General features: G+C 37.4%; 9 protein-coding genes, 4 long non-coding RNA genes and 2 pseudogenes across 18 annotated transcripts; 13 read left to right on the forward strand and 2 right to left on the reverse strand.

Annotated features, from left to right (window-relative positions):
* The first annotated feature begins 8,010 nt into the window (after window positions 1-8,010).
* Window positions 8,011-10,846, forward strand: LOC112165327 (protein Abitram). Of its 2 annotated transcripts, none has more exons than XM_024301821.2 (7): window positions 8,011-8,215; window positions 8,764-8,938; window positions 9,055-9,103; window positions 9,221-9,347; window positions 9,590-9,660; window positions 9,764-9,836; window positions 10,393-10,846. In XM_024301821.2, the coding sequence occupies exons 2-7, from the start codon at window positions 8,776-8,778 to the stop codon at window positions 10,504-10,506; spliced, it is 597 nt and encodes a 198-aa protein (XP_024157589.1). In that variant the 5' UTR covers window positions 8,011-8,215; window positions 8,764-8,775; the 3' UTR covers window positions 10,507-10,846. The 2 variants fall into 2 exon arrangements, with proteins under 2 accessions (XP_024157589.1, XP_040362526.1); XM_040506592.1 differs by having other exon boundaries at window positions 10,397-10,846.
* Window positions 10,847-10,962: 116 nt separating this feature from the next.
* On the reverse strand, window positions 10,963-12,678 carry LOC112165324 (EP1-like glycoprotein 2). Its single transcript, XM_024301819.2, has one exon. It carries the CDS (start codon window positions 12,483-12,485, stop codon window positions 11,118-11,120), a length of 1,368 nt encoding a protein of 455 aa, XP_024157587.1. The 5' UTR covers window positions 12,486-12,678; the 3' UTR covers window positions 10,963-11,117.
* Window positions 12,679-13,335: 657 nt separating this feature from the next.
* On the forward strand, window positions 13,336-15,109 carry LOC112165326 (epidermis-specific secreted glycoprotein EP1). The gene has a single exon (XM_024301820.2). It carries the CDS (start codon window positions 13,535-13,537, stop codon window positions 14,834-14,836), a length of 1,302 nt encoding a protein of 433 aa, XP_024157588.1. The 5' UTR covers window positions 13,336-13,534; the 3' UTR covers window positions 14,837-15,109.
* Window positions 15,110-17,151: 2,042 nt separating this feature from the next.
* On the forward strand, window positions 17,152-18,704 carry LOC112166868 (epidermis-specific secreted glycoprotein EP1). The gene has a single exon (XM_024303792.2). It carries the CDS (start codon window positions 17,181-17,183, stop codon window positions 18,510-18,512), a length of 1,332 nt encoding a protein of 443 aa, XP_024159560.1. The 5' UTR covers window positions 17,152-17,180; the 3' UTR covers window positions 18,513-18,704.
* Window positions 18,705-21,512: 2,808 nt separating this feature from the next.
* LOC112168020 lies at window positions 21,513-26,407 on the forward strand. The gene is made up of 6 exons (XM_024305131.2): window positions 21,513-21,939; window positions 22,513-23,901; window positions 23,989-24,696; window positions 24,805-25,609; window positions 25,697-25,774; window positions 25,867-26,407. Exons 2-4 carry the CDS (start codon window positions 23,220-23,222, stop codon window positions 25,056-25,058), a joined length of 1,644 nt encoding a protein of 547 aa, XP_024160899.1. The 5' UTR covers window positions 21,513-21,939; window positions 22,513-23,219; the 3' UTR covers window positions 25,059-25,609; window positions 25,697-25,774; window positions 25,867-26,407.
* Window positions 25,226-28,920, forward strand: LOC112203503 (annotated as a pseudogene).
* A 684-nt stretch (window positions 28,921-29,604) lies between these two features.
* Window positions 29,605-30,129, reverse strand: LOC112203504. Its single transcript, XM_024344469.1, has one exon. It carries the CDS (start codon window positions 30,127-30,129, stop codon window positions 29,605-29,607), a length of 525 nt encoding a protein of 174 aa, XP_024200237.1.
* Window positions 30,130-38,598: 8,469 nt separating this feature from the next.
* LOC121049521 lies at window positions 38,599-39,174 on the forward strand. The gene is made up of 3 exons (XR_005800621.1): window positions 38,599-38,723; window positions 38,850-38,967; window positions 39,044-39,174. It is a non-coding gene; the product is annotated as an uncharacterized LOC121049521 (long non-coding RNA).
* Window positions 39,175-39,254: 80 nt separating this feature from the next.
* On the forward strand, window positions 39,255-39,499 carry LOC121049522. The gene is made up of 2 exons (XR_005800622.1): window positions 39,255-39,291; window positions 39,369-39,499. It is a non-coding gene; the product is annotated as an uncharacterized LOC121049522 (long non-coding RNA).
* A 9,900-nt stretch (window positions 39,500-49,399) lies between these two features.
* LOC112166810 (epidermis-specific secreted glycoprotein EP1) lies at window positions 49,400-50,971 on the forward strand. The gene has a single exon (XM_024303713.2). It carries the CDS (start codon window positions 49,446-49,448, stop codon window positions 50,745-50,747), a length of 1,302 nt encoding a protein of 433 aa, XP_024159481.1. The 5' UTR covers window positions 49,400-49,445; the 3' UTR covers window positions 50,748-50,971.
* A 4,079-nt stretch (window positions 50,972-55,050) lies between these two features.
* On the forward strand, window positions 55,051-61,792 carry LOC112166697 (annotated as a pseudogene).
* On the forward strand, window positions 57,665-60,556 carry LOC112166698. 2 transcript variants are annotated; one of them, XR_002923383.2, is made up of 7 exons: window positions 57,665-57,794; window positions 57,895-58,043; window positions 58,176-58,389; window positions 58,476-58,580; window positions 59,159-59,430; window positions 60,039-60,131; window positions 60,213-60,556. It is a non-coding gene; the product is annotated as an uncharacterized LOC112166698 (long non-coding RNA). The 2 variants fall into 2 exon arrangements; XR_002923384.2 differs by having other exon boundaries at window positions 58,229-58,389.
* Window positions 61,793-70,452: 8,660 nt separating the features above from the next.
* Window positions 70,453-72,030, forward strand: LOC112166644 (epidermis-specific secreted glycoprotein EP1). The gene has a single exon (XM_024303517.2). The coding sequence runs from the start codon at window positions 70,525-70,527 to the stop codon at window positions 71,812-71,814; it is 1,290 nt and encodes a 429-aa protein (XP_024159285.1). The 5' UTR covers window positions 70,453-70,524; the 3' UTR covers window positions 71,815-72,030.
* A 23,720-nt stretch (window positions 72,031-95,750) lies between these two features.
* LOC112166539 (epidermis-specific secreted glycoprotein EP1) lies at window positions 95,751-97,328 on the forward strand. Its single transcript, XM_024303411.2, has one exon. The coding sequence runs from the start codon at window positions 95,823-95,825 to the stop codon at window positions 97,110-97,112; it is 1,290 nt and encodes a 429-aa protein (XP_024159179.1). The 5' UTR covers window positions 95,751-95,822; the 3' UTR covers window positions 97,113-97,328.
* A 23,227-nt stretch (window positions 97,329-120,555) lies between these two features.
* Window positions 120,556-122,651, forward strand: LOC121053120. 4 transcript variants are annotated; one of them, XR_005810830.1, is made up of 8 exons: window positions 120,556-120,919; window positions 121,004-121,079; window positions 121,314-121,405; window positions 121,496-121,546; window positions 121,656-121,798; window positions 121,950-122,098; window positions 122,191-122,296; window positions 122,383-122,651. It is a non-coding gene; the product is annotated as an uncharacterized LOC121053120 (long non-coding RNA). The 4 variants fall into 4 exon arrangements; XR_005810831.1 differs by having other exon boundaries at window positions 121,004-121,074; XR_005810829.1 differs by having other exon boundaries at window positions 121,004-121,405.
* The last annotated feature ends 14,640 nt before the right edge of the window (window positions 122,652-137,291 follow it).

A 137,291-nucleotide genomic window follows, 5' to 3' on the forward strand; every position in this document is an offset into this window, starting at 1 on the left:
TATAGAGAGCGGGATGAGGCTCTCTATAATTTAAAACATTCCTTTTAACTTATTTTATGTAATTTATAAATACATTTAAACTATTTAATATTCATTTAAAAAATAATATAAATTCAAAACTAGGTAAAATAAAGAACATTGATGCAAACGTAATTATAAAGTGGCTAGCTAAAATGACTTTTTAGCTACTTTAGCTAAAATTTGACTCAAAAATGGCTAGTATTGCTAAAGATGCTCTAAATGGCTCTCCATTTTAAATTTTAGCTATCTCACTCCTAAATATAGAGAGTAAGATGAGGCTCTCTCTATTTTTTTTTTTTCAAAACATTCATTTTAAGTTGTTTAATGTAATTTATAAATATATCTTAACTATTTTTTATTCATTTATCAAATAATATATATATATATATATATATTAATAGCTAAAATAGAGAGATCTGATGCAGATGTATTTTAAAAGTGGCTAACCAAAATAGATTTTTAGCTAAAATTTGACTAAAATATAACTAGCATTGCTAAACATCCTCTTAGTTGGCAATTAATTAAAGAGAGATTGTGAACCAAAGAATAAATTCATACTAAGCTGAATTACCGCCACGCTGATTAGCACTGTCACTAAGCTGCCACTTCTCTGACTGACCACCTCCCATATAAAGTCCTCTAAAATCCAGTAAGGTACTCGAATCCGAACTAATACATCTACTACCTCCTGAAGATCTCGAACGTGAAGTGGAAGAAGCTCTATTAGATGGACCCTGACTTGGGCCACCAAGACCCTAGGTCAGCAACCAAATGATGAGGAAGACTCAATGTTCATGGCATAGGAAACTGCCTTGCTAAAGCTCTGGTATGGCACACCTGACATCTTTTCTTTATACTGACTACATAGTCCCTGGATCAACCTATATATCTTATTTTACTCACCATGCACCAAGTCTAGCACGTGGTGAGCCAATGTGAGGAACTGCTGCTCAACTCCAAAACGGTCTGATTTTCCCTCTAAGCTCAGAAACTGATCCTGCATTATGTGAAGGTGAGCATCACTGAAATATCGCCTATACAAATAGGTCTTAAACTAATCCCATGTGAACTGGTCGGCATCTCCAAAATCTCTAGTAATATCACACCACCAATGCCAGGCCAAGCCCACCTTCCTATTCTCAGGTACCTCTATCTGGGAGAATAACCTCTCCATCCAATCAATCCACCTCTGAGCATCTGCAGGTGTAGTAGCGGTAGACAAAGTCTCAACCCTATGCCTCTTAGCACGATCTATAGTGAAATCTAAGTGTGAACCGGGGAGTGCTGCAATAAATTGCATAAAGAAGTGTCTGAACGAATCCATAAAAGCCCTAGGCAGACGCTCCTCATCATCTACAGGAGGACTTTCTCCACGTGTTCGGAGTCTAGGAGGCATAGCATCTGAAGAAAAAATTAAGAAGCTCAAGGATTAGGACATTTAACATATCTACTTTATATAACATAATTAACACACTAGCACGAAGAGTATATGATGGGGATCCGCTGAGGTAGGCGTCAGTAAGCATATAAAGCATGGTTCTAAAAAACGGCCTAGGCGGCGCCTAGGCACTAAGCCTCTCAAAGCCGTTCGGATTTTGGTTTAGTCGATTGAGCTAGGTGTTGGGCTAAGAATCGGTCGCTTAGTCGGGATAGACGGAGCCTAGGCGACCTGGGCGGGTCTGCCTGGACGCTAGGCGCTGGACGACCAGGTGCTTTCTTCTTTTTTTTTCTTTTTTTTTGTCTTTTAATCCTGATCAAAACTCAATAATGAAGATTCACTCTTTCAACTAAAAACCCAATCCTCTGACTTGATCAAAGCAACGAGGATCGATGGGTTGTGTTTTGGAAGAGTAGACCTTCACTTTTGGCCTCACTAGTGACGAGATCACGAGAAAGAGAACTTTAGGGGAAGAGGAGGAGTAGGGCGAGAGGAATGTCATTAGGAGCGCTGTAGAATTGAAGAACGTCGATGGGGCTATACGTGGAGGAACTTTCAGATTACCGGCGAAGCTCTTTTGGAAGATCAGACCAGGGGGAGAGAGAGAGAGAGAGAGAGAGAGAGAGAGAGAGAGAGAGAGAGAGAGAGAGAGAGAGAAGAGATGGACTCACCGCGGCACATATGTTTCCTAACTTTTCTAGAATAGATTAGGATTAGCATATAGGTCCCAGTAAATATAAAGTCATTATCTTTTCAAAAACAACATTATAAAGTCATTATATCGTTTAAAGAATTATATAAAAGCAGTTGGTGTTTCAAATTGGTGAGTCACGTGGATGTCTATCAATCTCAAAACATGTTTATAATTAATTCCTTGGATATTAAGCGGAGATAATTGAACAAAAAGAAAAAAAAACACAAGCACACTTATTTATTTATACAAATATATGTTCTAAAAATAAAAATAAAACTAAAAAATAAAAAACCTCCTAGTCCCCGCCTAGGTCTCTGGGCCCTAGGCCCCGGATTACTGTCTGACTAGTGCTTAGGGTTTTTAGAACTTTGATATAAAGTAGCAAGAAAGAAAGGAAGCCTACATAATCTTACAACCTAATGCTTTGATACCAAACTGATAGGAGCCCCCCAAATTTCACCCTGAAATCGGAGATGGCCCTGCGAGTCCCACTTGTAAAGAAGATTTTATCGAAAATTCGACAGAATCTCCCCTAAAAGTGGACAACCCAAACTTGGAGAAAAACAATAAACACTTCTAACAACATAATAAAATCCACCTCCAAACTTCTGGAACCACCTTGCTCCCCAAATTAAATCCAACTTCACAACCAAGTAAAATAAAACAACATCTCAAGTACAAATATCCCAACAAAAAGATCCACAAATTAAATGATACAAACTCCTCGTAGTTGTATCATAAACCCTGAATAAAATACTACGAATTTAGATAACATCTCCAAGATGATCAGAGCAAACTAAGATAGGAAACTGAAATAACATCTGGTAGGTTAAACAAGTAACCTACATACGAGATGATAGCAACGAATGCAGATACTATGCCTCAACTCCTGCTAATGCCGAACAACAACACTGCGAATTGGGGATTTAAAACCAAAGGGCCCCAGAGGAAAGTATTTAAAAACGTTAATGTGAGTGGACAATAAATAATTGAAATAAAAGAAATAAGGGAAGAATTTATACTTTCCCACATAATTAAACTTATAAAACTGCGATGCATGCAACGTTTAGAAAACATTTTCCTCTAAATTAGAAATCTCGTGAAAACAAACCAACCCCGCTGGTTTTGTATAAACATCAAGTATGGGGAAGATAATATCACCATATAACAAAGGAGTCTTCCAGACTCGGGTCGGAGCCTCCCAGGCTTTATCCTCGACTTCGACCCACAAACACAAAGTAAGTAGGGAGGAGCCTCGACTACAACTCATGTGAGGAGGAGAACTAAAATAAAGCAACCCAAGTATCGAAAACAAAGAAAACTTCCCCAAAATCTCGCAACAGAAAGCACCAGTATGATTCCCAACCGTACTTAGGAAATCTAAAGAGAAAATAAAATAAATCAACGACATGTTCCACACGTCAAAAATATTCTCTATTCAATAAACAAATAATCGAAATCAAAGTACATTCATAAATCAAATCATAATATCTAATTATCGGTGATAAATCATCTGAAGCACAAGTCAAAACAACAGTAAGGCAAAGCCTTTCCCGAAAGTCAACATCAAAATAAAGTCACAAATAAATCTCCAAAATCCCAATATATGCTCAATGATAAGTAAAACCATTCATTTAGAAATATAATTGCATGCATATTATTTAAAACAAAAGTCCACTCACAATATACAGTTAATATGGCACCCAAGTGTATAGATCCTCGTCGATTAATGGGTAGGTTCCTCGTCCTGTACAAAATTATATTTCGTAAACAACGATTCGAAAATTATATATGATTCTAAAAAGAAACTCGAAAACCCCTCGTAAACCAACATCTCCATTTCTTCTTGGATTCACCCCAAACTTCACCACTAAGGTCGATTCGTCAATTTAAGTATTCTATAATAGAAACGAGGGATATCCAACGGTCAGATTCTCGTAAATCGACAATCGAAACTCCGCATTTCAGAAACTCAAAATCGATATCAAACCTTTTCCGATTTTTACCAAAATCACATCTACAAGTTCTACATGTTACAAGGAACCCAACCAACCAATTTAGAAGGCTTGAATCTGCCCCCATGCGCCACCAACAGTGGCGGCGTGGCCTCGCACACCGTTGTTTTCGACCCCTAAATTGGGTGACACCACCTATGTTAAAATATTATTCTCAACAAGCCCAACAACTTTCATAACTACATCAAAGTCTAGAAATTCATGAATTGTATGGTTAAGAAGAGGACGTTAGCAGCTCCAAAACTTAATCAGTGGCACCGCTAGAGGTGGTTGGAAAATGGAGAACCAGCCAGAGAAAGAAAATGGGTCGACCTTGGATTTTCCAAGCATTGATTCGTCATAACAAACTCGATTTGAAGTAAACCAAAGATGGAAAGCGAACGAGGAGGGAGGAGGAGGACGCACCCCAGATGGGACTGGTATGGTGGCCAGGAACGACTGGATGGCGGTGAAGCGGCCGAATTAAGTTTTTCAAGTCAAGTTGGCGTCCAGGTCGGTTGAGAGAGAGCTCGGGGTAAGGTTCGGTGAATTTTGAGATGAAACTTACCCCAACGTATTTATACACATGTTCGGAGATGGTAACTTGAGGTTTTTAGATCATAACTTTTGCATATGAACTCGGATGTGGGCATGCCACGTGTCCACGAACTTGGTTTAACGTCTTCCACAACTTCCTTGAATATTATTTTTTCAAATGGAAAATGAAATAAAAAGTCAACTTTTTGGTCCACTAAAAGAATCTAAACGAAGTAAAAAGTGAAAGTAATTTTTGTTTACCATCCAAATGACTAGTAAACTGGTAAATTGAGACACGGGATGTAACAACTCACAAGTGAACCAAAGTTCATGGTGATTATATGCAAGATGGATTAGTGGGTTGATTTTGATTTTGGAGATGATTTGATTCGGTTCGGAAATAACAAAATGAATACTTGAATGTAAACTAGGTTAAGCTAAATTAGATGTAATGAAATGGATAGAAGTTAGGACTTAAGGTTTTCACCTCTAGCCTCTCTTGCAAACAATGACGCTTCTATAGTGAATGATGTCATTTTAATTAGCTAATTTCTCTCCTTGCATCCCTCTCGGGTATGACAAGGGACATGCTCATTTGATGATATCAAGCAACCCCTCTCTGGTATAATACTTAACTACTTAAGTCATGCATTTCGATCTTGTTAGATATCTAGTGCATTACCCTAAGGCCTCGTTTGGTTCACGGAAGGGAAATCGATTCCCTTGTCTTTCCCGTGGGGAAGGGAAACTAAAGTTTATGTCAGATTTCCTTTCTTGTGTTTGGTAAAGCAGGGAAAACATTCAGGAAAGATCATTTGATTTCCCTTCCAATGTTTGGTTGGTGTAGGAAAGGAAAGTAAAAATATATCAATGTTTCAATAATACCCTTCTATTTTAAAAGAAAAACAACTTGGAATGAATTTTCAACACTACCAAGGGTACTCAAGCAATTAATGCTAGGGTATTATTGTCCAAAATTATTGCAATTAATGCTGGGAAATGGGATGAGAAACTCAATCCCATGAAGTTTGAGTGGAATGAGTTTACTCCCAACTTTCCCCTATGTCAGGAAAGCATTTTTGGACTTTGTGGTTACCAAACAAAGAAAAGGAATAACTTTCCTTTCCCAAGTCCTCAAATCTGCGAAACAAACGAGGCCTAACTGCATAAAGGTTGAAGATGAAGAAATTATGCAAACTAACCATGCTTATCCCTAAGTGATTGTAGTTCACAACTCTACCATGCACATATGATATGCTATAATGCTTCTAACAACCAAGGTTAATCAAGCCTCAATTGTTTCTCATGTCATGGCAAATATTCGTACGTAAATTGATTAAGTTTAAGCATAAATAGTCAACTCTTGAACTAGCATATTAAGGTGCTAATGAAAAGTGCATCAAACATAATATTCACATCAATGTCATTCCAGATTGGCTAGGGCTTCCAATGCTAGCCCTAACAAACTAACTACTCACTCATAATCAAATACATGAACTCCAACATGTTTATGAACATGAAACTAAAGAGTAAAGTAGAGAAATGACTAGTGATGATCAAGTTAAAGATGATGTAGATGAACTCATGGAGGTTTTGTCATGGTGATGATGATTCCTCCAGTGATGCTAGACTCCTCTTCCTTATTTTTGCTTGATGATAAAGTATGAGATGTAGGGATGGTTAAGTGGTAAAGTTTTATGTATATGAGATGAAATGGGTAGATGGAAAAGATGATGAATTTGGTGGTGGTGGTAATAGAGATTATGGATTGATGGTGGTGATGATGGAGGTTTGTGGAGGAGATACTAGTAGATTGTGTAGAGAATAGAGAGAGAAAAATATGTAATGGCTAAGTATGGGTGACATCTTCTTCAATGGGAGAAGGGATGCTTAAATAGGGGAAGAGAGAGATGTGAAATGATGATGAGAAGCAAAAAAAAACAGCTCTAGCATTGTAAGAAGTAAATGATGGAGTGTTAGAGTGGTAATAGATCCCAAAACTAAAGGAAAAAGGGTATGAGAGTAATAATGTAGGTTAGAGTAGTTAATGATGGTTAAAGCATGATGATTAAACCTATTATTACATAGCAGATTTTTTTGTGCTTAAAGTTGGCTTTTAGGGTACTTAAGGAGTAGCGATAATGTGTGAAGGAGAGAAAAGTGACGGAGTTGATTTAGAACCAAAAAGTTTAGGATTTGGTTATGATGGAATGATGGTGAATGGATTAATGGAATATGTGCAATGATACATAACACCATGAATATAGCCGAAAAATACATAACACCATCGTGAAAGGTGGTGGACCGCCAAAAGTGGTGGTGTATGGAAATTTCGCCGGAACTTAACTTTTTTTTTACTCATATTAAGATTTTTTACAAAACATGGAATTTGATTAATCAACACTAAATCAAATTTTAGAACAAATACTTTCATGATTTATGGTACAAAATATATATGAATTATGATCCAAGGTATCACAAGACTTGTAGATTAATCTTGCTAATGTTATAATCCTTTGCCATCAAATTTGATACGTTAGAAATGCGAACCTTTCAGTTAGGCCTCTAAATCTACTACTCAAGTAGTCTATGCAACAACAATCATTGTTTTCCCATTAATAGTTTAATAGCCACCCAAAGAAAAAAGCAAACATAAGATTCTTCAGATTTTTTTTCTTCTTCTTATTATTATTATTATTATTTTTTTGAATTGCAAGAATCTTCTCAGATGGATAACTTCATATTTCAATTAAATTAAATTAAATTAAATTTCAATAGTTCAATAAAACACAATCATCGAGCTGCAATTGGTTTTGTGCTCCAAAGAAATCATGTTTTAGCATTTTCCAAGAATATTGGTTTTGCTGATGTGCTGGTAGCTAAATCAACGGCGCTAAGAGAAATTCTTAGAAAAACTACTACTCAAGGTTACTAGCACTTACAAGTTGAATATGACTCAAAGATTCTAATTGATGGTCTCAGAGAAAACATTTCAACCCCATAGAGAATCAATTAGCTGGTTTGAGATATTAAAATTTTATTCTAAAATTATCAAGTTATTCAATTCAAGCATGTCTAGAGCAAAGTAAAATTTGTTACAGATGCTCTTCCTAATACAAGTCATAGGGTCAGAATGTCAATATGAAATGACAACCGCTTCTAATGCCCTTCCTGACTTTAGATTTGAGTTGTGTTTCTTTGTAGCCTCAACTCTTTATTTTGTAATTGAAAAATAATAAATAAATAAAAACTTTAAAAAAAAAAAGAAGAAAAAAAAAAGGGATTTAGAGGTCGTTTAGCTGGTCAGACGACGTCGTTCGCACGGGGCTAAATTCCCCGCCCTACTTTCTTCCCCAACTCCAAGTCTCCAACTGCTACTGGCTATCCAATTTTCAAGCCGCAGCAGCCGATCGACACAGAGCTCAACTTAAACCCTTTTTTCCAGATTATTTCCTTGATCGCCACTTCCATATAGACCCTCTTCAATTCTTCAACCACCTTCGTTTCCTGAAATTCTGCAATCTTCTTCTTGTAAGTTTACATTCCCTGTTTTTGATCTTTGGGTAAAATTTTGGCATCTGATTCAACTTTCGCGTTCGCGTTGGTTCAAAATCCAATTAATGGAGAAATCAAAATAATTAATTTAGTAGTATTCTGGGTTTTCTGAGATTTAATGTAAATCCCCTAACTCTACTTTTTTTTTTTTTTTTTTTTTTAATTTCTAGTTAATGTATGGTTACAGTCATCAGTGCGCTTAATTTGATTAATATATGATGAGAAAGTATGGTTATTTGTGGCAAACAAATTAGTCTGAGTACTTCGGCTTGCTGTTCTGGGTTCTGGGTTTTGCATTCTGGATTTAACAATGTAAAGGGAAGGTAACTCTAGTTTTGATATAGGCTGCTACACTTTGATTATACCAATGTAAACTTAAGTCGTAAGAGTAAACACCTGGATTGGTGATAATGGCCATGGTTTGGTGAACTAGAATAAAAGGTAGCTTTACTGGTAGATTGGTTAGAATGTGTAAGATGCTCTATTTTGAATCATACAAACTTTAATATCTCATGTCTCTGCAGTGTTAGATTGCAATGACAGAGCAAATCTTTGAAGAAACAAAGAATGTACAAGAACAAAAGGAACGAGAAGTAGAAGACCCGGAGCTGTATAGGCTTCTGGTACCCAATGCTGAAGACCTTCCTCTCGTTCCTGCCTCAGCTATTGAATCCAACTTTGTCTCTTATTTTGCTCCAGGTGCTTAATACTCTTTTTTTTTTTTTTTTTTTTTTTCCATATATTTGTAGCACACCTTATTTGATTGACAGCAGCACACTTGTATTCTTGAATATAACTCTCCATTTCGTTTCCAGATTTTATGAAACCAGGACATGACCAATATGTTTATCGCCACCCCAATGGGTAACAATCCGATCTTTTTTTAATTTTTTTTTGTTCTTTTGTTCTTTTATGCTTGTTTGTTAATGTTTGAATGAGGAAGTTTGATCATTTTTCTTGAATTACTGCCTTATATATCAGATTGTGTGTGATTGGTTTGGCTGCAACACATGTGGCTCTTAAGGAAGAAGGGGGTATCACAGCTATTGATTTCAATGTTGGAAAATCGGATCGCAGTGGGCTTAAGGTTACTGGAAAGCGCAAGAAGGTATTTTCTTCTCTAATCCCAGAGAGAGTATTTAATCTCTCTCTTTCTCTCTCTCGGTTAGTAGCTTGTGGAACATGTTAGAAAATAAAAAGTAGAAGGATATTTTTTAGTTGTTTTCATTATCTGTATGTCATACTTCTTTATCTTTTCTTTTTGAGTAACTAATCTAATGGAGTGTAGATCATGCAGATGTGGCATTGTGTATTGTGATATTGTAACATAGGAAAAATGTTCTTATGCAGAATGCCCAGCACTTGGAGTCCAACTCAGCTTTGTGTAAAGTTTGCACCAAGGATGCAACCTATATTGTGAGGTAGAAACATTTTCTGTCAATACTTTGTTCTTCTGCAGTTTGCAGTATTCTGCATCTAACTCCATTTCATGTATGAGGTTTAAAGTTGTAGTTGCTTTTGAAGGTGTTGTGTAAAAGGCTCTCTTTTGGAAGTGAATGATAGATTAATCAAGCAGCCAGAATTGCTTAATACAGCGGTAAGAACCAGTCAATAGCCTCATATTGAAAGTTGCCAGCTTTTGTGTAGTATATAGAATTATAGATCCATTCTTAGTAATCTTATAATTGAATGGATTCAACTAAGGTAGGCTGAGCCTCATTTCTTTTATTTGATGTTGACAACTGCAAAACCAAGATTTCCAGATGCTTTGTAGGAAATAATATCAATTGCCTCTGGATACTAGCTGATAGTGGCTTGACAAAGGATGAGAGCTGCTAGCATTGATATAAAAGATATGCACTTCAGGGAAAAGGGTATACAGTAATAGTCTTGTGCAATAAGAACTGCTTGCTTGTGGCATATGAAAGGATTGAGATGACCAATTGTTTGGGATGGCTTCTAAAAGCTTAATGTGGCATTGGTGGTAGATAGTCTGTGTGGGCTTGATATTACTAGGGGAACTTGGACTTATGGGATTGAAAAAATTTTTAGACAGATGCTTGACTTTTAATATTGCTTTTCTCATCTGGAGATACCAGTACCATTTGTGGCTTGGTTGCTCATTGTTCATTCTTATTCCTCTCCTTTCCCAGGCAGATAGAGAAGGATATATTGCCATTATCATGCCAAAACCAGCAGATTGGCTCAAAGTAAAGGATTCATTGTTGGGTCTTGAAGAGTACAAAAAATTGAGAGAAGTTCTTTGACATGATGTTAAGTTGGCTAATTGTGTTTGATCGACATTGATCCTGGACAAAAGAGAGAAAACAGAGGAGAAAACTTGAAGTCTGCTGGTGCATACTTGCCGGATTAGTCACAGGCGACAAAGCTTGATGTGTTGACTCCTTTGACAGTCATAAATCTGAGAAAACGGTATGTTTCCCCCCTGTTTTTGTATCATGTAAAACCATTTCATTTCAAATTTTTGAAAATAATTATTGTTGAAGAAAGTACAATAAGGTTATTTTAAACAATTGACTTGTAGAAATTGTATCTGACTATTTATGTCATTTTAATAGCATTCTCAAATTTTGTTGCCTTTTGACAGAAAGCACTCTTTAGTTTTGTTTGTATAGATTGTTAAAAGGAACCATAACTATGATAATAAAACCTCCTAGTTTCATATAAATCTAAAAACAGCCTCATAAAGATAAAGAAAAAAGTGTGAAAATCATTATTCAAGTAGTCTGCTTTTATGATGACTTATGAGATAAAGAGAAATTACCAACCACAGATTCACTGTCCTGCAAATTCAAATGACTAGCAATTACATAAACTTTCATTCTTGAGAAGCATAGTCTCAGAAACATTTCTACTTTCAATACTTGATGTAACCCACTGATGTATTCACCTCCTTTATGAGAGTCCCAAGTACTGGTGCTAGCAGACACTTTGAGCTGGCTTCCCTGTAAAAAAAACCTAAACACTTACAGTCATTATCACACTTGGCCCTACACTCTTCAACCTTCATCGGTCCATCTCCACCGTCCAAATAGGGACTCAAAAAGTGCTCAACCGCCACAATCTTGTAGTAGTCCACCTTTGCTCCGCTCTTACTTGCTGCCAACTTCGGCGGTGCGCATGCCTTGCTCCAACCCAGAAGCCCTTTTGGACTTGGGCATGCCACACACATGCCATTGCTACAGTACCCATAAGACCCACATTTTGATGGCAATGCGCATTCCCTGACGAAATAACTCGAAAAGAATGAGAAACTCTCATCCCATTTTTGGTTGCTGACTTTGTTGTAGTAAGTATAGGCCTTGAGACTGCCATCTGATCCAAGTCTTAAGAATGAGTACTTAGCGTCGTAGTTGAGCTTGTTGAGGTTGATTTGATGTGCATTGCCAATGGGACGGGTTTGTAGGAGGCGCCGACGGTTCTGAGGTGGAGCATCAATGTCTTGGTTCACATTGAGAACAAGCTCATAAGCCATGACGTCATCAAAGCCATTCGTAGTTTGATAGTCAAATGTCACAGTGCTTCCAAAGTTACTGTCTGTCCAGCCACCATATGTAAGAAGCTGACCGGAGTTGTTCAGGTACATAGTGAAACCACTTCGATCAAGAATAAGACTGTATGGCCCATCAGAGCCATCTGTGTCAGATTTACGACTAATGAGCTTGTTATGACCAGTAATGTTTTGGACCGACTGCCCCAATAGAAGAGTATCATGGGGGTAGTCAAAGCTTTGCCATATGAATCTTCCATTCTTGTCATGAAGAACCAAGTTACCATCTGGAAGCAACTTTATTCCTGTGACACCTTTGTTGGCCGTGTTTGTTTGCCAAGCAACAGTCCTGTCTGCCTCGGCGAGGATCAAGTTCCCATCCCGTCCAAGAGAGAGGGTAGCTTTCTCGTGCACCGGGTGGTTTCGGTTTGCGTCCCAGACCCACCTCATGAGGTCCTCATCATTGGGAACACCGGCTCTTATGGCAAATATGTAAGAATCTGGGGTGGTATTGTAGAAGCATAGTCTGAAAGGGTGTGTGTAAAAGGTGTGAGCTTTAGTTTGGATCACGCGGTAGCTAGCTTCGAATTCGACTATTCGGTCTCCCAGTTTGCCTTGGTTGACAAATATGAATGTTTGGTTTGCAGGGACTTGGGCTTGAGAGGGAATGACATAGAAGCTACCGAGAAGGAAGAGAACTAGGAGAAAAGGCGCATGAGAAACTAGAGTGGCCATTTGGTGATATGTGCTACTTGCTAGTGTATCTTCTGGAGATTTATAAGCAACTTGCAGTGGAGGAGAACTAAATTTAAATTGAGCTCAATTTGGATTACTAACAGATGCTGTGCCAAGATTTCCTTTCATCTAACTTACTGCCATTTACTTTCAACACGATACTATTGTCCATAGCACCGACTCATAATATCTACATTACTGAAGTGAAGGTAGGAAAAGTATAGAACGTTTGAAGAGTCAAGAAAGGAGGATTGGGCGCCCTCCAGCTTACCTGAACACCTTAATGATGCAGGACTATCTTATCTGGTATTGTCAGCCTAAATGAATTCAAGTATAGAACGTTAGAAGAGTCAAGAAAGGAGGATTGGGCGCCCTCCAGCTTAAGGTGATGCAGGACCATCTTATCTGGTATTGTCAGCCAAAATGAATTCAGCAGGCAGAACTAGTCCCACTTAGTTTTGTATCCCATTACTTGCTGGAGGTTCTAGTTAGAACACTTGGCTTTCTTCTCTTGGATGCTCTATAGCACATTATGTTTGGTTTGCACTCTGAAAAGCATTGATCCAGCAGGCAGAACTAGTCCCACTTGGTCTTGTATCCCATTACTTGCTGGAGGTTCTAGTTAGAACACTTGGCTTTCTTCTCTTGCATGCTCTATTTGATCGATCGGCCTGACCACACTCTGCTCCAACATTAATCTTCTCATCAACCCCAAACTTTTTGCACTGCTCAGCTAGCAAGGGAGTAATTTAGTCAAGGCTCTTGCTGGGGGAGATGTATGTGGATCTAGTGGTCGCCCTTGTAGCTGAAAAATTAAAGCCAGAGACTATTCCATGAAAGTGACTTGGCGACCTAGCGTAGCTGGACTGCTAGCTATAGAAGTTGGCCAGCACATTACTACCTTGTTCCCTAGCGCATTGATGATTCATCCTCAAGTTGCTATACAGATATTAGAGAAAATCTCAGTTGAGGTTCTACAGTTTCAATGGTTAAGATATAAATAGAGGTTAAACTAGGCTACAAATTAAACATCTTCCTCTACTTTCACCATGTCATTGTTCGTCCTATTCCTTTTTTCACTCTTTGCTTCCATTGCTCAAGCTCAAATTCCCGCAAATGAAACTTTCAAACTTGTCAACGCAGGAGAATTTTGGCCTTATATTGTTGAATACGATGCATCCTATCGTATGCTCGATCTCTTTGCCTCCCCCTTCCAATTTGCTTTCTACAACACCACTCCCAACGCCTTCACTCTCGCTCTGCGCATGGGTTTGAGGAGATCTGAATCAAACTTTCATTGGGTTTGGGAGGCCAACCGGGGAAACCCAGTTGGCGAAAATGCCACCTTCACGCTTGGAACCAATGGAAACCTTGTCTTGGCCGATGGTGATGGTCGAGTGGCTTGGCAAACCAACACTGTTAACAAAGGGGTGGTAGGCTTCAAGTTGCTTCCAACTGGAAACATGGTTCTTTATAACTCAAAAGGCAAGTTCGTTTGGCAAAGCTTTGACTCCCCTACAGACACTCTTGTAGTAGGTCAATCACTACGTGCAGGAGCAGTAAGCAAACTCGTGAGTCGAGCCTCGGAGACTGAAAACAAAGATGGGCCTTATAGCTTGGTGATGGAGCCAAAAGGATTGGCTTTGTACTACAACAGCAAGAACTCTCCAAAGCCATTACTCTACTACAGATCCTCCAAATGGATTGCTGTTCCGAAGGGCTCATTACACCAGGTAACATTGAACGCTTCCCCGATAGAAGGGGGTCATGCTTATGACCTTACCTTGGAGTACCAAGTGGGCAACTCTACCTCCGGTGGAAATCTCATTCTAGCTCGACCGAAATACAATAGCACATCGACATGCCTTAGGCTCGGAATTGATGGAAATCTCAAGCTTTACACTTACTATGACAAGTTGCGTTATGGTGCATGGGAGACGACCTTCACTCTCTTTGATAAAGGTTCAGGAATATCTGAAAATGGGTGCCAATTGCCAGAGCGATGTGGGAACTTCGGCCTCTGTGAGAATAACCAATGTGTTGGTTGCCCATTGTCTAAGGGAATTTTGGGTTGGAGTGAGACCTGTGAGCCTGAGAAGCTGACTTCTTGTGGGGCAAAGAGCTTCCACTACTACAAAATTGAAGGGGTTGATCACTTCTTGAGCAAGTACACTAGTGGAGAAGCTGTGAAGGAGCTTGATTGTTCCAACAAGTGTGCTTTGGATTGCAAGTGTTTGGGTTTCTTTTACAACAGGGATGAATCAAGGTGTTGGATTGCTTATGAGTTGAAGACTTTGACCAAAGTTGACAAACCCAGTCATGTTGGTTACATTAAGGCACCCAATCACTAATATGAAATATCTATGCCTGGGACCAGAATCGAGAACTTTTTCTGTCTATCATCTAAGGTTTCTATTTGTAATTTCTCAAGGGATATTCACAATGCGGGCAGTTACTATTGGAGCAATTTACTGCATTTTATGTTTCTCCACAATTGTTCAGTTTGGTTTTCAACCAGTAATTCAAAATTTGAGAGTTAAACTCTATGTTTTTAAGGGGAGTAATTTATGCTTATTATTATACCCTAAAAGTAATAAACTCTAAAGTCTTACACTCGTTGCCAAGCCGAAATCACTAGAATGCATGACATACTGGGCATTTTCAGGTGATGTGCCCCCTCTATGTAGAATAACTTTGTCATTTATACGTGCTACTTGAGTATTTGTGGATGTTATATTGTGTGTTGTTTTTCTTTCTTCAGCCAAACTCTAATAAAATGCTAATTAGGGCCGTCCCATTATAATTTGAGAGCTCAGGCGATTTTTTTTTTTTAGGTTTCCTAATGTGAGATATCAACTTTTAACTTTCTCTAATTTCACTGCAAAAGAAAAGCTGAAAGGGTTTGTACAAAAGAAAGGAAAAAGCTAAAAGGGTTTAGTTGAAAGGCCCACTCTTGTTTGAGACCTTCTGATGGTATTGGTCCTTAAAATTCACTCACAAGAATTTTATCCTATCTCTTTTCTCATCTCATTTTACTCTGTATAATGGATTGAATTTTCTAAAATTTTCATTTAATACTGTAGAATGGATTGGATTTTCTAAAATTTTGAGGCCTGCTCCAGGTTGAGGCCCAAGCCGATTACCTTGGTTGCCTTACGCCCTTACCCATGGACTGGCTCTGATCCTAATTAATGGAAGACTGATCACGCGTAATAATACTTCAAGCATAATGTTGGGTATTGTGTATGTTGGGTGTTCACTTAGTCGATAACTGACTAAGAAATATTATTTGGATGTAAATTTAAGATGACCAACTTAAAACTATTTTTTTGACTGTTGAATTTAAATTTAAGGGCCGGTGTTTGAGCACCATTTCTTTAATTAATTATTAACTGGATGAACATTATTAATGTTTGACATACTATGTGACAATGACTAGTAATATATTAGAGGAATCATTACTTGTCAAAGTAGAGAAGTTTGCCCATGGGCTAAACCTTAGACCAACGCCTCAACAATTTTGTACACTAAATATTACTACTAAATTCTAGATTTTTAATACTAACCACATGACATACAACAAGTTCTTGGATAGCAATGCTCATGGCATTAATCAATTGTCCTACTACTATATGGTTACCTGCTACTACAAAGTACAAACACCATCATCTTATCAAGAAGCCGCAGCCGAACAATTCAAAATTTGAGGAAAATTAACATCATTTTCAACAGTTCCAGCATCGTGATACATCGCGCTCTGCAATCTAGCTGACACCTTTCAGCAGAAACCCTGGTGGTGCTGGAATGCATGCCTTATCCAGTTGCTTCCGCATTTGCTGCAAAAACTTGCTAGCTGGTCCATCACATTTATCAACTTGTTTCCCCCACAGTCTTTACTCTTAGTCTATAGTGAGTTTAGTCATTGCCCCATGTTTGAATATCACTTCTCCAAGTTGCCACGCTCGTATATATCTATCAGATAATTGTCAATTGAGGAAGGTTCTATGACTGCAATAGTCTGGTCAAATATTTTGCTTTCATTCCTTATAACTGATGCCTATCCATTCGTTTTAAATAATAATGGTCGATCAATCACAAAAGTTGTACTTTAGCTGCAAAATCCGAAGACATTACTCGCTTCCTTACAGTGCAAGCAGTCTACATTAACCAGAGGTCATTTCTCTTAAAACAGAAAGGAGCACATTGTTTGTATCCCAAAATGGTCCAATTTCGTAACAGCTGACTTGACGCGCCCATTGTTCATGTAAGCAATATAGCGCAAATGAACATTGTTTTTCGAACTTGGAACATCATTCACCATTGACGTTGAACAAATTAAATTAATATGTTGACCTGCACTTGTGCCCGATCTATCTTCAGACTTTTCACGCGCTTCTAACACATATCAGAATCAGTACGTCGCCGTCGGTACGGAAACCTATTGCCAGTTTCATGAGCATAACTAAGCACGTTGGTCAAAGTTGGCGTCCAGACAGTAAGGCACTTACAGTGATTAGATACTATTTTCTAATGTTATTTTAAACACGCTATCCAAATCATGATCTTAATCCAAATGCTAATCTTCATTAATTATTAAACGATTAAAAGAATTGTGGCTCAATGACTATATTAGCCCTCAATTCTGCTGTATAAAAGGAGGTTTGCCGAGCTCTGTAACACAAACCACGCTTCACAATGTCTTCTCCGTCATTTACTATGTCAGTATTACTCTCCCTGTCCCTTTTCTCACTCTGCGCTTTCATTGCTCAGGCTCAAGTTCCGGCAAACCAAACTTTCAAGTTTGTCAACGACCAAGAGTTTGGCCCTTACATAGTGGAATACGACGGAAGCTACCGTATGCTTAGCATCTTTGCCGCTCCTTTCCAACTTGCCTTCTACAACACAACCCCGAATGCCTTCACGTTGGCTCTCCGGATGGGCCTGACCCGCTCGGAGTCCCTCTTCCGTTGGGTTTGGGAGGCCAACCGAGGAAACCCCGTTGGCGAAAACGCCACCCTCACTTTTGGGACTGACGGAAACCTGGTCTTGGCCCACGCCGACGGCCGCGTGGCATGGCAAACCAACACGGTCAATAAGGGTGTCGTGGGCCTCAAGTTGCTTCCAACCGGAAACTTGGTGCTCTACAACTCGAAGGGCAGTTTCGTTTGGCAAAGCTTCGACTACCCGACGGATACTTTGTTGGTTGGCCAGTCGCTTCGGGCAGGGGGAGTGAACAAGCTCGTGAGCCGGTTATCTGAGGCAGAAAACAAAGACGGGCCATACAGCTTGGTGATGGAGTCTAAAGGATTGGCTTTGTACTACAAAAGCGCCAATTTCCCAAAGCCTTTGCTCTACTTCTCATTCTCTGAAAGGATTAACATTCAGAAGGGCTCTTTGGACCATGTGACAGTAAATGTGTCTCCGGATACGGATGAGGGTTTTGCCTATAACATAAACCTAGATTATCAAGTGGGTAACACTACTACCTCGGGTGGAATCATTCTAGCAAGACCCAAGTACAACAGCACGCTGACATTCCTCAGGCTCGGCATCGATGGAAATGTCAAGCTTTACACTTACAACGACAAGGTCGATTGGGGTGCTTGGGAGGTGACCTTTAGTCTTTTTGACAGAGATAATTCGATTTGGGAAACCGAGTGCCAATTGCCCGAGCGATGCGGAAGCTTTGGGGTTTGCGAGGACAGCCAGTGTGTTGCTTGCCCATCTTCTAGTGGAGTCTTTTTGGGTTGGAGCAAGACTTGTGCGGCCGAGAAGCTAACTTCTTGTGATGCAAAGAGCTTCCACTACTACAAAATCGAAGGGGTTGATCATTTCTTGAGCAAGTTCACTAGTGGATCGGCTACAACGGAGGTCGCTTGTGGTAAAAAGTGCACTTCCGACTGCAAGTGTCTGGGGTACTTTTACAACAGGGATTCGTCAAGGTGTTGGATAGCTTATGATTTGAAGACCTTGACCAAAGTTGCCAACTCCACTCATGTGGGTTACATCAAGGTACCTAATCACTAGTATCATATGGGTTGTATCAATTAATTAAGCCTCTAATCTGCGTTGGGGGCAGTTTGTTGTATTTCTCATTTTCTCATTCATTATTGCCTGTAATAATGATCTGGAATAAAGAGCCCTGTTGTGCTTCTAAGAGATTCTCATCCGATCTCTTGTTATTAGAATCACTTCCTTTCTTGTTTGCTGACTGAGAAACGTAATCTTGTCCCCCAAAATAAATAAATAAATAAATTAAATAAATAAAGAACTGCGAAACGTATTGATATGGCACCCAGTAGACATGTGTCTAGGCGTCTAGCACCCAACACACAATCGGATGGAGATCAGTGATGTAATGAATGTGAAAAAAAAAATCGTTATTTGTACATCCCAATTGTCAATCTATATATACACCTTAGTAATTTTATTGTCTTTGCTGTATAATGAAACACTCAATGCAATAATAATTTTAGGGTATTATTATTATTCTTCAGTAATAATAATAGCTTTAAAACGTTACTAATAATACGAGCACCAGTAGTGTTCATCTGGTCAGTTGTTGACCAAAGAATTTATGCTCAATAACCCTTAGATTTACATCCAAGGGTGGAAAACAAAATACCTCAACTTAATAATAATTCTCTCTGTCATTAGATTTACATCCAAGGGTGGTTGAGCATTATTTTTTTAGTTAATAACTGACCAGGTAAACATTTTCGTACAAGCACAATTAACTAGATGTGCATGAAAATAGTTACTAATTTGTTAATTCATGATACTTTACATGAGAACAATAATACAACACAACCCCGAAAAAATAAAGGGCTTAGTTTGGTATCAGGTCCACTAATTAAACATGTCGGGATAAGAATAATTAAACTTCAACATACATAAACATTCAATTCGTACAACAAAATATATATCACGCGGACTCCCTAGCCAAAGCTGGTGGAGCTAAAATTTGGATATCACACTATTCAAAAATAATAATTTGGATATCTCATGTGCCCTATTATTAATTTCATTTAATTACGTTTAAAAATAATTTGAATGTAATAGGGATCGTTCAGAGTACATGATTAATGGTCAGAATTGATGAGCGTAATAATATTTAATTTTAGAGTGCATAGTAATAGTTTAAAAGTTTCTTTGAAAAAAAATTAAAAACTTTTCAAAAGTTTATATAAAGCACTTTTATTTTAAAACTTTATGTATTTGTGTGTTAATTTGTAAAATTAAGGGCCTTGTCCATTTGTGTAAGCGAGTTTCCCCGACTTTCCTTGTTAGGTTGATTCCCCCAGGACCTGCAGTATATTTGGGGGAAGATAATACCCCCAAGTTGCCCCAAATGCAGATGCCTAAAGTGGAAAATATAATTGTGCTTCCAATATTTTGGTCTTGTGGCCGGTTGCACTTTGTATGAGTCTTATTGGCAAAGGCGTAGCTACACATGGGCTCTACTGGGCTACAGCCCACCCCAAATTTGAAAAAACATTACTTTGTAGCTTAATTTTAGTTTAAAAAATTAAATATTAAAAATTAGCCCACCTCAAATTTTTATACTTAGCCCATATGTTATTAAACTTAGTCCATATGTTATCTTTTTTTTTATTAGATATATATAATTTATTTTCTTGAAGTATTTAATTTGATTTTATTTTCTATTATGCTTTAAGAGGTATAGTCACAGAAAAAGCTAGCTTTTTTTCGTAAACTAGGTCAACGCTTTTCTCTTTTTTCCCCCCTATTTCTCCAAAATTAATCAAACCTAGATGAAAAGCTTTGGTTCTTCTGTCGATTGCCGTTTTCCCTCTTCACTTTTCAAGTATAAGTTTATCCTCTATTTCTCTTGGGTGTACGATCTTTTGTACCTCTTCGGTTTTTAATTCATATAGTTTTTGTTTTTAGTTCACAATTTTGATTAATCAATTCCATTTGAGTCCTATCGCTCTATTGCTACTTGATTAACATACTAATTTAGCTTGCTGACTTTGTTTAAGAGGTGTACACGCTACTAGCATGTAATTTTTTACTGACCAACATTTGACTCCATATGTATTGTTGGATTCTTTATCAGTTCTTAAATTGTAATTTTCTTTTTCAATTAAAGTTTGGGATTATGGGTTTGCTTTTTTTGCTGATAAGTTGGCTCTTGGTTTGATCGTTTAATGAATTATTAGAGTAGTGTTTGTGTGCTTAACTTTTGATTTTATAATAGTTGATTACTTGATTTTATTGTTGAATTTGTCAATTGGTGATGGTTACATATTTAAATATAATGTCTGATCATAATCAACCAACCAAGAAAGCAAAAACTCTTGATTCATGGCTCGAGAAAATAAGAGAAGATCAGAATAGTAGTATACCACTTGCATCAAATGAGCATCATCATGTCACTTATTTGTTGGTTTCTATAGCACCTAGAGAAAAAGCATTTTCAGGTATGAAACATATCAAAACAATATTGCGCAACAAGATGGAGAATGACTTTTTGGCTGATACAATGATTGTTTACATTGAAAAAGAGTAGGTTGAGAATTATGATACAGATTCAATAATTAAAGATTTTGCTTCTATTCAAGGGCGTAAAGTGCAATTTGAGTAGGTACATTCTTTGGTCTTAGACTTCCGTTATCAAGTTTTTATCAAACGTTATAATGTTCATTTTTTTTATTCAGTTAGCTATTTGATTGTTTGATATGTCTTTAATATAAGATGTAGTTTGTAAAACTTAAAAAAAAAAAAAATTAGTAAACTTTTACGAAAATATTTTTTTAACCCACTCCATTTTAAAATCCTAGCCCCGCCATTGCTTATTGGCCTCTATTTTATACAAATTTCTTAATCATAGCTAAATGCAGAAATCAAAGTGAGGCGCCTGTGTAAATCATGCGGTGCTTGATATAATGACGGATATTAATTACTTTATCATTAAATAAAGGGTTAAATACTTGTTACTCCTCATACTTTTCACTGAAAAACAGTTTAGTCCCTCGGCTTTTAAATTTAACAGGTAAGTCCTTAAGCTCTCATTTCTCACACTTACGGTCCACGCCGTCCAATATCTCTGTTATCCACCTGACGTGGCAAACGTTTTGACACCACCCCAGTTCCACATAAGCCAGATAGACGGTAAAAAGTCAAAAATGGCCCGAATAGAATTCAACCCTAACCCCGTTTCGAATAAGCCCGTTCCCCATTTCCCCCAAAAAACCTAAAAGTTTAAAATTGCTCCTAAACCACTGTTACCTCTTAACCCCGAAAATCTGCCTCCATAATCTCATATCTTGAAGATCGAATCACTCATCGTCGAAGACTATAGTGAAAACCTAAGTGGAAACCAAGGTTGTTGGCGGCGGATAAAGAGAGGTGGATGTGGCTGGGATGGCGGACAACGATATCTGGGTTCCTCGAGGTGTAGAAGGCGGCAATGATGATATCCCACAATATTGTGAGTTCTATTTTCAAATCGAAATGGTTTTAAATCCTACTTTGTATGGCTCGATTGTTTCCATACTAGGGTTTCAAATTTTTTTGGGGGTTTAAACTTTTCGTGCTTTCTGGGTTGTTCTTTGAGCTATTGATAAAGGATTTGGTTTTATTGTCTAAAAAATTTCTGGGTTTTAAACTTTTGGTTAGGGTTTCGAGTTCTAGGGTTTGCTAATTTTAAAATTGGTGTTTATTTCTTTATTGGTTTCTGGGTTTTGGGTCTAGGGATTTTGGGTATGAAAATTGCTTTGTATGCATGACTTTAGCTGCAGAATGGATAACCATGGTTATTGAAATGGGTTGGTTCGATTTAAATATTGTTAGTTTTGTCACAGTTGAAAGTAGAAAGTGCAACTGCTTTTAATATTGCAGTGAAAGTGGAATTGTTGGTTGTGGTCCAATTTGTGGGCTAGTGGTCCTATATGGCTGTAAAGGGATATGTTTGGCGTTTACCTCTTTATGGCCAAGTATAATAAGTAGTTGGATTATCTTTTTTTGCTTGCATGCTAATTGATTATCATTCACTGTTTTGCAGCTCACCCCGACTATTTCACCATGAAAGTTTTTCATGGAGGCTGCATACTAAACAATGACTATGTAGGAGGGAAGGTTGACTTCTACGATAACGTAGACAAGGACAGGATGTCCTTAGTAGAAGTTGATAACATGGTTAGGCAGCTTAATCAAGGCTATTCTGATCAGAGAATTGACTACTGGTATAGGGTGGGTGATGAGCATAATTCATTGACCAAACTGAAATCCGACGGTGATGTTGTGACAATGTGTAAGGCAGTGCCCCTGGTTAGGATAATTACACTGTACCTAGATCACATGGAGGTTAAGGGTATTTTTGAGGAAGATGATGATGACATCTACATATAAGAAGACTTCTTATTTAGTCAAGGCAGCAGTGTGGTGATAGAGGAGCTGCCTGATGAGCCTAGGAAGCCTCCAAGTTGTGTCATCAAGGAGCTGCCAGCTGAGCCTAGACCAAGCAGAAGCAAGGGGGTGATTATTAAAGAAATTGATGATGTGTGTCCTACTACTCAAGGAAGTTGTGTTGCTGGAGGAGGTGCAAAAGACAAGGGTAAAGGTAAACTCGTGGATGAAAAGTCAGTTAAAAAACCATTGCTGTTGGAGTATCCTGGATTTGGTGTACCGTGTAGTTCAGGTGGGGTAACTGGCAGTGGTGTAGGGGCTAGCAGTTCAGGTGGTGTGCAGAGTGACAAACTGATAGATGATATGGATTATCTTCAATCTTTCGGGATTGAGCCGGAAGAGTTGAGTGAGGATGGGGATAGGAGTATAGATGGTGATTATGATCCACAATTTGATGACGAAGACTACGAGCATTATGGTACTGATGAGGAGGACTGGTTGGAGGAAGCCCAGTTAGATGAGGCTACAAAGGGTAAGGGTTTAGGGGTAGGAAGTAGTTGTACTAGTGGTTTAGGGTCTACTGCACCTGATATGGGGGATGATGATGATGATGAGGATATGTATAGGGTTGATGATTCTGATGAAGAAAGGATGCAACATGCAATTGATTCAAATGAGGAGTTGGAGGAAGTTGGTATAGAATTCAACCCAAGCACGGATGTGAAGAAACCTAATTTCTGTTTAAAGATGCAGTTTGCAACTGTACAGATTTTGAGGGATGCATTGAGGGAGAAGGCAATCCAAGGGGGGTGGGAGTATGTCTACATAAAGAATGATAAGACAAGGTTGAGGGTGGTCTGCAAGGAAAACAACTGTCCTTTTGAGTTGTTTGCTTCCAAGATGCAGCATGAAAGCACCTTGATGATAAAGAGGTACAATCCCAAGCATAACTGCTATAGGAAGTTTAACAATAGCATGGTGCGGAAGAAATACTTAACAGGCAAGTTCAAGGATCAAATTGCTCTTAATGAAGCCATAAAACCAGGTATACATTCGATTAGAGCTATTTTAGACACAAATTGTTGGTTATGTTTCACTTTTTAAACTAATTCACTGTTGTTTGATAATGTAGAGAATTTGGCTAAGACTATGTCAGCAAGCATTAGGGCAGGTGTTTCCAAAAGTATGGCTTATAGAGCAAAAAGAGCTGCATTGTTAGAGGTAGAAGGGGGCATCAAGGAGCAGTATGCAAGGCTGGCTGATTATGGGAAGGAACTTCAAAGGGCTGATCCAGGAACCACAATTGACTTGGTTTGTGACTTCAGCAACTCCGAGAAGGCACCTGTTTTCAAGAGGTTGTACATTCGCTTGGGAGCTTTGAAGAATGGATTCAAGGCAGGTTGTAGATCAGTGATTGGTTTGGATGGAGCTCATGTGAAGACATGTTTTGGTGGCCAACTGCTAACTGCTGTCGGAATAGATGCTAACAACACTTCATGGGTTGTTGCTTATGCAATGGTTGAGCTGGAGATAAAGGACTCTTGGATTTGGTTTTTACAGTTGTTGTGCAAGGATCTGAGCTGTGAGAATAATGGTAGAGGCTGGATATTCATAAGCGATAAGCAAAAAGGTTTGAAACCTGCATTACAAGAGGTGGTTCCATTTGCACAGATCAGGTTTTGTGCAAGACATTTGTGGACTAACTTCACCAAGAAGTTTCCTGGAAAAGTTATGAAAGATCAGATGTGGAAGTGTGCAAAGGCAACAACTTCGCCTTATTTTCAAAAGGAGATGGAGGAGATGAAGACCCTTGATAATGATGCTTATAACTGGTTGTCAGGTGATGTGTTCTCGATAAATATCTTAACTTAGTATTTTAGTGTATTTTAGTTTTCTGTTGACTAATTGGTTCTGGTTTTGTATGCATGAATATCCTTTTGTTTTGCAGACCCCGAGAGGCCCCCAAAACATTGGTCAAGGGCATACTTCCCTGCTGGTTATGATTGTGGCATGCTCATCAACAATGGTTGTGAGAGTTTCAATGCATTGGTCGTGGACACAAGGAGCAAGCCCCCTGTCACTATGTTGGAAGAGATAAGGCTGAAGATAATGAGGAGGATTCGTACTCGAAGGGACAAAATGGAGGCTTACCATGGAATGTATGCCCCAAAGCAAGGAATATCATTGAGAAGAATAAGGTGAAAGCGGTGGAGGATTGCATCCCAACATTCAATGGTGGTGGCAAAGCTGAGATTGAGAATATTGATGGCACCAAAAATGTTGTGGACACTAACTTGAGGACTTGCAGTTGCCGAAGATGGGACTTAACCAGCATACCTTGCAAACATGCCATTTGTGCAATTAATGGCATGAGGGCTGAACCCGATGACTACATTGCTCCTTGCTATCTCAAGAAGACGTACATGAGTATCTACAGTCACCTTATTCAGCCAGTTAATAGCATGGACATATGGTCCAAGGGTGATGGTCCAAGTATCCTACCTCCACAATATACAAGGCAGCCTGGTAGGCCGAAGACAAAAAGGATTAAGGATGTTTCAGAGGTGGTCATCAATGGTACTGGAAAAATTGGAAGAATACAAAGATCCCTTAAGTGTAGCAACTGTGGCCAAGAAGGTCACAATATGAAAACCTGTCAAAGACATTTGCCAAGTAAGGGAAAGAAGACTTCAACTGCCGGTATTAAGAAGAGGAAGCTCAACACTGATGAGGGAGAAAGTTCCCAAAATATGGTGAGTTGAGTGTTTCTGGTATATGACTTGTTTTGGTAATTGAAATGCTTTAATTTTGTGATTTAATATGGTTGTTACTTGCTGCAGTCAAAGAAAGGGCAAAAGGCACCTATGACTGCAAATGAGTTGAGGCAAAAAGCTAAGGAGAGGGCTGAGTATCAAAGGGTAATAATCCACTTTATTATATAGATGTTTCGTATATGTTTGCTCTAATGGGCTGCCTTGATTCATATGCCTCTAAATTAATGTGTGTCTAGAAAAAGATGGCTAACTTGAGGGCAGCAAGGCTTGATGCAAATAGACCTGCAAGAGGAAGGCCTCCAAAATCTAGTAGTGAAAATACAAGACCAAGGCCTCCAACTGCCCCAAATGCCTCTACAACATCAAGATCCGTACAAGCTACATCTGCCAGTATCAATTCAAGGCCTGTACAGCCTTCTAGGGCATCAAGAGACAAGGTTGCAACACCATCAAGGTCTTCACAAAGGATCAAGAACAATTCAGGTAAAGGAGATGGAAATTAGTTATTGAAATGGAAGATTAGTTTAGCTGCCCAGCAAATGAATTAGACATCCTCTTGTTTTGGGCAACCTTGTGCTGTGTCACTTGGTTACTATAGCTCTAATCTTTTGATAAGATGATTAGAGCTATGTTAGTTTTCTAAACCATTGAGGATGTAATGCTCTGATTTTTGTTTTTGGTAAATTAGAGCTTTGTTTTAGGGCTGGATTATGCTGCAAAAACTTTGTATTTTTGGGACCATTATGAATGAAGGAAAGTTGCTGGTTTCATTGTACTTTTTGACTATTTTTGGTATCGTTTTGAATCTGATCAATATTTCTGCTACAATGTGTCCAGATTTTTTTGGGGCTATTTTTGGTTTCTTTTTGGCTGCTTCATATATGTTTTGGTGGGAATTTGGGATCAAGAAGGGTGAAATTAGGCCATGGGTAATTTGGACATTTTATACTGACGTGGCAAGCATCCAGCTGAGCTGGCAACGCAGTATTTGCCATGTTGGCAACTTAACAGAATTTTTTGACTGGTATTGGACGGCGTGGACCTTAAGTGTGAGAAATGAGAGCTTAAGGACTTACCTGTTAAATTTAAAAGCCGAGGGACTAAACTGTTTTTCAGTGAAAAGTATGAGGAGTAACAAGTATTTAACCCTTAAATAAACTATCCATATCATTTCCATCCTGCCATCCTAGGCACCATTATGATCTAAATCCAACACATATCAATTAAAAATTTGAAGATTCAGGTTTAATGACTATATTAGGCCTCACGCATAGTTATAACCTAGATATAAATAGAAGGTTTTCCTCAACTCTAGCTACAACATAAACCCTAGTCGCCATGGCATTGTTCGATCTGCCTATTCCTCTTCTCACTCTTTGTTCTCATTGCGCAAGCTTAAGTTCCTACAACTGAAACTTTCAAGTTTGTCAGTAGCGGCAAATTTGGCCCTTACATTGTAGAGTATGATAGAGACTATCGAATGCTTGGAATCTTCAATGTCCCTTTCCAACTTGGTTTCTACAACACCACCCCAAATGCCTTCACCCTCGCTCTTCATATGGGCTTGACCTGTTCGGAGTCACTCTTCCGTTGGGTTTGGTGAAAATGCCACCCTCACATTTGGGCGAAAGGGGAACCTCGTCTTTGCCCAGGCCGATGGTTGAGTGGCTTGGCAAACCAACTGTTTGGCTCCAAAATCAGTTTGGGTAGCAAACTGTCTCTTTTGAGTGCGCGAGTGTACCAACACCTTACGGTGTAGTCGTCGGGGTGTCCCTTGACCTGACTTCTTAACCAAAAGCTGTGGACGAGGAAAGCACCAACCTCGTCACTAGGTTCATTCTCTACCTTTCGAAAAAGGACTTTTGTTTTACGGATAAGGACTTGTGGTGTAACCTCTTGCATTCACCGAATCGATACTTAACGTTATAGGCTAAGCAGAGCAATCACTGGGATGTAGGAGAAAGCACGGGTTTGTCAAAGAGTGACTTTAGCTTCGCTGGGTTACGAGGGCGTTACCTTTGCTTCGCTAGTTTCAATTATGTTGAAGGTAGGTTTGCTCTAGAGAGACTTTGATAATCTGTGCGATTAGTTGATTGAAGAGTTGTGTCTTGTTGTCCCTTGAAACCTGGTATTAATACTAGGGTTTCAGCTGTTTCTTGTCATAGAATGATTATTGATTGAAGATTCTTAATCGAACTTTGCTACTCGAATCCTATAAGGGCTCGTTTCTTTATGGACTTCGGAATGGGCGAAACTATAACCCAAACCCAAGTAGGCTCATTTTTGGGTCGCAGGTGTCGGTCCGCTGTGCTCAATTCTCTTAAAGGATATTACCAAAATTACTTTTGGGCTCAAACACCAAGACTGCCAACAAAAGTGTGGTAGGCCTCAAGTTGCTTCCGACCGGAAACATGGTTATCTACGACTCGAAGGGAGATTTCATTTGGCAAAGCTTCGACTACCCAATGGATACTTTGTTGGTGGGTCAATCCCTGAAGGCCGGAAAGTAAGCAAGCTCGTTAGTCGGGCCTTGAGGAAGAAAACAAAGATGGGGTTTATAGCTTGGTATTGGATCCCAATCGATTATTTTTGTACTACAAGAGCAATAGTTCTCCTAAGCCATTACCCTACTATAGATTCTTTGACAAGAGCCCGGTTGATCAAGTGACATTAAATTGCGCCGCGCCCCGGAGCGGATGGAGGTTCATGCTTATTTTATATCTTTATATTACTCATTGGTCAATTCTTCAGCAGGTGGAGTCAATCTATCTAGACCCAAATACAATACCACCTTGTCATTCCTTAGGCTTGATATCGATGGCAATGTTAGGATTTACGCTTACGACGACAAGGTTGATTGGGGTGCATGGGAACTAACCTTCACTCTTTTCGATTAGGATCATTACTAGAGGCAAAGTGAGTGTTAAATGCTGGAGAAATGTGGGAGCTTCGGCCTTTGTGAGGATAACTAATGTGTTGCTTGCCCATCGTAGAAAGGACTATAGGGTTATAGCCAAACTTGTGCACTCGAGAATCTCACTTCTTGTGATGCAAAGAGATTCCACTACTACAAAGTTGAAGGAGTTGATCATTTCTCGAGTTAGTACACTAGTGGATCGGCTACAAAAGAGGTCAACTGTGGAAAGAAGTATACTTTGGACCTGCAAGTGTTTGGGCTACTTTTACAATAGGGATACATCGAGGTGTTTGGTAGCTTACGACATGAAAACCATGACCAAAGTTGCCAATTCTACTCATGTGGCTTACATATCAAGGCACCTAATCACTAGTAGTAAGTTTGTGTTTCATCAATAAAGAGCTCAAGTATAATCTTGATTTGTGATCTCGATTTCTTTTATTGCTGTGATTTTTAATTAGATCAATTAGGGAAAGTTGTAATCCTCCTGGGCAATAATTAATCATTGTTTAAGTGAGCTGCTTGTGCTTGAAGAGATGGTCTTTTATTTGGTTTGACAATTTGCAAAAGATAAAACCATGATATTCTGAAGTATTAAAGTCTATATGTTTTTTGTTAATTTTTTTTTTGAAAGGGTTTTGGAACACAGCCTTACTGGGAGGCTCAGTCCCACGCCCGAATATTATTGATAATAGAAAGATGAATGCACACCAAGGGGCACATATAACCTCACCACGAGTACTAGTACAAGAATCCTCATAGAGTTCATCATGAATAATAGCAGGTTCTCCCTCTAACCAATACTCATCTAAAACAAAAAAAACTAGCAAGATGCACCAATCGGTGGGCTACACTATTTGCTTCATGATAAATGGACTGTAATTGAAAAGAAGTAATATCCTGGAGATAACATTTACAATCCTCTACAATACAGCCCACCTCTGATAGGTCCTCCATTTCTCCATTAAGTGCAATAACAACAGCAACACAATCAATTTCAATGTCAACATTAGTCATGCCCTGATGTATAACCAACATAAGTCCTGCTCTCATAGCCTCAATTTCGATATGAAAAAGCAGACCGTACAAAAGAAAAGGGAGGTCCAATAGCAGCTAAAAACATACCATTTTCATCTCTGATAATTGCCCCAATGCCTCCTTGTCCTGTGTCCACATGGAAAGGGCCGTCTACATTCAATTTCAGCCTCCCACTTGGAGGGTGCTGCCACCTAGTCTGAGTCTTTGGCTGCTTCTTTTTTTCTTTGCCAGTGTGCACTTTCCTATAATCTTCCAAGTGCTTCGAAGCCCAATAGGCCATATTGAGAGGATTAAACACATTGCCTGTCCAAACTGCATTATTATGCTTTGTCCACAACGCCCAGAGTAGCCTGAAGAAAAGTTCTCGTTGATGTTGATTGTTATTCTCCAACACAAACAGAACCCATTCCAATAAGCTATGTGTTTGCACCTCTCTTGATCTCAGACTCAAAGGTCTAAAAAACCAAAACTCTTTGGCCCACTTGCAGTCCTTGAATAGATTAATGTCATCTTCCAAAGCAAATTTACAAAAAGGACGAGACATCTGGTATATTGCATTTCTTGGACAATGTCCATCTAGTAGGGACAACACCCTTAATTAATCGCCATGCAAAAGTACGTACCTTTGGGGGAACATGGGCACCCCAGACTAGCCTCCATATCTTGTCTCCAGCCAACTCCGTACTGCACGAGCTAGAAGCACGTTCAGTAACATGCATGGAGCTTCTGTATGTATGATAGCCACTCTTAACTGAATATTGGCCATTTTTATAATAGTGCAAGACCCATTTGTCCAAAGATGGACGCATGCTAAGAGGGATGCCACCAATAATCTCCACTTCTCTCTCTAAAAGAATAGTTTTGATGAACTGAAAATCCCATTCATTTTGCTCCTATCAATCAAGTCTGTAACTAGTAAATCTTCAAGGCCCTCAACCGGAGGAGAGAAAGGCTTAAACTAATGGGGAAGTGGTAACCAAGGATCACCCCAAACCCTAATAGAAGCACCATTCCCAACCTCATATTGAAGGCCTTTATTCAAGACCTCTCATCCCTTCAGGATACTTCTCCAAGCAAAAGAAACGTTCCCCGTAATGGATGCATGCAAGAAATCACAAGTTGGATAATACTTGGCTTTGAGGAGTCATGCAATCAAAGAATCAGGTTGTCGAAGTAAGCGCCACCCTTGCTTCACTAGAAGAGACAAATTAAACTGATGCATGTTTCTGAACCCTAGTCGACCCTCACTCTTCGGCCAACATAATTTTTTCCACGCAAGCCAATGTATTTTCTTATCTTCCTCCATAGAACCCCACCAAAATTCTGCCATTAGACTATGCATTTCATGCACAAGTGAATGGGTACCTCAAAACAACTCATTATGTACGTCGGGATCGATCGAGCCACTGCTTTAATGAGGATTTCCTTTCCGGCAGCACTCAAGCTCTTGTCGCGCCATCCACCGGTTCTTTTCTTTGGTCTCTCATTTAGAAAGTTGAACGCTTCAATTTTAGAATAGCTAATCTCCACTGGAAGCCCTAGGTACTTATCATGTTTGTCCACTCTTAACACCTCCAACACTGAAGCCAACTCATCTTGCTTTTGCCTGTTCACATTTTTGCTAAAGCTGACATTACTTTTCCGGTAATTAATCATCTGACTCGAAGTACTCTCATAGCAGCCCAATATGTTTTTCAACACAATGACGTCCTCTGATTCTTCTTGGAAGAAAATAAGTGCATCGTCCGCGAAAAAAAGATGAGAAATACACGGAGCACCATCACAAGTCTCTACACCATGTAACAATCCATCCCTTTCCGCCTTCAATAACAACTGGAAGATCACCTCAGCACAAAGCAGAAATAGGTAAGGTGAGATAGAATCTGTCACGCCCCTGATTTTTAACACAAATAAAAATTGATATATAATCCCATAATTATACATGCGTGATCGTTCAGCCATCAATACAAAATACCTGGAAACTTTTTCCCTTTAAACCAAGTACATACTGATGCCCTGAACCCCCAAAGTTAATATACACTCGCTCTCCACAGAGTTATATATTACACAAACTTACAAATTAAATTGTCAATAACAAAATAAAACATAAATGCTCCTCAGAGCTCACTACAAACGAAAGTCATATTAATGGTAAAGTCACAAAATTTACTTCCTACCATAAAGCTGCTAGCACACTACCTCAGATTCAGCCACGATTTCCTTGACCTGCAGGATTAACCCCTACACCGTTTGAATGGTGTACAGGGTTGTCACACAACAAATCCGGTAAGCTTTTGCAAGCCCGTATGAGTAACTCAAAACAAACACCACACAACTCACGCAAAAAACAAGGAAAACCTTTCAACTCGAGAATAAGGAAAACATACCATGCTTCCCAAAACAATACCCTTTTTCCCAAAGAAAAACAATGAAAGTCACACCGTGACAAAATCATTAACCTAACAATTCAAATATGATAAATCGATCCAACCTGGATAAAATATCAAATCAGTCCAACCTGGACAAAACAACAAATCAGTCCAACTTGGACAAAACAACAAATCGGTCCAACCTGGACAAAACAACAAATCGTTCCAACCTAGACAAAATAACAATTCCGTCCAACCTGGACAAAACAACAAATCGGTCCAATCTGGATAAAACATCAAATCATATCAATTATTAACCTAACAAATCGAATATGAATCTTCGGTCCAATCTGGACAAAATATCAACACACATCAATCATATATATTGTTAACCTAACAAATAGAATATGATTCTTTAGTCCAACCTGGACAAAATATTTACCCAGGAGTCTTAAGTAACCTACTTAGATCCATGAGGTACGATGACAGACATACTAGACCTCTAACTGAATCGTAACCTGTCACCCAGCCAAGGTTCAACCATACGATATAACATTGCCTGAGGATGCAGCCTGCAACCCCAGATCCTTAGGCCAACCTGACCCTCATATCAAAACATTAAACGAGTCTCACTGGACCCAAAATGTTAAATAACATCAAACAGAGAAATCACAACTTGTGACTCTCAAATCCTCAGACCACCGGTCGTCAGATTAAAACATTTAAAATGGTCATACCAGACCTGAAAATGTTACCAACCCAAAAGGAGAAATCACAACCTGCAACTCCTCAAATCCTCAAACACTTTTCAAAACAATAGAAATACCATTTCCCACCATAATTGTTTTCCGAAAAGTCACATCACAAAACGAGAATGAATCACCCACACATATATATTTCACATAAATACACACACACACACGTGGTCATTCACTCAGGAACGCCACTAATACCAAATATAGTTCATTTCGAAAGCTATTCAAAATTAACCAATTAATCCGTTCGTAAATGAACATTGTGAGATTACTCATCTCAGAATCCCACTGTGTCTTCAATACATAACCGAACTAACACTCACACCAATAACTCGTCCAAATCACCTTGAGAAATACCTAATCACCAATGGCCTCAAATCAATATACGAATCACCAAGTGATTAAAGTTCAAATCCCCTAATCGAACAACAACCCTGAGAGTAAAGCCAATCGAGGCAAAACCTCATCCGAGACCACCCAATGTCTCCGGAATGCTACTACGATCGATATGTCAAAACCACAAGTCGATCGGATAGTCGGATCCTCACGGATCGATAATCGAACGGTTCGAAACCGTAAAAATCATAACATATTCACTCGATCTCCAAAATTTATGTATTATATATCAAAACGCTCGTATCGACGAGTAGATGATATATAAAACCAGAAACTGTCCCTTACATGGTAGGAACGCTACCACCGGACTAAACTCAAAATCACAACAATCAAACCATCTAGAATTGTTCATCACGAAGAGTAGAGCAACTTCCATACCTGGAGCTAAGCCTAGATCGTCCTAGATCACGCTTGCAAGATTGATCAATCTCTACCGTCTGATCAAGCTCTAGATTCGTTGATCTCTGCCATCTGATCAAGCTCCAGATTCGTTGTGCACCGCTGATTTTCAAACCTTGATCTTTCTCTCCACCAAAAAAATCGTCCTTCAAGGCGGGTATGAGAATGATCAAGAGGAGGAGGAGATTCCAAAATCGAAAAGGATCGGCCGAGGAGTCACCGAAAACTGAAAAAATCCGGCATGATCCGATTACGTTGACTGTAGTTGCTCCAATCTCTACTTTCCGGTAATTACCGTCGCCGTTAAGCACTAGAGGGAGGACGGCGAGATGACAGCGACCATGTCTGCGTTGGTCTTGTCGCCGACGGACGTCAGGAACAGCTGAAAAACTTGGGAAGGCTGAGGAGAGAGAACATAGAGAAATCTGGGGAGGAAAATGAGAAGAAAGGAATTTTTGGGATTTTATGAAAAAGCAGAATTTTCTCCTGTTTATAGAAATTTCCCCAAATTTCAATGGCTCATAACTTTCTTATACGAACTCCGATTTCCGCATTCCACATGTCCACGAACTCGTATCAACGCGCTCTACGACTTTAGTGAAGGAAGTTTTCAGAGAAACCCAACGTATAAAAAGTCAATCTTTGCACCCCTCCTAAAACCATACTTTTCGAATAAAACTTCATCCGAAACACTTCTGCTCCATCCACAAGCCACAAAATTGTCCAGTAACCACTAATTTAATTCAAGAAAATCCTCAGAAAATAAATTCGAATTTCCGGGGCATCACATAATCTCCCTGCCATATACCTCTAGAAGGGACTAGCTTCCCCCTCGGTTCGCCATTTATAATAAAAGAGTAGGTAATAGTGCGTAAACAACACATAATAGGGGTGGGCTCGCAAAACCGAAAACCGAAAAAAACCGCACCGATACCCGAACCGCAGCAGAAAAAAACGGCACCGCATCGAAGCTGTTCGGTTCGGTTTTCGGTTTAGGCCCGGCAGAAACCGAACCGAACCGAAACACTGTTCATTAAGCTAAAAACAACGCCGTTTTTTTATTTAGGGTTGGAGACCTTACCTCGCTGCCTTGAGCCCTCGAGTCGAATCCTCATTCCTTAATCACAGCCTCACTTCCACTGTTGCTCAGCCTAAACCTAAACTCTCTCGGCCTCGACTTTTTCCTCAGCCCTTGCTCTCTCAGTCGAATCCTCGCTGCCACCCACGCAGCCAATCAATTCCAGCAACAAGAAGATGGGAACTCAGGAAGACATGAACTCACAGCAGCTTTCTATCTCTCTTTCCATCGGTAAGGTTAGTCGAAGTATCAAACTCCGTCTTTGATTTTCACCGATCTGAGATTCTGAGCTAGTTGATCTCCAATCCTATGTTTAAAATATCTACTTGTGTCTGTAGCTAGTAGTTCCCGATTCATTTTGCTTCTCCTCAACCTCAAGTCTTCAGTGACTAACGAATCTTCACTCCATGTTGTGTTCTTATTTCATGTTTTTCGTCTTCAGAGATTGAAGAAGACTCGGTGTTCTTTTGAAGACTAGATTGAAGAAGACTCGGCTTCAGAGATTGAAGAATTCCAGGTTAGGTCTTAACCAAATTGAAAGGGTTTCTTGATTTCGTGGATGGGGTTTCTTGTTCGGTTTTTGATCTGGACATTCTCTTGTGCTATTATTGTTGTAGATTAGCTTGGAATAGAGTTACAGATTTAGGCTTGACTTTGGTGTTTATAGCCGCAATCTTTCTGGATAAGGTAAGAGTCGAGGCAAAAGATGGTTTCAGACTATCAGTTTATGTTATGTTGTGTATATTGTGGAATGTTCTTGCTGGACATGGAATTGAGTATGTTAGTTTCAGGTACTCTGCATTTGTTTTGGCTGAGTAGTTCTAGACTTGAAATTGCTGAAAATGAAGAGGCAAATGGAGAAATCTAAGTCATGTGGTACAAGTTCTGCTTCAGCCCCGAAGAATAAATCATCTTCATCATCTCAGGTAGCAATTTTTTTTTCAAATCTGTAATCTGTTTGAAGTTATACGGTTGTACCTTAAATTATTTGAGATATAGAATGATTTGAGATTAGATTTCTTGAGCTAGGTGTTGCTATTTCAAAATGAAAACAATCGTTTAGATCGAGTAGAGAACTATTAGTGCAGTTTGACCGGCTCAAAAGAATATATGATCACACAAATAGAAATGATTTGATCATTATTTTCATCACACAGTTAGCACTGTTAAAAAATGTCAATGATAAATTTATTGATATGGGTTGCAGCTGGGCTTTGGTTGGTTAAAAATTTATTCTAAGACACTACATTAGGTGATGACTTACTACTTACTAGTGTATTTTCAAGTGGAGTCAAACGGAGAAACCACCAGACCACTTTCTAACTCTTTGTTATGGTCATGTCGTCATGATCGAAGGAAGGGCTTTTTCAAGACTTTGACATTTTTATAGGACGTCTTGTTTGTTCTGTTCTATAATGCCTTGGTTGGAGTGGGTACTTATTGTCCCTATTTTGCTACATGTTTGAAAATAGCAGGCTAAAGACTTGAAAGTGGATGGGCGGATATAGATTATACATATAGTGCTAGAATCTATGCAACTGCTGCAATGTTTTTTTATATTGGTTTCTTTATTAACATATGCTTTGGCCACTTCTTTAGTCAATGAAATCAGTAAATTGTTTGGCAACTATATATCAAAACTGATTTTCACTTCTGCAGTTTATATTTTTTGTTTGTTACTGCAGTTTCTGTTTGTTGCTTGTTAGTTGTTTGTTGTTACTGCAGTTTCTGTTTTTAGTTTCTTATTGCAGTTTCTGTTTTGTTTATGTTTGCAGTTTCTGTTTTGGAATAATTGAAGTTGCAGTTTATGTTTTTTGTTTGTTACTGCAGTTTCTGTTTTTTGCTTGTTAGTTGTTAGTTGTTATTGCAGTTTCTGTTTTTAGTTTCTTATTGCAGTTTCTGCCTTTTGTGTTCTGTTTTTTGTTTTCTGCTGATGTTTGTGCAGTTTCTGTTTTGTGGTATTAGTATTATTAGTTTATGTTTGCAGTTTATGTTTTTTGTTTCTTATTGCAGTTTCTGTTCTGTTTTGCAGATCAACACTAGTGTTGGTGAATCTACAACACCAATAACTCCCCATGAAAGAACTTCTACTGCAACTCCGGAAGTTCAAGGAACTCAAGCAACCCAGCTTGAAGATGAAAGAAGTGTGGAAAGCATGCTTGAGGCGTTGAAACGGAAAGAAAGGTCAGATATTTGGAATCATTTTGAGAGGGATATGGTGGATGGTAGAATTAAGGGTCAATGTAATTATTGTGGAAAAATTTATTATGCCGATCCTAGGAAGAATGGTACAACCTCCCTTAATAATCATATGGACAGGTGTCCAAAGTATCCCCCTAATATTGAGATGATGAAAGCTAAGAGGTAAAAGATTTTCTCTTTTAAAAAACCAACTACTGAGTTGTGTACTGTAGAATGCACTCAAGAAGTGCTCTCTATGTTATGTGTGGAGTACATTATATTAGATGAGCTACCATTTTCTCATGTTGAGGGAGAGGGGTTTAGGCGTTTTATGGGTAGAGCTCTTCCTTATTGGAGAATTCCTTCCCGTAAGACAATAGCAAAGGATGTCTTTAAGCTTTATTTGGGGGAAAAGGAAAAATTGATGGATCAATTGAGTAGATATAGGTTGTCTCTTACAACCGATACTTGGACTTCTATTCAAAACATTAATTATATGGTCCTCACTGCATATTTTATTGATGATAATTGGGTGTTGCATAAGAGAATTTTAAATTTTTGTGTGATTCCTAGTCATAAGGGAGAGGCTATAGCTAAGCTATTGGAGAATTGTTTGTTGGAATGGGGTATAGAGAAGATTCTCACGGTCACCGTTGATAATGCTTTGTCAAATGATGTTGCATTGAAGGAGTTGAGTAGGAGGATAGGTGATTGGGGTGTCCCTAATGCAGTTTTGCATGAAGGGAAGAATTTGCAAATGAGGTGTGTAGCCCATATTCTGAACTTGATTGTCAATGATGGGTTGAGTGTGATGAAGATCTTCATTGGTGCCATTCGGAATGCGGTGAGGTATGTTAGATCCTCCCCACAAAGGCTTGATTTTTTTAAGGAATGTGTTGAAAGGGTAAAACTAGAGTGCAAAGGGCTTGTGATTTTAGATGTCCCTACTAGGTGGAATTCCACATTCTTGATGTTGGAACGAGCTTTGAAATTCCAAAAAGCTTTTGATAGAATGGTGGAAGAAGATGCGTGTAATTTTTGTGCATGGCTTGAAGGTGCCTAGGGTGAAAAGCCAAAAGAAGGCCACCGGCAAGTGTTGATTGGCAATATGGGGAGCAATTTATGGATTTCTTGAGACCATTTTATGAAATCACTTTGAAGGTATGTTGTTCTAATTCTCCTACCGTTCATAGTACTTTTGGTGATATACTATCTATTTATGGTCTCTTGCAAGAACAAAAGAACCCATGTTTGTCTGAGATTGCATCACCTATGCAAGACAAGTTTCTCAAGTATTGGGGTAGCTTTGATAAGTTGAATCACTATCCATTCATTGCTATTGTTCTTGATCCACGTCATAAACTTGAGAAAGTTGTTGACTATTTTGAGATTCTTGATGATGGGGATATGAATGAAAATGTGGACGCTAACACAAAGACTGTAAAGGATCTCTTGTATGGCCTTTACAAGGTGTATGAGGAAGAGGGAAGGGAAAATGGTGTTGGTGAGGTTGTGGGTTCTCAAGTATCAAGTGAGGGGACATCTAGTTCAAGTAAGGGTCTAACGGAGTTAGAAAAGATATTGAAAGAGAAGGAGCAAAGGAGAAGAGCACTGAAAGCCGGGATCGTAAACAATGATGTGGATAGATATCTTGGAGATCCTATTGAAGCAGATGGTGAAGGCTTTGATTTGTTGAATTGGTGGAGGGTGAATGGAGTTTGTAAATATCCTATATTGGCTCGCATTGCAAGGGATGTTCTAGCTATTCCGGTGTCGACCATAGCTTCGGAATCTTCCTTTAGCACGAGTAGGAGGATAATTGATCCATACCGTAGCTCCCTAAGTCCTAGAATGGTGGAGGCTTTGATATGTACACAAAATTGGCTTAGGAGTGAAAATGTGTATCTACATCATATGCCTACTGTTGAGGAGATGGAGTTGTGTGAAGAAGCGGAAAGAGGTAATTTAGTTTCTATTTTCTTAATTATAGTTTTTTGGGTTAATGAAGTTATAATATTTATGTTATATATGATTGTATGTATTTATTTTCTAATGTTATTTTTATTATTCTCTTATACTAATGTAGAGATGCTTAAGATGTCATGTGGAGCTGCAGTGGGGAGTAGTCGGAGCGGAATGTTACCTCCAAAGTCGAAGACTTCATCTTTCCGAGCTTGAGATTTTGCTATTGCCCTCATTCATATGTTGATGTTGGTTCGTTCTTTTTTTTTTTTTTTATGTTTAATCTTTTAGTGAACTTATAAATTTTTAATTTGTGAGGTTAGTGTTGATGTAATGATGGACTTTTATAAACTTTGGACTCTATATTTTTTGACAATTTCATATATTGATGCTAGAATTTGATGGACTATATGAATTGAATTATATGGACTATGGAGTATCGAATTAGAGATGCTTAAGATGTCATGTGGAGCTGCAGTGGGGAGTAGTCGGAGCGGAATGTTACCTCCAAAGTCGAAGACTTCATCTTTCCGAGCTTGAGATTATGCTATTGCCCTCATTCATATGTTGATGTTGGTTCGTTCTTTTTTTTTTTTTTTTATGTTTAATCTTTTAGTGAACTTATAAATTTTTAATTTGTGAGGTTAGTGTTGATGTAATGATGGACTTTTATAAACTTTGGACTCTATATTTTTTGACAATTTCATATATTGATGCTAGAATTTGATGGACTATATGAATTGAATTATATGGACTATGGAGTATCGAATTAGAGATTATTGTCTAGTGAAGTACAAAACATGCATTAGTAAACTTGTAAACTTCTTGTTATAGATTATAATTACAGGTTTGTAGAAACAAAAACTTCTCGAGTTACAATACCAAAGGAGTATATTAGGTAAAAATCTTTTTTTTTTTCACAAAAAAAAAAAAAACCGAAACTGGGCCTAACCGACCCGAACCGTTCGGTTCGGATCGGTTTTCGGTGCCAACTTTTCAAAACGCAAAAACTGCACCGAACCGCACCGAATGTCATTTCGGTTCGGTTTTCGGTTTAGGCTTGGAACCGAACCCACCCCTAACACATAATCCAGTGCACCCAAGTAAGGTTAAATTGGAATTTTAGCAGCACAATTTGAGTGAAACACATATAACCCCTAAACACTTGAGCGGTAATATTTAGTGAACCTATGTGAGTTTAGTGGGTTATGTCGGGTCTTCTATGTGCATATTTGATTGTGGTGGATTGATTTGACACATGGTCAACACATGCATATACTTGAGCATTTCTCACATGTGCATCTTAATTGCCTTACAAATTCAAAAAATCTTATGTTGTGCTTACATCAACTTCATGATCATATACATAATTAGTTCTCCGAGGGTTATGGTTGGAAAGGGTAATACTACACTATCTTTATGTTTGTGAGTTAGTAGATTTTCGGATTATATTTCATTTAGTTTGCTTGAGGACAAGCAAAGTTCAAGTGTGGGGGTGTGATTTCACGCATTTTTATGCATGTAATTACATCTAAAACACTATAAATAAGTTAATCCTCAAGTCAATTATTATGTAATTAATCCATTTTTTTTATTTATTGTGTAGAAAATAAGCGGAATTGTGGAAACGAGATAAAATGAACCGAAATTGGAGCAAATTGAGTTTTCGACAAAAAGACGGAAGTCAACCTCAAGTCAATACATTGAAAAGGACAAAACTTGATCACTAATAAGCAAATGAGACAAAAATAAAAATGGGGCAGCAAATTGAAGCTTATTGGAAATAATGGCTTAACAATAATTAAACCAACTTTGGTTTAATTAAAGAAAACGGAAGTGCATCTGCATGTGTGGCTTAATTAAACTAATTGAATAGCCCATCATATTTGGGCTGTTCTTTATACCTGCGTGCCAGCTGCATATCCAATTTTCCTTTCTTTCCCAGCCATCACAGCGAGCCAACCATTCGTAGTCCATCACCTCAGCCCAGCCCATTGTTTAATTAACCTTAATTCTCTCAAGTATTAACGGAACACATCAGCCACACATATATATTCATCACCATTCAGCCTTTCGAGAGGAGTCTCTAAGCCAGTAGCGCCGCACTACAACAAAACAGAGGCAGCCCAAGCTCTTCTCCTATCTTCTTCCTCCATTTTTTTCCTCTTTTCTTTATATTTTGTTTTGAGATTTGAAGTACTACTCATACAAAGCTTCAAGGATCCACCAAGGGACTCAATTTCTACAAGATTCAAGATTTGGGTATTTTGTGGGGTTGTAATTCAAGGCTAGTCATGCTAGCTTCATAGCTATTTGTGACTATCCTTGTTTTCTCCTACACTTCTCTACTCCTTGCTATTTGAATTTTGTAATTTTGATGTTCATGAATATGGGTTGTGAGTAGTTACTTTTGGGGGCTAGGGTTTGTAACTCTAGCTCAATTTTGATGTAATTGACATATTTTTCAAGTGATAAATAATATATTTCATATGGGTGCACTCTAATTACTATGCTACTTGGTTCTTGATGCATGAATTTAGGGAATTAACCACTCTCTTTTTTATGTGTTGAGATTTGTGATGTGTGATACAATTGGTGGTTCTTTTGTTCACTAGCTTCATGTAATTAGTGTGGTGTGTCAAGTAGTTGCTTAATCGAGAATGAATGATTGCCTAAATTTCTATTTTCTTGTGCCCTTCGCCTTTAATCCTTGACGTTGTGGCCCTAACAAGGCATAATGATTAGGGTTAGAGAGTTCATTCTTGCCTTAACCGGAAGGATGGATACCAAATAAAAGAAATTGACTTAGTGGCCTTAACCGGCATTAGGTAGAAAACTAAGTAATCGTTAAATTTTAGGTTGTAACTATTGCATGCTTAAATCCCTAATTTCTAGAGCTCTAGGCCTTTAGTTCATGTTGTGGTAGCCCTAGTAAGGTACTAACTCATGAGTTAGAGAGTTCATATTTGTCCTAACCAAAAATGTGAATACTCTTAAGGAAATTCGGCTTAGTGGCCTTGACCGGCATTAAATACCGGATTTGGTTCTCATGAAGATATATTTGTTTGCTTGAAATATGTTCGTTCATTGAAATTGCTAGAGAGCGATCCCTAGTACCAAAAATCTCTCTATCTTATTTTCCTTCATTTTTAATTGTTGTTGTTCATTTAGTTTTGGCTTAGTCTTTTAGAAAATTACAATTATAATTTCAAATGACAATTTCTATCTCATTGTAAATAACCATCACTAGGCTCTTAGTTTTGATTAGGCTTTGGTGAAAACCAAAGCCGAGCATTGCTAGGGCTTGGTGCCTTAGATTAGCATTTTTATTTATTTTCTTTTTCTTTTTTTTCTTTTTCTTTTGTTTGCTTAGTGACTTTAGTTCCGACTACCCAAGGATTGTGGGTTAGCCATTAATCCCCGTGGTCCGATAATTTTGGGGTTAATACTTCCCTATCTTGACAATGACACGTACGCTTGCGTAATTGTGAATCAAGTCAAAGCGTCGGGTAAGGCGAGTAGAAATTCCGCCAATTGTTAAGAAATAAGGTAAAACAAGAAAATCGTAAACGCACGCACAAATAGATTTCAAAATTATGCAAGGATGCTATTATGAACTACAAGAACCTTATTGGATCAAGTGAGATGTTCGGGTCAAAGGTCAACTAACTTATTGGGCTAGGTTCACTGGCATACTCGTCTATTGGGTGTCCAAAGTAAATTATAGACCCTAACCTTAAGCTATTTTTGGGCCTAAGGCCCAAGCCCAAACTGTTTCCAAAAGTCTTCAGCCGAACAAAAGTCGCGAAAAATTATCCCATCCAAAAGTGACGTTCGGAATTTCACGGGGTCTACATACTTCTTTTTCCATTTTTTCTTCTTCTTTTGTCGTTGTTCAATTATCTCCACTAGGATAGGGAGGTGATCAGACTTGCTTGGATTTAAATTCAAAGCCCTAGAATGTAGGAACCTATCCAACCAACTAGGTGTAGCTAGGAACCTGTCCAACCTCTCTTTTACTTCTAGATCACCTCGAATACCTCTCCATGTAAAACAAGAGCAGGTAGCATGCTGTAAGGAAAACAAGTTCACAATCTCCGTAAAGCCATCCATCTGAGCCTCACTTCTTAATGGACCCCCATCTTTCTCACTACAAGCCAAAATTTCATTAAAGTCTCCCCCCAAAACCCAAGGAAACTGACATTGGGAGCCAAGAACTTTCAAGAGATTCCAAGTCAAATATCGGAGCTCAGTTTTGGGGTGCCCATAAAAACCCGTGAACCTCCACCTACCAGGGTCATCCTGCTTCCCAACTTCAACATCAATATGGTGAATTGAGTAAGAACGTAATCTCATAGTCACATATGCCGCCCAAAATAGACATAAGCCTCCACTACGACTCACTCCTGTTCCTTTCTTTTTCTGCTTAAAATTACAAGAAACTAAAAAACTACTACCTAAACCAAGCTAAACTTTAAGATTCTTTAACTATTTAGAAGTACATCTAGTCTCACTGAGAAAAATAATAGTGGGAGAATGGAGGGACACCAATCCCTTAAGTGCCTGAACCGTTCAAGGGTTCCCAATCCCTTGGCAGTTCCTACATAGGATCCTCATGGCTCGTGATGGGCCAAAACCAGATTCATCACCGTAGAATGCTTAGGAGTGCGCCCAGAACTCAAATTCAGACTGTTTGTTGCAGCAGAGTTACCCTTCTTGATTACCACGAAACCTACCTTTTTCCTAGGGGTCATCATGGGCCTGGCTAGGGCTGGTCCTACCCTAAATTTTAGGGCTTAGGGTCGGGCTGGGCCGGGCGTAATCAAAATTAACAAAATTTAGGATCGGGTAGGGTTGGGCCGGGGCTTAAATATGCTAACTCTTACCCGCACTTAGAGGTGGCAAACGGGCCACTAAGCACGAGCACGGCACGGGCCCGGCACGCTTAAAAGCGGCCCAAGCCCGTTAGTGGCCTGGCACGGCCCAAGCCCTTTAGTGGCCCGGCACGACCCGAGCACGTTAGAATAACGGGTCGGGCTGGGCCTAAGAATATTGGCCCATTGGCCCGGCCCGGCCCGAGCTTGTAATGGGCCCGGCACGACCCGACCACGATATATTGTGGGCCGGCCCGTTACAAACAAAAAATTTCATTTCGTTTTTAAAAATATTAAAAAACTATAATGATGAGATTTGAATATGAGACATTTTTATTTAAAATCTCATGACAATTTCACCAATACTTTCTTTTATATTGTCAAAATAATGAAGCAAAACATTATATCCTTGTTTTGACATAAGTATTTTTTTTCTAAATATTAAATATATGTTTATTAATAAAGACTAATCTCATAATACTACAACTATAGAATGAAGGAAAGAATAATAGATATTAAATCTTTATTATATTAATAAAGATTAATCTCACAATAATATACTAAAAACAATATATTTTGAGTTTTTTTCTTTCTTTCTTTCTTATAGTGGAATATAAAAAATTATTAGAAATCTAATCTTAAAAAGCTAAGATTAAGAAAAACATTGTAGAACTTAATTTATTTTAATTTTCTAAATACTTAAATAAAATTAATTTTTATTTGTTCAAATTAAGATCTTAAAATCGTGTTTTATAGTGGGTAGGCACGAGCACAGCCCGTTATTAACCCAGCACGAGCACGGCCCGGCACGATATGGGCTCGGGCCATGGGCCGGGCCGGGCTTAATGTTTATGTAAATGGGCCGGCACGAGTCCGGCACGATAATAAATGGGTCGGCCCAAGCACGGCACGAAACACGACTAGGCCCGCTTAAAATGGGCCCCCGCACTAAAATCCCGATCTATTAGGCCGGAAGGGCCGGGTCGGGCCGACCTTCCGATCACCTCCTCTGATTCTGTAATAGCAAGTTTGCGGACAAAGCCACCGATCACCTCCTTCATATTTAAAAGAATTTGTGTAAAAAAAATCCCACCCCACTACTAAGAAAGGGGGAAACCAGGTGATTCGAAGAATCTCCGCCATCACCAAGGACACCAGCGCTTTACTCCGACAAGGCTACACCCTAACTCTCCGTTGCAGATGCTAGAGAGAGAAGGGGACGTTTAGCTTAAGTGATTATTAGTTTGGCACAGATTTATTGGCAGGTTTTTTGTTAATTTTTATCAAAGTATTGAAGTTGTACGTTGATGAATGTATCCATTAATTAAATTCAATCCAACACATGCAAAAGTCTTTCATATTTAACATGAGCGAATCTATAAGAAAAAACTAACTATTGTTGTGAATACTTTTATTATTGTTATTGCATGTTCATGTAAATAGTTGTAGAAACATACTTCTAATTGTTTTTAAGTCTAGCTAGTAAAATCATATCTCTATATAAGGGGGGTTTATTAGACGAATAAGATGAACTTTTCTATCTGTCTCCAACACTTTATCTGAATTTTTATTTCACAACAATTATTCTATAATAAAAATGACGATACAGATTGCACGGTGTACTGTTTAATATGTTTTACTACCAGTTTTAGCGTTGTGTACGTAACTAGTTACTAATGACGACTAAAGTAGAGGAGTTTTATTTGTTTAGACGTAATGTGAGCTAATGAGTGTCCTAGCATTTCTTATATTCATTCCCTGCTGAGCTGATTTGCAATAGATTTGGGGAAGACAAGATAAGACTGATGGATTCCATCCTCAAGTTGCTGCATATTTCCAAATGGATCCGGCTCCTCTAAAGTGAGGAGATTGTGAATTTACGTCAATTTCATAAAATTTTGACTCTCCGTCTAATCTAAGGGTCCTGACAATTGAAACATTATTATTCCAACTATTTTTAGTTTTTCATCTGAACCCTAATTAACTTGCCATTAATGCTAGAAAAAAAAATTGGGATTTATCGTCAACGTTTTTCTTTGCGTCAAGTTCTTCTTTATGCTTCCTTTTCTATTTCTCTTTTGCTACCATGGTTGTGCACTACTGTTTTGAAATAATCCTATGCTATTTATTCTATTTTCATAATCACAAATCTGAAGATGTACAATACTGTACAGAGGATTATGTCTTTTGAAAATGTTGATTTGAAGTGGGATTCCATTAATCCAGACATCTGAAGATACCCAAACCATGATCGAAGACCAAAATGCACATTGAACTAGCTTTTGTTGTTGTTTGTGTTGGAAGAGAAGCAAAAATAATTTTCCTTTTTTCCCGATGGAGTTAATATATCCCAATTTAGTATTGCAACTTGATGAATTTTAAGAACTCTTGAACTCAATTCCATGATTAATTTTTTGAACTCACATAGCAGATTCTCAATTGCGATGTTGAACATGAGTTCATTAATATTGATGATGCACGATCAAGCTAATAAACAATTTTCTAATTCTCAGGTCCATGAAAGATGAGCATAGGATTATGAAAATAGAATATGGTAATGATGTAGGACGAGAATGTGCCTGGTTTAGCCGAAAAACTGAAAAATAAAGAAGCGGCGTGAAATTAAGAAGAGTGATTGGAAAATAGGTAACTCACACGTAATCAGGTTATTAACCGCTGGAATATTCAAGAAGATTTAGTTTTGGACTTTTCGGGTTTCTCGTGCGAAAAGTCAGGTTTTGATTTTGAATCAGATTTGACTAACTTTTGGCCAGAATGTTAGTTTGAGACGCATGATACTTTTCCAGAATGGGAAAGACGAGATCTTCAAGTCTCACTTTAGTGAGCCCTATCAGATTTAGGCCAAAATGTATCGTCCTAAATCCTAATTATCCGATTTGTGATTTAATAATTTTTAGGCAAGAGTTCTTTTTATTTTAGGTTTTTTAGTTTATTTTGGATTTGTTTTGTTTTAACCCGTGGGCTTTAGAGCAACTCCAACAGCTTCCCTATAATTTCTGTATTATAGGGAAGCAAAAGTCAAAACTTTAGCCTCTTTTTCTTCTCCAACTCTAACAGATTCCCTATTTTACAACAATCTCTAAAATCTCCATATTCTTCCTTAAAATTTTAGAGTTTGCTATAAATATAGGAAATTTGGTTATCTCTTTCCTCACTTTCCCTAAAATAGGAATAGTTATAGGGAATCTATTGGAGCAAAAGAAGCTTATTTTTCTCTAAAATAGAGAAAAATAAAAATATAGGGAATCTGTTGGAGTTGCTCTTAGGGTTTCATTATTAGTTGCCCTAGGGTTTCTTTTCCCATATATAAGCAACCTTAAACGGCTACAGAACTATCTTTTATCATATTATCAAAATTGAGATTTATCTCGTTATTTCTGGTGGATTCTAGCACCTTTTGTTTTAGGTTTATTGCTTGTAAACCTAGGTGATCTTTCCGACTGCGTCAGGTGGTATCAGAGCAGGTCTTTCTTGTCTCTTTTATTTACCTTTGTAGCAATGGTTGATGAACATGCTTCAATTACAAGAGCAGATTTGGATGCCCTTACCGCTCAGATGACCGCTGTCATGAACGTTCAAATGGCAGTCATCAACGCTCAAATGGCAGAATATTGTGGGCTGTTAGAAGGAAGGAACAACAACAATTGTAACAGAGGCGGGGAAGGACAACATGGTAGGGCTCCACATGGTGGTGGAGGTGATGTTGATCATGATTCCCAAGATCTCAGAATCAAGGTTGATATTCCTTATTTTTCCGGTCAGGTGAACATGGAGGATTTTCTGGATTGGCAGGTTAAAGTGGATAGATTCTTTGAGATCATGGAGGTTCCAGAACACAAGCAAGCTAAGATGGTTTCTCAGAAGCTGAAGAAAGATACTGCTTATTGGTGGGATCAACTTCAGAGCTCTCGTCAGAGGCAAGGAAAAAAGCGTGTTCGGACATGGCGCAAGATGAAATGTCTTCTTAGCGAAAAATTTCTGCCTAGAGATTTTTGTTTCAAGAATTATCCTCCTAAGATTTTTGAGAAGAAGTTAAAGTCCAAAGAGTTTGTTTTGCCCATTGAGAATAATAGTTTAACTGAAGAGAAGATAGAAAATTTTTCAACAGAAGAAGCCCCACAAGAAATCATCCATGATGAAGAAGAGATTAAATATGAAATTGCTCGTGTTGACATGGTTATTAATAATGAAGAAGTTTTGGAGCCTGAAATAAACCATTCAGAACCAGATGTCATTCAAGAATGCAACTTTAAGAGCCAAGAAGAATCTACTAAGGTTGCCTATGACAGCCAAAGTGCATATGACAGACTCATCTATGGTGTTGGCTTCATGATTGTGTCATCAGAATATGCAAAAAATCAGACCATTGACTCACAGGTTCAAGTATCTAATTTTTTTATCAGGTTTCTTGTCTACCAATTCTCGCCTTTTATTCAAGACGAACTCGAGGGCGAGTTCTTTTATAATGGAGGAGAATAATGTAGGACGAGAATGTACCTGGTTTAGCCGGAAAATAGAAAAATAAAGAAGCGGCGTGAAATTAAGAAGAGTGATTAGAAAATAGGTAACTCACACGTAATCAGGTTACTAGCTGCTGGAATATTCAAGAAGATTTGGTTTTGGACTTTTCGAGTTTCTCGTGCGAAAAGTCAGGTTTTGATTTTGAATCAGATTTGACTAACTTTTGACCAGAATGTCTGTTTGAGACGCATGATACCTTTCCAGAATGAGAACGACGAGATCTTCAAGACTCACTTTAGTGAGCCCTATCAGATTTAGACCAAAATATATAGTCTTAGTTATCCGATTTGTGATTTAATAATTTTTAGGCTAGTTTTGCATTCTTTTTATTTTAGGTTTTCTAGTTTATTTTGGATTTATTTTGTTTTAACCCGTGGGCTTTAGAATTTCATTGTTAGTCGCCCTACGGTTTCTTTTCCCATATATAAGCAACCTTAAACGGCTGCAGAACTATATTTTATCATATTATCAATCAAATTGAGATTTATCTCGTTTATCTCTAGTGGACTCCAGAACCTTTTGTTTTAGGTTTATTGCTTGTAAACCTAGGTGATCTTTCCGACTGTGTCACTGTCAGGTAATCTGATTTCTCTATTACCCAAACCATAAACAATCTGATAATTTGATTTGTAATTATGAAAATAGAATGAATAACATAGAATCGATTCTTAATGAATTTATTAATTAACACAAGTGTAAGAAATGAGTTCAAGAGAAATAGGAAAGGAAAAGCTTGATAAGAATTTTTTTTTTTTTTATTTAAGTTAACGGCAAGTTAACTAGGGTTTAGATTAAAAATCAAAAATTTGTAGAATAATGATGTGTCAATTATCAGAACCCTTAAATTAGACAGAGAGTCAAGATTTTATGAAATTGACATAACTTCACAACCTCCTCACTTTAGAGAGCCAGATCCCTTCCAAATTAAGATGCCACAGGCATGGTGGTCCATCACACCTTTTTCAAGTTCTTATCAGACTAAGGAGTAATATATTGGTTAATCTTAATCTGTACTCGGTAATTTTGTTGCTAAGTGCTCAGATTGAAGTATTATTCAACAATGCACATCGCACTAGTTAAGGTTGGCGAGTATATATAACATGCGGTGCTTAAATTAATGTACACTTACCAGCGTATGTTTTAAACAAAGCCGCCATCGTCGCCATCCGACTATCCTATTCACAATCATTATCTATCTCCAATATAAATTATATAAAAGACTAATCCTATTACTATATTAGGGATTTGATGGGTATAAATGGATTGAGGTTTTCCAAAGCTCTACAACATAAACCAGCCTCACAATGCCTTCATTGGTCTGTTTATTCCTCTTCTCACTCTTTGTTTGCATTGCTCAAGCTCAAGTTCCTGCAAATCAAACCTTCAAGTTCGTTAATGAAGGAGAATTCGGCCCTTACATTGTCGAATACGATGGAGACTATCGTATGCTTGATCTCTTTGCCTCACCTCATCAACTTGCCTTCTACAACACCACCCCAAATGCCTTCACCCTCGCTCTACGCATGGGCTTGCGCCGTTCGGAGTCGCTTTTCCGATGGGTTTGGGAGGCCAACCGAGGAAACCCGGTTGGCGAAAATGCCACACTCACTTTTGGGCAGGACGGAAACCTCGTCTTGGCCGATGCTGATGGCCGAGTGGCTTGGCAAACGAACACCGCGAACAAAGGTGTTGTAGGCCTCAGGTTGCTTTCAACCGGAAACATGGTCCTTCACAACTCGAAGGGTGATTTTGTTTGGGAAAGCTTCGACTACCCAACAGACACTTTGTTGGTGGGTCAATCTCTGAAGGCCGGAAAAGTGAGCAAGCTCGTGAGCCGGGCCTCGGACACAGAAAACAAAGATGGGGCATACAGCTTGGTGATGGAGCCGAAAGGATTGGTTTTGTACTACCAGAGCAAGAACACACCGAAGCCGTTACTCTACTACAGATTCACCGAAAGGAACTTCAATGTAAAGCGTCCGATAGATCAAGTGATATTGCAGTGCGAGCCGACCACAGATGAGGGTTATGCTTATGAGATTACTGTGCGGTATCTACTCAACAATTCTCAGGTAGGGGGAATCCTTCCGGTTAGGCCCAAATACAATAGCACATTGACATTCCTGAGGCTCGGAATCGATGGAAATATTAGGCTTTACACTTATAGTGACAAGGTAGACTGGGGTGCTTGGGAGACGACCTTCACTCTTTTCGACTCAGATAACTACTGGTGGGAAGGGGAGTGCCAGTTGCCGGAGAAATGTAGGGGCTTTGGCCTTTGCGAGGACAGCCAATGCGTTGCTTGCCCCTCATCGAAGGGACTATTGGGTTGGAGCAAGACTTGTGAGCCCCAGAAGCTTCCTTCCTGTGATGCAAAGAGCTTCCATTACTACAAACTTGATGGGGTTGATCATTTCTTGAGCAAGTATACCAGTGGATCGGCTACAAAGGAGGACGATTGTGGTAGCAAGTGTACTTCGGATTGCAAGTGTTTGGGTTACTTTTACAATAGGGATTCATCAAGGTGTTGGATAGCTTATGATTTGAAAACCTTGACCAAAGTTGCCAATTCTACTCATGTGGCTTACATCAAGGCACCTAATTAATCACTAGTATCATCTGGCATGGGCACCTAAATTGTAATCAGCTGACAGCTGGGCTTTTTACCGTTTTTATTTTGGCTGGGAATCCCGGGATTTATAATGTGGTTGGATTAAATAAGGCAGTTTGTTAATCGGGCATTAAGAGCGCTGCTGGTATTTTCACGTGATGGTCTCTTATTTGTTTGACAATTGATATAAAGACTACGGTCACATGGTATTATGAAATCTATTGACATCATTGGACAACGACATTCATTGCATAGACCTATGCCACGATCTGGACATGGACTTCAATAATTTCGTAATTGGCTATTCTGAAATCTATTTTAGCCAATTTGTTACGCTTCCATCAAGTTTGTTAAAATAGACTTTTAAGCTTATCAATTTACTTCCCCAAATTTTCAAAATTAATCATTAGCTATTCTCGATTTTTAAAATTAATCATTCTTTGGATATACGATAGACAAACTAATATAGGAAAAATGTTTATTTACCTAAATTTGAGCTACACTAACCTCACTTACCCAAATAAATTATAAGCTTACTCCATTACCCAAAAATTCAAAAACGTACTATAAACTGAACTTTATAATTTGAGTTGCATTTGGAAGTCTTATGATCTCTAAACTCTGTTGGGTTTTAAAAACCATCATAATCCACCTATTTTGTAATATTTGCATCATAGTGCACTTCTCAGGCATTCCATCGAACAGTTGCTCTGCATAATCAAACAGCCATTTCAAGACAATATGCAAAAAAAAAAGCCCTGTAGTTCGTGAGGCTCAGGGTACGGCGCTGCATCAGCAGAAGCTCGTGAGGCTCGGGGCAACGCTGGCCCGTGGCGGAGCTCGACGACATGCTTCTCATGGGCGGCTCTTGGTGAGGTTGGTGGAAGAGCTGGTTATCGTGGCATGGCTTGTGGTCGGCGCTGTACAGGCGACTGCAAGTGTGATGGAGTTATGGTCTAGGCTTGGGTCAATCCTATCTTGAGTTGGGTCTCTTCTCTTGGGGATGTCCTATTGGGCTTTATAATTTAGGCAGGATTTTTTAGCCCTAGGCCCATTCCTATGTTTTTTGGTTAGTCTAAATTACAATAACTTCCTTGTATTAGGAACTTAGATTTCTAGCGCCTCCAGCGTAGTACCAATGGAGAATCCCCGCTACCTGTACATATTTGAATGTATAATGAGTAGGTCTATTACTATGTACCACTGTGGGTACTACCATTGTCTTCTTGTCTGTCTATGCCCTTAAATGTCAGCGGAAGGATATGTAACAGTCTATTCAATCTTGTCTTAAGCCTGCTTGGTCAGACCTCACTGCTTGTCCAGATTTGAGCGAGGGTGCCCAAGTGCCTAGGTGCTCACAGCAGATCTATTTGGGCCTATATCTGTGTTAAGCCTGCTTGGTCAGACCTCATTGCTTCAGGCCGGATTTGAATCCGGATTTGGGATCCAGGAAACACTCAAATCTGGATCTTAGATCCGAGACAGTTGCTCATTTTGATCTGGTATTGGTTCTGGTTCTTAGGAGTTTGTTTGCTAATTTTTGAGTTTTTGACACCCTCGGTTACTTTCGAACTCCTGGTGAGCGAATCACCTCTCCTAGGTGATCATATCACTGGTTATTGTTACAATTACTGTTACATTTACACTGCTTTCGTGACATATGCAGTGCAACGATGTCGTTCGACATCAAGTCACATTCTGGTTATCTCCCATTTTAGATGCGTTTGTGCATCTTGTTATCTTTTATTATTCTTTTTTCATTATAGATGTGTTTGTGCATCTTGTTATGCTTTTTATTTTATTTTGATGCTTCTACATCGCTCCATGTACTCCTTAGTTTCACTTAATACAGGTTGTCGTCTTCCCTTCAAAAAAAAAAAAGTAATCCCAAAAAAGACCATGCATATTTCAATTCCCCATATAAATTTATTTAGGATTAAATTTAGCTTACCCCCCTGAGGTTTGTGGGTAATTTCATGTTAGTCCATGTCCTCTCAATTTAATCAGTTTACCTCCTGAGTTTTTCAATTTTCCTCAACCGTGTCCAGTCCGTCTAATGTTTATGGGCTACAATTGTCATTTCAAGAGGAAAAAAAAACTCCATGACAAAAAGAAACAAATTCATCGTCTTCTTCTTCTTCCTCCTCCTCCTCTGATCCTCCTCCCCAAAACCAAACCACTCTTCATCTCCCTCCTTTGGTCTCTCTCTATTCACTGTTGCCGCTCCCCAAAATCAACCCATTCAACTCCCGGATTTTAGTTTACAAAGACTTTAGAGGAGAGAGAGTAGATCTGAGTTTCCCTCTCCTCTACCAACTAGTCCCTAGCTACACATCGCAACTCACCTCCACCACCACCATGCTCGCCAGTCTCTGACAAATCCTGTCTGGCCTTCGCGTCATCAGGTGACGCCGGAAACCAGCTCACGCACTGCGGCATCATGAGACAAATACTCTGGGCACCCATTGTTCTGCCATGGTTGCACCTCTTCACTCTCTCTCTCTCTCTCTCTCTAACTCTCTCTCTCTCTCTCTCTCTCTTTCTTCCCTTATCACCAAAAAAAGAGAAAAAAATCAAGAAGATAGGGTTTCGATTCCCTTTGACCACTTCAGTTCTTAGAGATTGATGTTATGCTTCAATCGTGCAGATCGGTGTTGACGTTTCTTGTGCAGATCAGTGTTGACATTTCTTGACAGATCGGTCACCGAAACTATGGGCTGCTTCTTCGGTTGCTTTAGAGTTAGGGACGATAGCCATCTCGGTTGTCGGCCTCACCTCGTTTCTCTATCCTCGCGCTCGATTTCGATTCTTGTTATTGATCCTCTGTTTGGTTTTGAGAAGATGAGAGAGAGGGAATTGATTTTGAGTGATTGTGTTGTGATGCAATTCCGGAGCCAAGCATTTGGGTTTGTGGGAGCTCAGAGAGTGGAGAAAAGATGGTGGGCAGGTATGGGTTTGTGGAGGGTAGGAGGAAAAGTGGATTTGAGGGAGGCGGTGATTTTGGTAGCCGGAGAACGAAGAAGAAGAAGATTGGGTCGATTTCTAAGCCTGGGGATACATGTGTAATTTAACCCACAAATTTGGGTCCAGATCAGCAGTTAACGTCCACATTGGACACGGTTGAAGAAAATTGAAAAACTCGGGAAGTAAACTGATTAAATTGAGAGGACAAGGACTAACATGAAATTACCCTCAAACCTCAGGGGGGTAAACTAAATTTAATCCATTTATTTACCATAAAATACGTTTCTTAATAAGGAAAAAAAATCATAAACCTAATTTGTAATATATTTATGGAGTTAAAGTATCTTTAGCAATGCTAGTTATTTTTTAGTTAAATTTTAGTCAAAGTAGTTCAAACTCATTTTAGTTTGTCACTTTAGAAATACATCTGCATCAGTGCTCTATATTTTAGTTAGTTTTGAATTTATATTATTTTTTAAATAAAGATTAAATAGTTTAATGATATTTAAAAATTACATAATACAATTTAAAATAAATGTTTTAAATTATAAAGAGCCTCATTTCGCTCTCTCTATATTTAGGAGCGAGATAGCTAAAACTTATAATGGAGAGCCACTTAGGTGTCTGGTGTAGCTGCTAAAATATATAAAAAACTAAACATATTCTCTAAAATAGTTAAGGAATCAAAATAGAGAATCTGTTAAAAATGTTCTTAATTGATTTAGGCTTTAATGATGTTATGAATTTAGTAAAAGTTTTGAAGATTGACCAGCCGTATCATACAATTGACACGGCTTTTTCTCCTCGTGGATTTGATCTCGTGATTACGTCCAACGAGGTTGCTTTGGGCTACGAATTTTCATTGTTCTATTTTAAGATTGTTTAGAGTTTAGTATGTACGTAATATTACAATTAACATGGGGTTTGGGTTGGTCCCCTCTTTGTATCTCTTCTTTTATTTTTAAATAAATTTTCTCTAGGGACTTTCAACAACAACAACAACAAAATATTACTATTCAACCAAATTAGTTATCTGCACAAGTACTATATCGGTAATGGGGGAAGTAGCATCTTTACTAAAAAGTGCAGAAATATGATATCAGTACATTACAAACTCTGCACAATTGTGCAGCTTTGAAGGGAATTGATTCAAACATGGCGTCTGCATTAGTGGGTGCATATAATGTTAAAGCAAATGCTTAAAAAAGACCATCCGACGGATAATCCAATTCCATGTCAAGAAGAAAATCATAAATAGGTTTCAGATTCGATCTAGGATCAGCATAAATAGAGGACTATCTGATCAGTGATTACAGCTTATACCAAGCTACAATATGTCTTCCCCTACCTTCATAATGCCATTAATGCTCTCCTTGTTTCTTCTCTCACTCATTGCTTCCATTGCTCAAGCTCAAGTTCCTGCAGATCGAACTTTCAAGCTTGTCAATGAGGGAGATGATGGGGTTAATACGGTTGAATACTGGGCATGCTATCGTATGCTGTTTCAGGTCTTTAACTTCCCTTTCCAACTTCGCTTCTACTACAACACCCCTAATTCCTTCACTCTTGCACTTTGTATGAGTTTGACAACAGTGGCGGACCTAGAAAATTAGTTATGCGGGGGTGAATTTAAACCATAGTAGCTAATGAAAATTGAAATCCTTGTCCACCCATTTCCAAAAATAATTTATGCATAAAACATATGAAAATAAAGAGAAATTTTTATGATATTAGATTAAACATGCATGAAATCATCAAAATCATGATACTTGTGGGGGCAAAAGCTACATAATACACTTTCAAATGCATAAAATTGTCTAGAGCTTCTATATATATATATATATATATATATATATATATATATATATATATATATCAGTGTGTATATGATGATGCAGTGTGGACGGTAGCCCCCACTAGCTCTATGCTAGGTCCGCAGTGTTTGACGAGTTCGGATACTGTCATGCCTTGGGTTTGGGAGGCCAACCGGGGAAATCCGGTTGGCTAAAATGCCACCTTCTCGTTGGGGACCGATTGTAACCTCGTCTTGGCCAAAGCCGAAGCCACTCCCCGGTTGGCGAAAATGCCACCTTCTCGTGGGGGACCGATGGTAACCTTGTCCTGGTCAAAGCCGATGGCCGAGTGGCTCGGTAAACCAACGCTGCCAACAAGGGTGTTGTAGGCTTCAAATTGCTTGCCAATGGAAACATGGTACTCTATGACTCAAAAGGTAAGTCCGTGTGGCAAAGTTTTGACTACCCTACTGACACTCTGTTAGTGGGACAGTCTCTACGGGCCGGAGGAGTAAACAAGCTCGTTAGCCGGGCCTCACGGGAAGGTTTACGAGGTGGTCTTTACAGCTTTATTTTGGAGCCCAAGGTATTGTTTTTGTACTATAAGAGCAACAACTCCCCAAAGCCATTGCTCTACTCTCAACTGATTACCATTCAGAAGGGGTCGCTAGATCATGTGAAGTTGAACAGCGCTACAGATGATGGTTATGTTTGGGACCTAACATTAGAGTCCTCGGCTAGAAATGCCTATGTTGGGGGGCCCAAGTTCAATGGCACCTTGACCTATCTTAGGCTTGGAATTGATGGAAACATCAGGCTTCACGCTTACCATGGCCAGGTAAATAAATGGGAGCAGACCTTCACTCTTTAGGGCAGAGACTCTGCAGGCTTTGAAACCGAGTGCCAACTGCCAGAGTGATCACTACTAGGAATCTGTTCATTTACATCACATCATTTAAATCGGTCAGACTTGCACATGATGTAAAAAAGTAAGTTAACATCGTTTTAGAAAAATAACGATTTAAATGTATGTCATTAACATCAGTTCTTAAAATGACCGGTGTTAAAAATTTAGTTCGAAAATGTGCGGGAACCTATTTTTGCAAAAAGCGCTAAGTCTTTAAGTGAAATGAAGAAGCGGGGACTAAAACTTAAAACTTTTACACTTAGAAAAAAAAAGCGCCCGACCCAAAACTGAAACATAAACCCTAACCTCAGTCTTGACCTCAATTCTCAACCCAGATTTGAGCTCCTCCTCCCCAAACTCGAGCTCCTTCTTCTCACCATAACAATCATTCCTCCTCCATTCTCCGGCGAAATCTGAAGCACCGGGAGAGTCAAAGAAATGTAGACCCCGACAATGTCGTTGAAACCTCAGCTCCTTCCCAGTCCCCACCTTTCTCCGCCTCCGACCGAGATCAATCAGCTTCTCATCTCAGGTAGGTCAGTTACATGGAATTATTGTATAGATCTGTGGGCTATTTATAAATTAGCTGAAGCCTCTATCCGATTGCAGCAACACCGACACCGTCACCGTCACCGTCACCGATAGCACCGCCGCCACCTTGACTACCAAAAACGTCACAGTTTGGAACCCTGGGGGATCCGCTCCTTCTACTCCTCTGGTTTCCTCCTTCGTTTCAGGTAATTTCTCTGCTCCGCTTCGTTGTTGTTCTTCCTTTACGGATAGAAAGGGCTGGGTTTTTCGTTTCAATTGTGAAGTATTCAGTTTTTGAAATTGAATATGCAGATTTTGGGATTAAGCTGTGAGTTGTTCGATTTATCTGCTAGGAGAGCAGTAGTTCGAGGAGTTGAAAGTCGAGTTTAAGGGGAAGATTTGGCATCCTATACACCTGGAAAGTGTGAGGGTTAGGCTGATTTCCAAGGATATTATTGATGCGTTGAAGAGAGGGTTGAGGCATGATCAGGAGTGGACTAACATGGGGGATGCATCGGAGGAGGTCGACTGGAATTCGAAGGCCGGGGGAGTAAGACTGTGCAGTCATTGATGGAGGGTGAGAAGGGGAAAATGGAGGGGAATTGGTCACGTGAGGATGAGATTCTTGATGATAAGTGGATTGAGCATAGTAATAAGAAGGGTAATGATAGTGGTGTTAAGGATGCCACTTTGCATTTGGTTGATTTGGATTGGGAGATTTTGGTGGTGGATGAGCCGAATGTCAATGTGTTTTGCTTGCCGGGTGGGAAGATTGTGGTCTTCATAGGGTTGCTCAAGAATTTTAGAAGTGATATATGCCGATATAGCTATGATAATTGGTCATGAGGTATGATGAGTTATTGTTTAGTTTTTTGGTTCTATGTAGGTGTTAGTTATATGTTGGGGATTTGATAAAACTTGTCCTTTGTGTTGTGATTGAAAACTAGATTGGGCATGCCGTAGCTTGACACTATCAAGAGGGCATCACAAAGAGCCTGTGGGTTGCAATCCTGCAACTGGTTCTTTATCAGCTTATTTCACCTGATTTTGTCAACCCATTATCCAATCTTTTCTTAAGGCTTCTTTTTTCCCGAAGGTAAGTTACTGTTGATTATCATTTGCTTATGGATAAAGGATTATGTGCTTTATGACTCTTCTTAGTGTTGGTTCATTTTGATAGAGGAAGATGCACACTGTAAATGGTTGCATATGGCTTCTTGTTTTGTAGTAAGGTTACTTTGATGATCAGTATACTAGGACTCAACCGGACCATGCGTGCAGTACTTATTGACTGGCTTGTGGAGGTGATTGATCTTTGTTGATAGCTTGATGAGGTACTGTGTAAAGAGAAACTGAAGTTGAATTCTGATTGTAATTTACGTGGCTCGACTTCTTCTCCCTTTAAGATCAGGTTGCTGAAAGTGCTATTAGCTTTGACTGAGGTAACTGCTTTTGACATTCTTGCTTCATAATCTACAGTTCGTTCTACTTATATATATATATAATAATTTTTGTCACCATATGATAGGTTTCTGTTCCATTAGAAGCTCTTCAACCTCTTTGGACCTCCATGAACCGTAAATCTTGGGGTAGAAAGTTACATTCCTCGTCATCAGCTGAAGACCTTCTCCAGGTTACATATTGGCATTGCTCCCTATTAATGAAACTCTTTTCTTTTTCTTTTTTCTTTTGGAACATGTGTAAATAAGATGTAGAGAGGCACCATTAAGAGGTCAGTGAGTCGATGCATAGTGGAGGTTTACATCCACTAATGGTCAAACACAATAATTTCTTTGGAATTGAGAATGCTACTGTAAACTTGTTAAAGATGATTCTTTTAATCAAAGTCGGAGTTAATATTTTTAGTACCCTACACTTTGGACTTTTGTAGTTTCAAAGTTTATTAATTGTTGCAATTTGGTCCAGTTCACATATCCCTTCATTTAATTAGGTGATGGAAGTGCCCTGTGTTGGTTTTGGGAATGTCATTATAATCACTTAACCAGCATAAGCGTCACATGGCATTTGACAACAAAACTACCATAATAACTGTCAAAGAATAACAGATTTCTAGTTTTATTTCTTAATTATGAATTACAGAAATTATTTTTGCACAACATGTACTAGTTTGAGCCATGTACAGCGTGCCTTAAGTAATTTACTTTTCTTTATATATATATATATATATATATATATATATATAGTTTACAGGTTCTGGCATCGCTGGACGGTGCCATAAAGATAGAATATTTATCTTCAAACTCTGAGACTACCAGTGAGCTGCTATATTCCTCAAATGAAAAAGGACGTACGTGTTACTAGCAATTTTTCTTTTCCTGATAGCGTTGTTGTGCTTCCATGGATACCACTTACAACAGTTGCTGTGGCTCTTAGGCTCATGGAGTTTGATATATGTGGCCATCGTAAACATGCTACAGAAGAAGCTGGAGACTCAAAAGAACAAGGAATCTGAGAATTTTATAGTAAGTAATATCATAATATCATATTAATATCATATCATTTATTTTAGAAAATTATCCGGAATGGGTATAATGAGGAGGAATGAATCACTTGGTTAGTGCATGCAGATGTTGTGTTCCCTAATCAAGTAATCAGTAATTTTCTCCCAGCCATATATTAAGCATTCAAGTTTTGTCAATAGAAGATAGATGTGTGTGTACACTTGAAGTGGAAATATTGAAATTAAGCAACTGTGATCAACTGCGATATATTTGATATCCATATACTTATTTGCTGGTCAGTGATCTGATCAACTGTATTAAATACTTTCAAGGTGCATAAGTGAAAAGAGGGGTGGAGATTTTAATTATGGTTTTAATAGACTTCTAGAGAGAGATATATCTGTTTGAGTAAAATAATAAGGGATGTTGATTGGACTTTGGGTTTAGTATAAGCACAAGGCTGAGAAAGAAAAAAGAACAAAGAAAACAATTAATCACAAGGTCGTAAGAACTTACATCCTTCTTTGTTTGCAGTGTGTTAAAATTACTTATGTATTGATTGTTCATCTTATATTTTGTTCTCTTTTACACTTGGCACATGATTTTGACAAAATACTTTATATTTCCAGAAATTATGAGGAGATCTGTGCACCCCTGGTTGAAGAATTTTGTTACATTACTTATAGGGTCCCTTATTGATAACACATGTTTTAAGGAAAGAGGTAAGACTTTATCCTACTTTGAGTTAACTGTGGAATTTTACCCAATGATTGTGACTTATATGTTGTTTTATACATTTCTAGTGGGCAGTAAAGGCGCGCAAATCATATAGCCAAAATGATATTGACGAGGTGTGCATTGAAGTGGCTGATTATATACAGAGTTTGGTGTAAGACTTTTGACTTCCATGATTTTGAGTAAGGCTAGTTTTTGCTTTGAAGCAAAGTTTGGTGTAGAACGTACTTTTGTAGTTGGTTGCTAATATGTTTCTAAGCTAGCCTTTGTAGGTTTTGGGTTTTATTTTGTGAATTATGTTGAATCATGAATTTGGAAAGAAAATTAATGGAAAGCTCCAATTTTTGGGTGATGAGAAATGTATTTCTTTTTCCAGCAACTAGATGAAATCGATGTCCTATGATTATCAATATATCGAATTGTAACTCAAAACCGATGTAATCAAAACTACTGCACATCGATTTCTCGATTTCTAATCACCAAACCGTAATCTATTATGAACATACAAATCACCTACCATGGAGCAAACCGATGTGTGGTCAAAAGGTGAACATCGGTTTTGGAAAGCAAAAACGATGTCTTCAATGAACTAACACATCAGTTTGAATAAAAATAGCTGACGTACATAATACCATTGAACATCGGTTTACTTAATTGGAAACGATATTCTGTCTTAAAGGAAACATCATTTCTGAATAAAAAAACGATGTAGAATAAAGATACAGACATCGTTCCTAGGAAAATAATGTGGCAATCTACATGTAAAAATGGCCACGAACAAACAATACTCATGGAAACTGATGTCTACAAGTGTACTGGACATCGCTTCTGGAATAGAAATCGATGCAAATGTTCAAGTAGGTATTGTTCGACATATACTTTTTTAAGCATAAAATGTGAAAATATGAAGAATTAGACATACCTAACATACAAAAATATGATGATTATAACGATTATACATCGATTTATTTTTTAGAATCGATGTTGGTTGTTGTTTGGGACATCGGTTGAAAACGCGCTTATACTGATGTCTATACTTTTCTCTACACCCACTAAGACATCGGTCGAAAATTAGTTTAACATCGGTCCAGAACCGATGTCTATGAACAAAATTCTAGTAGTGGATGCGGCAGCTTTGGCCTTTGTAAAGACAACCAATGCGTTGCTTGCCCGTCATCTAATGGACTGCTGGGTTGGAGTGAGACTTGTGCGCCGGAAAAGCTTACTTCTTGTAAGGCAAACAGTTTCCAATTCCATTACTACAAGGTTGAAGGGGCAGATCATTTCTTGAGTAAGTACACCAGAGGATCTGCTGCGAAGGAGGTTGATATTGTGGTCAGAAGTGTAGTTCAGACTGCAAGTGTTTGGGATACTTCTGCTGTTGGATTGCTTATGAGTTGAAGACCTGACTAAAGTTGCCAATTCTACTCATGTGGGTTACATCAAGGCACCTAATCACTAGTATATCCATGGCCTTAGATCACTTATTTTTGTTGTATTTGGCATTTCCCTGCGTGATTTGAACCTGTTTTTTCCTTTTCTTTTTTCGTTTGTCATTTTTCATTGAGTTGAGCTTGAAATATCAAGAAATAAATGTACGTGTTCCCTAGGTGATCTGTTTTATTGGTAAGATTGCATCTTCAAAAGATCATTCACAAGTTGTGCGAGTACAATTCTTAACATTGTTCACTTTAACATTCAATCGCGAGCAGAAATTATTTATTTGGTTAGAGAAAAATACTTCTCTTTTTTTTTTAGATATGATTATCATCATGTAATGTACCTTTATTTTTCAGAATTTTGATTCTATGTCTCCTTGATGTATGGTTTTTGTTTATGTTTCCTAAACATAAGAAAGGCGGAGGCCTTGGCTTGACTGTGAGTTACAAATCTCAATTATGAAGATTTAGAAGAGAAAATCCATCAGGACTTAAATATTGAAACAGAAATTCGCTATAAATGGAGAGGAAGGGAAAAAAAAAACATGCCAACCCAACAAACGAGTCGCATCCCCAATATAGAGGATCACAATGGTACCCAAATTTCTATATCATCCAGATCGACAAAGAAGTGCTGTATGGTATTTCTCATTTTGACCTTATACTTTTCCACAAATTACATGATTAATTGAGATTAAGAATTGATCCATATAATGGATAGGTGCCCCTTGATTCACACGAAGAGGTACGCCAACTTTTTTATCTTCTTTAATTCTTTTGTTGTTTCAGTTAGCTGGTTGTCATTTGGTTGCCCTTTTATTATCTAAAACCAACACAATCCAAAATAATACAACAAGTAGCGTGTAGTCCAAACATATCATTTGTAAATCTTGTAAAACATCATATGCGCGCTACTTAATTTCCTTATTAGGCTCATTGAGATTGATAATATAGTTTTTTTTAGGTTTCGATGAAGATTGATAATAAAGTTTTGTATCCAAACTAAAAGGGTCACTCACTACTATATTCTTTTTAATAATATAAACAAGTGATTACACTAGCTTAATTCCTCAAAGGCACATTACCATAATATAATAATTTGGGCTTTATAATTAAAATCAATTGATAATGGATGAAGTTAACCAAAATCTTTATAAATCTAATGGATTACACATAAATAATACATACCACGACTTTTACTCCCTCTCTCTCGCTCTGCTAGGGTTAGGGTTTTAATCATAGGGTTCCAGGAAGGGAGTTTCTTGCTCGCAAGTTTTACTTCGTGGGGAGACTTAACACTTGCACAGCATTGGTCTTGGATTCGTTTCGGAGTGCGGTGAGATCGATGTGGAGATTGACATGGACTGTGGAGGTCCAACCACGGGGTGACCATTTTTTGTTTATGTTCATTCATGAACGGGACATTGCTAGAATGAAGAAGGGAGGCCCGTGGGGTTTTCAACGTGCCATGATTCTCTTGAATGATTATAATGGTTTCTCAGAGATCTCTGAGGTGAAGCTAGACTTTGTTTGGATCTGGGTTGTGCTGTAGGGTATCCCACCGGAGATCTTGACAGAACCTACTGTCTAGTTGGGTGGGGGAGGGACGATTGGAGAGGTTTTGGAGGTGGACCGTATAGCGCTTCACCGAGGAGGACCGTATAGCGCTTCGCCGAGGAGAAGCTTGGGTTCAGCTTGTTCTGTCCATTAATGATCTGGTGTGCTGGGATCGTAGGGTTAGGGTTTCTCCCGTTGACGTCCTAATGCTGCGTTTCATGTATGAGAGGCTTCTGGGGAGCTACAGGTTGTGTGCTATACTGAATCATAGAGGGCACAGCTGCCCTAGGGAAGATGAATCGAAGATTGACACTGTGGTGGAGGTGGGTTCACAGCAGGCACCGAGGCCAATTATTCTAGCCCTAGTTTTCAGGGCAAATGCCCAACTATCCATATCTTTTTCCCTGCTTTCTGCTTTCTGCTTTCAAGGTTCCCAATTTGCTGAAGAAGAAATAGGTGTAGATTCGCTCGCTTTCGGAACTGGTGATGTCGTCTGGAACTGAGGGAACCTCTACTCAAGATCCGGTGGTGGGTGCGTCATCCCAGGGAAGAGGAGGATTCTGAAGAGGGCAAAAGATCAAGCAAAACATAGCTTGGCTCTTGTCCGGGCCAACCTGCAACCGGAAAACCTAGGCTTGGAATTTTCTTCTAAAGGTTTGGTTGAGGTGAAGGTGATGTCAGCTCCCCAGGTCTATAAGAAGAAGGGCAGGCCTCGTGGACAGAGAAACAAAGTTAAAAGCTCATCTGTCTATGGTGGTTCTGATTCCATGGTCTCGGGTTCAACTGAGGATGATCATGGTGGTGTGCATGTCGTGCATGAGGGGCCGGCAGCATTGCTTGTTTTTCAATCTGAGTAGGAGATAATCCTCTCCGTCTTCTAGGGTGTGATGGGCCCTGTTTGATCGTGGCGACGTACACCAAGAGGGTCTTAGGCATTAAAAGGATCAAGGATGTGTCTCACTTTAGGAGGCGTAGAGTTTCACATTTTAGTTTTATTGCTTTTTGCTGGTAGTCTTCTTTGTTTTGAACTTTATTTTTTTGGATTTTTTGTTTTGTTTTAGTTCTCTGCTGAGAGGGGTGTTTGTACCATTCATACTTGACCGAGTGAGGTCATTATGATTTTACATCAATAGATTAGTCTTCCTTTATCCTCAAAAAAAAAATTTAAATAATAATAATCTTTATAAATCTAGACAAGTTCTCCATTTTACCGTGTGGAATTTATATTCTCAACATTAAGCCTTCAATTCAAAAGAGAGGGGTTGGCTTGCTTCTTTTGGGAAGGACGTCGTTAATGAATACAATCATATATGTACGTTGTTAAATAATCTTGTATCTCCTTTGTTCGACTAGAAGTTAAATTTAGTAATTTTGTATTTAGCAATGATAGATATCGATCAAAATGTTCGATGAGCTGTGTAAATTTGTTTGAGATGATGCATGTTGGTCCTCGTAGCGCACACATCATGCCACAAGCTTTTCGTTCGCTAATCAGTGTCGGCCCTGAGACCAGGCGAAGCAGGCACAGGCCTAGGGCCTCAGATTTTGGGGGCCTCAAAAAAAAAATTTATATAGGCCTGCAGCTTCTTCATTTTCACCGGATCCCTAGTGCTTCATTTCAATCTATCCACTTGGAAACACAAAAAAGCCTAAAACTTGAAGCTACCCAATTGAAATTTACTTGCTGGAAATTGGGAAACAGAGAGAAAAGTTGATACCTTGAATTGCAATTTCATCCAAACAGTTGCTGATTAAGCCCTAAACCCAACAATTGATACCCAAACCCTAAAAATCATCAGAAAAGGAATTTGGGGGAATTTGGGGGGAGACAGAGAGAGGGAGAGAGAGAGAATGAGCGCGGTGTCAGTGTGGCGGGATTTTCTTTTTTGCTTTGGTTTTTCTAATTTTTTGGTTTGCTTTGAGTCAGCTTTTCCTGCAGACCGTCCATTTAATCCAATGGTTACAAATAGTTATTCTTTATCTTAAACCTTGGTTCTCTCTCTCTCATCTTCTTCTTGTTGATGAGATAGCAGCAGCAGCCCCCAAAAACTAAGAAGTGAAATTCTTCTTCTTCCAGTTGTGATTAGGAATGAAATTACAAGAAAGTTAACCCTCTGCTTATTATTAAGTAATTTCCCCTGCTCTCTCTCTTTCTTTCCAACTAGTTATTTTATTCAGTAATTTCTCCTACTCTCTTTCTCTCTAAAAACAGTGTCGTTGGTGCTGCTAGATCACTATCAGGAAAACTATAGATCTATTGTTTTTTATCTAGATGAAGATTTAGTGGGCATTTCTGAATACTCTAAGAAGAGAACTATTTTTGGTGCTCTTAGCCCAGCAAGGAAAACGAGGCATATGATAGAACTGATGACTACCAGTGAGGACCAAGAACGGGGATCAGTTTCAAACACATTTAGGGATTGAAGAGTTGATTTTATCTTCCAAAAAGCAAAAAGGTAAGATCTTTGAAGCCTTTTCTTTTGTGTTTTGAAGAAATTTAGGCTTTTTTCTTCTCTATTTGTGTTTTTTTCGTCCCTATTTCATTCATTCTCTGTTGAAAATTTGCTATATGCATGAGGCTTTCTATATGATATTCTTTAGGGATTCAAATCATTGAATTGTTGAATTTGTTGGATTGTTGGTTGGGTTTGAAGTTGTTATCACTGACGCTTTATTTTGGGGCTCGAATTTTTTTTGCGCCTTGAGCCTCCAAACTCACAGGGCCAGCCTTGTCGCTAATGGAAATTATTCTATCCCCTTTGGTTAATTAGTCTTTTAATATAACATTGTGTTTAGTCAATCTAAAACTTGGCTAATTAGTCTCTTAATATAACATTGTGTTTAGTCAATCTAAAACTGGATCCACGATTCTACAATATGTATTAATTTTTGTTTAGCTATTGATTGTTTAACTCACACCAACATTCATTTCAAAAGGACAAGAGGCTACCAGCAACTCCGTAATTGTATACTCCTTAATTCCTCAATATCTACGTACGTAACATCAAGGAAAACGCTAAAGGAAAAACAAAATTTTCCAAGGTCGTATTGTGTACGATATAACATATTACTCAAATCAATTAATATTAAATTATGATTCTCTAACTAAATATTGCGGAGTTAATCTCTGTAATATTAGATTGATCCAACAAACCAGAAAACAGTTTAGAAATTTTAAGGATTTCCATTTGTTTTTTAGTTTAGAATTTGGTTTCGGATATTAATATTTAGAGCAAACAACGTTTTACAGTTTTACTGTCAGTCACACCTTAACCTTAAACTCTTTTTGAAGTAATCATTGGGTGGCAGCTCACAAATCTAAAAAATAAGTGTTGATCTTCTATTTTCAGCTTATTATGGCATTAATGTGATTATATTTATTTACTAATAAAATATTGTATTTGTGGAATTTTGTAGGAAACGAAATCTGATGACGAAAATAACATCCATCGACCAAATTTCCAACAATCTTAAGAGTAGATCTCGTTGGTGGATGTTTCCTTGTGAAAAGCTTGGACATAAAGATAAGTCTAGTATTCATTTAGTTGTTGCGAGTATAACTCTTTCTCATTAAACTTATTGCCTTTCTACTCCAAAAATTTGAAAAGAATATATTGTGAGTTGTTTTGAGAATGATAGTATTGACTCATCTTGAGATATATCTATGAATGAGTTTGTTCTTCTAGATTTAGAATTATTAGTATGGCAGTTAGCTTCTTGCAGATTGCAAAATGTCCATTGCATTTTAATCATACATTAAGCTTCAATTTTTATTTTATTTTGGCTTATGATTATAAGGTGTGTGCTTAGCATTTCAATTAAGATCTCAATATGCCCAGATTGTTATTAATCTATTGCATTCATTCCTTTCCTTGAGGTCTGAATGGTTGTCCGTTGAAAAACAAAACAGTTTTGCAGTCTTACATTATTGTTTTGCTCCAATAAGATTTTCTTGTAATACTATTTATTTTGCACGGTTACGGTTACAGTTACATAAATGATTTTACTATAATTTATCGTCTTTTAATATATGTTACGATAGTAAAGTGTATATATTTTAATTACTAATGGGTTTTCTTTTGCATTTGAATGTTGATAATGTGCATTTTTTGGTTAGTAATGCATGGAGCATGTGCTACCGTTAATTTTAGTTTAATTTGCATTCACCTCATTATTCAATGTATTGTGTTTGTAACTTAAAAACTAACCGTTTTTGCACATTTACTTTTCTATATTAATAGCTGTATATAATTTTTGTAATCATTTTACTATTTTCGTACTATTTATTGTGTATCATTGCTATTAACCTTATGGTTTAGCCTATTTTCTATGCATTAAAATATTCTTTACCGTTATAACTATTTCTATGCATTAAAATATTTTTTACCGTTATAACTCGAAAAGTTATTCCTTGGTGTTGCCTTCGGAATATGTCCCTTCAAAAGTTTAAATGTTGCCTTCGGATTATTGTTTCTTCGGAAATAATAAAGTTGTTGCCTCTCAATATTTCCATTGGCTCTTGATTAAGACTGATGCCTCGGTTACTTGAAAAATAAATGTGTTCTCATGAATAATGCATTGAGAAATTATTTTGTCAATTTACATTGACTGTTGCCTATAGTAATTTGATGCCTCAGAATATGAATGTCCCTACGGTTAATGCCTTCGAAAAGGAAAAAATAATAATGTTGCCTTGAAGTTTGGTTACAAGTAATAAGGGTTGCCACATTTACATCTTAAATGATGAATCGGACCCTATCCTATGGATTAGATATAACAGTTGCCTTGATACTTTAATGGTAATGAATATGGTTGCCTTGAGAATTTGGTTACCAAGAAAATAGTTGCCTAATTATACATTATCAGTGCTTACACGTATAATGCAGAGACAACAAGTCTCTAACATGATTGCCTAGCCATTGACGGCATCAATATTATACCACAATTATATATTGTTGCTTACTCTAGTAGTTGCTCGGAAGATTAGCTCCATATATGCTGCCTTAAGGTTTTGGGTTGTCTTTCGAATTTTCGTTGTCTTTCGGTCAATGTTGCTTCAAAACAAATAAGTATATGCATTTTTTATTCATTGACGCCTCGATATCGTCCTTTATGATGATGCCTTGAAAAACTATCACATTAATTGCTGCGTTCGGTTTGCTTTGAGAAAATGGACATTCAATGTACCTCCATGATCAAATTTAATTTTGATCAAGAATAAATAGACATTTGATGGCTCCAAATGTGGGTGTGACTAAGGTATCTGAAGTCACGAAATCGGTAAATATTGTTCCCTATTAAATTCCCCTGTCCCTGACATGCGAAGATTCATTGCCTAAATATATATGGCTTGATATAATCTTGCCTATATAAGGCTGAGGTCAATTCAGACAAACTAAAAAAATGTGGGGGTCAAGGAAAGACAAGAAAAAATGGGCTCTTATATCTAAGTGAGATTGGATAACTAAAAATCCAATGAAGATTACTTATTGTTGAGATTATTTAATAAGCTGTGTAGGTCAGAGTTGATTTTGGCCAATACTCTGACAAAACCACTAGGCTAAAGGCCAAAACTAGTGGTTAACACATCGAGGGGGATGAGATTATGCCTATAACAAAGAGCAAGAGTGATGGTAACCCAACCTATGTGAATGGCGATCCCAGGAAGTAGGTTCATATGGGTAACAACAAGTCACTTGTTGATCAGTGGTGCACTATCAAAATAAAATTTGGAGTCCATCCCTATGGTGCATAGATAGTGCTTTAACTGGAACGTATAAGGATAAACTTTGTTCTTAATAAGTACCATAGCCCTTACACATGGGTGGTGTGTTTGATTCCAGTACACACTTGATAGACTTACCTATATGAGTGTGGAAGTTGAGCCGCTTCCTATGAAACTTGGGCAAGTCTTCTAGAGCACTCATGAATATCCAGGTAGGGGCGCATGGCCTATTCGTGCCCACCAGCGGAAAATGCTTGATTTCGAGAGTTCAGTGTGGATGGTAGTTCTCTGATTCATATTAAGAAATTTTGGTTCATAGAAAATTTAATTTTCACCAAATTTGTGTGGATCACAATTATTTATCCTATGGCTGGTTCATACTCCAAAAGACACCAGTTTAGAAGCATTGGATTCTGATTTTCCTTTGGCACTCTATAATTTCCTTGTTCAGTTAGCAGCTTCCGTATTTTGAAATATGTGGGGGATTGTTGGAAATTTTGATTGTGTATTTCAAAATACTTTGTGTAACTCCCAATTCATTGAAAAATTATTTACTATACATTTATTCTAAACGTTACTAATTCATTATGGTCATAATATTAAAGCATATTATGGTTACGGGAGTTACAATTTTTCAATAATTATCTTATTAAATTTGCATCATATCTCTAAGTATTTTCATCTACTATATATGCATGTCACTTCTTGCTCTTACACACACAATAAAATTCATTATCTTCTATATTTCTCTCCATAGCCATTTCTCTAGTGAGTTCATACATATTCTAGAGTGTTCCTTGTTCTTGCTCTTCCATAATGCCAAAGGAAAAAATCAAGCATTTCTAGGATCCAAGTTTGCGAGTGTACGCTTACAAGGATTAACGGTTGTTGTACCCTGCAGGGTAGGGCGCCACAAACCTGCTACACCGAGACATTGTCTCCGAGGTGCGAAATCTACTCTTAAGGGCAGTGTTCACACGCCTTAACCTTAAACTCTTTTTGAAGTAATCATTGGGTGGCAGCTCACAAATCTAAAAGATAAGTGTTTATTTTCTATTTTCAGCTTATTATGGCATTAATGTGATTATATTTATTTACTAATAAAATATTGTATTTATGGAATTTTGTAGGAAACGAAATCTGATGACGAAAATAACATCTATCGACTAAATTTCCAACACTTTAGACTCCATAGAGTTAATTTGCCCTAATATATGACCAAACTTTGTATCTGTACACATGCATGTAGTGCCCTGCAGGCGTAGTGGGTAATGGGGAAGAGTAGTATGTTTAATGCTGTCGACCCATACACGTTACACAGATAGGCATTAATCGTAAAGAAGTTTTTGACTGAAATATATATATATATATATATATATATATATATATATATTAATAATATTATATCAGTTCAATAAAGACTTTCTATAATTGGGCAGCTGTGAAGGGATTTGATCAAATCGGGCGTCTAGATTAGTCGGTACATTAATGTCAACACTAACATTATATTTAATAAGCCCATCCCACAGAATATCCAAATCCAAATCCACATCCAAGTTAAGGAGAAATGATAGGGAGCATTCAGATCCAATGACTTCGATATCAGTATAAATAGAGGGTTATCTAAGCAGTAATCTACAGCTTAAACCAAGCTACAACATGTCTTCCCCTACATTTACAAATCCATTGCTCTCCCTGTTTCTTTTCTCCATCTTTGCTTTCACTGCTCAAGCTCAAGTTCCTGCAAATGAAACTTTCACGCTTATCAATGAGGGAGAATTCGGGCCTTATGTTGTCGAGTATTTCGGAGACTACCGTATGCTGCCTCAGGTCTTCAGCTCCCCTTTTCAGCTTGGTTTCTATAACACCACCCCTAATGCCTTCACTCTTGCTCTTCGTATGGGTTTGACACGTTCGGAGTCACTCATGCGTTGGGTTTGGGAGGCCAACCGTGGAAACCCTGTTGGCGAAAATGCCACTTTCTCTTTGGGGACCGACGGGAACCTCGTCTTGGCCAATGCCGATGGCCGTGTGGCGTGGCAAACCAACACTAGCAACAAAGGTGTAGTAGGTTTCACATTGCTTCCCACCGGCAACATGGTCCTATATGACGCAAGGGGTAACTTTGTTTGGCAGAGTTTTGACTCCCCTACCGACACTTTGTTGGTGGGTCAATCTCTACGAGCTAGCGGAGTAAGCAAGCTTGTGAGCCGGGCGTCGGAGAAAGAAAACAAAGATGGTCCTTACAGCCTGGTCTTGGAGCCAAAGGGATTGCTTTTGTACTACAAGAGCAGCATCTCCAAAAAGTCACTGCTCTACTCTCAATTCACTAACATTCAGCAGGGAACTTTGGATAATGTGACGTTGAACAGCGCCACTGATGATGGTTTTGTTTGGGACTTATCTTTATTGACCTCGGGTGGAAACAATCTCTATCTAGCTAGACCTAAATTCAATGGCACCTTGACATACCTCAGGCTCGGAATTGATGGAAACATCAAGCTTTACACTTACTACGGCCAGGTAGATTCATGGGAGCAGACCTTCACTCTTTTCGACAGGGACTCAAACTTTGAAACCGAGTGCCAGTTGCCGGAGCGATGCGGGAGCTTGGGCGTTTGCGAGGACAACCAGTGCGTTGCTTGCCCAACGTCTAACGGACTATCGGGTTGGAGCAAGACTTGTGCGCCGGAGAAGCTAACTTCATGCAAGGCAAACAGCTTTCGCTACTACAAGGTTGAAGGTGTAGATCATTTCTTGAGCAAGTATAATACAGGATCAGCTACAAAGGAGGTCGACTGTGGTAAGAAGTGTAGTTCCGACTGCAAGTGTCTGGGCTACTTTTACAACAGGGATACGTCAAGGTGTTTGATAGCTTATGAGTTGAAGACCTTGACCAAAGTTGCAAATTCAACACATGTGGGTTTCATCAAGGCACCAAACCACTAGGATATATGCATGAACTGATGGACCTAGCCAGATTACTTATGATTGTTCTAGTTGGCATTGTCCCTGCCGTGATGTTAACCATTTCTTTTTGTCATTGAATTGAACTCATAATGTCATGACTTAATTTATTCTTGCATTCTCAGATCAACACTTCCTTTTAAACCAACGAAAGAAAATAAACATAAAGAACATGCATTTGGATGCTAATTATATGTCGCATAAAAATTGTCAGCTCAAAGAATTGCATGACTAACTATATAGAGGTACTTGATTCTATATATTTTTAAAGTAAGAGAATTTTGAGTCCTTATTAATTATGTTTGTTTTATTAAAATTTGAGCTTATAAGTTTGAACACTAAATTACAGTTCGTGCATGTGTATATTATATAATGAGATATTGGTGAAATTAATAAGACATAATTCCATAAAATTCATTCGTAATTTAGTGGAATGTGGAATTGCCCAGTGTTAGTGAAGATACCCTCTAACATAACTAGCCCAAAAATCGTATACATAACCCTAAACAGTCCAATAGATTTCAACCCATTTTCTGTTTCTGAGAATGAAGATAGATGCATACATTGAGAACTTAATTGGTTCAGAAATAGAGTTATTGCTTTGGATCCAAAGCTTTTGTACTCTTTAGTCATTTTTATACCACCTTCTCCACGCATGGATTCTATAGCTAGCTTGGATTTTTCAATGCAATGGCAGAGTTTGGTTTTCGGTTGCAAACATCATATTTATCTATCACATCCTATGATTGGTTCTCTTTCAAAGCGATCCATTGATGATAGGAAACCGTGGGCTTTTCGATCTAATTAGTGACATATTTTTCCTTGGCAGCCGCTAAGATGGAAGAAAGATTGTCAAAAAAATTGGTCCAAGATATATTTTGATTTTGATATCACCACTCCTTTTGCTTATTTGCGTAACTTCATCAATAATTATTGCTATGAATGTGAATCCAGACCAAAAGGACTAGTCTCCAGTGCTATACAACTCATTGTGGCAATGACAAAGAGATTGATTTAACAGATAGTCAGTCATCTATTGTTGCAGTAGCTGCAATATTAGCATTAATTGATGGTCAATTAACTAGATTGACTTTTGGAGCTTAGGCCATCTCCAAATGATGGGTTCAAGGGTCATTTCATAAATTGTAGCCTTTTTATATATATATATATATAGGAATTTTCTCAGGTGCGGATGTCCGTACTGAAATTTCGGTACGGATTTCCTGTTTTCGACCACTTTCCGGCCACATTTTTACATCTTAACCGTTCAGTTTTTAGGTCCTAGTGTATAGATCACCTTTACAATATTTCAACCAATTTGGTGATCGTTAAGGCATCCAAAACTGCAATTTACCATTATAAATACGAACGGTTCCGGTTAGACAGATTCGGTCCGTTCGTGTAAATTGCAGTTTTGGATGCCTTAACGATCACCAAATTGGCTGAAATTTTGCAGAGGTGATCTATACATTATGACCTAAAAGGTGAACGGTTAAGATGTGAAAATGTGGCCGGAAAGTAGTCGAAAACAGGAAATCCGTACCATCCGCACTGTACGGATGTCCGCACCTGAGACGGACTGTGTGTATATATATATATATATATCCAACAACAACCAAGAAGATGGTTAAAGGGTCATAAAATGGCCAGACGGTTTAGAAGAGGGCCAAAGGTAGCTCTTTAGCTAGCCCAATCAAATTTTTTTTTTTTTTTTATCAAAACCAGATCAAAATTTAAAGGGATCATTCTCTCCAAACGCGATCGGCATATGGCTGTTAAAAAACACTATAGATTGGACAAGTCGCAGTTTGTCACTGATTAAATGACAATTTAAACTCATCTCATCTCTAATAAATGTTTTTAATTATGTTTGTGTGGTTTCATTTAGCTTTTCATTTGTAAGGGTATTATTCCAATAAATGTTAATTTCATCAATCTAATATTACATAAGTAAAAACCAAGCATTGGAATCATAACAATACAATTATTTAAAATAGATAACTCCCTAATTTTCCTAATCCTCATCTTCATTAGGAATCCAATTTGTGTTTATGGGGTCATCCATATGGTTGGGGTTTGTGGATTCACCCGAAGAGAAAGATGGGGAAGGGACACCACCGATGAATGGTGGTTGTGGGAAGCCACCGGGGAAAGGAGATTGTGGATAATACCCACCGGGGAATGGTGGTTGTGGATAGCCACCGGGGAAAGGAGGTTGTGGATAAGGAGGTTGTGGATAGCCACCGAAGAAAGGAGATTGTGGATAATACCCACCGGGGAATGATGGTTGTGGGATGTTAGATCCACGGGTTGCATCTTCAGCTTCTTTCTCTGCAATTTTTTTTTTGTTTTCTTTGCCAGTAATTCTTTTTGGTTGGCGTCATCTTACTTGTGTCCATCTCCATAATACGCTCTTCCCTCTCTTGAATTTTGAATGCCTCGTTTCGCATATCCATTTGCAAGCGTATATAATCTCGTTGTTGTTGGTCACGGAGATGTCGAGCATATTCCTCATCACGTTTCTCCTTGGCAGACATCATTGATGTTTGGTTGGTTGCTATAGTCTCCACAGCGACTGTCAGAGGACTAGAATCATTAGATGCTTTCTTTCCTTTCCGAAGAGCTTCTTTGGCAGCCTTCTTTCCTTGAGGCCTCACCGAAGGATTTGGAGTTGCATCGGCGTTTACCTCATCTGCATCTATGTCCAACTGGACATGAGAATCAGGAGCGGATTGTTGTGTGTGCATCCGTTCAGTTTCTCCCCTGGAGGTTCCTCCATCCGAAGAGGAATGGTTTGGAATGTCTTCAAATTGTTGAAACCCCTTAACAAACTCGTAACATTCTAAATTAATGAAATCACCTTTTTTTGTTTTCCTTTCGATTTGGTCATCGCAGCTCTCCACAAATCTTGTGCTTGACGTAGCTATTTAATTTAAACAAAAAAGTATAAATCTATTAGTACAAATATAAACGAGGTACAATGTATCAACTATTTAAGTATAAGGTGAGTATAATGTATAATTTAAATATAATGAAGTCTAAAGTATGATTATGAAGTACTAATTTGAAGTATAATTATCAACTAAATTTTTATATATGAACTAATAATTAAAAGTATAATTATCAACAAAATATTTCAACTAATAATTTAAAGTAAGATGTATCAACTAATTAAATTTTAATATACACTAAAAGAATAATAAAAATTAATATTTGTGTTACACTACAAATTCATACCTCATCAATTATATTCGCACCACTCTTGTACCAAAGTTTCGCTTGCCTTAACGCACAATGCTAAGCATAGAGTTCAACTTTCAAGGTTTTCCACCTCCCTTGAAAAGCTTGCAATGATCGGACATATCCATCCCAATGTTCGGCATAGTGTTGGCGTACCTCTAACCATAGATCATCTTTTCTTCGTTCCGTACCCTTTGCCTGATCTTGGCTAACAGCCCTCCAAGACTTGCACAATTGAATGTCTTCAATAGTCTGCCAACGTGTCCCGTCAATACTTGGATCTCCTACGGGTTGGACAATCGTATTCCCTCGTACACTCATATTCGAATAAAAAAATTGTAGAGTATGAAAGCTATGAGGAGAAGGAGCAAAAAAATTTGAGGAAGTAAGATAGATGATTTTTTTGGTGTGAGAGGTAAATTAGGAGGTGAGGTATTTATAGGAAATTTTGGTTATTTTTATTTTGTTACCGTTGTAATCTAACGGTATTGTTTTTTTTTTTTAACCTCTGCAATCTCCAGCCGTCAGATCCATTTCATAATCATAAGCAACGGTCCAGATCTGTGGACCGTTGCATTCAAATCTGCAGCTGCTCACCAACGGCTACATGCCACGTTGCCGCACATATCCACAAAACAACAAAAAAATGAAAGCAACGCGCCTGCCTTAATTGTCGCTGCTAGAAGACAAGAAACTGACTTCCACTCACCCCCGAGGCGCGTCTCCCCGAGCTGCTTTGTTTTGGGCCAGGCTGGCATCCTGGGTCACGGCCTCAGTCAGCCTCCTACCCGAGTTCATGACCTGGGCCTCCCACTGTGGTTTTGCCCTCTTTCCGGTGGAAACATGAACAGGATCATTCTGGGTCAGCAGCTGCTGCTTTTGACGTGGTGCCCGGGCAATAGGATGCCCGGTGAACTTGCCCTAATGAACAATTGGCAATCAATTATATTCTAAATGAATGGCTAAGATTATTTAATTGTTGCTTGGCAACGGCTGGGTTGGTTTTTGTTTCTTTTTTTTTTTTTTTTTTTTTTTTTAAACAGTAGGATTTTCAAAATCTCATGTTTCCCTACGTTACTATCACATTATATTGAAAAAAAAATATATATATATATATAGTTAATGATAAGGATACTCTATCATTTTATCTTATTTTGATAAGACGGCAATGTAAGTCGAGCAAGAAATTTTCATACACGTGTGACATAAATCTATTGGGACATCAATATTTTGAATAAAAAGTTTAATAGTAGACAAGTTTTCTATAACTGTAGGCCAACTCTCTAAGTCATAGATTACTTCTCCCTGGCGTCAAATTCATGAAATAGCTCGCCTGGGCTGTGTATCAATTGTTAGGCTAGATTCAAGCAACAAGTATATTATATACAATGAGGATAGTGATATTACTTTGATCTTTGACTAATTGTGAGTAGCTAGATCCCCATTTAGTACACTGCTGTCCCAAACTTGGAATATAAAATAGGATTAATTTCAATTTACCCCTCTGAGGTTTGGGGGTGAAATTTTTCACCCCCTCTACTTTCAATTTTGAATTTTTACCCCCTAAATTTTTCAATTTCAATCAGTCTTGTTCAATTTTTACTGTTCCGTCCAAATTGGACGTTAAGTTTGACTTTTGAGGGCTAAAATTGTCATTTCAACATAAAAAATTAAAAAATTAATTAAATTTTTTTTTTCTGGTTTTTAGTTTTTAGTTTTTATTTTATTTTTTTTTTTTTTGTCTTCAACCTATACACCACAAATTATAATAGGTTTATAAAAACAAAAAAATATTTTAGGTGGTTGAAAGCCGCTAACTGGTCTACGATATTTGTAATATATCTCCGATAAAGTGAAGAATTTTAGAATATATCCCCAATAAAGTGAAGAAATATCTGTAAAAAATAATTTTACACTTATCTGTAAATAAATATCTATATATCCCCAATAAAGTGAAGAAATATCTGTGTAAAATCATTTTTGGTCTGCGATATTTGTGATATATATCCAATATTTATCTGTAAATAAATATCTGTGTAAAACTTCACTTTATTGGGGATATACATATATTTACTGGATAAAGTGTAAAATCATTTTTTACAGATATTTCTTCACTTTATTGGGGATATATCCTAAAATTCTTCAATTTATTGGATATATATCACAAATATCGTAAACCAAAAATGATTTTACACAGATATTTCTTCACTTTATTGGGGATATACAGATATTTATTTACAGATAAAGTGTAAAATTACTTTTTACAAATATTTCTTCACTTTATTTGGGATATATCCTAAATTCTTCACTTTATCGGAGATATGTCACAAATATCGTAGACCAGCGAGCGACTTTCAACTACCTAAATTACTTTTTACAAATATTTCTTCACTTTATTTGGGATATATCCTAAATTCTTCACTTTATCGGAGATATGTCACAAATATCGTAGACCAGCGAGCGACTTTCAACTACCTAAAGTATTTTTTTGTTTTTATAAACCTATTATAACTTGTGATGTATAGGTTGGAAATAAAATTTTTTTTTAAAAAGAAGAAACAGAACAAAAAAAAAACAAAGAAAAAGGAAAAAAAAAAACTAAGAAACAGAAAAAAAAAAAAAAAAAAAAAAAAAAAAAAAAAACTTAAAAACAGAAAAAAAAAAAAATTAATTTTTTTTAAATTTTTTATGTTGAAATGACCATTTTAGCCCTCAAAAATCAAACGTAACGTCCAATTTGGACGGAACAGTAAAAATTGAACAAGACTGATTGAAATTGAAAAGTTTAGGGGGTAAAAATTCAAAATTGAAAGTAGAGGGGGTGAAATGTTTCACCCCCAAATCTCAGGGGGATAAACTGAAATTAATCCTATAAAATATATCCCCAAATCTCAGGGGGATAAACTGAAATTAATCCTATAAAATATATCCATACTTAATCACCATGGAAGTGCCCATGTCTTATTCCAAAACTTTAGCATATAAGCCCTATCTATGTTTTCTTTCTCCGTTGCTCGGCTCATGAGCTTGCTTACTTCAGCTCGTAGATATTGACCCACCAACTATCTGTTGGGTTGTTGGGTAGTCGAACTGTCAAAACTTTGCCAAACTAAATTTCCAGTTTAGTTGTAAAGGACCATGTTTCTGGTGGTAAGCAACTTAAAGCATACCGCGTCTTTGATTGGCACTGTTTGTTTGCCAAGCCATTGGCGGATTAGCGTTGCCCAATTGCATTTTCGCCAACTCGGTTTCCCTGGTTGGCCTGCCAAACCCATTGCATGTGGGACTCCGAACGAGTCAACCATTCCGGGAGCTTAAGCCTGAGCATGCAAGGAGTGAAGAGATAGAAAACAGTGATATTAGTGTTGTTAATCCTGAAGTTTGGAGGTAGACCCCTGTCAACATTTATCCTAAAATTGAACCAGAAAAATCTTTGTTTGTTCGATCATATTGACTTGGAGTATCAGTTTTAGCACCAAAGATTGATTAGACACACGCCAAGTTCGTTCATGTTCGCCTCATGTCATATTTCTCTTCATTAGGAATGCTGAGAACCACCTCTTAATTAATCCTCCAAATACCGAGTGAAAACGATATGCTAGGTGTGATTGTATCCTCTCTTGGGTAATACAGGCTAAACCCGTTTTTTTTCCAAGAGGACTAAGAAAACGGCCGGTATCAGGGAACTGATCTAGTATATGCAAATACATCTTGATATATAATTATGTAGTTCATAGCTCTAGCTAGCCAGCTGTAATAGGACCATAGTCTTCGATCTGTTCTGTCATTTCCTTCATATATTCATAAGCATGCCTTTTGTGTTCAATTTCATATTTCTTCAGCCCCATTAGAGTCGGTGTATTTTGGATTATATATGTCGTATCTCGTATGTAACTTATGTTTAGCATGAGTGCTTTCACTTCACAAGTCAGTTGATGTGTTTAAACTTTGAACATGAAATAGAGTTTCCAGACCAAAAAGAAATAAAGGGATCAATTTTTTTTTTTTTTTCATCTAGCTCAAGAGCTAGTTTTTATTCTCCAGCCGATGATTTGATCAGGAGCCTATTCATGCGTTGATCTTCATAAATATGACATCCATATCAAGGGTTTGTCTATTTGCGAACCTAGTGGAGGGTTGGTTGTTTGCTCATTGTGTTATATATTGTTAACCATTGATCTTGCTCTTTGCAGATAACTATTTCAGTTTATGATACGAGTGAAGTGACTCAGTCTTATATTAATATTGTAGGAAAAACTCTTCCTGCTGGACGAATGGGATCGTTAGTGAGTCCATATGAGTTGGAGATCATTATGTGTTAGAAACAGCTTATTGGAAGAGTGGATCACGACCCTAAATGTAGTGTAACAAACAAAATTGCCATATTCATGATCATAGTTCGTTCAATTGTAAAGACAAACCAAAGAGCGGCGTCTGTTTCCTGAGTTAGAAGCTATTCTTCGATCGATCTAATATTTAGTGGTTAAAGTAGCTAATTGTACTTGTTTGGTCCCTGGGGTTGAACTCGTGATAAATTTTGGAAGAGTAAAGTGCAGCTATCTCCTCTGTATCTGTGTTTTAATTTTTACTTTTTTAGAATCGGATACTTCTTGAATATTTCAAGTAGAACACTCATGCTTTTTGGACCATTTCAATGATAGCACAGTTGCACACATTAATAAGGCCAAAAGCCAAAAAAGATGGACCCAACCATATCCATATGCCAAATTAAGCCACAAGAAATACAGGCAGTCAATGATTAATTAAGAACATATAAGAAGAGATACAACATTAGTTAGATAGGGTTGTTGAAATCTAGGAAGGTGAAGAGGGAGTTCATATTTTTTAAATATTGCTTAATCATACAAATTGATAGTGAAGAGATAGCAGATTTCCTTCACTCCAATATTTGATCATTCTGTGAACTTGATTGAGGAACCTACATTGAGTTGGATGGTTTTACGGCATTGGTTAATGTTCCATCGTTTAAAGATTAGATACAAATACCCGCTTGAACAAGGGAAAGGATTCAAAGACTTGATGTATCAATCGCATATAAAAAACGTCGTCTCGTATATCAATCAAATATTCTCAGAGGATGGCGATAGGTGTTTGGTGGATCCATAATGCGGTGGTGGGACTGGTTTTCTCCTCAAGATCCGGGTTGAGGATTTGTGGGTCTGGGATTGTGGTGATGGGTGGTCTCCTTTGCTAATGGTCCGACGGCGGCGACGGCACGACAATGGTGGAGGCCCGACAACGATTTCACCATCGCGGCCTGGGATGAGAGTACGAGATGGATCCTTGCTGCCCTGGCCTTCTGGGCCTGGGCTTTGTTTTTGGGCACAATTGGGTCAAGGGGCATTATGGGCCTAGCTTTAATTTTTATGATTTATTTTATAGTTTTTTGTTAGTAGGATGTGGCTTTATACCGGCAATAAGTCCCTCCCGAGTTAGGGTAAGGCGAAGCAGGTTGTGTCCCAATTTGTACACTTTTGTGTGCCTTGTCTGCTCTGGGTAAGATACAAGTTCCTTAATTCGTCAAATGGTCGCAATCTACTAATGATAAGGTGAAACAAAGTGTCGTCGGATTTTATCCTCCAACAGCAACATATTAGGAAAGGTATACTTTTGGTAATTATGTTTTATTGTAATCAAGTTATCTTTTCGTTATGTCACAACTATATTAAAGCAAATAGAGTAGCCAATAGAGCACTTTTTACTAGTTTGTGCCTATTTGAATACATTTATTTGGTAGAAACTCCTGATATCATTTTAGGACATTCTCTAGATGCTTATTGTAATCAGAGGTTTAGACTCAATATCCTCCCCTTTATTCGGCACTTCATTAATTAAGGTTTGAGGACAACCGCACAAGCCATTATTTATTCCAAAATAAAAAAATAAAAATAAAAAGATCTCAAGACACAAACAAATTCAAAAATCAAGAAACAATGGTAGTGTTATTCATTAATGGTCCTCGATCATTCCTATGAAACAGGACTTCACGTATTCCTATCAAGTCTGGGAGTACACCATGACCTTGATTCTTGAATCCAAAAATTTCATGCCTGATATGGATTCCACCACTGATGGCAAGGATGATTCATTTCATCCGAAAACACATGCATCCCTAGTTTTGAAATGGCGAATTCAATGACCGGTCTAAAATTGAAGACAAAGTCATGATAACTCTCATCAACGCTAGATGGTACATGCATAACACTCATACTTCTTGGACCATTTCAGTTTTTTCCAATATCACAATCTAAATGTACACATCAACCCAACCAAATTTATATGCCAACCCAGAACAAATACGAGCAGTCTTTTGTTTTTTCGGTCCGGAACAAATACAGACAGTTGATAAGTGAGAACATATAATTAGAGATACAACATCAGCTAGAGTCGTTGAATCCAATTTTTGAAGACCTAGGATGATGAAGAGGGAAATCATGCATAATTGATATTGAGGACATGCAGATTTACTTCACTGGAATATTTGATCATTCTGTGAACTCGATCGATAGTCACATACATTGGGTTGGATGGTTTTACTAGATTAGTTAATTTTCCTTCATTTAAAAATGTGAATGACTCTTATGTTGAACGATAAAATGGGTCAAATTCATGACATTTAATATTTTTCAACAAATCATTTTTCATGAATCATTAAAAATATACACATGCTTAAATTGGCATCTTCGAAATTCAATGGAATGTGCTGAATCACACAAATATGGCAACTACCATTGCGATTGTTTAATCACATGGTCCAATTAAGTCCATGACAACATCCCCAAAAACGAAGCATGGGACATTTCACATTTTTATTTTCGTTGAATCAATGAATAATAAGCACTTATTTAGAGAATTAAGCGTGGTTGATAAGCTGTCTATAATTAGAAAATCGACCACCCCTTCATACATTGATGCATTCAAATTATCAATCAAAACGTGCGAGGAAGACTTGCAGGTTGCAACTTGTTTACCCAAAAAAAAATAGGGAAAATGATCATTTACACAATTTTGGGGTTAATTAACTCCACTTACTCAAATACTCTAAGAGATTGTCCACTTACTCAAACACTCTAAAAGATCATTTCCCTAATACCCAATTAAGTTTTTTTTTTATTCATTTTTATTTATTTTTAGGATAATTTTGCCCTCTCCTTCTTTGTCACTTAGAGAGAGAAGTTATCGGAGACCTTGCGGACTCCGGTGACCAGTGGCCGACCACAGACACAGGTGACGGACTCCGGCGATCGGTCATCGGAATCTCTAATCCAGCTACCAAACCAGTGACCGGATTCCGGCATCCGAATTTATTGCCCCCTAATGTATTCTCAGTAATCATATTATTGCCCAGCAATAGACATGTATAACTCCTCAATAAAACTTTTTTTTTCATTCTTCTTTCTTCTTTCCTTATAAGCCTTCTGCCAAATTTACCAAAAAAAAAAAAAAAAACAGAATGACTCCTCCGTCCACCAGAACGACGCCATCCAACAGAGTGACGTCGTCCAAGCCCTGCTAGCGAAGCCCAGACCCAAACTTGGAGCGTGGAGATTCGGAGCTTCCCGAACCTCTGACGAACAAAACAGGCGTCACCTTTGTCCAGATCGGCTCCGACGAAATGTCCTGTGCATCTACTAACCTCCGCCATTCTGCGTCTTCTACACGACGAACCAAAACCGAACACAGTAGTCGCCGATCCTAATTCAACACTAAATTGGCACGAATCACCGATTGTATTCTATATTCTGAGCTCTCGGAGATGACCGTTTTCATTGTTAATGGTCCAACCTATTGTCTCCGCCTCGATCTTGGAGATGCAAGACTCGTCGGGGGTCTCAGAGGCCACCAGAAATGGAGGAATTGTAGAGAGAGGTTGGGCAATTTAGGGTTTGTAGTTTAGGATATGAGTACAAAGCTGTGTGTGTGTGTGTGTGTGTGTGTGTGTGAGAGAGAGAGAGAGAGAGAGAGAGAGAGAGAGAGAGAGAGAGAGAGAGAGTTGCAGATCGGAGAGGCATGAGTGAGAGAGAGAGAGAGAGAGAGAGGATGGCATGAGGTAGTTTTATTAATTAGTCTGAGGGTAATATTGTTATTTAACTGTTAAATTGGGTTAGTGGGAATAAAAAACTGTTGTTAGAGTAAGTGGAATAATTTTGACTCATTTTTGTGCTTTCGGTCAAGGTCCCAAAAAATAAGCCAAAACGGTTGACTATCTAAGAACTAAAAATTGAAAGAATATAATACAAGAACAAAAATAGGTTGAATTGTATACAAGAAAAACAATATAGTGTTAGAACTTAGCGAAGAGGGTTGAAAAATTAAAATATTAAAGGATTTGTAAAATGAGTATGACATCTCCGTTAATCTCATGTGAGGAATGGCGAAAAATCGAGCTCTGCTAGGGTTTTATCTCTGGCTTTTCTAGGTAGCCTTCGTGACTAAATGGGGAAATCTGTGGCCTGGAGTCCATCAAGGTCAACGCCAAGAATCGAATTTTCATCTGCAAGTAATGAATTTCATGATCCTATAGAGTTTGGTGGAGAAGAAGAAGGTTATTCCGCTTCGACTTTAAGAAAATTTGGGGCTTTTGTAACTTTCAATACCAGGGAAGAAGGTTATTCCGTGTTCTGAGATTGGGCCGGCTCCTTCAACAGCGTCGTATCCCCAGATGGCTCAAAATTGTAATATTCAAGTATTGCTTCTGCGACCTCGCTATGGTTGATGATTTGTGTTGCTGGGAGGAAGTTTCGATGTGTTTGTCTTGCTTTTTCCTGACACAACGGGTCTCAAGAGTCTTGTTTGAGGTTAGCGAAATTAATTTGATCTCCCTGGGTTCCCAATTTCTTTTGAAAATAATTAGTTAAATTGGGTCTATCTAAGAATTGGGTTTGGTTAGAATCTTATCATCAATCAGGTACGCTCCTTGAATTTTCATGGTCAATTTGGTTACAATTGATGATTGTAATTCGACTTCAATCCAGAATAGAACGATCCCTACTTGCTTATACTACTAATGATATTTATAGGGTTAAATTATATGCTTGCTTTGAGCGTATCAATTTTTGGCGCCGTTGCCGGGGATTGAAAAATTACTTGTTAAGTATGTGAATATTTGTTTTGTTTATATTATGATCGAAAAAAAAAAAATTATTACTTGTTAATTGGTTGTAATTCTCGAAATTTAGATTAATTACTTAGGTTGTTAGTGGTTAACTGGTTGATTTTCTTGTTCACTATCTTTCATCTCTACTTGCCTTATTCAATTGATGTTGATTTATCTTTGTCTAACTTCTTGGGTGAGCTCATCTCTGTTTGTGAAATCTTTACCATTCATAAGCTTTAGTTACTGGATAAGAATATGGTTTCTTTTTCATTTATGGATGACCAGCATCCTTTTATTTCAATCTTTAGTTTTGCTTTGAACTGGATGAAAGAAAGTATTGAAATTCTACTTAACTACCCGTTTGAGTCCAAATACAGTGTCGTTATAGTGCTGCAAATTTGGATGATTTTTTTGGATGCCTCTGGTGCTCCAAACTTGGGTGATATTTTTGCTTTGCTTAAGGAAAACTATAGATGTGTTGTTTTTTTATCTAGATGAAGATTTAGTGGCCATTTCTGGATACTCTAAGAAGAGGACCATTTTTGGTGCTCCTAGCCCTGCAAAGATAACTAGGCATTTGATAGATCTGATGATTAGCAGTAAGGACCAAGAACATGGATCAGTTTCAAACACAATTGTTAATCATGAGAATCCTTAGTTGGAATAGCCAGGGCAGTTCCTGGCCAGGTTTTCTATCTCAAGTTCAATTCTATATAACTGGCTTGAAGTTAGACATCTTGTTCGTCCTTGATACTAGAATTCCTTAAGAAAGTCAGGCCAATAAATTTGCTTCTTGGTTTGCCTTTTATTTCGATAAATTTGATTTTGTTCTTTCTGATGGTCAATGTGGCGGCTTATTCTTACTTTGGAACTCTAGTACTGTTAATTTAAATGTTTTAGATCATCATGACAGATAAGTTAATGATATGAACTCTCTCACAAATTGGTATATTTCTTTTGTTTATGCTTATCCTCAAAAGCAACTACAGACCAATTTTTGGGGTGTTCTAAGTAATTTGGAACCCCAAAATAATGATCCTTGGATCCTTGTCGGTGATTTTAACAATATTGTTTCTGCTGATGAGACATGTGGTGGTAACTCTCCTTTCAATATGTATATGCAGAACTTTGTTAACTTCTTGAATAATATTAATATGACCTCCCTAAAGGCTGAAGGAATACTTTTCACTTGGACCAACAAACACAAAGATCACACTGTGATTTATGAATGTTTGGATAGAGCGGTTGTTAACCCTAGTTGGCTTCAACTTTATCCTTATTGCACTCTAGAGAACCTACCAATTCTAGGTTCTGATCACGGCCCTATTTTATTGACTACTTTACCATCCAGATTTTCTAGAACTAAACCTTTTAAGTTTGAAGCTATTTGGCTTTCCCATCCTGATTTTGTTAACTTAGTTAAGCAGATTTGGTCTCAAAACCTTGATCCTAACCCTCTTAAGAATTTTTTGGCAATTTCTGGGGATTTTTTCTCACCGGCTTTCTAACTGGAGTAGAGATGTTTATGGTAGCCTTTTCAGAAACCTAAATAACCTTCAAAATGATTTGAAATTTTATCAGAACCAATTGATGCTTTTTCCGAGCTCCATTTTCCTTCAGAACAAAGTTGTTGATCTCTCTGATCAATTGCTAGGACTTCAGAAAAGTGAAGAACTATTTTAGGCTCAGAGAGCTAAGGCAAATTGGCTTTCCTTGGGTGACAAAAACACCAAGTATTTTCAAACTCAGGCTACAATTAGGAAGAGAAGAAATAGAATTACTAAAATCAAAAATGAATTAGGATTATGGATTGATGATCATACTGATATCAGTTATATTTTTTTGCAGGACTTTCAGAGAAGATTCAAAGCAACAAATGCAAAGCAGCTGCTGGTTTTGTTATCAGGGATCATGATGCTTCTCCCCTTTTTGCTGGTGCGAGAGCTATTAGTCATGCTTCTATCCCCATTGCTGAAGGAAGTGTTGTTCGTGATGGTCTTTATCATGCCCTCCTCCTTAACTGTCAAAAGCTTTATGTCGAATGTGACTTCAAGTTAATTATAGACTCTATCAACAAAAAATGTGCTCCTCCTTGGCGTCTTCGTACTCTTGTGAAAGACATTCTGAGTGTGGCTAGCAATTTCGAAGTTGTTTCCTTCTCTTATGTTCCCAGGGAAGCCAACTTCATTGTTGATGCTGTTACAAATATGGGTCATAGATCATCTACTCATATCACTTGGTCCAAAAAGTTGCCGTTCTCAGCTTTGTCTGCTTTTAATTTTGATAAGTTTAGTTCTGATTGTAATAGGAGCTTTAAGTTGTAATCTATTTTCCCTCCTCAAAAAAAAAAAAAAAATCTCATTTGAATCCAGAGAAACTCATGCAAATTTAGAAAAAAGTCAAATAGCATATATTCCTTTTCAGACTCTAACCATAAGAATAATGCTACCTAGAAGAACACTTTCTATTACAGGAATAGCATATGTTAGCTTTGACCAAATTGAAATGAAGAAGTGCATGTATTATTAGCTCGATCATTCTTTATTGGAATGCAAATGGCATTGCTGTTACGGTATCTTATTGTGCATTCCCACATGATAAAAGAGCGCACATGGTGCTGCCCTTTCCCAATCTCGATATAGTTTGTCACTTCTTTTTGTTAGATAATTAGTTTTCTAATTGCCATTTCTAATCTGGTTACATTAACTATTTCGAGTATATCCATAGGGATTGCACTGATAAGTAGTGTTTTGTTTTTGGTAGGTATTTGATAAGTTGTTTAGTGTGGTGTGACTAACTCTTTAATTGATGAAACTAATTAAAAGAATGATAAAACATGGTAATGATGAAACGGACTTAGAAGTTGAAATGATACTGGCAAAGTTCTTTTTTTTTTTTGGAGAATGAATACTGGCAAAGTCCTTTAGCTCTCTAATTCTCGAATTGGCATTGGTTAGATTAATAATAGTGAGCAGCCTAGCAGGTTTGATCACAAGTTCACAGAATACTTATTTAGTATGGCCAATTATATGAATGAACTTGCATGTTACCTTTCTTTTGATGAAGGTGTTCTCTCTTAAATTTTCATACTTCTAAAAGCATAGGGTTTAGGATGGCCACAAGTTCATACTTCTTAAATTTTCGTACTTCACAAGTTCACAGAATACTTATTTAGTATGGCCAATTATATGAATGAACTTGCATGTTACCTTTCTTTTGATGAAGGTATTCTCTCTTATTTAGCATGGCCAATTATACTTCTAAATTTTCTTAAATGTTTATTATGCCCTCAGTTTTTTTTTTTTTTTTTTGTTAAATATTGTTTACTTCCTGAACTTTTATCCAAAAAACACTTCAGTCCTTATCCTTCTAATTTCACACGTTTACTCCTTGTATTCTCAATTTTGGACCAATAGGTCCATTCCGTTACTCTCCGTCAAAAAACTTCGTTAACTAGATGACGTGGCAATCCCTACCCCATTAAAATATCTATTATACCCTCAATTCATCTTTTTTTTTTTTCTTAAGGGTAATTATCACAAATGGTACCTAAATTTATCATCTATCTTATCGATGGTACCTGAACTTCAATTTTTATCACAACCAGTACCTGAACTTTTTGATTTTATTTTAAATGGTACCTATCATTAACTTCCGTTAATGTTCCGTTAAAAACCGACATGTGCTAAACATGTGACTCATTTTTCAAGGATAAATTTGTAAAATTATCTTCTTCTTTTTTTTGTAATATCACTTATTTTCATTTATATTGTGGATATAAAAAATGAGACTATCAAAAGGAAAAACTTTCAACTTCAATTAAAAATATGAATGACATGAAAAAAAAAAAAGAATTACGAAAGTTTTGAGAAGCTTTTGGTTTTAAATGTTTTATAGTTTGTCCAAAAAAATTATTTTATAGTTTTATTTGAAATGTTTTGTCTGTATCTATAAAACAAATTAATTTTTGTTGAGATCTTGCTTTTAAATTTTATTTTCATAAGAGGGTAGAGATATATTTTTAATTCTATTTTTAATTGAACTTCTATTTTTATTAACATATTAATTGGTCAAAATATCTAGTAAACAAAATTATTTAAATGGGTATTTTCGTCAAACTACTCTTGAATATAGGTCATGTGTTTTGCACATGTTAGTTTTTAACGAAACATTAACGGAAGTTAGTGATAGGTACCATTTGAAATGAAATCGAAAAGTTCAGGTACTGATTGTGATCAAAATTGAAGTTCAGGTACCATCGATAAGATAGAGGATAAGGTCAGGTACTGGTTGTGATCAAAATTGAAGTTCAGGTACCATCAATAAGATAGAGGATAAGTTCAGGTACCATTTGTGATAATAACCCTTTTCTTAATTTGTTTTTTATCTTTTTTTAAGTTATTCTTTCTCTTTTATGCTTTTTTTGTTTTTTTTTCTTCTGTTTATCTCTTCCCCTCCATCCTTGCCATTTCCACGCAATTCAGATAGCCATGGTCTCTCTCTCTCTCTCTCTCTCTCTCTCTCTCTCTCTCTCTCTCTCTCTCTCTCTCTCTCTCTCTCTCTCTCTCTCTCTCTCTCTCTCTCTCTCTCTCTCTCTCTCTCTCTCTCTCTCTCTCTCTCTCTCTCTCTCTCTCTGCGGAACAATTGGCTCGAGGCTTATCTCAGTCCCAAGCAACATCATCTTCCACAACCTCATGCCCCGGCGTCATGGCTCCTAGCGGTTCAGCTGCCGCCATAGCTGGAATGTGCCGCCGTCGTAATGGCGGAGGGGGCAACTCCAGCTCCGGAGGCATGGACGGCAGCGGTGCGGCTCTGGTGCCAGAAACAACATGCTCAGGTTCTACACCGACGACACTCCTGGATTGAAGATCTCCCCCACCGTTGCACTCGTCATGAGCCTCTGCTTCATCGGCTTCGTCACCGCCCTCCACGTCTTCGGCAAGCTCTACCTCCACCGATCTACCAGCGGAGCTTAAATTCTAGATCTTCACACGGATCGTTCTGGATTCGGAGGTATTTGGAGGCGCGAAGTAATTGGTAATTTCAATGCTACGGTCCTTTTTTTTTTTGCTTTTGCTCTGTAGATTTGCGCAGGGTTGACTTGATACACCCTTATGAATTTTGCTTTGATCTTCTTTTTGTTGATATTCATAATTCGTTTTAGCTCCTGAAAGATCCGATCGGATTTGTCTAAAGGATCAATGTGGTTGGGTCAATTGACCTACTTATCATTAATTGATCCTAAAGGTCGGATTATTCATTGAATTGCATGATAGAGATGGAAGTTGATACTAACTGGATTTGGAATGGTTTTATCAAAAGTGAGTAGCTTTTGGCTAATTGGGCAAGTGAATCCAAAAAAAGGAGTAAACCCTTAGAAAAGATGTCTGGTCTGCCTTCTCTGAAATATTCCTGGTTTTGTACTTTTTGTTCCTTGTATCTCATAAATTTGTTCAGTTCAGCTATATCTCTTTTTTCCACAAAAGGTCTCTGTAATATTAGTCTTCTAACTGCATATGAGAAACAACATTTAAGTTGTTTGAGCATTGATCATGGAACTTTTGTTGTACGTTTCGTTCATGATAGCCATGGCCGATCGAGACTTCGTGGCTATCTGAATTGCTTGGCGCTCAACCAGAGGGGAGATCAACTCGTCTGCCATCGTGGGTAATAGTGACGGTGAAGGGGTGTCGCAGCAATCTTTGGCTGCAATGTAGGTAGTGATGGTGGTGGAGGTGGAGGTGGCAATGGCGAGGATGGAGGGGAGGAGATAAATAGAAGAAAAAAAAACAAAAAAAATAAAAGAGAAAGAATAACTTAAAAAAGATAAAAAAATAAATTAAGAAAAAGAAAAAAGATGAACTGAGGGTATAATAGACATTTTAATGGGATAGGGATTGCCACGTCAGCTAGTTAACGGAGCTTTTTGACGGAGAGTAACAGAATGGACCTATTGGTCCAAAATTTAGAGTACAAGGAGTAAACATGTGAAATTAGAAGGACAAGGACGGAAGTGTTTTTTGGGTAAAAGGTCAGGGAGTAAACAGTATTTAATCTTTTTTTTTTAATAAATTTATTCTTTTCTCTTTTATTTATTGATTCTTTTTTCTTTATTTTATTCTTTTTTTTCAAATAAAAAGAAAGAAAGGGAAAAAAAAATTAATCAATTAATTAATTTTAAAAAAAAAGAACTGAGGGCATATAGACATTTCGCCGCGACTTTTAGACGACAATGACCTATTGGTCTGAAATTTTGAAGTACAGGGACTAAACGTGTGAAATTAGAAGGTCAGAGACTGAAGTGTTTTATGGTCAAAGCTCAAAGACTAAACAGTATTTAGTCCTTTTATAAATTACTGTTTATAGTTCATTTAAAAAAAAATTAATTAAAAATATAGTATAGCTCATGATGTATTGTCCACTCTATCTTTTGCTACATATTGGTAGAGAATGATTGGTTCGCTCCATCCATTGCAAAACACTAAGGGATTGATTCTAGTAATAGAGGTGGTACTCTTCCCGTCTCCAGTATGTGACTAGGGTTTAGTGAGACCACTAAATGTAAGTTTTTTCAACATTGAATGAAGCATTCTCCTTGATCCAAAATATATATATATATATATATATATATATATATTATAAACTAGAGAATAAGAGAGAGATAGAATAGAGAAATAAAATGTAGAAGGAGGTAGAAGTGTGTGTTTCATTCTCATTAGACCCTTTTATATAGAAGTAGTGTTTACATCATAAGGATATAACTAATGAGTATTTATAGTGGACAACCACATATATATAATATCTACAACACTCCCCCTTGGATGTCCACCACTAAATGATATGGTGTTGGACGCGCTTAATGTTATCTCATCAAAAACCCAGTGGGATAAAAACAACCATGGTCGAAGGAGAAAAAGAGTGCACCGCGCATATGTCCTAAGTAGCATAATTTTGAATGCTACCTCTGATGAGAATCTCCCCCTGATTGTTGCAAGCTTCAATTATGTATGTAATAAAATACATGCACCATGTATATTAGATATGGTGTGTCGATCACATAGGTGAGACCATGTGTACTTTACATAAAAGGGACTCATCATGAATTGCAATTCCTGCAAAAGTTAGGGCATTACCAACAAAACTATGATATTCTTAATGAATCTTACCTGACATGATAAGAGTAGAACCAATTTCATATGCTCAAATTATAGATAAAGATATTAGTTAAAGAATAACAATATAAAGGAACAACAATTGACACATTTACCTTTATCCGAGCATTGAAATTTAAGTATGACATACTTAGCCATAAAAATCAATTTGTGTAATTGATAATTTCATATAGGCTCAATATGAGCTCTAGATAAATTCATAACTTCGCGAAAGTTAGAATATGTAGCAACATTGTGAGCATGATTCGAATTCGATTTATTAGTCTTGTCATAGTACTCATTGAGGCAATAAGTCACTTTGACCATAATTGAATGAGTATGTATGAGCTTTAGACTTTTGATTCCATGAGTAAGCTTTAAGCTCATTCATTCGTGGACTTGCCTTTGACAATATGAATCGGTCAAGGATTTGATTAAGCAATATGCTTATAATGACACATTTGAGGATTTACTTTTCGTAATTTGCCTTTAAGATCTTCATAATAACCATGACAATCTGCTATAAGCCTCTCGTCAATATAACAATTATATGTAACACTGTACTTATAGAAAAGTTGTCACTTAGAGAAGAATGATAATCCCATGTCTCTATAAAGAGACTTGTGTCATAGTGATTTCAATTCACTTTAGTACACCCTTTGTAATTTTTAGGATAGATAAAATCTAAGTATATCATCAAGTTTACAATATTTAAATTCATTGGAGTTGCCTCTTTCCAATTTGGCCAATTTTATAGTTTGTCGACACAGCGAAACATGGTATAGTATACAACCCTTGATGATTTTCAGTAGCGCTACTATAGATGAGATATCATCAATTAGAGATCTAACACACATTCAAAATATATGCATACATTAGCTATAATAAGCTTATTCATATCAGGTACCTATGCCTCTTTTAGGGCATTTGTTGTCTCTCAAGGACAAATTAATTAAAGAATGTGGATCTTTGTATAAACTCATAAAGAGCGTTATAGGGCTTGTATAATATTCCCTTATAGGGAGATTAAAACATTGGACTTGGTGGATATAACCCACATAATTCACGCCGTTACATTAGTCTTTCCTCCCCCTAACGGCGGGAAGACCATCAGATTTGACCGCACAAAATATGTGTTCATAAATATTAGATTGAAAATCCATTGGTGGGTGGCGGGCCGAAACCAATTTATAGGTCAAGAAGATAACGAATTGAGATTTTTACTCAAAATTAAAATAAGATATGGTAGATAAAATCTCACACCAATTCACATTTTCATGAACGATATTTCTCCCCCTAATGGCAGGAGGATTGTCCCATTATAGTGACAACTCGCAACTATGCAATAAATTATAATGTCCTTGTTAGGAAGGTATGTAACTGTTGTTGTATTATACAACAATGTAAAGTATGTATGTAGATGAGTCTACATGACAATGTAGATGAGTCTACATGACATAGTAGATAAAATAAAGACACATTGGTCACACCAAAATAATTTTATTTGGCTCAATAAAAATTTTAGTTCATGATACAGTATACAGTAGTATACTTATAGTTGATTAAACAACTTAAAGTAAGTGGAAATTTCATCACCAATATATGTAATGGTATTCCATATAGGTAACATAATACAAGCTCAATTGGAGTCATCAATCAAGATCTGCAGCTCTTGAAATGATTGTTACCTTAGTCAATTTACATTGACTGTTGCCTATAGTAATTTGATGCCTCAGAATATGAATGTCCCTACGGTTAATGCCTTCGAAAAGGAAAAAATAATAATGTTGCCTTGAAGTTTGGTTACAAGTAATAAGGGTTGCCACATTTACATCTTAAATGATGAATCGGACCCTATCCTATGGATTAGATATAACAGTTGCCTTGATACTTTAATGGTAATGAATATGGTTGCCTTGAGAATTTGGTTACCAAGAAAATAGTTGCCTAATTATACATTATCAGTGCTTACACGTATAATGCAGAGACAACAAGTCTCTAACATGATTGCCTAGCCATTGACGGCATCAATATTATACCACAATTATATATTGTTGCTTACTCTAGTAGTTGCTCGGAAGATTAGCTCCATATATGCTGCCTTAAGGTTTTGGGTTGTCTTTCGAATTTTCGTTGTCTTTCGGTCAATGTTGCTTCAAAACAAATAAGTATATGCATTTTTTATTCATTGACGCCTCGATATCGTCCTTTATGATGATGCCTTGAAAAACTATCACATTAATTGCTGCGTTCGGTTTGCTTTGAGAAAATGGACATTCAATGTACCTCCATGATCAAATTTAATTTTGATCAAGAATAAATAGACATTTGATGGCTCCAAATGTGGGTGTGACTAAGGTATCTGAAGTCACGAAATCGGTAAATATTGTTCCCTATTAAATTCCCCTGTCCCTGACATGCGAAGATTCATTGCCTAAATATATATGGCTTGATATAATCTTGCCTATATAAGGCTGAGGTCAATTCAGACAAACTAAAAAAATGTGGGGGTCAAGGAAAGACAAGAAAAAATGGGCTCTTATATCTAAGTGAGATTGGATAACTAAAAATCCAATGAAGATTACTTATTGTTGAGATTATTTAATAAGCTGTGTAGGTCAGAGTTGATTTTGGCCAATACTCTGACAAAACCACTAGGCTAAAGGCCAAAACTAGTGGTTAACACATCGAGGGGGATGAGATTATGCCTATAACAAAGAGCAAGAGTGATGGTAACCCAACCTATGTGAATGGCGATCCCAGGAAGTAGGTTCATATGGGTAACAACAAGTCACTTGTTGATCAGTGGTGCACTATCAAAATAAAATTTGGAGTCCATCCCTATGGTGCATAGATAGTGCTTTAACTGGAACGTATAAGGATAAACTTTGTTCTTAATAAGTACCATAGCCCTTACACATGGGTGGTGTGTTTGATTCCAGTACACACTTGATAGACTTACCTATATGAGTGTGGAAGTTGAGCCGCTTCCTATGAAACTTGGGCAAGTCTTCTAGAGCACTCATGAATATCCAGGTAGGGGCGCATGGCCTATTCGTGCCCACCAGCGGAAAATGCTTGATTTCGAGAGTTCAGTGTGGATGGTAGTTCTCTGATTCATATTAAGAAATTTTGGTTCATAGAAAATTTAATTTTCACCAAATTTGTGTGGATCACAATTATTTATCCTATGGCTGGTTCATACTCCAAAAGACACCAGTTTAGAAGCATTGGATTCTGATTTTCCTTTGGCACTCTATAATTTCCTTGTTCAGTTAGCAGCTTCCGTATTTTGAAATATGTGGGGGATTGTTGGAAATTTTGATTGTGTATTTCAAAATACTTTGTGTAACTCCCAATTCATTGAAAAATTATTTACTATACATTTATTCTAAACGTTACTAATTCATTATGGTCATAATATTAAAGCATATTATGGTTACGGGAGTTACAATTTTTCAATAATTATCTTATTAAATTTGCATCATATCTCTAAGTATTTTCATCTACTATATATGCATGTCACTTCTTGCTCTTACACACACAATAAAATTCATTATCTTCTATATTTCTCTCCATAGCCATTTCTCTAGTGAGTTCATACATATTCTAGAGTGTTCCTTGTTCTTGCTCTTCCATAATGCCAAAGGAAAAAATCAAGCATTTCTAGGATCCAAGTTTGCGAGTGTACGCTTACAAGGATTAACGGTTGTTGTACCCTGCAGGGTAGGGCGCCACAAACCTGCTACACCGAGACATTGTCTCCGAGGTGCGAAATCTACTCTTAAGGGCAGTGTTCACACGCCTTAACCTTAAACTCTTTTTGAAGTAATCATTGGGTGGCAGCTCACAAATCTAAAAGATAAGTGTTTATTTTCTATTTTCAGCTTATTATGGCATTAATGTGATTATATTTATTTACTAATAAAATATTGTATTTATGGAATTTTGTAGGAAACGAAATCTGATGACGAAAATAACATCTATCGACTAAATTTCCAACACTTTAGACTCCATAGAGTTAATTTGCCCTAATATATGACCAAACTTTGTATCTGTACACATGCATGTAGTGCCCTGCAGGCGTAGTGGGTAATGGGGAAGAGTAGTATGTTTAATGCTGTCGACCCATACACGTTATACAGATAGGCATTAATCGTAAAGAAGTTTTTGACTGAAATATATATATATATATATATATATATATATATATATTAATAATATTATATCAGTTCAATAAAGACTTTCTATAATTGGGCAGCTGTGAAGGGATTTGATCAAATCGGGCGTCTAGATTAGTCGGTACATTAATGTCAACACTAACATTATATTTAATAAGCCCATCCCACAGAATATCCAAATCCAAATCCACATCCAAGTTAAGGAGAAATGATAGGGAGCATTCAGATCCAATGACTTCGATATCAGTATAAATAGAGGGTTATCTAAGCAGTAATCTACAGCTTAAACCAAGCTACAACATGTCTTCCCCTACATTTACAAATCCATTGCTCTCCCTGTTTCTTTTCTCCATCTTTGCTTTCACTGCTCAAGCTCAAGTTCCTGCAAATGAAACTTTCACGCTTATCAATGAGGGAGAATTCGGGCCTTATGTTGTCGAGTATTTCGGAGACTACCGTATGCTGCCTCAGGTCTTCAGCTCCCCTTTTCAGCTTGGTTTCTATAACACCACCCCTAATGCCTTCACTCTTGCTCTTCGTATGGGTTTGACACGTTCGGAGTCACTCATGCGTTGGGTTTGGGAGGCCAACCGTGGAAACCCTGTTGGCGAAAATGCCACTTTCTCTTTGGGGACCGACGGGAACCTCGTCTTGGCCAATGCCGATGGCCGTGTGGCGTGGCAAACCAACACTAGCAACAAAGGTGTAGTAGGTTTCACATTGCTTCCCACCGGCAACATGGTCCTATATGACGCAAGGGGTAACTTTGTTTGGCAGAGTTTTGACTCCCCTACCGACACTTTGTTGGTGGGTCAATCTCTACGAGCTAGCGGAGTAAGCAAGCTTGTGAGCCGGGCGTCGGAGAAAGAAAACAAAGATGGTCCTTACAGCCTGGTCTTGGAGCCAAAGGGATTGCTTTTGTACTACAAGAGCAGCATCTCCAAAAAGTCACTGCTCTACTCTCAATTCACTAACATTCAGCAGGGAACTTTGGATAATGTGACGTTGAACAGCGCCACTGATGATGGTTTTGTTTGGGACTTATCTTTATTGACCTCGGGTGGAAACAATCTCTATCTAGCTAGACCTAAATTCAATGGCACCTTGACATACCTCAGGCTCGGAATTGATGGAAACATCAAGCTTTACACTTACTACGGCCAGGTAGATTCATGGGAGCAGACCTTCACTCTTTTCGACAGGGACTCAAACTTTGAAACCGAGTGCCAGTTGCCGGAGCGATGCGGGAGCTTGGGCGTTTGCGAGGACAACCAGTGCGTTGCTTGCCCAACGTCTAACGGACTATCGGGTTGGAGCAAGACTTGTGCGCCGGAGAAGCTAACTTCATGCAAGGCAAACAGCTTTCGCTACTACAAGGTTGAAGGTGTAGATCATTTCTTGAGCAAGTATAATACAGGATCAGCTACAAAGGAGGTCGACTGTGGTAAGAAGTGTAGTTCCGACTGCAAGTGTCTGGGCTACTTTTACAACAGGGATACGTCAAGGTGTTTGATAGCTTATGAGTTGAAGACCTTGACCAAAGTTGCAAATTCAACACATGTGGGTTTCATCAAGGCACCAAACCACTAGGATATATGCATGAACTGATGGACCTAGCCAGATTACTTATGATTGTTCTAGTTGGCATTGTCCCTGCCGTGATGTTAACCATTTCTTTTTGTCATTGAATTGAACTCATAATGTCATGACTTAATTTATTCTTGCATTCTCAGATCAACACTTCCTTTTAAACCAACGAAAGAAAATAAACATAAAGAACATGCATTTGGATGCTAATTATATGTCGCATAAAAATTGTCAGCTCAAAGAATTGCATGACTAACTATATAGAGGTACTTGATTCTATATATTTTTAAAGTAAGAGAATTTTGAGTCCTTATTAATTATGTTTGTTTTATTAAAATTTGAGCTTATAAGTTTGAACACTAAATTACAGTTCGTGCATGTGTATATTATATAATGAGATATTGGTGAAATTAATAAGACATAATTCCATAAAATTCATTCGTAATTTAGTGGAATGTGGAATTGCCCAGTGTTAGTGAAGATACCCTCTAACATAACTAGCCCAAAAATCGTATACATAACCCTAAACAGTCCAATAGATTTCAACCCATTTTCTGTTTCTGAGAATGAAGATAGATGCATACATTGAGAACTTAATTGGTTCAGAAATAGAGTTATTGCTTTGGATCCAAAGCTTTTGTACTCTTTAGTCATTTTTATACCACCTTCTCCACGCATGGATTCTATAGCTAGCTTGGATTTTTCAATGCAATGGCAGAGTTTGGTTTTCGGTTGCAAACATCATATTTATCTATCACATCCTATGATTGGTTCTCTTTCAAAGCGATCCATTGATGATAGGAAACCGTGGGCTTTTCGATCTAATTAGTGACATATTTTTCCTTGGCAGCCGCTAAGATGGAAGAAAGATTGTCAAAAAAATTGGTCCAAGATATATTTTGATTTTGATATCACCACTCCTTTTGCTTATTTGCGTAACTTCATCAATAATTATTGCTATGAATGTGAATCCAGACCAAAAGGACTAGTCTCCAGTGCTATACAACTCATTGTGGCAATGACAAAGAGATTGATTTAACAGATAGTCAGTCATCTATTGTTGCAGTAGCTGCAATATTAGCATTAATTGATGGTCAATTAACTAGATTGACTTTTGGAGCTTAGGCCATCTCCAAATGATGGGTTCAAGGGTCATTTCATAAATTGTAGCCTTTTTATATATATATATATATAGGAATTTTCTCAGGTGCGGATGTCCGTACTGAAATTTCGGTACGGATTTCCTGTTTTCGACCACTTTCCGGCCACATTTTTACATCTTAACCGTTCAGTTTTTAGGTCCTAGTGTATAGATCACCTTTACAATATTTCAACCAATTTGGTGATCGTTAAGGCATCCAAAACTGCAATTTACCATTATAAATACGAACGGTTCCGGTTAGACAGATTCGGTCCGTTCGTGTAAATTGCAGTTTTGGATGCCTTAACGATCACCAAATTGGCTGAAATTTTGCAGAGGTGATCTATACATTATGACCTAAAAGGTGAACGGTTAAGATGTGAAAATGTGGCCGGAAAGTAGTCGAAAACAGGAAATCCGTACCATCCGCACTGTACGGATGTCCGCACCTGAGACGGACTGTGTGTATATATATATATATATATCCAACAACAACCAAGAAGATGGTTAAAGGGTCATAAAATGGCCAGACGGTTTAGAAGAGGGCCAAAGGTAGCTCTTTAGCTAGCCCAATCAAATTTTTTTTTTTTTTTTATCAAAACCAGATCAAAATTTAAAGGGATCATTCTCTCCAAACGCGATCGGCATATGGCTGTTAAAAAACACTATAGATTGGACAAGTCGCAGTTTGTCACTGATTAAATGACAATTTAAACTCATCTCATCTCTAATAAATGTTTTTAATTATGTTTGTGTGGTTTCATTTAGCTTTTCATTTGTAAGGGTATTATTCCAATAAATGTTAATTTCATCAATCTAATATTACATAAGTAAAAAACCAAGCATTGGAATCATAACAATACAATTATTTAAAATAGATAACTCCCTAATTTTCCTAATCCTCATCTTCATTAGGAATCCAATTTGTGTTTATGGGGTCATCCATATGGTTGGGGTTTGTGGATTCACCCGAAGAGAAAGATGGGGAAGGGACACCACCGATGAATGGTGGTTGTGGGAAGCCACCGGGGAAAGGAGATTGTGGATAATACCCACCGGGGAATGGTGGTTGTGGATAGCCACCGGGGAAAGGAGGTTGTGGATAAGGAGGTTGTGGATAGCCACCGAAGAAAGGAGATTGTGGATAATACCCACCGGGGAATGATGGTTGTGGGATGTTAGATCCACGGGTTGCATCTTCAGCTTCTTTCTCTGCAATTTTTTTTTGTTTTCTTTGCCAGTAATTCTTTTTGGTTGGCGTCATCTTACTTGTGTCCATCTCCATAATACGCTCTTCCCTCTCTTGAATTTTGAATGCCTCGTTTCGCATATCCATTTGCAAGCGTATATAATCTCGTTGTTGTTGGTCACGGAGATGTCGAGCATATTCCTCATCACGTTTCTCCTTGGCAGACATCATTGATGTTTGGTTGGTTGCTATAGTCTCCACAGCGACTGTCAGAGGACTAGAATCATTAGATGCTTTCTTTCCTTTCCGAAGAGCTTCTTTGGCAGCCTTCTTTCCTTGAGGCCTCACCGAAGGATTTGGAGTTGCATCGGCGTTTACCTCATCTGCATCTATGTCCAACTGGACATGAGAATCAGGAGCGGATTGTTGTGTGTGCATCCGTTCAGTTTCTCCCCTGGAGGTTCCTCCATCCGAAGAGGAATGGTTTGGAATGTCTTCAAATTGTTGAAACCCCTTAACAAACTCGTAACATTCTAAATTAATGAAATCACCTTTTTTTTGTTTTCCTTTCGATTTGGTCATCGCAGCTCTCCACAAATCTTGTGCTTGACGTAGCTATTTAATTTAAACAAAAAAGTATAAATCTATTAGTACAAATATAAACGAGGTACAATGTATCAACTATTTAAGTATAAGGTGAGTATAATGTATAATTTAAATATAATGAAGTCTAAAGTATGATTATGAAGTACTAATTTGAAGTATAATTATCAACTAAATTTTTATATATGAACTAATAATTAAAAGTATAATTATCAACAAAATATTTCAACTAATAATTTAAAGTAAGATGTATCAACTAATTAAATTTTAATATACACTAAAAGAATAATAAAAATTAATATTTGTGTTACACTACAAATTCATACCTCATCAATTATATTCGCACCACTCTTGTACCAAAGTTTCGCTTGCCTTAACGCACAATGCTAAGCATAGAGTTCAACTTTCAAGGTTTTCCACCTCCCTTGAAAAGCTTGCAATGATCGGACATATCCATCCCAATGTTCGGCATAGTGTTGGCGTACCTCTAACCATAGATCATCTTTTCTTCGTTCCGTACCCTTTGCCTGATCTTGGCTAACAGCCCTCCAAGACTTGCACAATTGAATGTCTTCAATAGTCTGCCAACGTGTCCCGTCAATACTTGGATCTCCTACGGGTTGGACAATCGTATTCCCTCGTACACTCATATTCGAATAAAAAATTGTAGAGTATGAAAGCTATGAGGAGAAGGAGCAAAAAAATTTGAGGAAGTAAGATAGATGATTTTTTTGGTGTGAGAGGTAAATTAGGAGGTGAGGTATTTATAGGAAATTTTGGTTATTTTTATTTTGTTACCGTTGTAATCTAACGGTATTGTTTTTTTTTTTAACCTCTGCAATCTCCAGCCGTCAGATCCATTTCATAATCATAAGCAACGGTCCAGATCTGTGGACCGTTGCATTCAAATCTGCAGCTGCTCACCAACGGCTACATGCCACGTTGCCGCACATATCCACAAAACAACAAAAAAATGAAAGCAACGCGCCTGCCTTAATTGTCGCTGCTAGAAGACAAGAAACTGACTTCCACTCACCCCCGAGGCGCGTCTCCCCGAGCTGCTTTGTTTTGGGCCAGGCTGGCATCCTGGGTCACGGCCTCAGTCAGCCTCCTACCCGAGTTCATGACCTGGGCCTCCCACTGTGGTTTTGCCCTCTTTCCGGTGGAAACATGAACAGGATCATTCTGGGTCAGCAGCTGCTGCTTTTGACGTGGTGCCCGGGCAATAGGATGCCCGGTGAACTTGCCCTAATGAACAATTGGCAATCAATTATATTCTAAATGAATGGCTAAGATTATTTAATTGTTGCTTGGCAACGGCTGGGTTGGTTTTTTGTTTCTTTTTTTTTTTTTTTTTTTTTTTTAAAACAGTAGGATTTTCAAAATCTCATGTTTCCCTACGTTACTATCACATTATATTGAAAAAAAAATATATATATATATATAGTTAATGATAAGGATACTCTATCATTTTATCTTATTTTGATAAGACGGCAATGTAAGTCGAGCAAGAAATTTTCATACACGTGTGACATAAATCTATTGGGACATCAATATTTTGAATAAAAAGTTTAATAGTAGACAAGTTTTCTATAACTGTAGGCCAACTCTCTAAGTCATAGATTACTTCTCCCTGGCGTCAAATTCATGAAATAGCTCGCCTGGGCTGTGTATCAATTGTTAGGCTAGATTCAAGCAACAAGTATATTATATACAATGAGGATAGTGATATTACTTTGATCTTTGACTAATTGTGAGTAGCTAGATCCCCATTTAGTACACTGCTGTCCCAAACTTGGAATATAAAATAGGATTAATTTCAATTTACCCCTCTGAGGTTTGGGGGTGAAATTTTTCACCCCCTCTACTTTCAATTTTGAATTTTTACCCCCTAAATTTTTCAATTTCAATCAGTCTTGTTCAATTTTTACTGTTCCGTCCAAATTGGACGTTAAGTTTGACTTTTGAGGGCTAAAATTGTCATTTCAACATAAAAAATTAAAAAAATTAATTAAATTTTTTTTTTCTGGTTTTTAGTTTTTAGTTTTTTATTTTTTTTTTTTTTTTTTTGTCTTCAACCTATACACCACAAATTATAATAGGTTTATAAAAACAAAAAAATATTTTAGGTGGTTGAAAGCCGCTAACTGGTCTACGATATTTGTAATATATCTCCGATAAAGTGAAGAATTTTAGAATATATCCCCAATAAAGTGAAGAAATATCTGTAAAAAATAATTTTACACTTATCTGTAAATAAATATCTATATATCCCCAATAAAGTGAAGAAATATCTGTGTAAAATCATTTTTGGTCTGCGATATTTGTGATATATATCCAATATTTATCTGTAAATAAATATCTGTGTAAAACTTCACTTTATTGGGGATATACATATATTTACTGGATAAAGTGTAAAATCATTTTTTACAGATATTTCTTCACTTTATTGGGGATATATCCTAAAATTCTTCAATTTATTGGATATATATCACAAATATCGTAAACCAAAAATGATTTTACACAGATATTTCTTCACTTTATTGGGGATATACAGATATTTATTTACAGATAAAGTGTAAAATTACTTTTTACAAATATTTCTTCACTTTATTTGGGATATATCCTAAATTCTTCACTTTATCGGAGATATGTCACAAATATCGTAGACCAGCGAGCGACTTTCAACTACCTAAATTACTTTTTACAAATATTTCTTCACTTTATTTGGGATATATCCTAAATTCTTCACTTTATCGGAGATATGTCACAAATATCGTAGACCAGCGAGCGACTTTCAACTACCTAAAGTATTTTTTTGTTTTTATAAACCTATTATAACTTGTGATGTATAGGTTGGAAATAAAATTTTTTTTTAAAAAGAAGAAACAGAACAAAAAAAAAAACAAAGAAAAAGGAAAAAAAAAAAACTAAGAAACAGAAAAAAAAAAAAAAAAAAAAAAAAAAAAAAAAAAAAACTTAAAAACAGAAAAAAAAAAAAAATTAATTTTTTTTAAATTTTTTATGTTGAAATGACCATTTTAGCCCTCAAAAATCAAACGTAACGTCCAATTTGGACGGAACAGTAAAAATTGAACAAGACTGATTGAAATTGAAAAGTTTAGGGGGTAAAAATTCAAAATTGAAAGTAGAGGGGGTGAAATGTTTCACCCCCAAATCTCAGGGGGATAAACTGAAATTAATCCTATAAAATATATCCCCAAATCTCAGGGGGATAAACTGAAATTAATCCTATAAAATATATCCATACTTAATCACCATGGAAGTGCCCATGTCTTATTCCAAAACTTTAGCATATAAGCCCTATCTATGTTTTCTTTCTCCGTTGCTCGGCTCATGAGCTTGCTTACTTCAGCTCGTAGATATTGACCCACCAACTATCTGTTGGGTTGTTGGGTAGTCGAACTGTCAAAACTTTGCCAAACTAAATTTCCAGTTTAGTTGTAAAGGACCATGTTTCTGGTGGTAAGCAACTTAAAGCATACCGCGTCTTTGATTGGCACTGTTTGTTTGCCAAGCCATTGGCGGATTAGCGTTGCCCAATTGCATTTTCGCCAACTCGGTTTCCCTGGTTGGCCTGCCAAACCCATTGCATGTGGGACTCCGAACGAGTCAACCATTCCGGGAGCTTAAGCCTGAGCATGCAAGGAGTGAAGAGATAGAAAACAGTGATATTAGTGTTGTTAATCCTGAAGTTTGGAGGTAGACCCCTGTCAACATTTATCCTAAAATTGAACCAGAAAAATCTTTGTTTGTTCGATCATATTGACTTGGAGTATCAGTTTTAGCACCAAAGATTGATTAGACACACGCCAAGTTCGTTCATGTTCGCCTCATGTCATATTTCTCTTCATTAGGAATGCTGAGAACCACCTCTTAATTAATCCTCCAAATACCGAGTGAAAACGATATGCTAGGTGTGATTGTATCCTCTCTTGGGTAATACAGGCTAAACCCGTTTTTTTTCCAAGAGGACTAAGAAAACGGCCGGTATCAGGGAACTGATCTAGTATATGCAAATACATCTTGATATATAATTATGTAGTTCATAGCTCTAGCTAGCCAGCTGTAATAGGACCATAGTCTTCGATCTGTTCTGTCATTTCCTTCATATATTCATAAGCATGCCTTTTGTGTTCAATTTCATATTTCTTCAGCCCCATTAGAGTCGGTGTATTTTGGATTATATATGTCGTATCTCGTATGTAACTTATGTTTAGCATGAGTGCTTTCACTTCACAAGTCAGTTGATGTGTTTAAACTTTGAACATGAAATAGAGTTTCCAGACCAAAAAGAAATAAAGGGATCAATTTTTTTTTTTTTTTTCATCTAGCTCAAGAGCTAGTTTTTATTCTCCAGCCGATGATTTGATCAGGAGCCTATTCATGCGTTGATCTTCATAAATATGACATCCATATCAAGGGTTTGTCTATTTGCGAACCTAGTGGAGGGTTGGTTGTTTGCTCATTGTGTTATATATTGTTAACCATTGATCTTGCTCTTTGCAGATAACTATTTCAGTTTATGATACGAGTGAAGTGACTCAGTCTTATATTAATATTGTAGGAAAAACTCTTCCTGCTGGACGAATGGGATCGTTAGTGAGTCCATATGAGTTGGAGATCATTATGTGTTAGAAACAGCTTATTGGAAGAGTGGATCACGACCCTAAATGTAGTGTAACAAACAAAATTGCCATATTCATGATCATAGTTCGTTCAATTGTAAAGACAAACCAAAGAGCGGCGTCTGTTTCCTGAGTTAGAAGCTATTCTTCGATCGATCTAATATTTAGTGGTTAAAGTAGCTAATTGTACTTGTTTGGTCCCTGGGGTTGAACTCGTGATAAATTTTGGAAGAGTAAAGTGCAGCTATCTCCTCTGTATCTGTGTTTTAATTTTTACTTTTTTAGAATCGGATACTTCTTGAATATTTCAAGTAGAACACTCATGCTTTTTGGACCATTTCAATGATAGCACAGTTGCACACATTAATAAGGCCAAAAGCCAAAAAAGATGGACCCAACCATATCCATATGCCAAATTAAGCCACAAGAAATACAGGCAGTCAATGATTAATTAAGAACATATAAGAAGAGATACAACATTAGTTAGATAGGGTTGTTGAAATCTAGGAAGGTGAAGAGGGAGTTCATATTTTTTAAATATTGCTTAATCATACAAAATTGATAGTGAAGAGATAGCAGATTTCCTTCACTCCAATATTTGATCATTCTGTGAACTTGATTGAGGAACCTACATTGAGTTGGATGGTTTTACGGCATTGGTTAATGTTCCATCGTTTAAAGATTAGATACAAATACCCGCTTGAACAAGGGAAAGGATTCAAAGACTTGATGTATCAATCGCATATAAAAAACGTCGTCTCGTATATCAATCAAATATTCTCAGAGGATGGCGATAGGTGTTTGGTGGATCCATAATGCGGTGGTGGGACTGGTTTTCTCCTCAAGATCCGGGTTGAGGATTTGTGGGTCTGGGATTGTGGTGATGGGTGGTCTCCTTTGCTAATGGTCCGACGGCGGCGACGGCACGACAATGGTGGAGGCCCGACAACGATTTCACCATCGCGGCCTGGGATGAGAGTACGAGATGGATCCTTGCTGCCCTGGCCTTCTGGGCCTGGGCTTTGTTTTTGGGCACAATTGGGTCAAGGGGGCATTATGGGCCTAGCTTTAATTTTTATGATTTATTTTATAGTTTTTTGTTAGTAGGATGTGGCTTTATACCGGCAATAAGTCCCTCCCGAGTTAGGGTAAGGCGAAGCAGGTTGTGTCCCAATTTGTACACTTTTGTGTGCCTTGTCTGCTCTGGGTAAGATACAAGTTCCTTAATTCGTCAAATGGTCGCAATCTACTAATGATAAGGTGAAACAAAGTGTCGTCGGATTTTATCCTCCAACAGCAACATATTAGGAAAGGTATACTTTTGGTAATTATGTTTTATTGTAATCAAGTTATCTTTTCGTTATGTCACAACTATATTAAAGCAAATAGAGTAGCCAATAGAGCACTTTTTACTAGTTTGTGCCTATTTGAATACATTTATTTGGTAGAAACTCCTGATATCATTTTAGGACATTCTCTAGATGCTTATTGTAATCAGAGGTTTAGACTCAATATCCTCCCCTTTATTCGGCACTTCATTAATTAAGGTTTGAGGACAACCGCACAAGCCATTATTTATTCCAAAATAAAAAAATAAAAATAAAAAGATCTCAAGACACAAACAAATTCAAAAATCAAGAAACAATGGTAGTGTTATTCATTAATGGTCCTCGATCATTCCTATGAAACAGGACTTCACGTATTCCTATCAAGTCTGGGAGTACACCATGACCTTGATTCTTGAATCCAAAAATTTCATGCCTGATATGGATTCCACCACTGATGGCAAGGATGATTCATTTCATCCGAAAACACATGCATCCCTAGTTTTGAAATGGCGAATTCAATGACCGGTCTAAAATTGAAGACAAAGTCATGATAACTCTCATCAACGCTAGATGGTACATGCATAACACTCATACTTCTTGGACCATTTCAGTTTTTTCCAATATCACAATCTAAATGTACACATCAACCCAACCAAATTTATATGCCAACCCAGAACAAATACGAGCAGTCTTTTGTTTTTTCGGTCCGGAACAAATACAGACAGTTGATAAGTGAGAACATATAATTAGAGATACAACATCAGCTAGAGTCGTTGAATCCAATTTTTGAAGACCTAGGATGATGAAGAGGGAAATCATGCATAATTGATATTGAGGACATGCAGATTTACTTCACTGGAATATTTGATCATTCTGTGAACTCGATCGATAGTCACATACATTGGGTTGGATGGTTTTACTAGATTAGTTAATTTTCCTTCATTTAAAAATGTGAATGACTCTTATGTTGAACGATAAAATGGGTCAAATTCATGACATTTAATATTTTTTCAACAAATCATTTTTCATGAATCATTAAAAATATACACATGCTTAAATTGGCATCTTCGAAATTCAATGGAATGTGCTGAATCACACAAATATGGCAACTACCATTGCGATTGTTTAATCACATGGTCCAATTAAGTCCATGACAACATCCCCAAAAACGAAGCATGGGACATTTCACATTTTTATTTTCGTTGAATCAATGAATAATAAGCACTTATTTAGAGAATTAAGCGTGGTTGATAAGCTGTCTATAATTAGAAAATCGACCACCCCTTCATACATTGATGCATTCAAATTATCAATCAAAACGTGCGAGGAAGACTTGCAGGTTGCAACTTGTTTACCCAAAAAAAATAGGGAAAATGATCATTTACACAATTTTGGGGTTAATTAACTCCACTTACTCAAATACTCTAAGAGATTGTCCACTTACTCAAACACTCTAAAAGATCATTTCCCTAATACCCAATTAAGTTTTTTTTTTTATTCATTTTTATTTATTTTTAGGATAATTTTGCCCTCTCCTTCTTTGTCACTTAGAGAGAGAAGTTATCGGAGACCTTGCGGACTCCGGTGACCAGTGGCCGACCACAGACACAGGTGACGGACTCCGGCGATCGGTCATCGGAATCTCTAATCCAGCTACCAAACCAGTGACCGGATTCCGGCATCCGAATTTATTGCCCCCTAATGTATTCTCAGTAATCATATTATTGCCCAGCAATAGACATGTATAACTCCTCAATAAAACTTTTTTTTTTCATTCTTCTTTCTTCTTTCCTTATAAGCCTTCTGCCAAATTTACCAAAAAAAAAAAAAAAAACAGAATGACTCCTCCGTCCACCAGAACGACGCCATCCAACAGAGTGACGTCGTCCAAGCCCTGCTAGCGAAGCCCAGACCCAAACTTGGAGCGTGGAGATTCGGAGCTTCCCGAACCTCTGACGAACAAAACAGGCGTCACCTTTGTCCAGATCGGCTCCGACGAAATGTCCTGTGCATCTACTAACCTCCGCCATTCTGCGTCTTCTACACGACGAACCAAAACCGAACACAGTAGTCGCCGATCCTAATTCAACACTAAATTGGCACGAATCACCGATTGTATTCTATATTCTGAGCTCTCGGAGATGACCGTTTTCATTGTTAATGGTCCAACCTATTGTCTCCGCCTCGATCTTGGAGATGCAAGACTCGTCGGGGGTCTCAGAGGCCACCAGAAATGGAGGAATTGTAGAGAGAGGTTGGGCAATTTAGGGTTTGTAGTTTAGGATATGAGTACAAAGCTGTGTGTGTGTGTGTGTGTGTGTGTGTGTGAGAGAGAGAGAGAGAGAGAGAGAGAGAGAGAGAGAGAGAGAGAGAGTTGCAGATCGGAGAGGCATGAGTGAGAGAGAGAGAGAGAGAGAGAGGATGGCATGAGGTAGTTTTATTAATTAGTCTGAGGGTAATATTGTTATTTAACTGTTAAATTGGGTTAGTGGGAATAAAAAACTGTTGTTAGAGTAAGTGGAATAATTTTGACTCATTTTTGTGCTTTCGGTCAAGGTCCCAAAAAAATAAGCCAAAACGGTTGACTATCTAAGAACTAAAAATTGAAAGAATATAATACAAGAACAAAAATAGGTTGAATTGTATACAAGAAAAACAATATAGTGTTAGAACTTAGCGAAGAGGGTTGAAAAATTAAAATATTAAAGGATTTGTAAAATGAGTATGACATCTCCGTTAATCTCATGTGAGGAATGGCGAAAAATCGAGCTCTGCTAGGGTTTTATCTCTGGCTTTTCTAGGTAGCCTTCGTGACTAAATGGGGAAATCTGTGGCCTGGAGTCCATCAAGGTCAACGCCAAGAATCGAATTTTTCATCTGCAAGTAATGAATTTCATGATCCTATAGAGTTTGGTGGAGAAGAAGAAGGTTATTCCGCTTCGACTTTAAGAAAATTTGGGGCTTTTGTAACTTTCAATACCAGGGAAGAAGGTTATTCCGTGTTCTGAGATTGGGCCGGCTCCTTCAACAGCGTCGTATCCCCAGATGGCTCAAAATTGTAATATTCAAGTATTGCTTCTGCGACCTCGCTATGGTTGATGATTTGTGTTGCTGGGAGGAAGTTTCGATGTGTTTGTCTTGCTTTTTCCTGACACAACGGGTCTCAAGAGTCTTGTTTGAGGTTAGCGAAATTAATTTGATCTCCCTGGGTTCCCAATTTCTTTTGAAAATAATTAGTTAAATTGGGTCTATCTAAGAATTGGGTTTGGTTAGAATCTTATCATCAATCAGGTACGCTCCTTGAATTTTCATGGTCAATTTGGTTACAATTGATGATTGTAATTCGACTTCAATCCAGAATAGAACGATCCCTACTTGCTTATACTACTAATGATATTTATAGGGTTAAATTATATGCTTGCTTTGAGCGTATCAATTTTTGGCGCCGTTGCCGGGGATTGAAAAATTACTTGTTAAGTATGTGAATATTTGTTTTGTTTATATTATGATCGAAAAAAAAAAAATTATTACTTGTTAATTGGTTGTAATTCTCGAAATTTAGATTAATTACTTAGGTTGTTAGTGGTTAACTGGTTGATTTTCTTGTTCACTATCTTTCATCTCTACTTGCCTTATTCAATTGATGTTGATTTATCTTTGTCTAACTTCTTGGGTGAGCTCATCTCTGTTTGTGAAATCTTTACCATTCATAAGCTTTAGTTACTGGATAAGAATATGGTTTCTTTTTCATTTATGGATGACCAGCATCCTTTTATTTCAATCTTTAGTTTTGCTTTGAACTGGATGAAAGAAAGTATTGAAATTCTACTTAACTACCCGTTTGAGTCCAAATACAGTGTCGTTATAGTGCTGCAAATTTGGATGATTTTTTTGGATGCCTCTGGTGCTCCAAACTTGGGTGATATTTTTGCTTTGCTTAAGGAAAACTATAGATGTGTTGTTTTTTTATCTAGATGAAGATTTAGTGGCCATTTCTGGATACTCTAAGAAGAGGACCATTTTTGGTGCTCCTAGCCCTGCAAAGATAACTAGGCATTTGATAGATCTGATGATTAGCAGTAAGGACCAAGAACATGGATCAGTTTCAAACACAATTGTTAATCATGAGAATCCTTAGTTGGAATAGCCAGGGCAGTTCCTGGCCAGGTTTTCTATCTCAAGTTCAATTCTATATAACTGGCTTGAAGTTAGACATCTTGTTCGTCCTTGATACTAGAATTCCTTAAGAAAGTCAGGCCAATAAATTTGCTTCTTGGTTTGCCTTTTATTTCGATAAATTTGATTTTGTTCTTTCTGATGGTCAATGTGGCGGCTTATTCTTACTTTGGAACTCTAGTACTGTTAATTTAAATGTTTTAGATCATCATGACAGATAAGTTAATGATATGAACTCTCTCACAAATTGGTATATTTCTTTTGTTTATGCTTATCCTCAAAAGCAACTACAGACCAATTTTTGGGGTGTTCTAAGTAATTTGGAACCCCAAAATAATGATCCTTGGATCCTTGTCGGTGATTTTAACAATATTGTTTCTGCTGATGAGACATGTGGTGGTAACTCTCCTTTCAATATGTATATGCAGAACTTTGTTAACTTCTTGAATAATATTAATATGACCTCCCTAAAGGCTGAAGGAATACTTTTCACTTGGACCAACAAACACAAAGATCACACTGTGATTTATGAATGTTTGGATAGAGCGGTTGTTAACCCTAGTTGGCTTCAACTTTATCCTTATTGCACTCTAGAGAACCTACCAATTCTAGGTTCTGATCACGGCCCTATTTTATTGACTACTTTACCATCCAGATTTTCTAGAACTAAACCTTTTAAGTTTGAAGCTATTTGGCTTTCCCATCCTGATTTTGTTAACTTAGTTAAGCAGATTTGGTCTCAAAACCTTGATCCTAACCCTCTTAAGAATTTTTTGGCAATTTCTGGGGATTTTTTCTCACCGGCTTTCTAACTGGAGTAGAGATGTTTATGGTAGCCTTTTCAGAAACCTAAATAACCTTCAAAATGATTTGAAATTTTATCAGAACCAATTGATGCTTTTTCCGAGCTCCATTTTCCTTCAGAACAAAGTTGTTGATCTCTCTGATCAATTGCTAGGACTTCAGAAAAGTGAAGAACTATTTTAGGCTCAGAGAGCTAAGGCAAATTGGCTTTCCTTGGGTGACAAAAACACCAAGTATTTTCAAACTCAGGCTACAATTAGGAAGAGAAGAAATAGAATTACTAAAATCAAAAATGAATTAGGATTATGGATTGATGATCATACTGATATCAGTTATATTTTTTTGCAGGACTTTCAGAGAAGATTCAAAGCAACAAATGCAAAGCAGCTGCTGGTTTTGTTATCAGGGATCATGATGCTTCTCCCCTTTTTGCTGGTGCGAGAGCTATTAGTCATGCTTCTATCCCCATTGCTGAAGGAAGTGTTGTTCGTGATGGTCTTTATCATGCCCTCCTCCTTAACTGTCAAAAGCTTTATGTCGAATGTGACTTCAAGTTAATTATAGACTCTATCAACAAAAAATGTGCTCCTCCTTGGCGTCTTCGTACTCTTGTGAAAGACATTCTGAGTGTGGCTAGCAATTTCGAAGTTGTTTCCTTCTCTTATGTTCCCAGGGAAGCCAACTTCATTGTTGATGCTGTTACAAATATGGGTCATAGATCATCTACTCATATCACTTGGTCCAAAAAGTTGCCGTTCTCAGCTTTGTCTGCTTTTAATTTTGATAAGTTTAGTTCTGATTGTAATAGGAGCTTTAAGTTGTAATCTATTTTCCCTCCTCAAAAAAAAAAAAAAAATCTCATTTGAATCCAGAGAAACTCATGCAAATTTAGAAAAAAGTCAAATAGCATATATTCCTTTTCAGACTCTAACCATAAGAATAATGCTACCTAGAAGAACACTTTCTATTACAGGAATAGCATATGTTAGCTTTGACCAAATTGAAATGAAGAAGTGCATGTATTATTAGCTCGATCATTCTTTATTGGAATGCAAATGGCATTGCTGTTACGGTATCTTATTGTGCATTCCCACATGATAAAAGAGCGCACATGGTGCTGCCCTTTCCCAATCTCGATATAGTTTGTCACTTCTTTTTGTTAGATAATTAGTTTTCTAATTGCCATTTCTAATCTGGTTACATTAACTATTTCGAGTATATCCATAGGGATTGCACTGATAAGTAGTGTTTTGTTTTTGGTAGGTATTTGATAAGTTGTTTAGTGTGGTGTGACTAACTCTTTAATTGATGAAACTAATTAAAAGAATGATAAAACATGGTAATGATGAAACGGACTTAGAAGTTGAAATGATACTGGCAAAGTTCTTTTTTTTTTTTGGAGAATGAATACTGGCAAAGTCCTTTAGCTCTCTAATTCTCGAATTGGCATTGGTTAGATTAATAATAGTGAGCAGCCTAGCAGGTTTGATCACAAGTTCACAGAATACTTATTTAGTATGGCCAATTATATGAATGAACTTGCATGTTACCTTTCTTTTGATGAAGGTGTTCTCTCTTAAATTTTCATACTTCTAAAAGCATAGGGTTTAGGATGGCCACAAGTTCATACTTCTTAAATTTTCGTACTTCACAAGTTCACAGAATACTTATTTAGTATGGCCAATTATATGAATGAACTTGCATGTTACCTTTCTTTTGATGAAGGTATTCTCTCTTATTTAGCATGGCCAATTATACTTCTAAATTTTCTTAAATGTTTATTATGCCCTCAGTTTTTTTTTTTTTTTTTGTTAAATATTGTTTACTTCCTGAACTTTTATCCAAAAAACACTTCAGTCCTTATCCTTCTAATTTCACACGTTTACTCCTTGTATTCTCAATTTTGGACCAATAGGTCCATTCCGTTACTCTCCGTCAAAAAACTTCGTTAACTAGATGACGTGGCAATCCCTACCCCATTAAAATATCTATTATACCCTCAATTCATCTTTTTTTTTTTTCTTAAGGGTAATTATCACAAATGGTACCTAAATTTATCATCTATCTTATCGATGGTACCTGAACTTCAATTTTTATCACAACCAGTACCTGAACTTTTTGATTTTATTTTAAATGGTACCTATCATTAACTTCCGTTAATGTTCCGTTAAAAACCGACATGTGCTAAACATGTGACTCATTTTTCAAGGATAAATTTGTAAAATTATCTTCTTCTTTTTTTGTAATATCACTTATTTTCATTTATATTGTGGATATAAAAAATGAGACTATCAAAAGGAAAAACTTTCAACTTCAATTAAAAATATGAATGACATGAAAAAAAAAAAAGAATTACGAAAGTTTTGAGAAGCTTTTGGTTTTAAATGTTTTATAGTTTGTCCAAAAAAATTATTTTATAGTTTTATTTGAAATGTTTTGTCTGTATCTATAAAACAAATTAATTTTTGTTGAGATCTTGCTTTTAAATTTTATTTTCATAAGAGGGTAGAGATATATTTTTAATTCTATTTTTAATTGAACTTCTATTTTTATTAACATATTAATTGGTCAAAATATCTAGTAAACAAAATTATTTAAATGGGTATTTTCGTCAAACTACTCTTGAATATAGGTCATGTGTTTTGCACATGTTAGTTTTTAACGAAACATTAACGGAAGTTAGTGATAGGTACCATTTGAAATGAAATCGAAAAGTTCAGGTACTGATTGTGATCAAAATTGAAGTTCAGGTACCATCGATAAGATAGAGGATAAGGTCAGGTACTGGTTGTGATCAAAATTGAAGTTCAGGTACCATCAATAAGATAGAGGATAAGTTCAGGTACCATTTGTGATAATAACCCTTTTCTTAATTTGTTTTTTATCTTTTTTTAAGTTATTCTTTCTCTTTTATGCTTTTTTTGTTTTTTTTCTTCTGTTTATCTCTTCCCCTCCATCCTTGCCATTTCCACGCAATTCAGATAGCCATGGTCTCTCTCTCTCTCTCTCTCTCTCTCTCTCTCTCTCTCTCTCTCTCTCTCTCTCTCTCTCTCTCTCTCTCTCTCTCTCTCTCTCTCTCTCTCTCTCTCTCTCTCTGCGGAACAATTGGCTCGAGGCTTATCTCAGTCCCAAGCAACATCATCTTCCACAACCTCATGCCCCGGCGTCATGGCTCCTAGCGGTTCAGCTGCCGCCATAGCTGGAATGTGCCGCCGTCGTAATGGCGGAGGGGGCAACTCCAGCTCCGGAGGCATGGACGGCAGCGGTGCGGCTCTGGTGCCAGAAACAACATGCTCAGGTTCTACACCGACGACACTCCTGGATTGAAGATCTCCCCCACCGTTGCACTCGTCATGAGCCTCTGCTTCATCGGCTTCGTCACCGCCCTCCACGTCTTCGGCAAGCTCTACCTCCACCGATCTACCAGCGGAGCTTAAATTCTAGATCTTCACACGGATCGTTCTGGATTCGGAGGTATTTGGAGGCGCGAAGTAATTGGTAATTTCAATGCTACGGTCCTTTTTTTTTTTGCTTTTGCTCTGTAGATTTGCGCAGGGTTGACTTGATACACCCTTATGAATTTTGCTTTGATCTTCTTTTTGTTGATATTCATAATTCGTTTTAGCTCCTGAAAGATCCGATCGGATTTGTCTAAAGGATCAATGTGGTTGGGTCAATTGACCTACTTATCATTAATTGATCCTAAAGGTCGGATTATTCATTGAATTGCATGATAGAGATGGAAGTTGATACTAACTGGATTTGGAATGGTTTTATCAAAAGTGAGTAGCTTTTGGCTAATTGGGCAAGTGAATCCAAAAAAAGGAGTAAACCCTTAGAAAAGATGTCTGGTCTGCCTTCTCTGAAATATTCCTGGTTTTGTACTTTTTGTTCCTTGTATCTCATAAATTTGTTCAGTTCAGCTATATCTCTTTTTTCCACAAAAGGTCTCTGTAATATTAGTCTTCTAACTGCATATGAGAAACAACATTTAAGTTGTTTGAGCATTGATCATGGAACTTTTGTTGTACGTTTCGTTCATGATAGCCATGGCCGATCGAGACTTCGTGGCTATCTGAATTGCTTGGCGCTCAACCAGAGGGGAGATCAACTCGTCTGCCATCGTGGGTAATAGTGACGGTGAAGGGGTGTCGCAGCAATCTTTGGCTGCAATGTAGGTAGTGATGGTGGTGGAGGTGGAGGTGGCAATGGCGAGGATGGAGGGGAGGAGATAAATAGAAGAAAAAAAAACAAAAAAAAATAAAAGAGAAAGAATAACTTAAAAAAGATAAAAAAATAAATTAAGAAAAAGAAAAAAGATGAACTGAGGGTATAATAGACATTTTAATGGGATAGGGATTGCCACGTCAGCTAGTTAACGGAGCTTTTTGACGGAGAGTAACAGAATGGACCTATTGGTCCAAAATTTAGAGTACAAGGAGTAAACATGTGAAATTAGAAGGACAAGGACGGAAGTGTTTTTTGGGTAAAAGGTCAGGGAGTAAACAGTATTTAATCTTTTTTTTTAATAAATTTATTCTTTTCTCTTTTATTTATTGATTCTTTTTTCTTTATTTTATTCTTTTTTTTCAAATAAAAAGAAAGAAAGGGAAAAAAAATTAATCAATTAATTAATTTTAAAAAAAAAGAACTGAGGGCATATAGACATTTCGCCGCGACTTTTAGACGACAATGACCTATTGGTCTGAAATTTTGAAGTACAGGGACTAAACGTGTGAAATTAGAAGGTCAGAGACTGAAGTGTTTTATGGTCAAAGCTCAAAGACTAAACAGTATTTAGTCCTTTTATAAATTACTGTTTATAGTTCATTTAAAAAAAAATTAATTAAAAATATAGTATAGCTCATGATGTATTGTCCACTCTATCTTTTGCTACATATTGGTAGAGAATGATTGGTTCGCTCCATCCATTGCAAAACACTAAGGGATTGATTCTAGTAATAGAGGTGGTACTCTTCCCGTCTCCAGTATGTGACTAGGGTTTAGTGAGACCACTAAATGTAAGTTTTTTCAACATTGAATGAAGCATTCTCCTTGATCCAAAATATATATATATATATATATATATATTATAAACTAGAGAATAAGAGAGAGATAGAATAGAGAAATAAAATGTAGAAGGAGGTAGAAGTGTGTGTTTCATTCTCATTAGACCCTTTTATATAGAAGTAGTGTTTACATCATAAGGATATAACTAATGAGTATTTATAGTGGACAACCACATATATATAATATCTACAACACTCCCCCTTGGATGTCCACCACTAAATGATATGGTGTTGGACGCGCTTAATGTTATCTCATCAAAAACCCAGTGGGATAAAAACAACCATGGTCGAAGGAGAAAAAGAGTGCACCGCGCATATGTCCTAAGTAGCATAATTTTGAATGCTACCTCTGATGAGAATCTCCCCCTGATTGTTGCAAGCTTCAATTATGTATGTAATAAAATACATGCACCATGTATATTAGATATGGTGTGTCGATCACATAGGTGAGACCATGTGTACTTTACATAAAAGGGACTCATCATGAATTGCAATTCCTGCAAAAGTTAGGGCATTACCAACAAAACTATGATATTCTTAATGAATCTTACCTGACATGATAAGAGTAGAACCAATTTCATATGCTCAAATTATAGATAAAGATATTAGTTAAAGAATAACAATATAAAGGAACAACAATTGACACATTTACCTTTATCCGAGCATTGAAATTTAAGTATGACATACTTAGCCATAAAAATCAATTTGTGTAATTGATAATTTCATATAGGCTCAATATGAGCTCTAGATAAATTCATAACTTCGCGAAAGTTAGAATATGTAGCAACATTGTGAGCATGATTCGAATTCGATTTATTAGTCTTGTCATAGTACTCATTGAGGCAATAAGTCACTTTGACCATAATTGAATGAGTATGTATGAGCTTTAGACTTTTGATTCCATGAGTAAGCTTTAAGCTCATTCATTCGTGGACTTGCCTTTGACAATATGAATCGGTCAAGGATTTGATTAAGCAATATGCTTATAATGACACATTTGAGGATTTACTTTTCGTAATTTGCCTTTAAGATCTTCATAATAACCATGACAATCTGCTATAAGCCTCTCGTCAATATAACAATTATATGTAACACTGTACTTATAGAAAAGTTGTCACTTAGAGAAGAATGATAATCCCATGTCTCTATAAAGAGACTTGTGTCATAGTGATTTCAATTCACTTTAGTACACCCTTTGTAATTTTTAGGATAGATAAAATCTAAGTATATCATCAAGTTTACAATATTTAAATTCATTGGAGTTGCCTCTTTCCAATTTGGCCAATTTTATAGTTTGTCGACACAGCGAAACATGGTATAGTATACAACCCTTGATGATTTTCAGTAGCGCTACTATAGATGAGATATCATCAATTAGAGATCTAACACACATTCAAAATATATGCATACATTAGCTATAATAAGCTTATTCATATCAGGTACCTATGCCTCTTTTAGGGCATTTGTTGTCTCTCAAGGACAAATTAATTAAAGAATGTGGATCTTTGTATAAACTCATAAAGAGCGTTATAGGGCTTGTATAATATTCCCTTATAGGGAGATTAAAACATTGGACTTGGTGGATATAACCCACATAATTCACGCCGTTACATTAGTCTTTCCTCCCCCTAACGGCGGGAAGACCATCAGATTTGACCGCACAAAATATGTGTTCATAAATATTAGATTGAAAATCCATTGGTGGGTGGCGGGCCGAAACCAATTTATAGGTCAAGAAGATAACGAATTGAGATTTTTACTCAAAATTAAAATAAGATATGGTAGATAAAATCTCACACCAATTCACATTTTCATGAACGATATTTCTCCCCCTAATGGCAGGAGGATTGTCCCATTATAGTGACAACTCGCAACTATGCAATAAATTATAATGTCCTTGTTAGGAAGGTATGTAACTGTTGTTGTATTATACAACAATGTAAAGTATGTATGTAGATGAGTCTACATGACAATGTAGATGAGTCTACATGACATAGTAGATAAAATAAAGACACATTGGTCACACCAAAATAATTTTATTTGGCTCAATGAAAATTTTAGTTCATGATACAGTATACAGTAGTATACTTATAGTTGATTAAACAACTTAAAGTAAGTGGAAATTTCATCACCAATATATGTAATGGTATTCCATATAGGTAACATAATACAAGCTCAATTGGAGTCATCAATCAAGATCTGCAGCTCTTGAAATGATTGTTACCTTAGCTTTCTAAAGCATCAATTGTGAAAAATTATCAACAATTGCAATGGATCATGTCCATAGTTGCATTATATGCATGCAAGACAACTATGTTTGTCATTATATTTATCATGAACATTTATGGTTCAAAATGAATTTATTGATGAAGACGTGGTTCATATTATTATTTGACATTGAAAACAAATGTCAAAATTATATACTCAAATTTCGAGTCTGGGACAGTAATCCATATCGGTATAAGCATATACTTCAATAATAATAGATTTAGGGGCATAGCCCGCATACTCAAAACATTTGGTTTGAGTCTTCACAATTAGAAGCATGTTCTAAAAAGTGGAGTGAACAAAAGTTCACATGTACTCATAAAGAGAAGGGACAAATGTCCTGACATAATTGGAGATCAAGAAACAAGAGGTTTCAATCTATTTGATTGTATAACAATCAGTGGAGAAATTTTAAGTCCTCATGAAATTGAATCAAGAAACCTATAGTTTCGATCTCATTATAAATTGACAATTTTATATCAAATTATCATATCAAATAATAAAAGGAAACCAAATTGAAGTCTTACCTCGATTTTGTAGGAAATATAATTAATATTGTTAATATCAATTGGTGAGTAACAGAATATTCCAAACTAGAGACAGATTCATTTAGAGTCAGTAATTGAAACATGCATTAATATAACATTATAACAAAATAATCATAAATTTGTTGTAGTCTAGTAATTGGTTAGGATATTTGGTTCGCATCCAAAGAGACCTGGGTTCAAGTCCCGTTATTCTGATGCATAGCGGAATTGAAATCAGTGATAGAGTTAATGTTCTGAAGGCGCAAATGCATCCATCAATATCGTGCTGTAGGTAGAAAAAATGGTTTTCTGGTGAGCAAATCGATCAACCAATGCTTGCCAAAGCTCAAGCGGGTTTTTCACCGTAAGGCACTCATCTTTTAGGCTATTGTCAAGATGATGATGCAAGAAAATCATAGCATTGGCGTGATCTTGCACATATGACTTTTTGTCAACTTTGATGGCATTTCCAAGGTTTTTAGCCATAAGGTGAATTTTAGCATCAAATAGTTCTTGTCAGAAATTTTAAGTGGATCAAAGTCCAATTTTGTTAGATGCGTCATCTTTCTACAAAGAGAAAAGACGAGATATATCAGGATCCATAATTATTAGAATAGTATGTTCTATGAAAAATGATAGAAAAATTCATATATGAAACAAAGATTTCGAAGAGTTCATAAATATGAACAATGGATCCCATAGGGCACGCACGAGAAAAACATTCGTGTGATGTCTATAGAACCATAGGTTTGAAGACTACTCGGTCAGAGGACTCGAGTCTTGAGCAATGGAACATGTAGTTCTCATTGTCGTATATGAAATATAAATTTTCAACAATTATATGAACGCATACAAAAAAAATTGATATTCATCTATAAAGAAAAAAAAGAAACTCATAGATCATTGGCCTTGGTATAAGCAACTATGTTGCACCATAAGACTTGCATATCATCATGGAGTTCAAAGAAGAAGAAAAAATAAGAGTAAATGCGTGCTGATAACGTGTTATAAACTAGAGAATAAGAGAGAGATAGAATAGAGAAACAAAATATAGGAGGAGGTAGAAATGTGTGTTTTATTCTCATTAGACCCCTTTATATAGGAGTAGTATTTACATCATAAAGACATAACTAATGAGTATTTACAGTGGAAAACCACATATATATAATATTTACAACAATATATCAGTTCTTCCTAATGGTCTTAATTGTTGCTAAAAAGTTTACTTCAAACACAATTGAATGATTAAACAATATTTCATTTGATCCATAAATGAAAATTCCATATTATAGAAGTTAGAAAAATTAAAAATTGAACTGTATAGAACAAAGCCATTATAGTACTGTTGGAACCTAGAGAAGAGGGTTGAAAATTTGAATAAATGAAGGATTTGTTATTTGGGAAAGATGTCTCATATGTATATTCATTTTTTTTTTTTAAGACTATCAAAGACTCTTGTCAAACTTTTTCCACTATGCTTTTGAGGATTACATAATAAATCAGGGCACAATGACTCACTAACACACTATGAAACATGGTGGAAAGTTAGTAGAGCAAAATTTACTTTAGCTCTCTGCTCTCTGAATTAACATTAGATGGGATAAATCTTCCTACTTTTTTTCATTAAATGAAACTTTATCTCTACTACAATAAAGCGAAGCGTCCAAAAGCTTCACCAAATTGTAAACTTCCAAATTTACCCATACTTTACCAGACTCTGACACACAAACGCTGGGGCTATTACTGAAAAAAGAGACGGAAACACTTTTATACGGGAGAGAGATAGACGTGGATGCACGAACTCGCCCACTTGGAACTCCATGCTTCGCTAGTTATAACCAGAAAGGCACGATCTGAAGTTCTGAACACGAACGTGGGAGTTATTGACGGAAAATTGGGAGATGGACTCACCACAATTTACCAACTATAAAAGGGGGGAAGTGGATGATCGACCTAGAAAAAGAAAACGAAGAAAATCAAATTCCCCCAATTTCTTTTTGAATTGGTTCAAAGGCTTGGTTCTGTTTGCAAGAACACTCAATTGAATCCTAATAAGGTATTTGTATCGCTCATGTTTGTTTTTGGTGGATTTAATTGACTCTTTGGAGGTGTTTATTCGAGGTTTGGATTTCAATTGCAGTTTATTACTCAGTCAATCTGGGCAAACATCTTCTTTGCGGTAACATCATAATAGTGAGATTTGAAATCACTGTGAGGTTTTCTATCTCATTCTCATCTGTGTTCATTGAAATTCATTTTATTTTTTTTTATTTTTTTATGAGATTTGAATATACGTGCACCATCATGCAGCAATACCATTATGTCAAGATAATTGCATTAGATATGTCTATTAAGAAGGCTTTGAAGTCTTTTAGGCCCTAATATTTCTCAGTATTTCTTATGCTTTCTTTTAGTTCTATCCAATCCTCTTTTTTCTTTGTTCAATTTAGGTGCAGAGCCCGTGAGATTGTAGTAAGCTTAGGTTCTTTGCCTTTTGTTCCCGACTAGATAGTAAGTATTGCCGGAGCCACCGCAGTTGCAGGTGATATTTTGTTTTATTTGGCTTCTCATTGGTTTCTGTAAGATGCACTTCCTTATACTAATGGTTCTTATGTTCGCTTTATTTTGTTAGTATATTTCTTGCAGAAGTATTAAGACAACAATGTGCGCTTGGGCTATTGAGGTATGCAATTCCTCAGTTAAATGTTCTGACTTTTGTTGTATTCTCAATTTGGATTTTATTTCTGTTCAGTAAATCACAAGTGACCAAAATTAAGTCATTCTTTGAGCAGCTTCCTATGTGAGGAGCCTCTCCTTTGCCTTGGTCTTGGATTTTATTTTTATTAATCCACCGGGCTGCTTGCTGAATTGGATGAACATGAAAACACTTTTTTTTTTTTCTAATATTGGTTACCGGTCAAAATTGATTATAGAGGTTTGTAATTTCTTTCCTTTACTTTTGTTTCTAATACTGAAACTGTGAATATTCTTGACAAACAAAATAAGGTGACTTTCTGCTTATTCAATGCTTTGCTTTGCTTTTGTTTTACTAAGTAAAATTGATTTCAAATGCTCTGTGGTGGCAGTAAAGTTGAGAGTTCATAGGCTACGGTGAAGTAGACTACTGAATTACTTAGCTCGGTGCGTGTATACCGAACACAAATCAATTTGGGGCATTGATTGATGTTGCAAAAGTAGCTGGGGAGTAGCTGATTGCTGCAACTCTGTGGATAAGGTGCATGGAATGTTACATGAGAGTTGCTGAATTATGTTTTAGAAACTTTTTTCAGGTTGTGGTTTGATATCAAATTGAATTTACATTTATAGGTCTCAAGACATAGTTGCTGAATTATGGTATGCTTTCAGTGAAGTACTCATTGGTTAATTGACTTCTTCATCACGGTCTTTTCCACCGCCACCTGCTGGAGATCAGGTACATTCACAACTTCTAACTTCCATTCCTAGATCGGTTTGAGAAAGATAATTGATATTATCATGTTTACGTGGTTAACAATATAGGGAAACACAGTGCTACATGCACTAGAGGCAAAAAGGCATCGTAGGAATGCCCGACAAAGAGAAAGACGGAAGTCATTAAATTCCTCACAAAGAGCTGAGTGTTCAGCCCGAAGACGCGCCAGTTATCAAATGCGGCGAAATATGGGAAATATAAGTAATGATGAAAATCAAGTGGCAGCAAGGGAGGATAACTTACTGACTTGGCTCTCTTGAACTAGAATGTATTAAATGTTTTGTAATCAACCAAACACCACTAATTGATTATTGAATATTTTTATTCAATTCTTATATTTGTTAGCGAACACTATCGTTATTTATGTAGTTTATAATTTGTTGACATACAAAACTTTTCTGTCCACAATATTTACGGAATCATAGACGGGGATGATATGAACAATTAATCTCGAACAGTGAAAAAAAAATATATAGCTTTGTAGTTCCTTTCGAGGCAAAAAAAGAAAAAGAAAAAAGGTTACTAAAGCTATTGAATCTCACTACCATTTATGACTACTAATGTTCGAATATATGAAAGTATACAATTTACATGCACAACACAACTAATTTACAAATCCAAAATTATTATGTGTAACTATAGTAGCTTATTGTTAACATTACTATTTACAAACATGGTAGCTTATTGTTAACATTACTATTTAAAAACATGGTATCTTATTGTTAACAGTACTGTTTAAAAACAGGAAGTAGTCTCGATCATATTCATCAAAACAACAGGCCACGTAGTAATGTTATCGCGCAAGCACGTGGTAGAGGTCGTGGATGCAGGCGCGGGCGTAGAACTCATAATTGTGCTAGAAATTTTAATGAGGCCATCAGAGTCACAAAATTTCAATTGCCAGCATCAACGACATGTCCACATTGTCATCCCGTTTATTCTATCACGAAAGCAGAGACATGTGTTGCTCCAATGGAAAGATTGTCTTGCCTCCCATACATTCTCCTCCAGAGATGATTGTGCTATTCTCCTCTGAAACTCCACAAGGTGCCCATTTTAGGCAAAACATTCGAGCATACAACCATGTATTTTCATTCACATCAATGGGTGTGCATGTCGATGAAAGTCTTGCAACCGGGGGTGGTACTTTCACATTTCGTGCTCAGGAATCCATATATCATAAGATAGGAAGTCTTCTACCAAATGTTAATAGACCAAGATATCTACAATTGTACATATATGATACTGACCATGAAGTGGACAATCGTATGCTAGAGAATGCATCACTACATAGAGATGTGGTTGAAAAAATACAAAGAATCTTGAATCAACATAACCCATTTGTACAAACATTTCATCACCTAGCATAGCGTCCGGATATGCAAAATTGCAGACTCATCATTAGAGAGCAAGCTGCGAACCAACATCAGTATAGTTTGCCTTCAGCATCCCAGGTTGCTGCAATAATAGTGGGTACAAATGATGTGAAAAATATGATGGGTCGTGATATTGTTGTACAAACAAAGCAAGGCCAGCTTCTAAATATTCAAGATTGTGTTGGGTACTATGATCCCTTACAGTATCCATTATTGTTACCATATGGAAAATATGGATGAGATGTGAATAGTTGGAATAATAATGGTCAAAAATTGACGTGTCGTGACTATTATGCTTATATTTTGCAGGTGAATGAATTTTCCTTCATCTTTTTACTATGAATTTAAAATAATAATTAACCTTAAAGGACATTCCTGTATTCTATTTTTGTGAATGATTAAGATCATCACGTTAACTGAAATTATCATTTCAGATCCGCCAATATGATGATTCACTTTTACTCCGCGGGGGTCGCCTATTGCAACAATATGTCGTGGATAATTATGTCGAAATTGAAACACAAAAGTTGAGATGGATTCGTAGCAATCAAAGTACTCTTCGACGTGAGTTGTATGACGTACTACATGACTCACTTAATGCTGGTGAAAATAATGCAGGTATGAGTTTTTTTAACTTTTAATTGTTTTATTTTTTTATTATACAAGATAGTTTGTTTTAGTAGAGATGAATCAAATGCATTGAAAACATGTAACATTGGTCGCAAGACCATTTTGCCATCATCTTTTATTGGAAGTCCACGTGATATGCACCAAAGATATCAGGATGCAATGGCTTTGGTCCAAAAATATGGAAAGCCGGATTTTTTCCTCACAATGACATGTAATCCAAATTGGGAAGAAATAACTACAGAGTTATTACCTGGTCAAGTGGCACAAGATCGCCCGGATCTAACTACGCGAATTTTTCACGCCAAATTTGAAGAGTTAAAGAATGATGTTATTAAAAAAGGAGTCTTGGGTACTGTTGTAGCATACGTATATGTCATCAAGTTTCAAAAACGTGGTCTCCCACACGTTCATATGCTTCTCATGTTAAGTGACGATGATAAACTAAACAACCCAGATGATTATAATTACCACATTGTTCGGGCTGAAATTCCAGATCAAAATGAAGAGCCAGAGTTATACAATGTGGTGTTGGGGTACATGATACATGGTCCATGTGGGGTACATAGGAAAACTGCTCCATGTATGAAGCGTGAGAGCTGCAAACGAGGCTATTCAAAGCCATTTTCAGCAAACACATTTCAAGGAAATGATTCTTATCCTATTTATCGTAGACGAGACAATCATTCAGATATGCAATCTAATGGCAATCAAAATAGATCACTGGATAACAGTTGGGTTATCCCCTATAACCCATGGTTGCTCACAAAATATGATTGTCATATCAATGTGAAACTTTATTCCAATAAACTGAACCAATTGTCAAGTGAGCATCCGAAGTCTTCTTTTGCAAATGCATATCATGACCGATGACCAAGTACCATTTGTCACGATGGTTCGGTCAGAATGAATGCATAGAGGAGGGACTTTGTGTTGCTTGGGATTTTTTAGGTGTTCTTAAAAAATAATCTTGTCAGGTGTTTTGAGATGGGGTTCATGCACCATGACCTTGGCATATGAACTCCATCTCACACTAGTCTGCCTCATACATGCATGTCAATTTCTTTGTAGATTGCACAATTACCTCTATGCCGTGTATTTTGGACTTCCACTCTATCACCTATTATCACCACCGATAGATTTTAGTTTACTCTAACATGTCAATGTACATACCATATACAAACACATTAAGAAATGACAAAAATCAAAGAAATTTATCGACCCACATATATAGACAGATTCATGTGAACAAAATAAATTAGGAATTAAGGGACATTGACATTTACGGAAAACAGAAACAACATGCAGCATTCAACTGATGAATTATTGATATCAAGAAAAATATCTCACATATATATTGTCTAGATCTAGTCATACAGACTTTATTTGATATTCAACAAACACAGTTGCAATTATATTTCTCGATGCTTTGTGACGTTTGATCATGCGCTTTGTGTGAGCCTGCTCTTAGAGACTGAATTCCAATTGAAAATAATATTAGCAAGACTTCTGAGTTTTTCATTGCAACGGAATGAAGCCATAATATAGAATTGATGTCTATTTCCCTCTATTTTTTCTTTCTTTTTTATTGAATTAAAAGACATAGGTCTAGTTTATGACTTTTATCAACAGTTCATTCGTAAGGTAAAGCCGACTGAATCATTGAAAATATATCATTGATGTATACGTGTTTGGCATCTTTGAAATCCAATGGAATGTGCTGAAACACACAACTGTGGCAAGTAGCCTATTTCATCACACTTCGTCCGATCAATGAATTAAGTAGGAGATGAAGATGACAACATCCCAAGGGGGTTGACATATTTATCACCATGAAAGCAAGCGTGCAAGATTACTGTGATATTTATATCTATTGACCTTTTTAATCAAAATAAACAAATAATAATTATCTGTACAAAAAATGTAATTGTTCAACATATAACATTTTAATTAAGTTCTTTAGACGTTGAAATGAATGAAAAAGTAAATCTGATGGCACCATACATCGTATGCTACTAAACATGATAGAAGTTGTCATGAGAACGATCGCTCATAAGTATGATAATTGTTCTAGCAGTAACGATTGCTTCTTTACCAAGTTTGACTAACAGCTCTACTTTGTCCTGTTTTATGAGAACATGATCGCTCATAAGTATGGCATAGAATTTTTCTTTCTAGTGAATTAATAAGCACTTGTACATTTTGATAAACAAGTGGTTGTCTGACCAGATAGATAAGCGTGGTTGATAAGGTGTCTGGTGGAAATCGACAGACTTGGAAATAATATGAGCAAAAGCCGGCCACCTCCCACATATAATTCCAATGACTTATCAGATTCAATTAATATCAACCGCACAGCCCTACCTACCACTCCGACGACTAAAACAAGAAGTCACCTACGAACCAAAATCGGTGGTTGACAAAAATTATTGAACAAGCAGAAAATGAAAGGTTGAACTTGAATTATAGGGTCTACGATTGAAATTCTAGATAGTAAAGCTCGTCCAAGTCCATATCAGCGGCAAAAGAAAAGGAAAAACCCAAGAGGAATACTTTGCCCGTAATCCCCGTATGATCTTACTTGCTAATGTAAATCTCTGTCCTAGTTGAGATACTTTTACTAAGTAATTATTCTCCAAGAATTTTTATTTTATTTTTTTATTATTTAATGAAACACTAAACTATACTGTTAATAAAAAAAATTACAAGGAAAAAAAAAAACGATCATTGCATGACAAACAGTTCTAAGCAATATGAGCGGAACTTGAAAATCAGTGATACATACGACCACGAAGAGTCCCACCGCAGAGCTAAACAATCGCAGCCTATTGCGGGTATTGCCGATTAACTACCATCAAATCCTTTCACTCTCATAGCAAAATAGATGACCGAATTAATGCGTTAATGACCCGACAAGAAGCGAGGAGCACATCTCACGATCATTAGTCTACTTTTTTCTTTGTTACTTGCTGCCCATACTCTTTCTTAAAGCAAGAAGCGCATATTTTTTCCAAATGAATAAAATTTTACATAAGAGCTCACCCTATAACTCAATCAGGGCATGCATAAAAAGTTACTATCCGAGTACGAAAGGTTTTATTCCTTCATTTCTAGAAAAGATGAGCGTGATGTATACTGAATGACTAATTCTATATGAATCCAAATATCTACGAACAATAATAATGGAATAAGGTGAACACAAAATTAAAAAGAGTTTGCAATAGCATCACACCTCGTGAGGGATTTCAAATGAGTCCTCTCAACACCAAACCACATGGTATGACGGTATGTTTGGAAACACAGAAATCAGTCATTCGTTTCTAAAAAAAAAATATATATATATATATATATATATATATATATATATAAGAACATAGAAGATTGATGTGGCCACGAACATGACTAATTTCATTTTTTTGTCTATTGGATAGCACCTGATTATTATTTTTGCCCAAGTCATTTGGTTGACTTTTAGCCTATTTATATGTATAATTGATCATTATTTACCCTGAGAAATAATACTACATAAAAAATTAGGTTTGCAGTTTGGCCTCGTGCATGCGCAAACATGTTCATGCATCATATGGATATAATATGTTTCAGTTGACCTAATAATGTGCGCATGCTTTTGTGTATACTTGTCACCACAAGCTATTATTGATCAAATGTAACTGTCTGTCCCAATTTTTTAATTCAATTCTTCATTATCAAAAGAAAATAGTGGGAAGTGAATCTAATTCATAGTCATAGATCATACATCACCGGACAAGAACATAAATTTCAAGAGAATCAGCGTATATAGATATTATGAATGAAAGAGACGTAAACAGTAACCATATCCAACTTCATAAAATTTGGGAAGAGGATCCTCTCCTAAGCTAAGTTCTCTGCTGAGCTACTTAAGCTTTGAAGGAGATGATGACATGTGTCTATTAGTAGATCCAAGGGTCTACAAGACTACGACAAGCCTGACATAATGTCTTTGCCTCTTTGTTTAACTTTTTTTTCTCTCAAATTGAGAACTTGAGCACTTCTCTCTCATCTGTTCTTGGAAAATTTAAATAAATCTCTCTGTCCTCTTCTCATCTTCTCTCTCTCTCTCTCTCTCTCTCTCTCTCTCTCCCCCCCCCTCCTTCTATACTCAGCATTTCCGATTGTTGATTGTAAAAAAAATGGGTAAAAAATCTTCTCTTGATAACCTGAGCATTTTCATGCAAATCCAAGACTAGAGAGGATACAGCAATCAGGGCGCTGATAGTCCATACCACCCTCATCTTCAGCCCACCAATGAAGACGGAATCAAATTTGGTCGTCACCAGCGACAGTGTCTTCCCTATGAATCAAAACTTGGCTCTCCATTTCAAAACGGTCCCCTTCTCGAGGCAAATATCGGGGCGGAGAGTTGGGGATCCGGGTCCGAGTAGGGTTGGGCTTGGGTGAGACGATATTGTGGAGAGACTTAAAGATGCAGCAGAGGGCGGAGGCGAGGAGGTCGGAAAAGTTTTCGTCTGGTCAGTCAGTGTCAGAGATGATAGAAAAAAGAACAAAATAACAGAGAAAGTATACATAGCGAAAAGAGAGAAGAACAGTAAAGAGAGAGAGAAAAAAATAGAAAAAGTAAAGTCAGGCTTGTTGTAGTCTTCTAGACCATTGGATCTAATAATGACACATGTCATCATCTCCTTCAAACCTTAGGTAGCTCAGCAGAGAGCTTAGCTTAGGAGAGGATCCTCTCCCTAAAATTTGCTTCTCTGAAAAAACAAATTTATAAAAGTTGGAAAACGACAAAGAAGAGTTTTAAAGTTACCTATGTAAAACTATACTTTGACTATATTCTGCTATGTTATTATTTTGATATTCTTGTCTTACAAATATGAAAGACCTAACGATTAACAAAGTCATTTATGCAAGCATCCCTGATTTGTAATGTGTTGCAGTGTTTGAATAGAGGAGTTATAAGTTGTTTTCCTGTCCATTATTTTATTTCAAATATTTGTTAGTCTCTGGCCGTATTTAACTGTTGATTTAATGTTATCAACTTATATTTAAAAAAAGTAACAAAATTATTTTAAATATTTCTCGAAAAGTTTCACTTGAAGTCTTGAACAAACATTGACAAGCTTATTTTCTTTTAGGGCAAAATACTGTTTAGTCCCTGAAGTATGACTTCGTCCTCGTTTCAGTCCCTGCCTTTTTAATTTAATCCCAAAAGTCCCTGAACTCAAAATTTTCAGTCCAACTGATCCATTCCCTCCATTTCATCTGGTTGCCTGCTGACATGTCAGTTTTCGACTTGCCAGCTCAGCGCCACGTAAGATGCCAATTTTATAAAGTGACGAAAATGCCCCTCCTCTTCATTCTTTCTCTTTACTCCCAAAATCCACCACAACCGAGCTCTCCACCACCACCGAGCTCTCCACTACCACTACCAAGCTCACCATCCAAAAACAATACACCACCACTACCAAGCTCTTCTTCAACTTCAATTTCAGCGACGTCGTCTTCTACCATGAAAACAGTCACGCTTACTCTCACAACCTCATGCCGGATCTTTCTTCTTCTCTTCCTCCTCCTGATTTCCACCAACATCATCACCGGCGTCGCTCTCGACAATGCCGTCTTGAGCATCAAGTACAAATACGCTAGTTGCGACCCCATTCTCTGCGCCCTAAAAGCTATGACACCAAACCTACTCTTCTATTTCTTGCCGGCGTGGATCTCCCTCTCGGCTGCTCTGGCCTCCCTAACGCCGTTGGGGGCATAAAAATTCATCTTCTCGTCATGCTCTACAAGCCCGTGTAATTAGATTTTGAATTTGATCATGTTTTGATGATTTCATTTCCGGGTTGATTCGGCCGTTTCAGGACATTTTCCGGCATCTCAGGTGGCGATTGGGCTTACTTGATATATGAAAGACGATATGCTCTCTATACTTTACAAGCTGGCCGGTGTAAGTGATTTTCGAGTTCGATCAAGTTTTGGAGAAGTTGCGATTTTGGGTTGGTTTCGGATTTGCCGTGTTCTTCGTGACCTTGAGTTGGAGTTAAAGTCTGGAAATTTCTGGAAATTGGCTGAGTTGAGGAATTTGGGTTTGCCGTGTTCTTCGTCGAATGTAAACTTGCAAATTAGGTTCTGATCTTGATCTCATTTGATCACGAGGTAAGCTAGATTCTATTTGAAAGTTCTGGGATTTGCCTTGTATAGTTAGCTTCTGGAATGGGTTGCCATGCTTGTATATGTACTATGAAAGTTGCAGGTTGAAGAAATTCACGGTAATGGGAGGTGGTGGCGACAACTTGGAGAAGAGAGGAGTCGTTGGTGGCTATTTGGGTTCGCCGGATGCGTGAGAAGAGAGAGAAGACAGACACCCAGAAAGATTTGGGTGTCCAAAGCAATTCTAGGTATTGCTTCGTCGGTGCATAAGTCATTTTCCGGCAGCTCCGGACAATGTGGGAGCTGAATTTGAGTTGTCAGAGACTGGTGGACACCGTGGTGGTGGAGGTGAGGCACAGTGGTGCCGAGATATTCATTGGTGAAGGAGAGAGAGAAATCTAGATCTACTTTCTCTCTCCTCAAGTTCTCTCAGGAGTCAGGAGACTACCATTTTGGAGGAAATTTTGGATGAAACTGAAGCAGGGGCATTTTCGTCACTTTACAAAATTGGCATCTTACGTGGCGCTGAGCTGGCAAGTCGAAAACTGACATGTCAGCAGGCAACCGGATGAAATGGAGGGAATTGATCAGTTGGACTAGAGGTGGCAAACGGGACGGCCCGGCCCGGCCCGGCTCGGCCCATTTTAAGCGGGCCTAGTCGTGCTTCGTGCCGTGCTTGGGCCGGCCCATTTATTATCCTGCAGGGCTCGTGCCGGCCCATTTACATAAACATTAAGCCCGGCCCAGCCCATGGCCCGAGCCCGTATCGTACCGAGCCGTGCTCGTGCCTGGTTAATAACGGGCCGTGCTCGTGCCTACCCACTATAAAGCACGATTTTAAAATCTTAATTTGAACAAATAAAAATTAATTTTATTTAACTATTTAGAAAATTAAAATAAATTAAGTTCTATAACGTTTTTCTTAATCTTAGCTTTTTAAGATTAGATTTCTAATAATTTTTTATATTCCACTATAAGAAAGAAAAAAAAAACTCAAAATATATTGTTTTTAGTATATTATTGTGAGATTAATCTTTATTAATATAATGAAGATTTAGTATCTATTATTTTTTCCTTCATTCTATAGTTGTATTATTATGAGATTAGTCTTTATTAATAAACATATATTTAATATTTAGAAAAAAATTACTTATGTCAAAACAAGGATATAATGTTTTGTTTCATTAATTTGATAATATAAAAGAAAGCATTGGTGGAATTGTCATGAGATTTTAAATAAAAATGTCTCGTATTCAAATCTCATCATTGTAGTTTTTTAATATTTTTAAAAACAAAATAAAATTTTGTGTTTGTAACGGGCCGGCCCACAATATATCGTGCTCGGGCCGGGCTGGGCCAATGGGCTAATATTCTTAGGCCCAGCCCGACCCATTATTCTAACGTGCTCGGGTCGTGCCGGGCCACTAACGGGCTTGGGCTGTGCCGGGCCGCTTTTAAACGTGCCGTGCTCGTGCTTAGTGGCCCGTTTGCCACCTCTAAGTTGGACTGAAAATTTTGAGTTCAGGGACTTTTGGGATTAAATTAGAAAGACAGGGACTGAAACGAGGACGAGGTCATACTTCAGGGACTAAACAGTATTTTACCCTTTCTTTTATTTGTACATCTAATAGTGTGTATGTGTCTATATAGTATATATTGTAATGTTTGCATCTTCTTATGTTCGATTTTAATTATACCATTTGAAAATTTCAACATCAAGTTCTAGCGTAGATACCAGATTAGACGAACCAAAAAGTTCTAGTTCTGCGTTTTTGTTTTATCCTCCAAATTATATTCCAGAATTTTTCTGTCACATCTAGTAAAGATGGGTGTGCTAACCCACCAACCTTGAAATTTATTGGAGAATGAACGATAGATCGATAATAACAACGTGAAAATACCTTATACCTGGTCTTAAAGCCATCTTTATTTCGCAGTTGGGATGCAAAGTTAAAAGAATGCATTGAATAATTTATAATTCTTTGTTTTGGAAAGTCTTATTATTGCGATGGTCATACAACAAGCAAAATGGATTTACATGGACAATTGATAAAGATATGAGAACCTTCTAAGAATATCTTTAGCAATGTTAGTTATTTTTTATTCAAATTTTAACCAAAATAGCTAAAAAGTCATTATGGCTAGCCACTTTAGAAATACGTTTGTATCGGTGTTCACTATTTTAGTTAATTTTGAGTTTATATTTTTTTTAAAATGAAGATTAAATAATTTAAATGTATTTATAAATTATATAAAATAACCCAAAAGGAATATTTGTTGCTCTTGATACATTTTTTTTAAAGGAAAGACGACAAACTATATTAAGTGATAACTGAGGGTTACATGGAGAGATCCAAAAGCATTGAAAGAAAATAAAAAAGCATAACAAGATGCACAAACGCATCTATAATAAAGCAGAAACAAAACAGGATAATAAGATGCACATACGCATCTAGAATGAAAGGTAACCAAGATGTAACTTGATGCCGAACGACATCGCTGCACTGCACATGTCACGAAAGCAGTGTAAATGTAATAGTAACTGTAACCGTAACCGGTGATATGATCACCTAGGAGATGTGATTCGCTCACCAGAAGTTCGTAAGTAACCGAGGATGTCAAAAACTCAAAAATAAGCAAACGAACTCCTAAGAACCAGAACCAATACCAGATCAATATGAGCAGCTGTCTCGGATCTAAGATCCGAGTTTGTAAACGACCTGGATCCCAAATACAGATCCAAATCCGGCCTGAAACCCCAATCAAGCCTGCCAAAGCAGACCTGACAAGAGCATAAGCCCATTTGAATCTGATTTGGGCACCCAAGCACATCGACACCCTAGCATAATCTCCTCGTTGGACACCCGACCGTCTGTGCACCCCAACCTGCAGCTGTCGAATGTCACCGGTGGAAGAACCCACGGCGCCACCCTCACCAACCACAACCAGCCCCAGGGCTCCTCGCCCAGTAGTTCGGCCGTGCCACAGGTGGAAAAACCCCTCGCTGAGAGGGCCTAGCACCACCGCTAATCGCAGTAACCTGATCCTTGACACAACCTGAAGCCAAGACGAGAACTTTCATCCAAACTCCCGGTGCGCAGCAACCATTAGCCACCAACCCGAACTGACTGCATCCCAGATCTGATTCGGGTCCCCCAAACCATAGCGCCGCCACCGATCTAATTGCAGACCTGCTGAAGCAGCTTCTAATCCCAATTCTGACCTCCAAAATGACATCGGGATCCCTGGATCCCAAACCTTCCAGTCACCAATCCTTGGCGCCGAACCGAAAACAAGTCCAAACCCCAAAGCAAAGCAGTCTGAGTAGAAGGGAAATCCATCACCTCAAAATGGGTCAAAGACCTCGACTTCTTGGAGAAAAAAGGAAAAAAGGAAGAAAGGAAGAGGTGGCAAGGACCGTACTCGACATCTGCGACACCAAGGGAAGCGCCAGAAGTTTAGTTGCAGAAATGTCCACCCATGGGGATGGCGTTCTCTCAAACCCTAGAGAGGGTCAAGCCTAATCACCATGCTTTGTAACTAGTTGTTGCTCTTGATACATATGTGACCAGGAACCCTAAAATTGAGAGTCAATTGATGTAGATTCTTTTTTTATTTTTTTTTTTGAGAAAATTGCTATAGATTCTTAACTGGAAAAAATGATAAATGAATAATGATCGAGGATGTGGGATCTAAGGTGGTGTCTACATTTGGATAACCTCACTGTGATCTGTTATCTATACTATTATTAAGAGAAAACCTGTTTGTTAGCCAAAACTGATTTTTTACCTTTACAACCCTCAAATATTTAAATATCATGAATTACATTTTAACATCAGAGACTAAAACGTGAAAAACAAAATAAAAAAAATATAAAACAATATAAAATAACTATTTCAAACTCCCCACTCCCACAATTATAATTATAATTCCCCATTACTCTCACACTCATCGAGTGTGTAGACATTTTCTAGTATCTACAATTTCATCTAGATCAAACTCACAGTCTCTAAATATCTTTGAATGTATTAATGTTGTGACCATCATTACGTTGGCAAGCAATGTACGTAGTGAATCTCATTGTGATAGGGTTGAATTTTTTTTTTTTTTGGGTTAATTTCAGTTTATCCCCCTGAGGTTTGGGGATGTCATCATTTCACCCCCTCTACTTTCAATTTTGAATTTTTACCCCCTAAACTTTCCAATTTCAATAAGCCGTGTCCAATTTCTACTATTCCGTCTAAATTGGACGTTAAGTTTGATTTTTGAGGACTAAAATGGTCATTTCAACATTAAAAAATTAATTAATTAATTTTTTTTTTCTGTTTCTTCATTTTTTTTAATTAATTTATTTTATTTTGTCTTCAACCTATACACCACAAGTTATAATAGGTTTATAAAAACAAAAAAAATACTCTAGGTGGTTGAAAGCCGCTCGCTGGTCTACGATATTTGTGATATATCTCTGATAAAGTTAAGAATTTTAGGATATATCCCCAATAAAGTGAAGAAATATTTGTAAAAAATAATTTTACACTTTATCTGTAAATATATACCTGTTTATCCCCAATAAAGTGAAGAAATATCTGTGTAAAATCATTTTGGTCTACGATATTTGTGATATATCTCCAATAAATTGAAGAATTTTATGATATATCCCCAATAAAGTGAAGAAATATCTGTAAAAAATGATTTTACACTTTATATGTAAATATCTATATATCCCCAATAAAGTGAAGAAATATTTGTGTAAAATCATTTTTTACAGATATTTATTTACAGATAAAGTGTAAAATTATTTTTTACAGATATTTCTTCACTTTATTGGGGATATATCCTAAATTCTTCACTTTATCGGAGATATGTCACAAATATCGTAGATCAGCGAGCGACTTTCAACTACCTAGAGTATTTTTTTTGTTTTTATAAACGTATTATAACTTGTGGTGTATAGGTTGAAGACAAAAAAAAAAAAAACGAAGAAACAGAAAGAAAAAAAAAACTAAGAAACAGAAAAAAAAAACAAAAAAACTAAAAAACTAAAAAAGAAATTTTTTAAATTTTTTTATGTTGAAATGACCATTTTAGCCCTCAAAAATCAAACTTGACGTTCAATTTGGACGGAATAGTAGAAATTGGACACGGCTTATTGAAATTGGAAAGTTTAGGGGGTAAAAATTCAAAATTGAAAGTAGAGGGGGTGAAATGATGACATCCCCAAACATCAGAAGCGTAAATTGAAATTAATCTTTTTTTTTTTTTTTCGAATGATGTGATATCCTTGATGAGTTCACATGGGTTGGTTATGCATCAGTGAAATAGGGAGTGCACTGCGGATAAATGTCAAATTCAAATAGCCATTACTAGGGAAAGAGTGTAGTGGCTCTGCTCTAATGTTGGCATTAAACACATTCTTATGATAGAATAGACAGTTCATTATAGGGTTTTTGTCCATTTACACCATTTTTAGAGATTTTTTTCCCACTTACCCCACTAAGTTTTTTTAATTCCCCCTTACCCCAAACACTCTAAGGAGGTCTTCCCTAATACCCCATTAAGATTTTTTTTTTGTTTTTATTATTTTTTTAATACCATTTTACCCTCACCTTTGTTACTTAGAGAGAGAGAGAGAGAATGGAAGAGAGAGAAACCATAGGGGACTTCGCCGGAGTCCGGTCACCGGCAGCCGGATTCCGGTCACCTAAGCCGGATTCCTGTCACCTAAGCCGGATTCCGGTCACCGGCCGCCGGATTCCGGCCAACTTCGCCGGAATCCGGTCACCGGCCGCCGGATTCCGATCACCGGCTACCACCCACCGGAAAGTTTTTTTGCCCCCAATAGACGTCTATTGCCCCCTAATAGACGTCTATTACCCCTCAATAGACGACTATCAGCCATGTATTGCCCCCCAATAGACGACTATCAGCCATGTATTGCCCCCCAATAGACGTCTATTGCCCCCCAATAAAGGGGCATTAGACGACTATCAACCATGTATTGCCTCCCAATAGACTTATATTAACCATGTATTGCCCTCTCAATAGACGACTATCAGCCATGTATTGCCCCCCAATAGACGTCTATTGCCCCCAAATAGACATTCAAAAAAAATTTTGCTTTCTTTCTGTCCCATTACTTTAAAAAAAAAAAAAAAAAAAAAAAGAGCTGATTTGGGCACCCAGAAATGATCTGGGCACCAAACCTGGAGGAAACCCATAGAAATCAGGCCGAATTCCGGCCACCAGAAATCAGGTCGTATCTTGGGTGCAGGCATGCAGCTGAGGGATCCCCGTCGTCATCATTATCGGAGAGACCGATTCCCATCGAAACAAGGCCGAGTGGTAGGCCAAGTTCGCGTCGGCGCTGTCTCCGGCCACGAAGATCCGGATCTGCCACGCCGTCTGCGCTGGGTGCTCCGTTTACGGCTTAAACGACAAGGTCTTGTTCTCGGGATCCGACCGGACGGACCAGCCGGCAAGCCTCTACGCAGTGACAAACAAAGCCGGCGAGGCCCACACAATCGACGGCGGAGGATTGGCCGATTTACATGCCTCGAGAAGAGTAATGAGGTTGGCGATGTTGCTGTGGTTCTCCATGATGTATCGGACTCCGGCCTGAGAGGCCAGGTGCATGTCTTTGGGCGTCGCCGGTGAGAGCGTCGTCGACGAGGAGTGGAGCGACGGGGAGAGAGAGAGAGAGAGAGAGAGTCGTCTGGAGAGAGAGAGTAGGACTGTAATTTTTTAATTAGATTGGGGGCAGAATGGTCATTTGCTGATAAATTGTGTATGTGGGAACAAAA

This window comes from Rosa chinensis, chromosome 5 (genome assembly GCF_002994745.2).
Source record: "Rosa chinensis cultivar Old Blush chromosome 5, RchiOBHm-V2, whole genome shotgun sequence".
Lineage (NCBI taxonomy): Eukaryota > Viridiplantae > Streptophyta > Magnoliopsida > Rosales > Rosaceae > Rosa > Rosa chinensis.

Bases quoted from the DNA above. Each gene is read 5' to 3' on its own strand.
- LOC112165324 (XM_024301819.2), bottom strand. From the start codon at position 12,485: ATGGCCACTCTAGTTTCTCATGCGCCTTTTCTCCTAGTTCTCTTCCTT.
- LOC112168020 (XM_024305131.2), top strand. From the start codon at position 23,220: ATGGATTATCTTCAATCTTTCGGGATTGAGCCGGAAGAGTTGAGTGAG. The intron at 23,902-23,988 runs GTATACATTCGA...TTGATAATGTAG, and splicing joins TAATGAAGCCATAAAACCAG to AGAATTTGGCTAAGACTATG. The intron at 24,697-24,804 runs GTGATGTGTTCT...TTTGTTTTGCAG, and splicing joins TGCTTATAACTGGTTGTCAG to ACCCCGAGAGGCCCCCAAAA.
- LOC112203504 (XM_024344469.1), bottom strand. From the start codon at position 30,129: ATGTCTCGTCCTTTTTGTAAATTTGCTTTGGAAGATGACATTAATCTA.
- LOC112166539 (XM_024303411.2), top strand. From the start codon at position 95,823: ATGTCTTCCCCTACATTTACAAATCCATTGCTCTCCCTGTTTCTTTTC.
- LOC112165327 (XM_024301821.2), top strand. From the start codon at position 8,776: ATGACAGAGCAAATCTTTGAAGAAACAAAGAATGTACAAGAACAAAAG. The intron at 9,104-9,220 runs GTAACAATCCGA...CTTATATATCAG, and splicing joins GTTTATCGCCACCCCAATGG to ATTGTGTGTGATTGGTTTGG. The intron at 9,837-10,392 runs GTAAGAACCAGT...CTCCTTTCCCAG, and splicing joins CAGAATTGCTTAATACAGCG to GCAGATAGAGAAGGATATAT.
- LOC112166644 (XM_024303517.2), top strand. From the start codon at position 70,525: ATGTCTTCCCCTACATTTACAAATCCATTGCTCTCCCTGTTTCTTTTC.
- LOC112165326 (XM_024301820.2), top strand. From the start codon at position 13,535: ATGTCATTGTTCGTCCTATTCCTTTTTTCACTCTTTGCTTCCATTGCT.
- LOC112166810 (XM_024303713.2), top strand. From the start codon at position 49,446: ATGCCTTCATTGGTCTGTTTATTCCTCTTCTCACTCTTTGTTTGCATT.
- LOC112166868 (XM_024303792.2), top strand. From the start codon at position 17,181: ATGTCTTCTCCGTCATTTACTATGTCAGTATTACTCTCCCTGTCCCTT.